At 37.5% G+C, this 144,179-nt stretch overlaps 2 long non-coding RNA genes across 2 annotated transcripts; one reads left to right on the top strand and one right to left on the bottom strand.

Moving 5' to 3' along the window:
* Nucleotides 1-51,658: 51,658 nt before the first annotated feature.
* Nucleotides 51,659-70,257, bottom strand: LOC120532194. The gene is made up of 3 exons (XR_005634247.1): nt 70,056-70,257; nt 51,831-51,973; nt 51,659-51,750 (listed from the first exon to the last, which is right to left on the bottom strand). It is a non-coding gene; the product is annotated as an uncharacterized LOC120532194 (long non-coding RNA).
* LOC120532195 lies at nt 69,395-133,940 on the top strand. The gene is made up of 3 exons (XR_005634248.1): nt 69,395-69,588; nt 116,508-116,595; nt 133,744-133,940. It is a non-coding gene; the product is annotated as an uncharacterized LOC120532195 (long non-coding RNA).
* The last annotated feature ends 10,239 nt before the right edge of the window (nt 133,941-144,179 follow it).

The raw sequence follows: 144,179 nt of genomic DNA, 5'->3' as shown, positions 1-144,179 counted from the left end.
AAAGAATTTAATTAAGTAAGTATAATCAGCATGAGGATTTCATAGCAAAGTAAGCTGAATAAACAGTTTGTTAATATTAGAATAATGCATTTTCAAGACCACTTAATCAGTTTTTAAGGTAATAGGGGTCATATCCCAACAACATATTGCACAGGAAGCATATCAGTCCTAGATGGGGCACTGAAAATTCATTACAAGGGAAATTCACAGACATGCCCACATTCAATCATTCGCAGCCAACTTTAGAGTCACCAACTGACCGGTGCATCTTTGGAATGTGAAATGAAAACCTAAACAGACATGTAAAGAGAGAGCAAATTCCACATAGTCAAACACTGGTGGAAATTCAAGCCCTTAGAATTCTTCAAAATTTAGAATGCAAATTAGCAGTTTTAAAAAATGTTTGCAAAAATATAAGCATGGATTACTCAAGCAACTCTGGACAAGGGTGGCATTTATATCTCTTCCAAAATGACTCATATCCCTAATTATGTGTGGCAGGTTTCTTTATACATTTATGAAGAATCTATTAATCCATCAATTTTCTTAATTTACCTTTTCCATTTTAGCCTTGCTACAAGTGGAACCAAACTAGAACGAGATGTCATACCATTACAGTACTGTACATACCATTACACTGACTCACACTACACCAGTTTGCAGTCATTAACTCAAGAGTATATTTTTGGAATGAATAAAGAAAAGCATTATAAGAAAAAGGCTAAGATAACGCAGACTAGTGTGCTAGACATGAGTATCGAAAGCAGACAGTAACCTCCCTGAATTGCCTGCTGGCGAAAAGGACATGTAAGTAACCATGAGAATGGCATCTTCCAAACCAGATGTGTGTTCATGTGTTAGAAAAAAAAAATAACAAAACTCAATGACTAAAACAAAAAAAAAGCTAAAACTTAAGCAAAGTTAAAACAAGAGTTACCAAGAGTCATAAACTAGAAGATGTGTTGTTACCTAAAGTGTGGAAGGCAATGAGTTGTGAAACAGGCACCATAAAACAAAAAAATATAGCTGTTCAAGGAATGATTCCGTAATCTCAGATTGAACAATGAATGTTGCGCAAGTTTTTAAGTGAAGGATCCCTGTTGTAGTGCATAATGCCTTCTGAGAGGCAGTCACTAGAAACAGTATAGTGTGTCCTACATAATGACACTGCAACACGCTTGAAATTAAACAATAAAAGTATTTGTATTGGTCCATAGCTAAATTATTAATACACGGCACATGTGTATCAACATTCCTTTAAGTTAAAACCTTCAAAGAACCCACAACTGAGCAACAGAAAACGATTATTTAAAGCAGGAATAATTTAAAGTGGATGTCCCAATTTGTAACAGAAAGGCAACATTCACTACAGTGGTACCTCAACTGAGAGGATAACCAGGGATCCAGGTGTTGAGGCAGCAAACACTACCCGCATTATTAATATGCTTTAAAATCATCCAAATAATTTAACTTTGAAAGTACTCTGTATGCAAATTAGAAATTAACATGGATTTTCTGTTACTTTTTTATCTCACTGTTTGTAATTATGGACTATTAAGCTTTTGCTGGTAGCAACAATTATAAGGCAAAAGCCAGTTGTGAGTGGGATAAAAGATCTTTGCAGGGCATGCTAGTTGCTGTGCCACCCTTCTGCAAAACTTGGGTCTTTCATTCCATGAGGATTAGCTATTTATTTTAAAGTAATTATACTAGTAGTACACCCCATTTTAGAAACCTGATATGAATCTACCTCTAGTAAAATAATAAATCCCTTTATCAGTTATATTTTTCTGCTTTGTGTCAACCTATGTCCTTCTCCTATGCACTTTAAATAAAAAAATATGAAATGCTTTTCACACCAAATAAACCCATACCAAACAGCAGCACGTCTGTGAATACTTACATTGTCTTTAACATCTTGCTTTATTTAGTTTTGGTAGGGTTTTAGTTAATGGCTTTTGGCCATGACAAATACATAACACACTTGTTGTCTAGGAAAATTATACAGACCTGTGTTGATTTAGAGAAAAAGAAAGATTAGAGACTTCTGAAACTACACGGCCAAAAAAAGGAATTTCTCATATACAGTAACTAATGTTTTCTGTATTTAATTTTTTTATTGAGTATCATAGCTGTTACAAGTAACATTTAAAACTTGTAGTTCATTACCTTCATTATTATCATCACCACTTTCATGCTGTTCTTCCTGGTGAGTGTTGTAGGTGACAACAAACTAAGCCATAAAGACTAGGCTGTCCTATCTCCTACAAAACTTCTTCTATCTCCTCCTGGGGGAATTCCATGACAAATTCCCAGGATGATGCTGTTAAGCCAGTTTAGAGTTGAAATTCCCTCCTTATTTCTAGGGTTTTCCTCTGGATCTTCTCCTAACCCAGACTACTTTAACCCACTCTTCTCAGTCCAGGAAAGTATCACATCTACTCTACTCTATTGCTGAGCTTCTCACTCCATCCTAAAGGGTGACTCCATAAATCTTGCACAGGAACCTCATTTAACCTGCTTGTACTTACAATCTCATTCTTTCCGTCAGCAGCCAGAGGTCAAGACCACACATGAGGGTACAGAAGTAGATAGCTTCACTTGAAGACTTTAATCTCTCCCAGATCATTTGTTGTAATGGAGCAATGTGCTGCTCCTGTACTCCTCTTCTGAGAATGAAGATGTTGTATGGGGACCAGCACTCTGCTCCTGGACCTTGCCTTATAGTAAAATGAAGGACTAATGAATAATATACATCTTGCATATGACAGAGTCATTTGTAATTATTTTTTGGTGAAACGTATGATGATGAAGGTTGAGGGATGAATATTTTTTCCAGTTTTCTGAAAAGCACACAAAGCAATAATTTCACAAAGAAGTCAATATAAGACGTCTTTTGCTGCATGTTGTGGCTTTGGTTGGCACAGCAGTAGTGGTGGTCACAGTGGGACACAATCTGGCTTGTCATCGTAAGAGGTGGTCCTCCCGGGTGAATGTTGGCGTAGGTGCATTAGCACCACGATTAGCTGACGCTGGTCCCTTTACTTTTGTTTTCGACCTCCAGATTACTTACATCAAAATCCAACAACTCAGAGTCTAACTCAGCGATACAATACGCAAAACGTAGTCCACAGAATATTTTGCTTTGCGCCTTCGAATTTGGTCTCTCATTGGATGGCGATGCCATGTGAGGGGGTTGTTTGCTCTTTGCTACTCACGTACGAGCAAGAAATCTCAGTCAAATCAACAAAGCTAACTTTAAAGAGAGTTCAACTAAAATAAAACAACGGGTTTTGTCACAGTTTACAGCTGATTACCGTCCTCTACTCCTGAATTTCGACCAAAGTTGACATCCGCCCTGAAAGACTTAATATGTATTATATATTTGCTCACTTTACAAGTGTGCACAAAAAATTATGTTGCTTTTGTGACAAAAGACAATAAAGCAATTAACCAATGAAAGTGTTTCAGGCAATTGAAATGTATAATGATGTAATTATTATCAGTTAGATACTGTATCATTGCACCTGTTTGCTCAGCCTCCTTTTCTGTCATTTAACCAATTCACTGACTAACTAGTAATTCACCGGCAACTGAAGCAAACCATAATATTTGAAAAAGGCCAAACTATACAAAGGCTGGGTGTTTAATAAATAAAAAAATGATAAATAAACCAAGAACACAATGCATAAATTAGTATGTCCATCTGGTGCCATGGCTTGCCCACTTCTCACTCACTCTTTCTTTCTTGCCTGGCATACTTCCCCCTATTAGTGAGCCCTTGCCCCAGACCATCTTCACACTCAAAACTCAAACAGCTACAGGAGTGACAGAGCTTTTAACTTAACAATAACAATAATAATAATTCTTTGCATTTATATAGCACTTTTCTCACTACTTAAAGCATTCTCCATGCTCCTAGACCCAGGAAGTGCCAATCAGCAGTGCTACCACTGCACCACCTGCATGAATCCATCCTTACATGACTGCCAGTCAGCCATAAATCTAATTCTGGGGTTTGCAAGGATCCATACCATTTCAGGGTCAGCAAGTCATAATACTGACTCTGTTGGCCCTTATGACCACTCCACCTCAGCTCTTTAAGGACTGGTGCTTTTGGATAGCTCCTGAACTGTTTCACTGAAAAGTCCCACTTTTTTCATATGGGGACCATGTACTGCTGTGGGATGAGGTGTTGTTTTATCATGAAAGTGGCCACAAAAGTCACTATTCTAGCCTCCTCTGTTCTTTATCAATTGGTGACCAAGAAGAAATGCCTCAGCTTGTTTTACTTGTACACACTACAATACTCATCCCTGCATGTCTTAGCAATGTCAGGCTGCATGCTTCTGGGACCACAGCTCAAGATCAGTTCCCAGTTTTCCACCACTGAAAGGACTGAACAAGGACATCTTAGTGTTATCGTACAGGACATGGGTTAGATATTGTACGATGTACACTCTTTTCTGCTTGGCTGTACGATTGAGCCTTGAAAAGGATGAGCACACCAGTATGTGTGCTTCGTTTGATTCAATAAAATAAATATTGCTTGTGTTACTTGTTACTTTAAAAAGTAATCAGGATACCAAACTCATATTACTATTAGCACCTTACCCTGAGCACCGACCCTGAGATTAGGCTACTGAGTTTAGCATTGTATGATCAGATCATCAGCATAAATTTAACAAAATCTGAAATACTTAAATTATATCAATCAGGAAAGGATTAATGTGATAGCCCAAGCATTTGCCTAAGGAAAGTTATCTTGTGGATACTTCTTGCACACTGCTGAAAGTGTGTGCAAAAGTAACACATGCACTGGCGAACAGAGTGCAACCGACATGCATACACTAAAAAAATCAATAACCTCGTTAAGGGTTTACATGGCCAAATAACAAGGTTACTCATGGATAAATCTATATGTATTAACCTGGCTTCTCAGAGAAAAATAACCTGATTTCTCTAACTGGAATAAGGGTTTGCATAGAATTTTAGCAACCAAGTTTCCGTGAATAAGCAGATTATTAAAGTACATGTAAACACAATTAATGACATCACAGACTTGATAAATTATTTAGTTTTTTTCCAATGAGATTTACATTTATATTCTACTTTATTCACTTAAAAACTGCATCTTACTAAGTAATTATGTACTATTAATACATCACACAAATTAAATATTATGAGTCTTGTTTCAACACAGTATAGCTGGGAAGTAAAGACTTGCCATTCCTCAGACTTCTAGACCCCTCGGTCAGTAGGGTAACATGGTCTGCCCTTTGCTGGTGTAACATAGCAGGTTAGTATGTTAATATCCTTTTATTTACAGCCCTCCAGTATTATTATTATTACTTTTTTAGTTATTTTATATATATATTGTGAGGCATAAAAAGCCCAGGGATATTTTAAGCTTCATTTAAGTAGGAAACTGTGCCATTGCAGAACTAAGAGGTAGTTAACACCAACGCCTCTGCCATGTAAGTGAAACCATCCTAAAGGAAAAGGGCACATTCTCAGCTCTATAATGGCTGCTGTGAGGGCATGCAGATGTTGAGGCCCATTATACAGTATATTTTGTATTGCTGCAAATATAAACCTATTCAGACATGCTGGACAATCTTTTTGTGGCCTCTGTCTTCAACTTAAAATCACAATGCAGAGGACTAGCCGAGACTATAATGTTTTGCGGTCCTGCCAAGTGCCTTTACAGTATATACTTAATATGCACTGATTTGGCACCCCTGCCTTTCTAGGGTATCTAGTTCTGTTACTTGCTGTTTTCTAGTCATTGCTGCTTGATGGTTTCCCCTCTTTCTTTCTCCCTCTCTAACACACTATCTCTTAGGGGCTTGCTGGGCCCTGATCTTGTCATGTGCCACATTTTCCTGCCAGGCAGTCCTTTCCTCATTGATTAGTTCATTACGATAGTTCAGATCAGTTGTAGATCCGCATTGGTTCATTCATTCAATCCTGCATTGTCTATGTAAACATACATTTTCAAATATGACCGTATTCTCTTATCCTAACTATATGTTCCCTACAGTCAAATTAATCTTTTAAATCTGGCACCTTATTGTGAGCTGCATAATGAAAGACCATTTTATGGTTAGCATTACTGACAGGGATGCAGAATCAGCATTTTTTTCTCTTGAAAGAGGTTTAAGTGGAAGTGAGAGACTGAGCCACAAAAGAAAATTAAATAAAGATGAAAGCAGTAAAACAACAACAACAAAATCCTTATAATTAAAGAGGTTGTTTATTGGTATCTACTGTTGTGCAGCACAACAGCACTATGGCATCTCTGTCTGTGCCAGCTCATATTTCTTTCCACGAATCATGTTTGTTAAAATGTATGCTAGCAGAGGATTTTCAGCACCATTCCTGACAAATATCCACATCATTATATACTAATCAGACAAATGATGGTAAGATGATCTATAAAAGAAATATATCTTCACAAAATATTCTCATTTATTATTGAAAATATTAATGTATTTACACATTGTACATTTTACAGAACATAAATTGTATTTTTGTTAAGGTGTTCTATTCAAGAAACAGCGCTCAGTACTGTTAAGCACAAAACCTCTTTTGGTTTTGTGATATTTTAATCGTTACTCTAGAAATCCATTATATCTAAGTCTTTCTGACTCAAATTAATACTTCATGGATGCAATCTCTGGCTAGCTAGATCTATTTTAATTAATCAAAATAACAATACTACGATGAGTACTAGTGATGAGCAGAGCAGTTCCACACATACCGCTTAGAATTAAGGCCAAAAAGTTCTATCTTGGTCTCATCAGACCAGAGAATCTTATTTCTCACCATCTCAGAGTCCTTCGGGTGTCTTTTAGCAAACTCCATGTGGGCTGTCATGTGTCTTGCCTCTCCTCAGTGTGTGGAGACAACCAGGCACTGCTCATCACTTGTCCAATACAGTCCCCACAGCGAAGCATGGCGGTGGCAGCATCATTTTGTGGGGGTGTTTTTCAGCTGCAGGGACAGGACGACTGGTTGCAATCGAGGGAAAGATGAATGCGGCCAAGTACAGGGATATCCTGGACAAAAACCTTCTCCAGAGTGCTAAGGACCTCAGACCTGGCCAAAGGTTTACCTTCCAACAAGACAATGACCCTAAGCGCACAGCTAAAATAACAAAGGAGTGGCTTCACAACAACTCTGTGACTGTTCTTGAATGGCCCAGCCAGAGCCCTGACTTAAACCCAATTGAGCATCTCTGGAGAGACCTAAAAATGGCTGTCCACCAACGTTTACCATCCAACATGACAGAACTGGAGAGGATCTGCAAGGAGGAATGGCAGAGGATCCCCAAATCCAGGTGTGAAAAACTTGTTGCATCTTTCCCAAGAAGACTCATGGCTGTATTAGCTCAAAAGGGTGCTTCTACTAAATACTGAGCAAAGGGTCTGAATACTTAGGACCATGTGATATTTCAGTTTTTCTTTTTTAATAAATCTGCAACAATTTCAAAAATTTTTTTTTTGTCTGTCAATATGGGGTCCTGTGTGTACATTAATGAGGAAAAAAAATAATTTAAATGATTTTAGCAAATGGCCGCAATATAACAAAGAGTGAAAAATTGAAGGGGGTCTGAATACTTTCCGTACCCTGTATTTTTTCAGGTATTCGGGTGTCTCCCTGTGTTCCAAAGATGTGTGAATTAGGTTAGCTAGTGACTTGAAACTGTCCCTGTACAAGTGTGGGAGTATGTGTGGTAATGTCTCACTATGTTTCTGCCTTACTCCTATTATTCTGTACTGTGAACATATACTTGATTAGTGGTCTTGAAAAGGTAAAGAGTTCAAACCTTATTAATTTACCTCATAATTGCTTAAAAGTAGAGATCCCTATATTATAGTTCTATAGTTGACATTTAATTTTGTTTTTACTTCATTTTTGCTTGCTTATTGTCCAGCATAATCACCACTAACCTGAACTATTTGTTCTCAAATTTGCATGGCTCCTTTACATTTTTATTTTTTCACTGACCTAGGCAGACATACTGTAAGTATGTTTTTCACTGAAGCACAACCTACAAAATTCTACTATTTCCAACTATATGTCCTCATACTCAAATCCTGGCACACTGTAATGATATTTACTGGGTGTCACAGACCAAGATGTAGAGGATAAAAACATATGGAAAAAGATGATTCGCTGTGGCAACCCCTAAGGGGAGCAGCCAAAAGAAGAAGAAGAAGATGTAACACATGTTTGCAAAGTGATTTGGGCTACTATTGAACATTATAGGTTAAATATAAAGCGTATAATAATACATAATAATATAATAATGGTAATGATTGCTTGGATAAATAACATATACCAGTTTCAGCTATGTTCTTGAAATATGACAATAAGTCCTAACTACAAAACTTAATTTTTAAATTATTTTACCCATTTTGCGTAGTATATATGAATGTAAGACCTAAAAAACTAATATAATACTGTTCTATTGTGTACTGAGGTGGGACAGTGGCGCAGTGGATAGGCGCTGCTGCCTCGCAGTTAGGAGACCCGGGTTCGCATCCCGGGTCCTCCCTGCATGGAGTTTGCATGTTCTTCTCGTGTCTGTGTGGGTTTCCTCCCAAAGTTCAAAGACATGCAGATTAGGTACATTGGCGATCCTAAATTGTGTGCTTGGTGTGTGTGTGTGTGTTTGCCCTGCGGTGGGCTGGCACCCTGCTCGGGGTTTGTTTCCTGCCTTGTGCCCTGTGTTGGCTGGGATTGGCTCCAGCAGACCCCCATGACCCTGCAGTTAGGATATAGTGGGTTGGATAATGGATGGATGGATATTGTGTGCTTAATGCAATTCAGGATCTCTAAGGCCTCTAGCCTATCATGAAAGCATCAAGAGAAAGACAGGAATGGGGTGTCTGTCTGTCTGTCACAGGGTCCCACTGATGCACACAGTGTTCTCAATTAACTTAACACAAGTCTTTGATATGTGATAACTAATGAGAAACCCCTTTAGGACAGGTGGAGAAACTAAAACCTCCATGTTGAAAGCAACCATACAACATAGTGCCTACCTGTTAAATTAGAACATCCAAAGTTCATTTGTACCAGCACATTTAAATTACATATAAGAAGTTCTAATATTTGAGCCAGATATTTATTGAAGACTTTTAATTATTAAGTATTTGGACTTTTGGATGGTACTTAAAGGCAGAGAGGAATTACTAGAATACACCATTTATTTACGTATGTGCTGACTGGTGAAATTGCAATGCGTTCTAGCTATTACATGTAAAATAACCAAACTGATAAAAGGAACTGTTCTCGACTAACCAACCTTGTTGCTCACATGGCAACATTTCACCAATTGCTATAATAAAAGGACAACAATTTTGGAGTTCATTTGTAACAATGACTCAAGATTCTTCTTTATCTACTATTTTCCACAGGGGCGGCACAGTGGCATAGTTGTAGCATGCTGCCTTGCAGCAAGGAGACCACGGTTCACATTCTAGTTCCTCCTTGCATGGAGTTTGCATGATCTCCCTGTGTCTGCTAGGGCTTCCTCTGGTAGGTTCCGACTTCCACAGTCCAAAGACATGCAGGTTGGGTGAATTGGCGATGCTATATTGACCCTAGTGTTTGTGTTCACTGTGCGATGGACTGACACCCTTCCCAGGGGAATGCTCATGCCTTGCACCCTGCCTTGCTTGGTGGGACAGGCTCCATCCCCCTGAAAACCATCTTGGGATTTTCTGCAACAATATGCATAAATGATAGTCTAAAATACTGTGACGATGCGGGTTCTGATCCATGCACCCATCTTCCTTCTGGGAGCCCTTGAACCCGACACCGTCAGTAATGTCACCAATAAGCTAGGCAGTGAGGCACAACATAGCAAGGGGATGGTGCAAAAAGTGCGGAGTGCTTTAATTAAAACAACAACAAACAGTGTCCAAATAAATAAAGTGCAGTGCATCTCAAAAGTCTTCAAATAAATAATCCATTAAAACAAGTGAAGGGTGGAGGTTAAAAAACACAATAAAAAAAAACAATCCTTTAAAACAACGAGGTTAAAACAATGGCATGAAGCAGTCTCTTTAAAATAAAGCCCAGTACATTCCTTAACTGGTGGCTGGAGACTCCCCTGTTTCTCTCATTCATGCTGTGCATCAGGGAAGTCACCCTACATGCAGCTGACCTTCTTTGCTTTACTTTCTGGTCTGGTGGCCTCTCGATCCCTGGCTTCGCTTAGCCCTGTCTAGACTGTGACTTGGCTCCCCCCAATGGCCAGCATGCTCATGCTGGGAAATCCACCTTCCAAGCCTCCAAACTCCTGCTGCCTTCTTGGCCTTATGCGGCAAGCCATCCTTCTTCCGGCCACTCCTGCTCCTCACAATGCTCAGCGGGAGCAACCACTGCCAACTGCCCTAGGTGTCGGCCAAACACCCCACTAGGGCTCACTGTCCAGCTGCCTGCGAGCGCTTGCTTGCTTGCTCTCTCTCTCTCTTTCTCACCGGCTTTCCTCTCCCTGGTTCCCTCTTCTCCTGTAACCTCCATATTTCTTTTCTTTTCCTCTTTCTTCCTCCCCCCTGCTAACCGTCTCGCGCTTCTATTTATTACGGGGACGTAGATCAGCTGTGGCAATCAGCAGCTCCCAGGAACAATTACAGATGCGGATGACTCCTCACCTGTGCACTTAAGTGAGAACCGCCCGCATCATGAACTCCCTGGGAACCGCTCGGTCACACACACACCACGTCCCCTTGCTAAGCCACGAGTGCGCCAATTATTTATTTTAAAAAGTGGCCTCTTTGCCTTGAGCTGTGGACCCGCTACACCACAAAGACATAATGCATGAGAAAAAGAGAGCGCAGCTATTTTTGCCTTTTAATCTACATTAACTGTTCCCCCCTTCCCCATTAATGTAAATGATAGTGGTAATCTGGTGCAAAACATGTTGAATTCAAGGATTCAATAGTTGGACATGTACAATAAGTGTAATCACACATAGTTAAGCATTCATTACTATTAATATAGCAGCAGTTCCAGTGGTGACCTAGTATTTGGAAGATGCAGTCACATTTTATTGAAAATAGTTTTACTATATACTAAAGTTACAGTAAACCTTTATATACACTGTGAAAGAGAGAGAAATCAATTCCACCTAAGACCTGTTTTTTTCCCTGAAGCACTAGAGATGGAATACTCCTGAGCTGTCTGACCTTCTTTAAACTATTCAGAGCTCCAGCACTTTCATACTGGGCACCCCTGCTCCATTCTGCATGTTTGATAGTCTGATTTTCCATGAGGCTTTTACAGTTTTCCTATCATGTGGCGACCTCCAAGTCAGTGCCTCTGAGACATCGGCCATCTATTCAGGCCAACTACAAGCTGGATTTGCATCAATCAACTGTGTGCCATCTGGCAGTACAGTTTTACTGTAGCTTTTTGGACTCAGGGTTAAACCAATCTCTTAAGGTATTCCTTTAATTCATAAAAGGAAAAAAAAAACACCTGTAAAATGTTATAGAAAAAACATTATTTATTAGTGCACTCCTGGAACACTGTCAACAAAGTTGAACAATACTTGACTGGAAAGTGTCAGAGGAGAGGTACTGTATTTGTAAGTTAACGAGAATTAAAAGGGCAATATTTGGATTCCTTTCTAAGTCTGTCACCTCATGTCAGTTAATATTTCCAGTGCTTCTAAGACTTTATTAATCATTTCAAGTCTCCTTTGAAGAAACAGCTTCATCAGAATAAAAACATACGTTTCATTTAACAGAAATAATACAAAAATTGTATTGTCCAGCAAGCCAGATGGTAGGTTTTCTCCATTACACAGGCACCACCAAGTATCTGTTCCTTATTTTATTGATAGCAAATTTTATAAATTACTTAAGATGACTGCAACTACAAATCATTTTCCCTAATGCAGGAGAGATCCTCAAAATGCCAATATGGCCAAGCATGCATCACTAATGAGAGCTATGCCGTTTCTGTGATAGATAAAGAAAAGAAAGTCATAGTGCAAGTGGAAGTCATACAGTGATTTTCCATGATGCTAGTGGGAAGACAAGCTAGGAGCTAAAAAGGACACATGGGTCAGGAAAGAGACACTGCAGGCTGTGTAGGAGACCTCCTCAAAGACCCAGCTCTTTAAGTATAACTAAAGGCAGTTCTAATGTAGTCTTGCTGGGGCAGTCTATGACCCTGAAAGTGAAACTGGGAAAAGCTTTAAAGCAGCCTCACAGCCAGGGACAAAATGCGTCCAGAGTCAACTGGGCAAGTGACAGAGTCACCCCAGGTTTCAAACCTGTTTGGTATACCCAAAAAAGCACCAAGATTTTGTTTATGCTTATCTGTTCTTTATGTTCTGCCTTTGATCATTCTCCCCCAGCTTCATTTTTGTAACCTTATAAGTATTTTAACTACTGGAGTCACTCAAGCAACAAGATCACAAAATCTTTTACTAGATTTTCCATCCCAGATATAAAGAAATTATTGTATGTAAAGGTTTACAGTAAAAGTCAATATATTATTAGTCAAAGATTTTTGCTTCTTGCAGTCAGTCATCAGTGAACTGTTTTAGCAAAAAAAAAACCAAAAAAAAAAACCACTTTAGTCCTTGAATTACAATAATGCTGTAAAGTAGATTGTGCTCTGGTTATCAGAGTAGGGTTTCTCTTTGTACCAAGCAGCGAGCCATGGGCCTGTCATAGGCAGAATTTTTTCCTCTATGAATCACAGTACTAAACTGAAGTCCATTTCTGGAGTTCCTCCTTTTTACCAGTTCTGGAAGTGTCAAGCTTTTCCTTGATTTTGATCTTATGGAGTGGAGTTGCCTCAAGGATGTCCATTTGCTGACGCTTCCGGTCTCTTACCGTAAAGAGAGAAAAACAAGTTTAAAGTCATCTGGAATCCATTGTTTTTTCCTTTCTTGTTTTCTTGTCTCCATAGATCAAACCTCATGGGAAAGCAAAGCAAACTATGACTTATACTGTATGTGTGTGCGAGGTGGGGTGTGTTGTGTGTAGATAAACATTTGACTAACCTAAAGGTGCAGGGTTCACCATCATGTAGGGTGTCTCACAGACATGAAGAGTAAATACACACAATACACACATTTGGTGGGTGTCATGACTGGCAGTAGTGGGGAGGAAGATGCTGTGACTTTGGGATTGAGGGAAATCATCCTAGTTTTCAGAGGGGTGGTTGGCCTCCTCACCAATAGCATCTGATTTTAAACTATGACTTACAAGTGATGGGTTTGGGTTACTTTGTAAACCAGTCAGTCACCAGCTCCCAGCTCATGAACCAAATGGGGAACATTGTGCAAGGCTAAAAGAGCATTGCAACACGGTAGCATAAGCTGGTTTCAGGTGCAGTGAGTCAGAAATTTTATGTGCATTATTTGTGTTGTGTTTTCATTGCTGCCATAACTGGTGTCACTGTGTGTTCTTGGTTTAATTGGCTAAGAAATTGTTAAATCATATATAAGTAATGTTTTAAAATTAAGTTATACAAGATAAAGCAGATTAGTGTGTAGTCAGAGGCTGTGCATGGGAAAGCCGCTATATAAATAAAATGTATTATTATTATTATTATTATTAGTTGTGTTGTTGAGGTGTTGCCCTGCGGTGGGCTGGCACCCTGCCTGGGGTTTGTTTCCTGCCTTTCGCCCTGTGTTGGCTGGGATTGGCTCCAGCAGACCCCCGTGACCCTGTAGTTAGGATATAGCGGGTTGGATAATGAGTGACTGACTGACTGACTGACTGTTGAGGAGTTCCGTTCTAACTATTGTCATGTGTCTGTGCATAGGGAACAGTTTAAGGACTCTGGTGATGGTAATTCTCCACTGCTCCAGGGGTTGGCCCTCTGATGATAACGCCTTTTATTTTCCGCCCTCTGCAGAATGGAAGATCGACAGCTTTCCCACTGCTGATGTCACTTACAGTGTCTGTCTGCCTGAACCCACCTCTTTCTGCTTAAAAACATCATAATTGAGAATTTGCCAGTCAGAACCAGATTCCACATGCATCTTTAATGCTGTTACTTTTTTTTTTTACTTTTGAGATTCCTGTTTTATGGAGTTTCCCTACGGGTGCCCTGACTCTCCTTACTGTCTCTGCTTTGTCAGGACGTCCGTCCCCACTTTAAACTCTGCTTATGGCTACACACCATGTTTTACGCTTATCATTCTGTCACTTTGATATAATACACAGCCAAAAACACGTGTAGAAAATGATACATTAATTAAAATGTACAAAATATTAAAAATTAATTAAACTTTTTAAATTGTGGTCTTCGGCACCTGTGTGCCAAGCATCTTTCTCAACAAACATAAGCTGACCCTTCCTAAGTGCATTTATTTCTGAAGCTTTTAGTGCTTGTTATTTTAAACAAAAATTTTGTGAATACCTGCACTTGTTAAAGGCATGTTTTAAACCCCACACCTTACAGTATTGCTTACAAGATGTGTCAGTTCAAGCAGCTTTGTAGTGTCCCAGAGACAAAAAAAATTTAAAAGTAACACAATAACATAAATCTCTTTTTTAAAGTAATGTAGGTATTTTTCCTTTACTAAAATAAGTATTGCATTGCTTTACTCATTACATTAAAAAGTAATCTGACTATGTAACACATTATTTTTAACACATTACTCACCCAACACTGCTAGCAAGACGCAGAAGTAAACAAGGCCTAACACTATGGCCTGTTACAATGGCTACCAGAGTTGAAGAACTCAATAATAAATAGACATGTCCCAAATTTGGCTGCCAATAATTCTGTATTTTGCATTTTAGCAGTAAGGTAATGTAATTTAAATTGACATTGTAGATATTTTGGAAGATATCCTGTTTCATTTTGGCCTGTTACTTGCCTCCACCTTCCCTCTAGATTGCAAAAAGTGTTGCATTCGTTAAATTCTTTTACAAACCCCTAAAACAATATTTTGATGTTCTGAGTATTAGTATTTTTGTCAGCATCATCTATCCTCTTTCCTGTTGCCATTTTGGTTATTTATGTACAAATGTCCTACTTTCTGTTTTCTGGTTGCATTTCTAAACTAGCTGAAAATTAATAAAGGATATTAGAATAATGGAACTGGAAACAATAAACTACTATATGAGAATAATGTGTAAAGTTATATATTTTTTTAAATAAAAATAATTTCATAATTTTCATAATAAAAATAATTTGATAATCAGTAATTTAATTGTTGGCAGCCGTAACACTGATAGGTTTAATTAAGATATTTTTACATAGAAAAATTTTAGTAGATCACTTCTGACAATGTAGTGTCATGGATTTTTAAGTTTTATGATTTTGTTTTATTTTTTGCCCACATAAAGATTAACTTTATTTTACAAGGACAATTTAGCATCAAAGCATCTCCTCTTGCTGAATTGTACTTCACTTTTATAACATCTGTGCAAATAAAGCAGAAGACCAGGATGATGCCTCAGGCTGTATTAATTATTTTATAACCTCCGAACAGATGGGCGCCGGGGACTAAAAATTGCCAAATTGGTTTACAGATTGGGAAAGGAAGGGAAACAGATATACTTAAACCAATCAAAGAAATTGAACAAGGGGGACATCCATCATATTGATCACCAACCAATCAAATGTGTGTAACATCACATGTTCCAGAATCCCACATGGAATTTTTAAATAAATACAGCTTGTCCAAGAAATGAACAGGAGCGATGTCAGGAGAGAGAAGGAGCAACATCAGTATAGGGCAACAGCGACATCAGGAGAGGGCGAGATACGTACGACCGTTTCTTCAAATCGTCAGTGAAAGCCTCTCATGAACAACATGGATCAATAAATCAAAAAGCCATCCTGGGACATTCATCTTTGACATCTTTAATTTTCTGTGAGCTTTTTGCAAAGGTTATATTTGTCCAGACTTTACAATCAATCTTATTTTCTATTATGTCTTGTTCTAATTGGCGTTATTATTCATTTAATAAATACCTTGTTGCTTTTAAATTTCTAAACATTGTCTTTATATCTAGAGCAGTGTTTTTCGCTGGAGTGGAACCCTGCGCGAATGGTTACATTGCTCACGGAACCATGTGCAATTATCCACCAGTATGTCCAAATCATTAGGACTTTTTCGGCAGAACCCTTGGCTAGCACTCATGGAACCCTTGGGTTCCCAGGAACCCCGGTTGAAAAAAACGGATCTAGAGAAATACTGAAATTGAAATAATAAATTGAAAATTAAGACACCTGTGTGGGGGGCAGCCACATTACCTGTCCATAGGGTTTATCAAGGCTATGAGGTCGCTCCTCGAAAGAAGAGATAACTGCGGAAAAAGCAAGGTATGTTGTTCGGTTGGTAAGTGGAATAACTGAAAGAGTTGCTCTTTTGTGTCGCAATGACACCCTTATGTTTGTCAGTGCTGGTGATAAGTAAGTTCTTAAGTAGAGACTCCTATTGAACATTGTGAGATATATTAAGTATCCATTGTCTAGGTAAGAATATTTATGTAAGTAAAGACTCCAATAGAATATTCTGAGACTTATTCTCCATTGTCTATTTAAGAATATCTATGTGTGAATGTGAAGAAGTTTTAAGTAGAATATTGCAGGGTGACTGACAGTTAAGCTTTCACCTGAGACTTTGCAGGATCCTTATGTCTACAAGTTTCTGTGTGTGTAATAATCTTAAGGTGCAAGAGTAGACCAACCTAGTAATGGACTTGGTAAGTCCTATCAAACCCATGATAAAACAGACAATTTTAAAAATGTAAGTTGCATGTGATTTCCATTTCACTCTTGAAAAAAGGAGAAATTGGATGGATTAAAGTGCTCTTGGTGGATACTGAATTCATTTACCTGTAAAATGGTTTGTTTATACTTTAGTTGATTTAGTTACGGTGATTCTTTGCATTGTTGAGTAAATAAATGAGTATTGCACATACGATTTTATCAATACATCAGTATGCATACTTATATTAAGTTAATTTCAGAAAAAACGTTAATAACAAATGAAAACTTGAAAATCTAGCATGATTTTTCCACTGTTATGTTGGACATTTTTAAATCTCTTTATTGAACACGGTCTCAGCCACTTTACCCACCCATGTTGAGCATGCACTGGTGTACTGAACTCCACATTCTGTGTCCCCTCACCAGACCTCCACAAAGTCAGCCACAAAAAATATATTTAACTTTTGCAAAAAGAATAAAATATTTTGTGCATTTAAGACTAAATGAAAAGGTGAAAAACTGGTGTGTTGTATTGCGTGACCTTATAGGCAAAAGACGAAAGTGAAAAAAATCTGTATAAGTTAGCTAATAGATAACAAAGAGATTGGGGTAAGAGAAAAGAAAATAACAAAGCACTGACCCAATTTAAGCAACTGGCACAACAGGCCAATGCCAGTATACCAAAGTTAACATCGATGCTGAAAGTAACAGTGGAAGAGGAAACTGGTGAAATGCTGCCTGTGTCATAAATGGAGCAGATTATTGTACGTCAGGCAAATCGAGCTTTGCAGCAAGTGTGAAAAAAAGGCTTCTTCTGCTTTCTAGCTTGCCCTCCTGTTCCCATTAGAAAGATGTGCTGAACAACTTGACAGCCCCAAACCCTGTTAGAAACAAGAATATGCAGTATGTGAATAAAAAAGTAAATGATTGCATTTGGTTTTCAAAATGTTTCATTATTATTTTTGGTAATGATACTGCAGCTTTCCTCCAAATAAAAAACAAATTGGCCAATCACAACATGGATTTAAATTTAGACTCAAAACATTTGTTTAACTAGTTACTGACCTCAGTGGAGAAGCAAAAAAGTTTGAAATACAGGAAAACACCCATGTAGTGTTTTTCTGAGGAATGATGGGATTGTCAAGGATTTATTAGGACCCTGCTAGTACAGGTCTGGATTGGCTGTGATCAGGGTGTTTTCTATATATTTTATTTTCTCAATGTATTATATACTGCAGTTATTTTTAGGGTTAATAGTTATCATCTAGTCTGAATTGTGCTAATTTGGTCTGTTTAATCTGTTGAATTATTATTGCCATTTTTGTTGTATCTGAATGCTCTTCCGTTTCATGAATGCTGTCATGTTGTTTAAAAATAAAAATGTCATTGTTATAAACTGTCACGTACAGCCATGCATTTGATTTTTGAAACCAAAAAAATAAAAGGCTCCATTCACACTACAGTTCCATTCCTATTCTTTCACTCATATAAGACAAAGATCTGATTTTAAGAGAAGCACGATTATCAAAAAAAAAAATTGTGTTTTCCTGTTATCCTAACATCTGCTCCTTAAACAGATATACATAAAACAAAATCCCACATTCTAAAACCATTTCTAGTACAAAACATATGCAAGAAGGATTACAGAAAAAAAAAATTTATATATTATTTTTTTTCAATTTACCCAGAATTTTGTGCAAATCATAATTACAATACTGTCTGCTTGGCCAATGAGCTTGAATCATCCTTAAAAGAATTCTGGTTGGGCGAATACTGAGCAATTTCTGGTACCATACAATTACATCAGTTATGAAAGGCAGTGTGCCCATCCTGATTGTCTCTGGTGGGAGAGCAATTTTATAAGAAACATTGAGCTTGTCGTGGGGCTAAGACTACAGTTTTGAAGATAGATGGAAATAAATGCATGGTTTAAAACTTTAACTTGGAAAAGATGAGAACATGCTGCATGGAGGTGTTATTTTGAGGAAAGGTGGGCAAGCTACCCACACAGCAAAAAAGAAAAATATAACACCTTCAAAATACAGACCACAATGGCATTAGGGTTTTCACTGTTTATTTTTGATTTGCACATTGTTCGTTATCTTCATTTCCTTTCCTCTGTGTATTTTAAACAGCATATGATTTAAAATATAAAGTGGTAATGTGTCACACTTCCACCACTTCTACTGACCTAAAAAATGTAGCTTTTTAGGTTGCTGTGCACTTTTGTTTTTGGCCATGGACTGTTGAAAACGCAATAAAAATATTAACTCTTAAATAAATTTGTTCTGTATATAATGTGTAAGAATTCATAGATCTGTTTCTGAACCTTACATTACATAGATTCAGAGTGCTGAAACCTATCCAGAAAGCAAAACATGTAAAAGACGTTAATTATAATGTACATTATTACTTATATCAGTTCACAAACTAACCAATGTAGTGTTTCAAATTAAGCTAAAATATAAACCTTTGGAATCTGGAAGTAATCCAGAGTGCATTGAGAAAAGCCATATAAGACATGGAGAGAATGCTGCAGACAACAGAACTTGTCCTTAAAACTAAAGCGAAAGCTAGGAAAAACAATGTTATAAAAAAGGATATCTTTAATAAAAAATAAAGCTGGTCAGAGAGGGAATTAACAAAATTACTAACACATGCGCAATAAAGACTACAAAACACAACAAGCTTCCCACATCTTGTTGTAAATATGGGTTTTTGAACATTTGGAAATTATTTTTGTCTATTGTGTGGTTCATGTAATTAATTTGTTTTTAGTATCTTTAAAATATTACTATAACGATGATGATGTCATTTCTATGCCATCTTTGTTTTTCTTAAGTGCTACTGTTTTGTGCTTATTTTTCATGACTGCAGCCATATTATTTACAGCTGCTATGCTGGTTACCATCATACTGGAGTTGGGTCACAAATTAAGACTTTAGAATTTTTTGGTTACAACATTTTTGTTAAGTATGTTTTTTGGTTTGATGGTCAATTTCTATCTGTTCTTGAGTTTTTTCACCTTCTGTTTGTTTAATGTTATTATTTGTTTGTTTTAATTTCCTTTTGGGGACTGCCTTTCCACAAAAGATGTCATACAGACCTGACACCTAACGCACTTTGAAATTTCTAGGCAACTCACCAGTAGCCTGGTTATCATAATGCATAGCATGGGGCTACATATACTGTAAAACGTTTCAGATGGGGCCTGCATCCATAAAATGAGGAATGTTCAATTGCTTTTAAATAAGTTGGATGAATTGTCACATTTTATGGTGAGTTCAGGTACTGTGGCATTTTGGATACTGCAGGGAGAATTACAATTACAATGAAAAGTAAAATGTATAATCCACATTTTCACTGACTGAATTTGTCCACACTAGTGTCTATGAAAATATGTTGCATTCTTGTTAATGTTTTCTGTTTCAGGAAACAGAAATTATTTATTGTGTTACAAACACACTTATGATGAATCATTCTAGCCCTAGAATTACAGTGACTTCAACCAAGAAAAAAAAAAAACTTGGACCTGCTCTGTCCATTTATTGTCTATCCAAATGTTAGTGCACATAAATGTAAACCTTTGACACAACTGGGCATATCTGACCACATTTTAATCCCACCTACAGACAGATGCATCTCTCTTATTATTCAAGCCAGAAGATCTTGTTTATGTTTTAGGGGTTGTGGTTTCCATAATATTTATATCTTCTTTGAGATTCTTTTAAGCTTTAATTTCTTTTTGGGAACAAGTAAAATTCTATCTATCTATCTATCTATCTATCTATCTATCTATCTATCTATCTATCTATCTATCTATCTATCTATCTATTTTGTTTTGGCTTTGGCTTCACTCATTTGCTGTTTTTAGTATTACTGAATTAATAAAATTTTCAGAATAACGAATACTTTTTGTTGGTCCTGACAAACGTTCATGCAACATCATGTTTAATGGATTTTATTTTAACGAAATGTACGTTTCAGTATAACAAATGTTTTTCAACCAAAAATGGCCACCGAAGATAATAATGCAATGCAAAAAATACTTAATGCCACACCTACACTTTCACCAAATCTCAGGAACCCTGCAACAGGCTGTCTCTTTCTTGTTAGACCAAAAGAAGTGATAGTCTGTTGCGAAACATCCAGTCTACGGTAGTCTCAGCAAGGCTCAGTTAGAGTTTAGGCGTGGCATCATACATAGAGCCAAATTCTGAGTCAGTGTTCCATCAATGGGAAGTTTGCATGCGTAGTTGTGTGCAGATTATGTACTGTTATGCATTCATACCTGTATTTCGATTAAAAAAAATAACATCTAATGTCCCATTTTCAAATAAAATATTTTTTGAAGTTTAAGAAGCACTGTTTTTTTAATACAGGTATTGTCAAGCTCAGGTCACAGAGTTGCTTGAGTGACAAGAAGGTGAGTCCAAAATAGATTCTTTATTACTGTATAGAGAAAACAGGTACAGTCTCAGGACTCCATTCCAAATGCAAGCTGTTACTTCAGCACTCAAACACATGAGATAGGGGCAGCAACACAAGCAATCGTCCTGGTTTAGCTCCCATCTTCAGATTAGAAAAACACCAGCAGCTCTGAATCACTGCTGTGGCAGGCCAGGATAGTGCGAGGAAGAGCAGGTCAAAGCCTGGTGTTAAATGTTCTAAGCATCATGCAACAAGCACGTTATGCAGTAAGCCTGATCCTGTAGAGGACAACTAGTTATGTTTTCCTTGGTTTACTGTTTACCAGACACAGCAGAGCAGCTACATGTATAGAGCTGTCCTTTTGCCACTGCCTTTAGAGGTGGTGAATCACCGGCAATCCCGGTCACAACAGTATATGTATTTTCCCCATATTCGTTATAATGAAATTTCCATTATAACGAAATATTTTTATACTCCCATGAATTTTGTTACAATGGGATTCCATCTGTAATTGTTATTTTTTTTCCTCTTCGGATTCGTTTTCTTTGTCATACTATGTTTTTTTCTTGTGATATGCACTTTTAGTTTTGCTGTTTTTTTCCTTTAGGTTGGCATAGGAGTGTTCCCCTATTTACAAGGTATATTTATATTTTTATTTATTTTTTCAACAGATATGAGTTTATTAAAATACCCCATTCAATGATCTCCTCCATAACAGAACAAATAGTTTCCTACTACTCATTTACATCAACACAGGGATTTCAGCAATGTCATTCCTCCTAAGAATATTCAGAGAGGAAAATAAATAATATTCAAATCAACTAAAGGCACCATTGCGTGATTCTTTCCCTGTCATCCACATAAAACACAAGCATTTTAAACTAGGCACCTTTTGAAGTTGCAGGGAAGTAAATGTTAAACTGTTCCGACTTCTGATGGTGTCAGTTGTAAAGGTCAATTTATCTTCATTTTCCTGGGATCAAGGTGATATTAAAAGCTCTCTTCTTAAAACCCATTTTTAAAACAGGAAACCTGAAGTCATTAATGACTTCATCACTGACAAATACGTAAACATTATATGTATTTCTCAGATATTGCAGCAGCCATATGAATTTATCATGCTTAATCAAAGTTAATCCTGCTGCTGGTGGTGGTGGATTGGCTGTTATATTTCATAAGGTGTTTCTAATTAAGGAAATTACTGATCATACTGTTATCTTATTTGCATATCTGGCTTTTAAACAGTGTGTACCGTCTTCTCTTCTTTTTGTTTTAATATATCATTCTCCTAAGGTGTGCTCCTTGCTTTTACCTCAATGTTCACAGCTGTTTAAAATTATGTGTTCTATGAAGTCTCCAGCAGTATGATTGGCTTATTTTATTATTCATACTGATTTGCTTGAATGTACTATTAGAGCTGACTGTCTTTGTTAGAGTGTTTTGACCTCATTCAGCTGTTTAATTTCAGGACCTACTAAGTAGACTTAGTTTGTGCCACAGATCAAAATGTCACAAGTTTACTTAAAATTGATTTTGAAGTTTCAAACAATAAAATTATCCAAGCATAGAGTTTCTTTTTTGGAATAATACATGAGTTAATGCATACAATTATGGCTGAGATCTCCAGAGTCTAGTAGTAATGTTACTACTGAATGCCCCAGTGTCTCTTACTGTGGGTACCATAGCTCCTATTAAATCATGTATAATTACTTTGCTTTGCTTGCTGCTCACCTCAGTATATTTTAAAGCTTCATTCTAAGAATTGTTCAATTCCTAATTAGAGCATATAAGTAAAAATCGCTTTAAAGTACTTTTACAGGCTTTTAAAATATACCAGCAACCCTACAGAGAAGCACTGATCTCTGCAGGTACCTCATTTATTTCTTAGTTGATTACATCTAGCAATAGTAACCAAAAGGTTTTATTTCATTTCATTAATAAACTCACCAAAGTCCATAATAACTGCTGTTTTTTTGTGCTTGGGAGAAGTGCACATAATGTCAGCATTTCTTTATGAATAGGACTGCTGCTTTAAAAATACAATCTTTTGAGCCTAGCCTTGCTAATATCACCAGCTTAGACATTCATCAGTTTATTCCTCAAACTCCTCTGCTAATAAGTACTTGAATATTTTTTTCTTCCACTCATCTTGTTGATACAGTTCAAATTAGTAAGGTAATAAATAATTGTAAGCAGATGTCTTACACTGAGGACCTCATTCTTACTTTCAAGTTCTCCATACTCGCACGGTGGGCATGGTTAAAAGTTCCCTTACTTACAGTTTTTTATGATAATTCTAAGATAATGTAATGCATTGTAGTCCCCATGCTTGCTAGCTCTGTATTTAAAAGTTCTGTTATTTTTGGCTTTGTACCATCAGTTTTAAGAACTACTACATCTTTTGTAAGAAAACACAGATTTTAATGCTTAAATACTGTCATAATATAGGCATTTTTCCTAACTTTCTTAGTAATCTAAAGTTCTTGAATGTGATGTGGCAGAATAACTGTAACCTCTCATACATTGAACTACTCTAACCAGGATTCTGCACCAGTCAGCAACGGTAAAAGTGGCTAATGGTTTTTGGTGCTGACTGAAGTGCTTTGAGTTTCCTTCCCTTTTTTTAAGATCTCAAAGCAACCTTCAATATAGTTTATTAAATGCTGTACAGCCTGAACCTTGCAGTCACCTTTATATATTGACAACCCTGTTCTAGAGTGATTTTAGGTGTTTTTATCTGATAGACAACAGTTTGTTGCAGTGGGTTTCTATAAATTTCTGTTATGTTTATTAACCAGGGTGTACCATACGTTTCAGGTCTCTGGCTCCTGCTGTTTTAAAATCTATGTGCTTCATTTATAGCATACGATTCATGCAAATTCTGTGGACTAATACTCAAATTTATGTGAAAAAATCAACATTACTTCCATTGTCTCCTCCAAATGCCTGCTTGTATGTTATACTTACTACATCAAGTGTTTTTTCCATTAATTTTCTACCACATCCCAAACAGGTGTGCGTTATATTAATTAGTGACACTAAAGTGAGTGTATACAACAGAGGCTTAGTACACACTAATGTGGATACGTTTTAAAATCTATCTTTTTTCTATGTGTTTTGACTATCCACCCACACTGATTTGAAATTTTTAACTATTAAAAACAACGCTTTGCAAAACTCTCCCTAAAGAATATAAATTTGGAAAAAGCAAGTCTCATGTGGCGGTGTGGATGGGGAAAAAAATTAAACAAACATTACATTTGGCTCACTGACTGTCATAAATTAAAAAGTGGTAGGAACAGGACTTGCGCTAGCATTAGCCACAAAGAAGGTGCCAAGCGTAGTCAAACTAAGGCACTAGTGCCAGGTTTGTTTACTGTGGATAAGGAGATCACCAACAGTCCTAAGTAAGTAATACTGAACACATACTGAATGAGTTTCACACATGGTGAGTTATCATCTCGACTCTCTGTTTTGTTGCGTATACTGCAGGCTCTTTTCTGGTATTGATAGTGTAATATAGAGTATAGCATTCAATAACTATAATTATGAATGAATATATATTTTATATATTATGACTACAGCATCCGCAGTGAAATGTTGAAAATGATCATTTATTATTTGGTTGTAGTTTTGTGTTGTTCTTTCATTAACTCCCAAGGTCCATTCAGTTGATGTTAGTTCATTTACTGGGGTGTAGGATATCTGCCCATAGTGGCACTGACTTCTTGTTAGAAACTATCTCTTTAACCTTCCGTCAGGCACAATGCAATTTGTTACATGTACGGGCACAAGGTGTCTGTCTGGCACATGTCAGAAATAATATTGTAAAATAGGAGTTCAAAATGCGAGTACTTACATATATCAACAGTTTGGTGTAATGCTTTAAAAATACAACCTGTTGTCACAAATCACACAATGAGACATAGCAAGGTTTGGGGCAGCCACCCGTATAATGTGGTATCCTGGCTGCAAATCGTCTTTTTAAATGGTAGCACTGTTGTGCTCAAAACCGAATCCAATACAGAACTGAGGGAAAAGGGAAAAGGGGCAGGCTTTTAAAGGGGAAGACAGGAAGTGAGGTCATAAGGATCGGGCACATGGTCTTCAATCATTGGATTGCACCCGGACGTGACATCAGAGGGGCCGGAGCTGGTAAGGTCTACTTCCATTGGCTCGGTCCCAGAAGTGACGTCAAGAGAGCCAGGTGGAATCTCCCGGGAATGGTCTACAGGAAAGGGAGAAAAAGAGTCAGTGCACTCTGCCACATCCCAGCATGCCTCAGAACTGCCTTCACTCAAGCCCTTTAGCTGCCTCCCATGCGCACATGAGTGACACTGTACATACTATACATGATTTCACTTGCAATAATTTTATCCATTCATTCCACATTTAGCAAAAGACAAAATATCTGAGTACATTGTGCAAAATATTATTTGCATGACACAGAGGATGTTCTTTGAAACAAATGTTTGTAAGAAGTATGTTATCTTCATGGAACTGAACAAAACTCCCTTGTTTACTCATTTTCAAAGCATGACTTGCAGACTAAAATGGCATGCTCCAAACAAAGTTCAGTGTGGCATTTTTTGCATTTGTATATTGAAAGCTTTCTGCGACCACTGTCTCTAGTACATGGAGAGTACCTTCTTCTTTTTGCTGATGGTTCCAGAATATTTCCTTCATCCTAACTTTGTGCCTCTTCTCTGGGTGGGCGATATTTTTGCAATCTTGCTTGAAGATGCCTTGGCATTCCCACTGTTTTTACACTCCGTATGGCTAGTTCTCCTGCTACAAGTTCTTTGGAGAGCATCTTCAGAAATATCCTTCTTCTTACTGTTGCTAAACCATTTCCCAGATAAATGACTTGACTGTTAATGCTCGCTATATTGAGCATGGTGAAAAATATTACCATGGGCCATCGCTTGATATTTTGAGCTACATTGTATGTAGCAAATATTTAGTCTGCAGTGTCCACACCACCTTTTGTTGTACAGTGGTGTGAAAAACTATTTGCCCCCTTCCTGATTTCTTATTCTTTTGCATGTTTGTCACACAAAATGTTTCTGATCATCAAACACATTTAACCATTAGTCAAATATAACACAAGTAAACACAAAATGCAGTTTTTAAATGATGTTTTTTATTATTTAGGGAGAAAAAAAATCCAAGGAGTGAAATTGCACTATCGGGCGCAATGTGCCTAATAGGAATGGTGACAAAATATAAAGTAATGCAGTATATGACAATGCATTATTGCGACATATGGTAATAGAGAGTCTCAGATGGGTAAAGCAAAAGTAAAAAATAAAAAATCCTATTTTCTCACTAATGACTTACAGTATTTGGGTGCAATTTGCCTGCAGAATCTCTGACACCATATCTGAATTCCACTATGTCAAATCTGTGATTAACTCATGTTGTTCACAGGCAAGTGATGTGTGAGATTGGTTCAGAGACGGGTTTAGCTCTGCCAATCAGAATATGAGATATCTGAAATTGCGTCATTTGTGTGCCTGTCAGATCAGAAGGTTAATCTAGCACAACACTGCTGTTTGCTTATATTTTATTGGCATTAATACTTTATTAAATTAGTTCATAAAACCAATACTTAATTAGGAATTAATCATTTTTTATATTGGAAATTCATACTATCAAGTGCCCACCTACAGAAAAGCAAAAATACCTCCTAAGATTTGGTTTAGGCAACTGGTCTAATGGTCTAGTCAATATATATATACTAGCTGTGTAAGCTTGTGCTGTAAAAAGCCCAGGCTCCTAGAAACTATTGAAATCGTCAGGAAAAAAAACTAAAATGCAGAGTCGGTGGTTTCTTTTTGTGGATGTGCTGGACCCCCTTGTCTATCAGCGGCTAAGCAAGTTTCTCTTTTGTTTATCTTTCCTCGGCGGTTTCACTTTGGTGACTAAAGTCGCTTTCTTTGAGCTTCATGCTGTAGCCTCATACTTCTTTCTTCTTCCGACTCATTAACTTGGGGCCACCATGCTGGCTCTTTGAGCATCATGCTGTAGCCTTGCACTTCCGGGCCGGACAGACAGACACACACACTTCCACATGTAGACGTTTATATATAAGATATATAATGTAATATGCTCCATTTGTCCTTGTAGCATAGTAAGCAGGTTCATAAACTCGATGGATGGAACCTTGGAGTATAGCACATTGCTGAATTGACTATGTTGTTATTTGATTAAGTATGTGTAGAATGACAGGGTGCTATACTACTACAGTGTTTAATGTTGTTTATTTCAAACTAGCAGACCACGTGCGCTTCGCTGCAGTTGCTGTATAGTTGGAATAATTATGTATCTACATGCGATTTATAGAGCTTTATTATATACAACATTTTTTGTTTATCCTCCTGGAGCCAAAATATATAAATTTTCTCTATGACTAATTCATGAATATGCTACATAAAAAACAGAAACGGGAAAAACGGCAACACTGCCGGGAACAAAAGTAAATGAGATAAAGTAAAAGTCTACAAAACACTAAATGAGATAAAGTAAAAAAGGGCAACAGAGCTGGGAACAACAGTAAAAAACAACAGCAAATGAGATAAAGTAAAAGTCTACTAAACACTAAAGTACAAAAACGAAATAGAAAGTAACAGTAAACCGCAACACCGCCTGGAAATCCGGCATACCGCGTCTACTAAACAATAAGAAACACTAAGTAGAAACTCTAAAAATACTATTCAGTAAGTACTGTGTCTAGTAAACAGTAAATCAGTAAAGGAGAGAGGACTAAACACTAAGGAAAAAGAACGGTAAGACCGCGTGAGGTGCGGAGCTCAGCTCAGAGCGAAATTAAGTGAATGAAATGATGTGAATAGGAGGGGAGATGATCACGTGACTCCCCCACCCGCCTTGACACTCAATCCCTCCACAAACACACAAACACAGTCTCTCGGATCACAACTTTCCTTTATATGTATAGATTATGCACCAGTGTTTCTAGGTAATAAAGCACTTATAAATAGTCACATTTTAATATGAAAATGTGTTACTATAAAGTAGATGGATAAGTGGGTAAATGTAGCTATCTGGACATAATTGTTTGGAAACCAGTTACTTCAATAGTAAGAACAGCTGCAGTATATTGATGTTTTATTCCACTATTAAGTTCTTGCATATCCACAGTTTGCCCATGTGACAGTTTTTACATTCTCAAGATTTCATTTCAAAAATGTTCATGTCTATTTATGAACACTATAAAGCTGAGATAAGTTATACATTATTAAATAAACATTTTACAGACACTGAGTGTTAATATTTCCTAATAAAGACAAACTTATGTTTCCTTTGTGTAGAAAAAGATAGAATACTATGAATGTTTTCCATTTTTCTGAAGACGTATTTGTTTACTTGTTTTTTGCACACTATCAAGAACTTGGAGCTGTACAGACTATGTAAAAGCTTCACTTACATATGCAGCTTGCCAACTGCTGCACACCTGTTGAGCACTGAATTCTCTGTAGGTCGCTTGCCTTGAGCCTGACTGGCAGAGCATTGCTCAGTAGCCCTGCAGATAGAGCAAAGATCTGAGGTGGAGGCTTCATAGTTTGGGATTACTTTACACTAGACTCATGATTTTAGAAGTAACACAATCCCAGCTGTGCAGAGCAAGCCCTGCATCAGAAGGCTTTTAGTTGAATATAAATCCCAACCTTCTCATCAGAGGGGCAGAGGAGTGAGCCTCAACAGCTGAGCTGGATTTCCCCACTGACTTGTTTAAGCACATAAGGGCAGCCGCCTCCAGCATCCTCGATTGTAAAATCTGAAATTCACTGCAGAAGACTACTATCATTATTCACTTGAGAAACAACTTGCAAATTGAAGTGACAGAATTTTTTTTTTTTTGTGCAGCAGCTTCCAATACTTTACATTCAGTATAGGATTTAAAATTAACGTCTCACAAGATACTGTTTTTTTTTAGAACTGAAGTTTTATTTCATTAGTTGGGCCATACAGCTTATAAATTACACAAAAGTATGAAGTTTAAAAATATGATAATGAGTTACTTTCTTACTGTTTACTGCTACATTTTAAATAAAATCAGTGAAAAAAGTAATACGGGTCTGTTAAGTACTGAGGTTGTAAGTTCATTGTGTAAATGGGTCGTTTGATAAATAAAAATGGTGCAAAGTTACACTTAAATTAGACTATATGTAGCTGAAAGGCCAAATGATCCTCAATTAAGGCCCCCGAGATGGCTATCCAAAGTCTGATGAACATTGAATCCCATTATGCTTATGACAATCCCTTAATTTAGGTAATATCCTACTAAATTAATTTTTTTCAGATCTTTTGAAGTTATTTCAAGTATTAAAAATAACTGCTCAATTTCTGTTTCCTCCAAATTAGCAATACATACTTTCTGATTTCTTCACTCATAAATAAGTTTAGGTTAGAGAGTCTACGTTTGGTCCTGAAGGGCCACAGTGAATTCAGGTTTTTTTTTTGTGACCCAGTACTTTAATTAAAAACCAATTATTGCTGCTGACACAATTATTTCTTAATCAACATTTTTGTGCCTCATGTTTGTTAATTTTTATAACCCTTTAACTTGATCCCATTGACAGTTGTGTGTGATCATTCTGAAGTATCTCTTTTAGAATAAAATATTGGGAAAGAGATGGAAGAGAAAATGTAAAGAACTGAGAATTATTAATCTCTCCCTGACCGCAAATCATGGATAATGAATGATTTCTTCAGATAAGAACAGTTTACAATAAGAGAATTACCTGACATGGCAAAATACTAACAGCGTATAAAATGAAATAATTTATTGACAAAGACTAGCTTCTAATTAAGCAGTTATGTTGGAACTTGAGCACACTTGGTTAAGATCATTTATTCTTTTATGTGGTCTGCTGTATGGAGAATGCCTTATGTCTCCACTTCTCTTGTTCTCTGTCAAGAGTTCACTTCTCATCTCTATCCTTTATAACTCAAATTCCCATACAAATCTATTTCAGTTAAATCTGATTGCACAACCTTCCTGCTAGCAACCATAAAATAGACTAAAGTGCAGTACTCAAAAGCATTCTGTTATACAGTAATTAATTAAACTAAAGCACTGGAACACACAGCTCTTCCACTGTGCCTCTTTGTAGCCCCTCATTGTCACCTGTGCTCAAACAGAACTACTGGATTTGTCTTATATTTGTCTTACATATGTTTTGGGGATTTTCCCATATTTATTTTTTCTCACCTCTTGTCACTCCAATGAGGTTTCAAAATCTGTTTCTCGTTATCAACAGCCCCCCTGTGTTGTAAGTATACATTTACCTGGATATAAACAACCCTTCATTTACTCTGTAACAAATATGATTGGCACCAAAATCCTTGTTGAGGTTTGGGGCTTTTCTCTCTAAAGAAAATTTTCTTTTCAATGGCAAAAGTAAAAAGATGTGCATCTTGCTATTGTGCTTTTTGCTGTCAATGAAAGGATTTAATAAATTATGTTAGGTAAGGAGCTGAAGCTAGGGAAGTGGTCTAAGAACCATAGTTATACAGTGGATTCAAACAGTAACCCGACCCACTCATTTTTTCACTTTTTTTTACGTACTGTATTTAGATTTGCAGCAAAAGCATTTTAGTTTAAGATTAAAAATAAAAACACTGAAAGATCACATCGAGACTAACTTAGTTGATGTACCTTTGGAAGTGATTCCTGCCTGGAGTATTCTTGAGTATGACACTACAAGCTTTGAACACCTAAAGCTGGGCATTTTCTGCCATTCTTCTCTGCAGATCCCTTCAGATTCTGTGATGTAGGATTGAAACTGTCAGAGGACGGCTATCATATCTGAATGCGCCTCTGGCTAGGTAACTCAAGTCCATTCCCAGAACTATCCCTAAGCCATACCTGTTTTGTCACTGTACTGTTGGAAGGTGAATCTTCACGATCCAGAGCACTCTGTAGCAGGTTTCATTAATGATATTTCAGTACTTTGCTCAGTTCAGCTTCCCCTCAACCTTGTCTACTCTCCCAGTCGCTGCCAATATAAAAACAACCCCACAGCATGATGCTGCCACCCACATGCTTGACCATTGGAATGGTATTATAAAGGTGGTTAGCAGTGCTTGCTTTATTCCAGACATGAATCTAATCAGACCAGAGAATCTTGTTCATCTGAATCATTTAGCTGACTTTTTATAAACTCCAAGTGGGCTTCCATGTGTCTTTTACTGACGAGAGTCTTCTGTCTGGCTACTGTGTCATTAAACCCCAATCAGTGGAGTGTTGCAGTGATTATTGTCCTACTGGAAGTTTCTTCCATCTAGGGCAAAGAGCTGTCTAAAGCTGTGTTAGCGTGACCATCAGTTTCCTACCTGATCAAGACCTTTCTTGTCCGATTATTCAGTTTATCCAGACGACCCGCTCTATGAAGAGTCATGGTTCCACTCCTCCATTTAAGAATTATGAAGGTAATGAGAAGTCAAGCAAAATGACACTGTTTATTGGCTAAATAAAGAGATTACAATATGCAAGCTTTCGAGGCAATTCAGTTCCGACTGATATACTGTAATTTGATTGACTTCTCACTACATCCATAATGGCTAAAACGGTACAACACCATAGCACTATATATATATTGTACCACACGTGTGCATGGTAGATGGCTTATGGGCTCAAACTGTGTGATTTATCAATTGGACCAGAAGTTGGCACTGTCACCTAATCCTTTCTCGTTTTGTCCCTCTGCAGACTAGCCAAGGACCCTGCCTCTCAAAGACCTCTCAAAGACATCACCACCGATCCACCCACTGTTGATGTCACTTCCTGGACCTTTTGATGACATCCTTCTTCCTGCCACATCAGTTCCCTGATTCCACTTCTTCCTCCATTTTTATACCAGTTTACAATCTGTTAGTCAGTTCGGTTTTGAACTCTGCATCTGTAAAGACTGATGATGCTGATTTTTCAGTATATGGGGTGGCCATTCCCAAACCTTTTTCTGGCTGCTGCCTATTTTTATTATAAACTGGAGTGATAATCCTGCCACCAACCCCCAAGTTTTCCCTGCAAGTCGGAGGACCTGCTTGCAGGGCAATATAAAGTATATACATGTATGTATGTATGTATACCGTACATAAACATACCACTTAATACCACATACCCACATATCATTTTTGGTGATATTACCTGGAAAGAGATGAATACCATTTTTGACATAGGACTCCATTTTCATGTATTCTTAGAAGCCAATCTGAAAAGAAGATTACTTTCAGCTGCTTTTTTCTTTATTTAAAAATTTCTTATTTATATCTTTTCTGAACTTACTTGTTTTCATCCTGATCAAAGCAATCAATATTATTATTATTCTTAAAAGAGCATCTACTTTATTATCTGGGAAACATTCTTGCAAAAACATTTTTTATGTGCAAACTGAAAACCATTTTGCCAGTTTTAATTAACCTGTTTACACCTCTGCACCTACTGGAGCTGCTAATTGACACTGCTTTCCGCAATGTTGACGCTTTTGGCAAAAACAGTAAGGTGGGGACAAAGACTCCAAACAGCTGGCCTTAAATATCAAAGTATTTTATTGTCTCTTACAGATATGAGCATCTAACTGGAGGACACAGAAATATTCAAATACACTTCTCAAATTCAGCAGCTTATTTAGTGGTTACTTATTGAGGACTAAGACAACAGAATGAAGTTAGATGTCATACATTAGAGTCAGAAGATATTCAGACCCCTTTGCTTTCTGTAAACTTCTTTGTTTATAGAAATCTACATTGTTGGATATTTTATTTTCCATTGATAAATTTGTCATTTTTGCCATTAATCTACACTCAAAAACCCATAATGACAAGATAAAAATGTTTTTATAAATGTTTGCAAATTTGTTAGAAATCATAAACAAAAATTTCTCATTAACATAATTATTCAGACTCTTAATTCAGTACTTGGGGGAAGCCCCTTTGGCAGCAATTACAAATTCAAGTTTTCCTGGGTAAATCTCTACAAACTTCACACACCTGGATTTCGACAGTTTATAGCATTCTTCCTGGCAGATCCTCTTAAACTCCATTAGATTAGATGAGAAGCGCCTGTAAACTGACATCTTCAGGTCTTATCACTGATGTTCTATGGGGTTTAAGTCAGGGCTTTGGCTGAGGTAAACAAGAACAATCACCTGCTCTGGTATTGTCTTGGCTGCATGCTTTGGGTCATTAGACAGACAGACAGATACTTTATTAATCCCAAGGGGAAATTCACATACTCCAGCAGCAGCATACTGATAAAGAACAATATTAAATTAGAGAGTGATAACAATGAAGGTATAACTGACAGACAATAATTTTGCACAATATTAACGTTAACCCCGGGTGGAATTGGAGAGTCGCATAGTGTGGGGGAGAAACAATCTTCTCAGTCTGTCAGTGGAGCAGGACAGTGACAGCAGTCTGTCGCTGAAGCTGTTTCTCTGTCTGGAGATGATCCTGTTCAGTGGATGCAGTGGATTCTCCTTGATTGACAGGAGCCTGCTCAGTGTCCATCGCTCTGCCACGGATGTCAAACTGTCCAGCTCCGTGCCTACAATAAAGCCTGCCTTCCTCACTAGTTTGTCCAGGCATGAGGCATCCCTCTTCTTTATGCTGCCTCCCCAGCACACCACCACGTAGAAGAGAGCGCTCGCCACAACCGTCTGATAGAATATTTGCAGCATCTTATTGCAGATGTTGAAGGATGTCAGCCTTCTAAGGAAGTATAGTCAGCTCTGTCCTCTCTTGCATAGAGCATCAGTATTGGCAGTCCAGTCCAATTTATCATCCAGCTGCTCTCCCAGGTATTTATAGGTCTGCACACAGTCACTTCTGATGATCACGGGGTCCATGAGGGGCCTGGGCCTCCTAAAATCCACCACCAGCTCCTTGGTTTTGCTGGTGTTCAGTTGTAGGTGGTTTGAGTCACACCATTTAACAAAGTCCTTGATTAGTTTCCTATACTCCTCCTCCTGCCCACTCTTGATGCAGCCCACAATAGCCGTGTCGTCTGAAAACTTTTGCACGTGGCAGGACGCTGAGTTGTATTGGAAGTCCGATGTATAGAAGTCCGATGTATATAGGCTGAACAGGACCAGAGAAAGTACAGTCCCCTGCGGCGCTCCTGTTTTGCTGACCACAATGTCAGACCTGCAGTTCCTGAGACACACATACTGAGGTCTGTCTTTAAGATAGTCCACGATCCATGCTACCAGGTATGAATCTACTCCCATTTCTGTCAGTCCAGAAACATAATTCTTACAGCACTACTGCCTCTGTCCAAGTGGGAGAGGGATCGGTGTAGCATATAGATGATGGCATCCTCCGCTTCCACCTTCTCCTGGTATGCGAACTGCAGAGGGTTGAGAGAGTGGCGGACCTGTGGCCTCAGGTGGTGAGGCAGCAGCCGCTTCATGGTCTTCATCGCATGTGATGTCAGAGTGACAGTCGTTCAGCTCACTAGAACGTGATACCTTTGGGACTGGGGTGATGCAAGATGTTTTCCAAAGCCTCGGGACTCTCCCCTGTTCCAGGCTCAGGTTGAAGATGCACTGTAGAGGACTCCTCAGCTCCAACTCACAGGCCTTCAGCAGTCATGGCGATACTCCATCTGGACCCACTGTTTTGCTGGCACAAAGTCTCCTCAGCTCTCTGCTTACCTGGGCTGCTGTAATTGTGGGTTGGGGGAAACTCTCTCCTATGCTGGTATCAGCAGAAGGATGGGTGGAGGGTGCAGTACTCCGAGGTGAGAGTGGGTTAGGGTGGGCAAACCTGTTAAAGAAGTTGTTCATCTGGTTTGCTCTTTCCACGTCTCTCTCAATGGTGGCACCCCGCTTTGAGCTGCAGCCAGTGATGATCTTCATCCCATCCAACACTTCCGTCATGCTGTTATTCTGCAACTTCTGCTCCAGCTTTCTCCTGTACTGCTCCTTTGCCGCCCTGACCCGGACTCGGAGTTCCTTCTGCACGCTCTTGAGCTCATGCTGATCACTGCCTTTAAAAGCCCTTTTCTTCTGGTTTAAAAGGCCCTTGATGTCACTTGTAATCCATAGCTTGTTGTTAGCATAGCAGTGTACTGTTCTTACTGGAACTACAATGTCCATACAGAAGTTGATGTAGTCAGTAGTACAGTTAACAACCTCCTCAATGTTCTCACTATGTGAGCCCTGCAGGATATCCCAGTTCCAAAGCAGTCTCTCAGAGTCTGCTCTGCCTCAGGGAATAACTTCCTGAATGAGCATGTCGTTGTAGGTAGCACCCTCACTCTTGGTTTGTAGTGAGGCTGAAGCAGAACCAGGTTGTGATCTGCTTTCCCAAGCGCTGGCAGCAAGGTGGTGCTATATGCGTCTTTAATGTTTGCAGTAGGTCGATAGTCCTATTTCCCAGGTTCTTACAATCCACATACTGGGAGAAGGCAGGTAATGTTTTGTCCAGCGTCACATGGTTAACGTCTCCAGCGATTAGCACAAGTGACTCAGGGTGTGTGTTTCTAACTTAGCAACAGCGGAATGGATGATGTCACCCACTATCTCCAAGTCCGCCCGAGGAGGGATGTAAACAATAACAACAATAACGTGTCCAAACTCTCTGGTCAAGTAATAGGGATGCAAACTTATGGCCAACAGTTCGATGTCTCTGCAGCAAGTGGAGATTTTAACGTTTACATGTCCAGAGTTGCACCACCTTGTATTGACATAGAGAGCAACTACTTCTCCTTTCTGCTTCCCGCAGGTACTTGCGTCTGTGTCCGCTCTAACTGTGCTAAACCCGGGTAGCTCCACGTTAGCATCTGGGATGTTAGTTATTAGCCATGTTTCACTAAAACACAGCAAACTACATTCTCTATAGGCCTTGTCATTTTTCACCAGCGCAGCCAGTGCTATGTTGAAAGGTGAACCATCTCTCCAGTCTGAGGTTATGTGCATTTTGGAGCTGTTTTTTTTTTTCAAGCACCTCTGTATTTGGCAGTATTCATTCTTCTCTCAATTCTGGCCAGTCTCTCTACTGCTGAGAAGCACCACCACAACATGAAGCTGACTCCACCATGCTTCGCTGTAGGGATGATATTCGGCAGTTAATGAGTAGTGTATGGTCTTCACCAGGTATAGTGTTTAAAGTTGTAGCCAAATACTTCCTTTTTTGTATAATCATACTAGATAATCCTTTTTCTTGTACTCTTAAAAGATCTTTAATTGCAATCATATGTCTTTTACTTAAGACTGTCTTCTGTCTAGCCACTCTAAAATAAAAGCTTAATTGACGGAGTGCTGCTGAGATGGTCGTCCTTCTGTCAGAGTCTTCCAGTTCAGCAGAGGACATCTTAAACTGTATGGCCAGGTGGGCATCTCTAGGTAGAGTCCTGGTGGTTCCAAATATCTTTCTTTTCACAATTATTGGGACCACTGTGCTCCTCTGAACACGCAAAGCTTTTAAAATGTTTTTATACCCTTGCCCTGATCTATGCCTCTACATACTGTAATTTTATCACATTGTCTATAGAGAATTCCTTGGACATCATAGCTTGGGTTTTGTCCTGAAATGCAGTTTAAATAGTCAGACCTTACATGCACTAGAGTGGGCCTTTCTAAATGATGTCCAGTCAATTCAGTTTCCCAAAAGTGGACTTCAGCCAGGTTCTAGACAAATCTCAAGGATATATATAGCAAACAGGAGGCACGTGAGCACAATTTGGAATGCCACAGCAATGGGAATAAATACATACAGTACATGAATGAGAGATTTCAGGTTTTGATTTTAGTACATTTGCAAACCTTTCTTTTTTACCATAGGCTGTTTAAAGTACAACACAGAAAGTGAAGGGGTCTGAATACTTTCTGAATCCAATGTATTATCTTCTGGACTCCATTAATACTTCCTCTAAGTTTTTATAAATATACTGAGTAGCAATGTGGCAATTTTTTTTTTATGCAGACACTACAACGCATGTACAAAAACAATTAACAGTCTCTGGTGGAAAACCTGTAGAATGTGGCCTGTTAAGCACAGTTTTAAATGAATGTGTCAGTGTAAAAAAATATTTTGTTTTATATGGTATATAGTTTAACTGTTTGAGGTTTTGTTAAAGTCAGTAAGTTATAAATAATACAATACTATGTTAGTTTGATTAAAAGAAAGGACTCAGGATATCTTATGAATATTATTTTTTCAAAATACAAGCCTCCCCAACAACACTTTTACACATTTATACAACTTATCTACTTATCTTTGTATGAACAAATCAGTGATGTTTTCACTTTAAAATGCTTTGAAATAGCCACTGAGGCTGTCTCTAATTCCCACTGTAGGGATATTACTGGGTTTGTTAGAGCAGACACTCTTGAACTGTAAATCCAAAAAGTGAGAAAATGATTACCTCAAGCATGACAATAGAATTCCCTGTGATTCCTGATCTAGCACAGCTTATTTAGATAATGAGTCACCAAGTGCAGAAATGATTAACAGAAACACTACTACATAAAATCAATTGATTCTGAGACAAGATAAAGACAATAGTAATTTTTATTGTATAGATAAAAAGGATTTTTGCTCTAGAGCTATCTGCAAATAGGCCTACAGCAAAAAATAAAAAAAATAAAAAAATCAGAAAAAAATAACACATGTAAAGCTATACCATATATAGGGGTATGTTTACTACTTAGACGCCTAAATATAACATTGATCCGAAATAAAAATGAACAAGTTCTAGGCAGCATTTTCCATACTTACAAAACTTTTCTAGAAAAATTTTATTTAAAACAACTACATGTTGAATGAACATATGACTTGAGTAGGAGTTTGAAATCTGTTTAGGGGCTTTGCACATTTTATCACTCACTTTTTGAGAATGGTGGATTAAAATGAGGGCCAAATCAAGTCTTTCTAGGTTTTAGACACTCATTACCAAAAGACATTGGACAACAGTTTCAAGAAATGCTTGCCTCCTATATTACTGATTTTATAGTATAAGCCTAGAGTGATAATGCATGCTGCACATTGCTAGAATTTATTAATTAAGGGAAGAGCCAGTTGTCATTTTAACTGTCTTTGTAGTATGATGTAAGTGACATTTATTCTCAATTTAATGACAAAGCTATTTTAGGTTAATAAAGAGCTGACCAAAAAAAACCTATTGATGTTACCAACTTAGATAACATTTCTAGGATATTAGTGATTTGTGTGATAGTTTTAATCCTCTATAATCAGATCAAGACAAGATAAAGTGATATTAATTACCCACCACTTGGTGGTAAGTTGTATCTGTTTAAATAAAGAAAAAACTGAAATTTTAGTGATCAGCAATAATGGATACAATGAGGCTATTAGAAATAAACTGGATACATTAGGATTAAAAGTCAAGACGGAGGTAAAAAGCTTAGGGGTGATTGTTGACTGTAATCTGAATTTTAAATCACATATTAATCAGATCATTAGGACAGCATTTTTTCACTTAAGAAACATAGCAAATGTTAGACCTCTTATATCACTGAAAGATGCTGAGAAATTAGTTCACGCGTTTGTTTTCAGTCGACTAGATTACTGTAATGCACTCCTCTCAGGACTACCCAAAAAAGATATAAATCATTAGCAACTAGTGCAGAATGCAGCTGCTAGAATCCTAACTAGGAAAAGAAAATCCGAACACATCTCTCCAGTTTTAATGTCACTACACTGGTTACCTGTGTCATTCAGAATTGACTTTAAAATTCTGCTTATGGTTTATAAAGCCTTAAATAATCTCGCTCCATCTTATATATTGGAATGTCTGACATCTTATATTCCAAATCGTACCCTCAGATCCTCAAATGAGTGTCTCCTTAGAATTCCAAGAACAAAACTTCAAAGAAGTGGTGAGGCGGCCTTCTGCTGCTATGCACCTAAAATCTGGAATAGCCTGCCAATAGGAATTCGCCAGGCTGATACAGTAGAGCACTTTAAAACACTGCTGAAAACACATTACTTTAACATGGCCTTCTCATAACTTCAATTTAACTTAATTTAACTTAATCCTGATAGTCTATATGTTCAATTTCCTCAAAATAACTATTCATGGTGGCTCTAAAATCGGTACTGACCCCTACTCTCTTTTCTGTTTCTTTTTCCGGTTTCTTTGTGGTGGTGGCCTGCGCCACCTCCACCTACTCAAAGCTTCATGATGCTCCAACAATGATGGATGGATTAAAAGGCAGAAGTCTACGTGACCATCATCATCATCATCAAGCCCTTCCGTGAGAATCCTAAATCCAAAGAGGACTGTTTCATTTATGTTAGGTAGAATGCCCAGAGGGGACTGGGCGGTCTCATGGTCTGGAATCCCTACAGATTTTATTTTTTCTCCAGTCGTCTGGAGTTTTTTTGTTTTTTCTGTCCCCCCTGGCCATTGAACCTTACTCTTATTTGATGTTAATTAATTGTTGATTTATTTTGTTTTATAATTGTGTCTTTCATTTTTCTATTCTTTAATATGTAAAGCACTTTGAGCTACTGTTTGTATGAAAATGTGCTATATAAATAAATGTTGTTGTTGTTGTTGTTGATGAAAATCAAAATTTTGGCTGAATAGAACAGAACACCCAAATGTGAAATCCATTTATATGTTAATAGTACCTAACACAAAAGTTTAGTTGAGCTTTTTCACATAAATAGGTTCCTTTTTTCAAGTGTTTAGTTAATAACTTTTCAATCCATGAAACCTAGAGAAGAGCAGCCTGACTTCTTCTTTCTTCTTCCTTTTTCCATTTACCTTATCCATGCTTTGACGGTGGATGTGTATCTTTCTTTTCCATCACATTCTGTCTTTCTCAACCATGTCCTCTAATCTGTTTTTTGGTCTCTGTCCAGTTTCTCCTGGCAACTCTCCTTAACGCTCTGATTTCTACTTGTCTCCATACGTGACCAGTCCATTAGAGTCTTCTCTCCATTATTTTCCGCCATATCCCTTTCACCTTTAATCTTCCATTCAGGTTTCTACTGTATTTTTAACTCTAATAATTGTATTCACCCTCCATATCCATCACAACATTTTTATCTGTAGAACTTCCATTCTTTCCATTCCCCTTCTAGTTGCTCCTCATCTTTCTGCCCTATACAACACTGATGGTCTCAGTAAGGTTTTCTATCCATCCATCCATTATCCAACCTGCTATATCCTAACTACATGGTCACGGGGGTCTGCTGGAGCCAATCCCAGCCAACACAGGGCACAAGGCAGGAAACAAACCCCGGGCAGGGCACCAGCCCACCGCAGTCAGTAAGGTTTTATATATTTTTATCCTATTATCTTAGTCAATATACCTTTGTTACAGAGTATTTCACTATATTTTCTCTAAGTCTTTCATCCCATTCCCATGATGTGCAGTTGTACGAAGGCAGCTTAATTAAATTATCACTGCATTAATAAAATATGGTACAGTCTCCAGAAAATGTGTTCAAGATGAGGTACAGGTTTTCTAATATTTGTTGGTCCTTTTTTATTCGACTGATGCCACTTATTGCTCATTGACCCGGAGACTGACATCATGTTACATGCTGTAAGAAATCTCCAGAATGTTAATATAACTTACTTTAATTTTCATTATTTGTCAGTTCATTTGACTGCAAAGAATCTAATAATGAATGTTTACGTGCATTAACCTGAACTTACTACAAGTACTATTGTTTGTTTCCTTTTACTGTTCTTTTCACTAATATGCAGTGACCACCAGTAGGATACAATAGAGTATAATGTGTCAAGGCCATGATGATTCATGCAAATTTAAATGGGAATACGCGAAGGGAATCAAAGAACAGGGCAGTAAAAGATGCTATGGGACTGATGAGTGTGTTGCCTTAACTTTAAGCATAAAATAAGGGTGTATTTAAACTAAACTTGTTTTGCCAAGGGAGAGTGAAGGTAAATGGTTAAATTGCACTTGCTCCCAAATAACATAAGCAAACTCCTAATGTACATGGTATGCATAGTAAGGGGAGATAAATTAATTTACCAATCAGGTCAGATAGTTCTTCACTAGTGATAAGTGAAACAATTTAAGCAAAACTGATTTAATGTTATTCACAAAAATAAATTGTGTTTACCTTCCAGTGAAGTTTGTGGCATTCACACAAAAAGACAGTCATTTAGTTCCTGTCTAGAAGTGTTTTTCATACATTAATTTTGCATGCATCTGTTTGTCACTTTGTTTTTGATAATTTCTAAAGACAATTTTGTCATTTGCGTTGATGCATTCAGACATGAAACTCAGAGCTCTGTGGCACATATAGTGTGCAACCCTAAATCACAGGAATCAAATAAAAAAAAAAAAAGGAAAAGGTGTGGGGTTTTTCGCAAAGTGAGTTTTCCGGTGAAGAAAACTTAGCACAGTAATTTCCATGATCATTGGATCTGATATGTTTTCATGTGGAAAATATGCAGCATGTTAACATTTTTCAAAAATGTGCGGTGATGTGAACTATAGGCATAAATAGGATTGATTTTACTGATGTGCAAGCAATTACCTGCCTTGCGTAGCTCCAGAAAAAAAACACAAGTAAACACGGAAGTGTGAGTGTTTCTTCTTCTAAGTGAGGTTTGCAAATGAAAAATCACCAGAGAAATAAATTTTGGTATCAGATTAGTAAAACTGCATGTGAATTGAAACTTCTATGCTTTGCTCATCACTTATTATAAGCTTACTCCATAAAAATTAAGAAACTGCAGAGTCATAGTCATTTTAGTCAACAATGAAAAATAAAACATGAAAATAAAATATCATTGTTACTAAGAGATAGCTATTTACTATACTGTTTAATAATATGGTACTGACTATGTGTGTGTGTGTGTCCAATCCCTCGGAGCAATCTTATTGGTCAGTTTGGCTTTGGTGATGCAAACAAAAGAGGAAGTGCTAGGCAAGAAAGGCTGAGACACACGAGGAGGAGTAAAATCCTGGAAGGCACACTAAGAGTCATCTTTAAATATAGAAACTATTTGCAAAAATAGATAGTTTTCAAAATGGGTAATGGGGGCCTGTCTCTGGTTGGTGGTAGACTAAAAGAAGGCTTCAAGGGAATAAACTCCAAGAGGAAGGGCTGGGAAAGAGAGGTTCAGATACTGGAGGATACTGACAAAAAGTGTACAAGGAACACTAAGGGTACACATAGGGCAAGAGATACAACAACAACAACATTTATTTATATAGCACATTTTCATACAAAAAAAATGTAGCTCAAAGTGCTTTACAAAATGAAGAATAGAAAAATAGAAGACATAACAAAAAATAAACATAAGTCAACATTAATTAACATAGAATAAGTAAGGTCCGATGGCCAGGGTGGACAGAAAACACAAAAAAAGAAAACTCCAGAGGCTGGAGAAAAAAAATAAAATCTGTAGGGATTCCAATACCAAACATTTTCTAATTTATTCAATTATCTTTTTTTGGCAGGTAACGTTGCTAGTGGTTAGTTTAATTAGTTAACATGCTATCCTTAAACATACACACCAGGATAATTTGTCAAACCAGGGTTGACAAATTAAGTTGATGCAGATTACATTACCTGCATTTACTGGCTGGCATATCCATGGTGTGACATGACATCCTGCAAATCACCAAAACACTTCTTGTGAATTATAAACACATTTATGCAAAATGAAGACTGGAAGAATTACAAAAGGCCCTATCAACCACTCCTACACCGGAGACATTTACACTAAGATCAGCACATAAAGACATTAAATGATGGTGCAAAATATGGTTGAAATGCATACCATGATGATACAGTATTGCTACATAATACAATTGCATTATGACAGATGATTTGAAAATCTCAACAGCAACCGCTTATCATTTCTATATACCATATTTGAAAATGAGAGAGATGATTACATCGAAAGAAAAATGAATATATAAATCATCAAAGCTCCAACTAATACAAATAACTTACATATTTTATTGAACCGTTGACAATTTTATTGAACTAATGTATCACTGTAACTTCAATAAAGCTGTCATATTAGTTCTGTTCACTGAAGTGAAATATAAAAAAAATATTTTAACAAAGTTTCTTTTCTCAAAGTCCTGACTAGACTGAAAAACTAAAATAATAATGGGTACAGTAGATAGTAGATTCAGCATTTTGGAAGTTTGAAGTTTCACAATCAGCTGCTGTCCAAGTGAAGTCTGTATGTTCTCCTTTTGCCTGTGTGGCTCTTTCCCCAGATACATACTTTAGATCAATTTGCCATTTATAACTTGCCCTGTGGAAGGATGTGTGAGGGTAAGCCTGGTGACATACTGACTCACACCAAAGGCCTGGTTCCTGCCCTGTGCTCAGTACTTCTAAAACAGGCTCTGACCTGCTGTGACCCTAAATTGACATTAAATAAAGTTAATCTTTAGAAAATGCGTGATCCTATATTTTAGCTTAAAGATAGTACATGCAGTAGCTTAACATCAACTTTTTCTTTGTATTTTACATATAGCTATTTTGTAGTAACTGTTGGTGGTTTGTTACTTCTCTTGTTTAAATTACTGTATATTCTGGAAATGTTCTTCCAGTAGTTTTCTTGTAAAATAAAGCAAGACCTTAGTATTATTAGGCTTTGGAAGTTACTTTCATTGTACACCTTTTGCTTGCTGATTGTCATACATTAGATTAAAAGCTTATGAATTCAGTGAGAGCATTGCACCATGCACTAGATGGTGCAGCTATCTGGAAAAGAGCATTGTTCTTTAAACACATTTGTTTTGCTAGATATCCTCTTTGACCCATATACAACTGACAGAAACTATCTGTGGCCGATTATATATATTGGTACAATGTGGTTTGTTATATTAAAATTTATGCCACTAATATCTTGCTGCTTGTCTTTATCGACATATTTACAGGACAAAGGACACTGGCGGAGAGGTGTGAACGGATTTAAGGTGGGCCGGATCTACGAGTTGTTTCATAGGCTCTGGTAATTCTAGTGTTAACAAGATCTGAAGGAAGCCATTTCATAAAATGTATCATACTATAGGGCTCATTGCATGAGGCTATTCCATCCAAAAATGGGTATACAATTCTGAAGATTTTTTTGGCAGCCAAGCGGTTTTTGATAAATAATTGCTATTAGTAGTTTTAGTTTAGTAGTTGTTTGTAGCCACAGTGACAAGGCAAGTCCTGAAAATTTCTACATTTGGTGAATATCCCCATTCCAGCACACAAAATACACCCTTATTATTTATGTTGATTTTTCAGTGCTGACATGATTATTTTTTCTAGGAGGAAAAGTCAAAATAGATGCTTATGGTCAATTAGCATTTCTTACTTGTACACATTTTAGCACAATTAATGAAATGTTTGTGTAAAACCCAAAATCACAATCACTGTAATGGTATATTGCAGACTTTTAAAATGATGGTTTTCTTTATTTTAAAGATGAACAGTTTTGAACTTGTCCACTTAAAGATACACTTTTAGGTTTAGCTCACAGCCAAAACAAGTCCACAATTTTTTTTCCAATTCAATTGCTTAGAATTGTATTTACCTCAGGAAATATTAAATGAAAGCAAAAAGTGACCTGCAATTTAATGGTCGTCCATGACATCTCTCTTTCAACAGATTTCTCTATATACAGTGCATCCGGGAAAGTATTCACAGCACATCACTTTTTCCACATTTTGTTATGTTACAGCCTTATTCCAAAATGGATTAAATTCATTTTTTTCCTCCTGAATTCTACACACAACATCCCAAAAAAGCTTACTTGAGGCTTTTGCAAATTTATTAAAAATAAAAAAAACTGAGAAATCACATGTACATGAGTATTCACGGCCTTTGCTCAATACTTTGCACCTTTGGCAGCAATTACAGCCTCAAGTCTTTTTGAATATGATGCCACAAGCTTGGCACACCTATCCTTGGCCAGTTTCGCCCATTCCTCTTTGCAGCACATCTCAAGCTCCATCAAGTTAGATGGGAAGCGTCGGTGCACAGCCATTTTAAGATCACTCCAAAGATGTTCAATCGGATTCAAGTCTGGGCTCTGGCTGGGCCACTCAAGGACATTCACAGAGTTGTCCTGAAGCCACTCCTTTGATATCTTGGCTGTGTGCTTAGGGTGGTTGTCCTGCTGAAAGATGAACCATCACCCCAGTCTGAGGTCAAGAGCGCTCTGGAGCAGGTTTTAATCCAGGATGTCTCTGTACATTGCTGCAGTCATCTTTCCCTTTATCCTGACTAGTCTCCCAGTTCCTGCCACTGAAAAACATCCCCACAGCATGATGCTGCCACCACCATGCTTCACTGTAGGGATGGTATTAGCCTGGTGATGAGTGGTGCCTGGCTTCCTCCAAACGTGACGCTTGCCATTCACTACAAAGAGTTCAATCTTTGTCTCATCAGACCAGAGAATTTTGTTTCTCATTGTATGAGCGTCCTTCAGGTGCCTTTTGGCAAACTCCAGGTGGACTGCAATGTGCCTTTTACTAAGGAGTGGCTTCCGTCTGGCCACTCTACAATACAGGCCTGATTGGTGGATTGCTGCAGAGGTGGTTGCCCTTCTGGAAGGTTCTAATCTCTCCACAGAGGACCTCTGGAGCTCTGATAGAGTGACCATTGGGTTCTTGGTCACCTCCCTGACTAAGGCCCTTCTCCCCCGATCGCTCAGTTTAGATGGCTGGCCAGCTCTAGGAAGAGTCCTGGTGGTTTCTAACTTCATCCACTTACAGATGATGGAGGCCACTGTGCTCATTGGGACCTTCAAAGCAGCAGAAATTTTTCTGTAACCTTCACCAGATTTGTGCCACGAGACAATCCTGTCTTGGAGGTCTACAGACAATTCCTTTGACTTCATGTGTGGTTTGTGCTCTGACATGGACTGTCAACTGTGGGACCTTACATAGACAGGTGTATGCCTTTCCAAATCATGTCCAATCAACTGAATTTACCACAGGTGGACTCCAATTTAGCTGCAGAAACATCTCAAGGATGATCAGGGGAAACAGGATGCACCTGAGCTCAGTTTTGAGCTTGAATACTTATGTACATTTGCTTTCTCGGTTTTTTATTTTTAATAAATTTGCAAAAACCTCAAGTAAACTTTTTCCACATTGTCATTATGGGGTGCTGTATGTAGAATTCTGAGGAAAAAAATGAATTTAATCCATTTTGGAATAAGGCTGTAACATAACAAAATGTGGAAAAAGTGATGCGCTGTAAATACTTTCTGGATGCACTAGATACATTGATTTTTCCATTGCTGTTGCCAAGGTTTTAAATTAATTATACATTTATTCTTATATTTTCATTGAAACTATGACTGGATCTATTTCAGTAACAAATTAAATAATAAAATTTAAAAAAAGGATTTTTTTTCAAAATTTCAACTGACTTTTCAAAAAAGCATTGCTTTAAAACAGTATTTCTTTACTTTAATTACAGAACATTACATGTTAATGATACCACCAAATGATTTATTTTCCATTATTAGATATTGCTTCACAAAATGCTTCATAGCTCTAAGGAATTAGGTTTAATTCATGGTTTAGTCAATTTTTATGTGTTGCATAAATGTTCTTTTTGGTATAACTTTCCTTCATAAATTCTGGTTTTCTTCACCACCTGAGGCCACAGGTCTGCCACGCCCTTTTGATTCTTGTTTTCTTTTTTCACATCTTTGCTCCCCCCTTTTTATTACTTCACACCCCCCCTAGGGGGGACCGCCCCACAGGTTGAGAACCACTGCCTTAGGAACAAGCTGACAGAGATGGGATTGGCATGGATCGTGGACTATCTTAAAGACATACTTCAGTATGTGCATCTTGGGAACTGCAGGTGTGACATTGTGGTCAGTACAGGAGTATAGGAAACTAATCCAGGACTTTGTTAAATGGTATGACTCAAACCACCTACAACTGAACACCAGCAAAACCAAGGAGCTGGTGGTGGATTTTAGGAGGCCCAGGCTCATCATGGACCCCGTGATCATCAGAGGTGACTGTGTGCAGAGGGTACAGACCTATAAATACCTGGGAGTGCAGATGGAAGATAAATTGGACTAGACTGCCAATACTGATGCTCTGTGTAAGAAAGGACAGAGCCAACGATACTTCCTTAGAAGGCTGGCGTCCTTCAACATCTGCAATAAGATGCTGCAGATGTTCTATCAGACGGTTGTGGCGAACGCCCTCTTCTAAGCGGTGGTGTGCTGGGGAGGCAGCATGAAGAAAATTGATGCCTCACGCCTGAACAAACTGGTGAGGAATGCAGTCTCTATTGTAAACACGGAACTGGACACTTTGACATCCGTGGCAGAGTGATGGGCGCTGAGCAGGCTCCTGTCAATAATTGAAAATCCACTGCATCCACTGAACAGGATCATCTCCAGACAGAGGAGCAGCTTCAGCAACAGACTGCTGTCACTGTCCTGCTCCACTGACAGACTGAGGAGATTGTTCCTCCCGCACACTATGTGACTCTTCTATTCCACCCGGGGGCTAAACGTTAATATTATAAAAAATTATTGTCTGTCTGTTATACCTTCATTGTTATCACTCTTTAATTTAATATTGTTTTTTATCAGTATGCTGCTGCTGGAGTATGTGAATTTCCCCTAGGGATTAATAAAGTATCTATCTATCTATCTATCTATCTATCTATCTATCTATCTATCTATCTATCTATCTATCTATCTATCTATCTATCTATCTATCTATCTATCTATGTCTGATTGCTTTGAGACATCATGAGTCCTATGATGGTCTAAGATTGGTTCGTTGCTTGCACCAAATGAGTCCTCATTTTCGGCATCATCGATATATATATTAACTGAAATATAAAGAAGAAAAATGAACAATGATCGAAGTTAAAACTCACCTCATGTGTGGCTTCTAGTATGTCACACTTTGAAAAATGGGACAATGGTACATACAAAAGGGAACTAGCAAGCAGGCAACACTTATTTGTCATTTGTATAAAAATTATTTTGAGTACTTTGTCTAATAAATTAGGTTTCACAAATATCTAACATACAATGGATTGACAACTTTAAACACTATGAGAAAAGGAGAGAGTAAATTGTAACAAGCCTCTCTTTAAATAACTGCCCTCTCTGCTTTTTTTCCAATTGTGAGAAATCCTTGCCAGACTGAAAACTAAATAGCAAACATAACAGCATGTTGCCACTTTCCAATTCTCTTAGGCATCTTTAGTTATTTGACAACTGCAAGATTAGTGTCTCTAAACCATACCTGGAGTTAATTCTCAGACTAAGTTCCAGAATTTAAGGTCAAGGGTTATTCTACAAAGACTTGTGGCCACCTTCTGGATCTGCATGTACATTTAAATGGGCAATGTGGTTACACCTGTCCCAGCTGGTAGACATCTGCTTCCACCTGTCTGCCTGCTGGGTTTTACAGGCCTCCTGCCAGTCCCACCCGCCATGCTTTCTCTCATAGATGGTCAGGCGCCTGCCAGAAGTCTCCAGCAGGCCTTACCAGTTGCCGTCTAGTAGCCCATGGGAATCCGGCAGGCTTTCTTCCAGGACCCCCCCTCACTCTCACTGTCTCTACTTTCTGGACACAAATCACAGTAGCAAGACATGCCACTCCCTGGCTCCAGTTCCACAATGCTGGCGTGCGGAGGGACTTTCTGTCCTTTTCTTCAGTTCCGCTTGGGTCTTATCTTGCTCAACTAGTTAATAATATCAGACATGTTGTTTTCTACAAATCTGAAAGAAAGTGACCAATATTTTATATCTAATTTAGGTTTTTCTTAATTCTCTTAACTTTCTTCTTTTATTGTTCCATCCATCCATCCATTATACAACCCGCTATATCCTAACTACAGGGTATTGGTACAGAGCCAATCCCAGCCAACACAGGGTGAAGGCAGGAACTTTTATTGTTTAATTAATGAAAATTTGTTCACACTACCATATCCATCATTATCATTATCTGAAAACATGCCTTTAAAGTAATGGTTAAAATAGTGTAATTTCTGATAAGGTTCCCCTTCATTACTGTTTTTAATGGTCACACAATGATCTGAAACCATCTGGTTGGCTATAAGAGCATTGCTTTTGTGATTTGGTTTTGGTTTTTTCATTTTACATTCATTATTGACATAGTTTTATGACTTTTCTGGTTCATTTTTTAAACTTGAAAATGTTTATGATATGCTAGCTGTTTTCCCAACAACTGTTGTATTTATAATATTTAATTTGAAAATATTCACATTTACAGTATGTTAGAGGGAGTAATTTGAGAAATTGTGCTTGCTTTGCTAATTGTCTCTATGGGATGGATATAAAAAGTTCTTACCACGCTATTTCTCTAACCCCTATTGATATTGTTGGATATTGCTGAGTAGTCAACAAGTTTCGTTTTTTTCTTTTTCTGTAATTCATACATTATCAAACCTAACTAGTCCAGTCCAGAGCTGAGGGAATCATAGTCTATCCTGGCAGCACTGGGTACAAGGCTGTTACCAATATTATATGTTATTTTAAAGTTAATAACACTCAAATAACATTTCACTCTTGACTTCTGATGATAGATAATTCCAAATGATTTGAATAATTACAAAAAATAATTTTTACTTGGCTGCTTTTGGTGAAAAACAATGCCTGTGCAACCTTTTATTGTCACACTGCATTCTGTATTACATATTTTAAACTCTGGATATCACAATTAGCTGCTTGTTTTACTCTCAAAATATCAAACACAATCCTGTAATTTGAAAAACAAAGAGAAAACACATGTATACTTTCTGGGTGTTTCCTGAGCTTTTAATTTACTGTATATGACATATTGTTTCCATGTATCTATCCATTTACAGAGAACTATCCAACCCAATGTTTAGGATGGGGTAAGGAACCTGTATCTACAGCATTAGGATTTAGCCAGGATTCAACCCTGAAAGGGGTTGCAGTCTATCATTAATTCACACCCCAACTCCCACAAATTCTTATTTAAGCTTGATGTTCATGGCATGTGGTAAGAAATCAAGAAGAAATGCCAAAACCCCCACAAAAGAAAGATAATGTGAAAACTTCACACAAAGAGGCTGTTAGTTGGCAGTGCTAAATGTCATGTCACCAGGCTCACAATTAATTTCTTCTGACTGTTAAGTTACATCTTTCTATATTTTGCTAAAACGTGTAAACGGATGATATAAATATGAAATTGTTCTTATTGGGTGTCATGGTGGCTCAGTGGACAGCTCTTTTGCCTCATGAATCCAGTTTCTTTGAGTTGAATTCCAGTCCAGACTGTTGACGTGATAGTGTCTGTGTTGGTCTTTTCCCCAATACTTCAGTTTTCTTACCTAATTCCAAAGACACACGTTTTAAATTGGCTGGCTCTTCTAAACTGGCTCTGTGTATATTTGTGTGTCTGAAAGGGTCCTGAAATGGACCAGTGGCCCGTCTCATTATGATTGCTGTTTTTTATGCCCAATGCTGCTGGAAAAGGTCTGGTTCTTGTGACTCTGAAATGAGAATGCTAAGTTGCGTGTGTCTCTGTGACCATTACCACGGGAAATGGTTTAGAAAATGGGTGAAGGTTGATTGTGATACATAATAATAAATAATGGTTAAGTCTGAGTTTTTAAAAAACTAATTATAGAGGTGGGATTTTTTAATGTCCATTTTAACAAAGAAAACCATTTTAAACTGTTATTTGCCCTTTGTTTTTACTTCAGTTAAAATAGTTGATAGGGAAAGACAATATACTATAGACTTATGCATGTTTTTTGAGCTATTTTCATTTAGTTGTGGTAGCTGAGAATAGCTATCTAAGCTGCTATTAATTTTTAAACTGAAGACATTTTATACCTTTTTTGTTGTTCAAAGATTCAAGCCATCGCTCAAGTGGGTTAATGGATTTTGCATTGCAAATTGGTAAACATATAATGTGCATCCCCCTTAAGAAGGCTAAGATCCACATGGAGACTTGCCCAGATGGTGTTTCTCCCCGGCCCTCCTTCTGTCCTTATAGCCTCTATTCCAATCTCTCTAGACCAGCGTTTCACAACCTTTAAGTATTTGCGACCCGAGTTTATAACAGTTTTAATCGCGCCCTCCCCTAACATTTTTTTGAAATGTAGATGCATATTTTATCATACCTACTTAACTTTTATCTACATTTATCTAACTCTATATTTATTGTTCTAGTATGAGAATGTAGTTTAAGTTAATTTGTTTTGGTTTCAACAGATGTTTTTTTTCATATTCTTGTTTTATTTTTTTCTCATCTTCGCGCCCCCCTTTTTATTACTTCGCACCCTGCTAGGTTGAGAACCACTGCTCTAGACCTACTCCAGGCTGCTTATCAAAATAATAAGCAAGTGTGGTCGGGCAGTGGAAGGACAGACTGAAATCAGTCAAAAGTTTGGGACGCCAACCAGGCCGTTCCTTTTATTCGTTGCGAGACAAAATGAACACAAATAAAATGCAAAGAAAAAATGCCAATGTGCTGCTCTCTGGTCAGGGTTTGGATTTTTTTTGTAATCTCGTACTCTGCCACTCTGCCAGCAAAAGACGCCTCTGTTTAGGCTGTATATCTTTTATGGCGAAACTCCGGGAAGAGGTGGAGCTAAGTTACCTTATTGGGCGGTTTCTCTGAGCTGTGAGGGAAGAAGAAGAACAGGACAAGTCAGCGGTAAACCCCCACCTGCACCCCTCGTCTCAGCAGGTTATTACATACCTTTTTCCAGCCCTCGGAGGAGTCCTCTGATACCCATTCATGCCACAAGATAGCCATGGTAAAATGCTCTACATTGACTGCAGCTGTCTGTTTTCTCCTATTAGTACTGACTCTTGTGCCAGTGAAGTTCAATGATGGATTTGCTAAAAGAAAGAGCATAAGTAGTCAAGATAGGCAACAAAACCCTAATCTATGGAATTTTCAATCACTGGAGCTCCTGAAGGAGCACGTTACACTCTAGAATGTTCTAACTTTTCAGCCATTATTTTAAAGATAATCATTGCAGTAACTCACTGGATTTGCTAGTTGTGATCTGTAGTGTAAATTGGCTAGCTAACAGAAGCTAAACTATAGTAACACTAAACAAATTAAACTGCATACTGGAATGAGGTAGACAGATGAAATAGTTTAGCAACATAATCTTCTTTTTGAACGCCTTAAAAAAAAAAGAAACTTATTGTGGACTTCAAGAGACATTAAGACAGAATCGCATATGTCAACATCATTGGGGCAATATTTCTGACTATGAGGCGGATGAGGAATTAAAGGGGGATTACAAGATACAGTTAAATTTTAATGTTTCACCACATAAAGTGCTGGAATAGTGGCATTACTGTGTAGTAAGGCAACACAAAAAAACAAGACAAAGAACCACCAAGAGGAAGTGCCTTGATTTGCCATTTGCTAACAAAATGTATTTCAGACTCTACTAAAATAAATTCTGTGCTTGTTATAATCTCAATTTGGGAGTATCCATTTTCATTCTCTGTAGTTTACTTTATATTATCTATAGAATTTCTCTGATTGTTGGGTTTTACTTTTATAATATCATTTCTACACCATTTGATATAACATGTGCTGCCATTTTGTGTATACATTTAGGGCCACAATATATTGCTTGTCGTTACAGAATCATTTGCCAGTCATTGGAAGTTGATATGTGATTTCAGTGCCAACTGCCTTATTTAAGATGGGGGAACACAGCCTTCAGCCTTTTCGATTTGTATAAAAACAAACAAATCTCAGAATTGGATCTTTTAGAATGGCTATGTAATGATCGCATATGAAACAGTCAGTGATCATGTACAATTTGAATTTTTTATTGTGAAAAGCACAAGGAAATTGAAGGCACAGAAAAAGATAAGATAAAAGAGTAGTCAAAAATCAGAAAAACACAAGATCACATAATACCAATTATAAGAACAAAATCACAAAACCAGAATTGAAATTAGAAAAACTACAGCATAAAAGGTCCATTCTGCAGTGTCCATTCTACCCCTAATCCATAATAAAGTAGTTTTTTTTTTATTTTACTTTTCTTTGTAGGCATTTAGTAAGTGAATAACACTCACTGTGTGCCACCTTCTTATATGGGTAGAATGCAAAGATACAGAGTGTAATATGATTTCTAAGTCAAGTGACCAGTAACATCCCTAGCATCTATAAACAAGATGGCTGCTCCCATGAAAATATACCACCAAATGGCAGAGCTCAGACAAGAAAATACTAATAAAATTGCTGTGTACTGATGCCACCGTAATAACAATGATAAATTAAAATACCAGAAATGATAAATATTAAATCAGAGCATGTCCAAACTCAGAGTGACCACTCATTAGGTCCTTGTATATATATATATATATATATATATATATATATATATATTTTTTTTTTTTTACTAAGATTTCAGACAACGTTTTGGTTTCTTAGCTGGTGTTTTTGCCCGCTTCTGGCCTCAGATCTTTTCCTGTTTAAAAGACTATTCCTGAGAGTTTTTTTGAACAACTTACATGTCTCCTGAACAAATCCCTTCTTAATTTTTTATAATGGACAAGTCAGTATACATTTTGACTGTAAGAGTGCTATAATGATAGTATCCAACAAACCTGCCACAAACAAACAGATGGCATCCAGACTAGCAAATTGAGGAACAATTTTTATCTTCAGGAAATTGATTTTGTGGGTGAAGCTGATTCTGTGAAAACTGTCATTTATAAAGAGATGCATGAATTTATAAAGAGAACATTTTGGTACATTACTGTTTCATTCATTTTATACTTTCTTTTTTCACTTTTCAGTAAATACAGGAGGGGGGTCTATGGTAGTTGCTCTTGTACTCAAAGTAAGGCCAAGATGGAAAACCTTTAACATAAAATGACACCTTAAACAAACACAATAACTAATTACAATACATTAAAAGGATTAGATCAAAATACAAATAAACACAAATAAGACGTACTGTAAAAGCCAGCTGTCCCACTTTCCCTGACTAAATAAGTCGTAAACCCCTGCCAATCAAGTAGCACGGCTCATCCACTTTGTCCTTCCCTTCTCCCGGTACAACACCTGTCATAAACTTCCTTCTCAGGGTCAGTTCTGGAAAAAGAGTGACCACCTGGTGTCCCTACACCCAAGTGTCTTCCATTTGTCTTAAAAGGCAAGGTTTTCCAAAGCAGAACTCCTGCACAATCTGAAAAACAGTTCAGTCCCATATGTTCGCTGGTGCATGTGTATGCCTGTTAGTGACCATGAGGTGCTGCCAATTATGGAGTGTCCTCATTAGCTTCGCTCTAAGAAGAGTGTGAGGCATCTTTGCTAGAAAATGGGTTGCCTGCCCAGCAGTGTCCTGGTATGTAGAGTGTACTATATGCTTCCCTCCAGGGTAATTTGCCTCAGACATTGGTACCTTTGTGCACTGCACATCTACAGAATCCACTACCTCCTAGCTGCCCTGTTGCAAGATTACTTCTGCTGTCACTGTTGCCCTTTCTCTTTCTTTCTTGGAATTTACTGGAATTTACCTTGATTTCTATCATCTTAGTGGTGCCCTTATTCCTAGAAAGGACTTATCAACCACACTCCCCAACACAATACCTATGTCACTTTTAACTTTATTGTTATTTTGAAGCTTATGCAAAATTTAAAATTCCAATATACTGGTTAAGTATTGAATGTCAATAAATGTCATGCATGTATTATCAATGTGTATTACTGCACTGATACAATTGTATTGAATTTTGAAGTCAAGCACCATCTTTACCATGACCATGACCATGATGAAAGAATTTCTAAAATTAATTTTCAGTAAGTTAAACTTGCCTATTAAAGACAAAAAAAATTATTCCATTTCATTAGAATTTTGCAGGTGCAAATTACCAGCTTTAAGAATGTGTTTTTTTCTGTATATACATTTGTTATGAAATTTACAGTACGGTATTGCATTTACAATAATATGATACTTATAACTAACAAGAATGGAGAGTATGATATGAAGGGAAATTTGTTAAAAAATTGTGACAATGTTGTTTCATTACTTTGTTCCTAATGTGGAGAGTTCCAAAGCAACGTATAAAAGCAAATGTGACATCAGGTTCAATGAAAGACATATGAGAAATGTCATTATAGTTTTTTTTTGACTCATCAGCAATTCTATTTCTTTAAAAAATAATAACTATTTCTTACTCTTCTTACAGATTTCTGTCATTTTCTGTCCTCTGGAGACATGATAATCGGTTTAACCTTAAACTTAATTCAACAAACAATTCAAACCAATCCAAATTTTACTTTGTCCACTGTCCACTCCATTGGATAATTTCTATGTTAAATGGTGAAATTTTACATGTTGATTAGCACATAGAAATAAGTATTACACTTTACTCTGTACATGTGACAATTTTGACTTTGAAACATCTATACTGAAATCAATTCATGATTACAACAAAAAAATCAGTACAGATATTGATCTTGTAAGAGAAATGACTTGCATGAAATGACTGGTCTTGCCTGTTAGCTCACATTCACAAGGACTAAAACATTGTTTGTGATATGGCCAACTCTGATAGCCGGAGTGGTGAAACAGTCTAAACAATGCAGCTATACAGTGTCTGAGGCCTAAGCTCAGACTGGAATCTACGCTGCCTATATATGTTGGACTTTCTCCCACAGCTTACAGATATACTGATAGACTGTCTTAAAGCAGCATTTGTATGTCTTTGTCAATGTCTTGAGGCCTATCATTGTTCAGATCCTTCTTTTCATGTGTCCCACACAATTTATGAAATGATTTCATGTCTTACATCAATGATTTGTCAATCAATCAATTTTTGCCATCTGTATGCATTAACAACATGCACACAGTTGTCATGATACTTTACAGAGCTGACAAGATACCTACATAATATCAAATACAAAAGCTGAACAGTACAATGCACCGCCGGTGGACACCAGTAGGAAACTGAACTTTAATCTGATATGTAAAGAAGCTTTGAAAATCAAGGGCAACTAAAAGCATTAAGATGTTAAACAGAGCAGTTTGACATAGTGGTAGATAAAATAGCATTAAGACAAAAGAAACATAAATCCATTACATCAAATTATGAAACTACAAAATGGGATGTAATGTAAGAGAACACAATAAACTGATAAATTCTGGATATATCTTTAAAGACCAGCAGAGCAGCTTTATTTCATAAAGTACGTTACTGACCACCCACTCTCATTGAATAATAAAAACAGTAGGAAATGTAATTAAAACGTCTGAGAGAGGAGACTGGTGTCGAACACATGTTTCAAAGCAGAGCTCAAAGATGTAAGAGAATAAGCATTTGTGCTTGAACAACAAGAATGTAGTTTTGAACCTTCATCCATTCTTTTTCTGAACATTCTTTTTTCACTACAGGATTATATGGATCCTGAGGTTACAGTGATGGCAATAAGCACATAGCGCAAATGTAACTTTGAACCATTCTTCCTTTACAGAACTGCTTCAGCTCAGCCATTTTCTTATGGATCCATATTCAGGATGTCTGGTGTGAACGGCTCTCTTATAGTCATTCAACAGCAACTCTTTTGGGTTAAGGTCTGGGCTCTGACTGGGCCTCCCCAAAAGGTGAATTTTCTTATTTTGAAGCCATTATGTAGTAGATTTATTTTGATGTTTTGGGTCATTGTCCTGCTGTACCACCCAGCTTCTACCAAGCTTCAACTGGCAGACCCTGACATTGTCCTGCAGGATACCTTGATAAACTCAGAACTTCAGTTACCCCTTGATAATGGCAAGCTATCCAGGCCTGAGTCAGCAAAGCAGCATTAAATTATGATGCTCCCTCCACAGTGCTTCACCATTAGGATGATGTTTTCATGTTGGTATGCAGTGTCCTTTTTTGCGCTATACGTACTGCTGCATATTCTTCTCAAACAATTAAACCTTTGTTTCATTAGTCCACAAAATATTCTCCCAATGGCTTTGTGAAGTGTCAAGATGGCCTTTGGCAAACTTAAGGTGTGCAGTGATGATTGTTTTGGACACCATGCCTGTTCGATGTTCTGTGTATGGTAGACTCATGAATGTGAATGGAGATGTTAACCTGTTCAAATGAATCCTTCAGGTCTTTAGATTTTACTCTAGGATTCTTTTTTGTGCCTTTTAAGTCATCTTGAATGGGTACCCACTTCTACACAGACACAGAGCTAAATCATCACCATTTATAGTATGCAGTTTGTCTAACTGGGGACTAATGAATACCTAAACTCTTTGAAATGACTTTCCAGCTTTATGCAAATCAACATTTTTGATCACAAATCTTTTGAGATCTCTTTTTGTAAGGCATGCTTCACATCAGCAGCTGCTTCTTGTGAGTAGCAAACTCAAAATGTTTAAGTCCTCTTTTATAAACCACACCTTCAATCTTATTTCATTGATCGGGCCCCAGGTTTGCTAACTCCTGACACCTTATTTTGAAGTCATCATCTTAGGGGTTCACATACTGTTTCCAATCTACACCAGAATATTTGAATGTTGTATTTAATATGTTCAAGAACAATACAATATATGTTTGTTAGTAGATAAAATTGTGTTTGTGCATTACTATAACTATAAATGATGATCAGACCATATTTTAAGACAAATTTATAGATAAATGAGGTTACTTCTATAGGGTTTACATAATCTTTCTTGCCACTGCCACTGTACTTGTATACACATCTCATTTGTGTTGCAAATCAAAAATATGTCATTGAATTGTGAGAGGATGCCAAAGCTTATGGGACAAAACCAAGTGAACACTGAAAACATACAAGCTCCAATTAAGAAGTAACCTAGCACTGGAATAAACTAGGTCTAATCACTATAAGGCATCCATATTACATGCTGTTACACAATGGCTTTTCATGTTTACAAAGTATAAAACGTACATTACAATGTTCAGCTCTTCCTTCACTTAGTCATAATAGGAATCACCTTTGGAAGTAATGCTGCATTGATTCTCATCCTTTTGAAGTCATCTGCTTTAAAACCTAAGGATTATGCAGTATACTTTCCAGGGAGAGAAAAGTGTCAGCTTAACGTCTTATTATTGTAAGAATAGAACATACAATAATAATTTCTCAAATAGAAATCATCACTACCAATGATAATTACCACTTAAATAAACAGTCAAATAAATAAACAAACAGAACATGTAACCTTTTCTCCTTGTAAAGTTCTTAAAATATATACTTGTAAGTAACAACCTTTTACTTAAGATGTTGACATTACTGCAATATACATGCTTAAGGCAAAAGCAAACCCAACGGGTTATTTTTGTTGTTTAAAATAAGTCTTATCAGATTGTAGAGCTGCAGAGACCACAGATAAATTAGTTAAACTGAGATAAACGCAGCTTGAGTCTGCTCAGTCTCTTTAACCCTTTGTCAACCTAGCATTTTAACTTGGAATTCAAATTCAAGTCTGTTTTTTTTTCTAGAGGCCTTCTCTAGAGCAAAAATCCTGGGTCATAGTTGAAGGCCCTGAGACTATGACTGACCATGAGGGCTTGTATCAGCTTCTCGTTGAATTTTTTCACGGTAATTGTATTATAAAGCACAAGTAGGTTATTTTCTGTTTGGCAAATATAGAGTACATAATGTTAAAATCAAAACTGTTTAGAATAAATGGTGTTCAGAGGCAATTGAATGAGATCCTGTGGGATAGTGATGTTTACAGAGTTAAGTAAAACTGACTCAATAAGCCTTGAGCTGACTCACCAGGACCAAATGTTTGCAGTTTAGTTATAAAAATGCCCTTAACCAACAAGATAAATTAATCTACAGTGTGTTGCATATCATTGGATGCTTCTGCAGTAGCCTTTTGCACTGACCTTTCACTAGCAATAAATGACCAGACCAAAGGCAAATTATATCTTTTTATTTTTATCTAGTGAGATATTAATACCCTGTAAACTGGAGAATGCTGATTTCCCTCTCAACATCCATCCATTTAATCTACCCACTTAATTCAAAACATAGTCATAGGGAAGTAGAGCCAATTAATGCAGCATTGGGTAGAAAGTAAGAAATATTCCTTGACAGAGTGCCAGTCTAACACAAAGAATGTTCATTGTACAATGTACAATGGCTTAAAACCATATTAGAGTCTGCACTTGATGTAACTAAAAGCGCTCACAGATTACAATCGTTTTTACGCCTACTTCATTTGGTGTGTTTTTTTTCCCTAAAGTCTGGTTCATCAAAATAGATGTGAACACACCAATCACACTTTGGTGTGGACTAAAAGAAATGGACCGAGGCCCTTTTGAAGTGGCAGTCTTGGTGCAGTACCAAGTGAACCCTGAAGTGGTTTGCATGAAGTATGAATGAGATCCGACCTAGGACAGAAAATACTGTAAAATCTTGTGTACAGTGACAGTCAAGCTCATCAATCATTGTTGGTAATTAGGGAATCTCATTCACAGAATTATGAGTTGGATGTTTAACAAGGAGCATTGAAAACAATAAAAAGGTAAAAAAGAAATACGCACATAAGTACTAATGTGACACAGTTTGCAAAAAACACAGTCATTACCAGTCATTCAGAGTCTAGTTCCTTATCACGGACCTGATATCTGCCCCATCTGTGGATAATTGTAGAAACAGCTGAAAAAAAAATGTGAATTTTTTAACAACCCTGAGTTTTGTCTTCTTAAGGAAATCGGTATCAGGAAAGCATTGTTCACAAGATGCTACACGTCGCCTTGATTTTCACTCACCACCGTGGAGGAGCCACCCAGGAGGCCTACAAATGCCATTTCTATTTTTTTGGAAAGAACCCAACAATACCGTAATACTCATGTTTTCAAACACATGAAGATTCTTGGTGCTAAAAGAACTAGTATGTATGTAGAAAATCATTTAATCAATTGTTTGTTGGCCTTGCACTAACCAAAAAACACCAGTCTTATCAGATGTGCAGTGTGCAGTTTGAGTTGTGCAGTATGTTTTGATGCCATTGTGACTTATCCATTTCACCTCAAAATACAGTAACTTACTTCTAAACTTCGAATGGAGTGGTGACTGTGAGGCTAGGAAGGTTCCCCGGAAGGTTGCTGGTTTGAATGCTGTAAACACCAGAGGTGACTCTACTCCGTTGGGTCCTAGAGCAAGGCCCTTATCATACAATTGTTTCTTCCTGGGTATGACGTTAATCTGCAACCAGCCCTGCAAGCAGGACCTCTGACTTACAGGGAAAACTTGCACTCCAGCCATCATAAAAAAAACACACTCATTTCCAGGGTGGTGCTGAGGTGTCACCTGCTACATTTTGGTCCCAATCCAGGTGATTCATTGTGTGGTGGGTGCAGCAATGTGCTATCAGTGAATGTTCTCAACTACTCTAAAATTCAGGATTTGCTGTTTCAGTTTACTCAGTTTGTAGCCAATAAATTTTCTCAAACAGTAGGTGTTTACAAGGCATCCATTTTATTTAGTGTTTAATTGTATGCTGTGTGGCAGACAGAGGGCGCTATTGTCCTCTTAAACCCTCAGATCAAACGTCAGACACCAGTTAAAAGTCCAATAATTAATTTTATTTAGACTATACAGTGAACAAAGCACCCTCCTCTCCACAATACTCATTCAATAACAATACAATAAACAATAATCACGATCCTCCACTCCCAGACACGTTGCCACCCTTCCACCCAGCTGAGCTCAACGCTCTGGTGTTTCTCAGAGTCCTTTATAGTCCTTGACCAGGAAGTGTTTCGAACCTTCAGTCCACTTCTGCTGTCACTTTGCCTATGACGCACTTCCGGGTTATAGGGCACATGTGACTCTCTGGGCCTCCCTGCAGCGTCCTCTGTTGGCCCCCTGTGGTATCCAGCAGGGCTGTAGAGGAAAACACCATTGTCCATGATTCCCTGCTGGTATCTGGGGCATCTCCATGCTGCAGGGAGAGCTCCATCTGGCGGCCTGGGGATATTGGCCGGGATGACAAGCCAGCCATAGACCACAACTGCTATATTTTGTCAGATGATGACAGAAGGTATAACAATGAGGACAGACCAGGCAACAATATTCCATTATTTAACTGATTATGTGACATAAAAGGTGCACAAACTTGCAAAAGCAAAAAAGGAATAGATTTTATTAGTTAGACAAGATATTTATGTCAGAGGAGTCTACACAGGAGAATTTTCATTCCAAAAATCAACTGAATATCACCTTTGATATAAATGAAAAAATTCAGGTGAAAAGACAACTGGTCAAGAAAGTGTGGAGGGTGCCTCTGCCACATTGCTTCCCAAATCTACAATGTAATGGCCATTATTAAAACTCAATGGAATTACCAAATGAACAAATGAAAACTTTAAATGTCATGAAGAATAAGTAGACGATGTTAAGCAGCATTTTAAAGATTGTTTATTCATTCTACCCTTTTAAATACTGAGTTGCTAACCCTGCAACATGAATCAGTATAAACATCCACTTACATCAAACTAACCGCAATCAAAGAAAGACCTGGTTGCTATGCTGCACTACTTCATCTTACTAATTAGAAGAACAACCATCCTCTGATAATGAAATTTATCCCTATAGAAAGCCCATCTTTTACATTTGACTTGAGTTGTGCAACATTTAAAAGGAATGACTAATATTAAACAAAATCAGTCAAAGAACATCCACGTTTTTAATTATCTAGAGTTTATATTATTCTGTAAATCTACACTTATAATTCATGTATAAATAAGTTGTATATTGTTAAATTCAAATATATTTAAGTAATTATTAAACCTTTATTAAACCATTTGATCCATTTTTACTTTTTTTTTTTTACTTTTTTGAATTTGGGTGGATCAATCTCTTCCTTCCTGGAGTAGCCACTAGTGGCATTCAGTGATAAATATGTTTGTGGTTTTTAAGAGTTCAGTTCTTGTAAATATATTTTTGGTATTTAACAATGAAAATAGATTTTTTTTTTTACTTGCTTTGGTTTCACATATCTGATGTTCAAGGAGAAAACCCACTGATTTTAAAATTTAATGTTACAGGAAATTCTCTCAAAATTATGTAAATTCAAATTTTACACATTTCTTTACCAAAGTAATCAGTCACAATAATTGTATCATATTGCCTTTAATCAAGGCATACGGTATGAAGTTCGGCAACATTTCACATTTAATAAAGTTTTATATTTCCGTTCAGCAAAAGCTTGTTGATGCTTCAGCTTTAGTGAAATATACTGAACTTTTTGAGATGTGATGCTGTATACTGAAAAAGGAAAGAATTAAACAATAAACATCTTAATTTTTGAATGAATGAATACATGAGTATAGAAATATATTAACTGGTATATATTTATATATATATATATATATATATATATATATATATATATATATATATATATAAGTATATATATAGTGGAGCATGGCCCGGACATAGACAGGCGGACACGTTTAGGTCACCCACAACACGTTTATTATACATATTTACAAGTGCACAAACCCAAAGTTACTAAAAGTCCAGGTCAACAGTCCAATGCCTCACTTTCTCTTCAGGCCGCCTCCTTGCCTCTCCAAGACCTTGTCTTTCACTTCACCTGACTCCAACCATCGAATGGAGGGAGGCGGCCCTTTTATAATGTGCTCCAGGTGCCTCCCGACAATCTTCAGCCAGCACTCCCCAGTGTGGGGAGCACTCCGGGTGTCCCTGATCCTTTTCCCCCCAGCACTTCCGGGTGTGGCAGAAGTGCTGAGGTCCAGGGCTCCATAGGCATTGGGGCACCCCCTGGCGGTGACCACGGGCCCCCACATGCCATCAGGGTGGTCGCCCCCACATGATCTGGGAGAGGTGTAAGCCTTCCTCTGGGGTGTCCCAGCCGGGTTGCCCTCCCAGCCACCTGTGACAATATATGTGTATATTGTGATACATGTACAACTGGGAGACATCTAAAAGTTCTTAAGAATAGTACTACTATGCCAAACCAGGGGGTGGTGAGCTGCACTAACTCTCTTTCTCAATCTTCTGCAGACAATCCACGGAAAATCTTGCTAGGTCCCAGCACCATGGATTATGTCACTTCCAGTATAAATGACATCACTTTCTGGTTCAGGTGCCAGTGTTGATGTAACTTCTGGTCCAGAAGATGTCATTTCCAGTCCAGGGCTTTAAAGCTTCCATCTTTTGCTATTGCAGTCAGGTCTGTTTTGAACTCAAACCTGTGATCATTTTAACCAATTTAAACCCATTTGCAGCCAAGGCACATTATATGGGTGGCCGGCCTAAACCTTTTTATATCTAAGGTCTGCTTTTGTGACTATATATATATATATATATATATATATATATATATATATATATATATATATATATATATATATATACTCAGCAAAAAGAAACGTCCCTTTTCAGGACTGTGTATTTCAACAATAATGTTTTAAAAATCCAAATAACTTTACAGATCTTCATTGTAAAGGGTTTAAACAATGTTTTCCATGCATGTTCAATTAACCATAATCAATTAATTAACATGCACCTGTGGAATGGTCGTTAAGACCTTAACAGCTTACAGAAAGTAGGCATTTAAGGTCACAGTTCTAAAAACGCAGGACACTAAAGAGACTTGTCTACCGACTGTGAAAAACACCCAAAGAAAGATGCCCAGGGTCCCTGCTCATCTGCGTGAACGTGCATTAGGCATGCTGCAGGGAGGCATGAGGACTGCTGATGTGGCTAGGGCAATAAATTGCCATGTCCGCACTGTGAGACTCCTAAAACAGCGCTACAGGGAGACAGGAAAGACAGCTGATCATCCTCGCAGTGGTAGACCACGTGTAACAACACCTGCACAGGATCGGTACATCCGAATATCACACCTGCGTGACAGGTACAGGATGGCCACAACAACTGCCCGAGTCACACCAGGAACACACAATCCCTCCATCAGTGCTCAGACTGTCTGCAATAGGCTGAGAGAGGCTGGACTGAGGGCTTGTAGGCCTGTTGTAAGGCAGGTCCTTACCAGACATCACCAGCAACAACGCCGCCTATGGGCACAAACCCACCTTCGCTGGACCAGACAGGAGTGGCAAAAAGTGCTCTTCACTGATGAGTCACAGTTTTGTCTCACCAGGGGTGATGGACGGAGCGTTACACTGAGGCCTGTACCCTGGAGCGGGATCGATTTGGATCGATGGCTAGGGCCATTCCCCCCAGAAATGTCCATAAACTTGCAGGTGCCTTGGTGGAAGAGTGGGGTAACATCTCACAGCAAGAACTGACAAATCTGGTCCAGTCCATGAGGAGGAGATGCACTGCAGTACTTCAAGCAGCTGGTGGCCACACCAGATACTGACTGGTACTTTTGATTTTGAGCCTCCCTTCATTCAGGGACACATTGTGAAACATTTTTAGTTTATGTCTTATGGTGTTGACTCTTTTAGTGTTCATACAAATATTTACACATTAAGTTTACTGAAAGTAAAAACAGTTGAAAGTCAGAGGACGTTTCTTTTTTTGCTGAGTATATATATATATATATACCACATGGAGATTACTTATGAAATCAATGAGGTGTGTGTCCATGTTGATGGTAGGTGCCCTTGTAATTGTACATGACATGGCCTTTTGCCAACCCCTTGGACACAGAACCTATAAGCCAGTGCCTAAACACCATTTTATTAGAACCAGCCCTGTATATCTAATCAAGTGGGAATTGATTAAAAAAATTAAATACTCACTTAAGTGTGTGTAATTAATCATGATTAACTGCATCTAACATTAAAACATTACATTATAAAATTAATGCATTAATTATGAAGTAAATACACACTAAATCACAAAATTAATGTAGAATCAACACAAATTAATTACATAAATTAATGGCATAGTTTAAACTTAATCAAAGAGCCTGTCAGGGATGCCAGGGGCCATGATCCGGCCGGGACGCCAGGACCCTTCCGGGTTGCTTTGGGGGCCACGGGTCAAGGGCATGGAAGCCTTTACCTGTAGGGGCCCGTGGTCACCGCCAGGAGGCACCCCAGTGCCTTGGGGACCTGTTACCCCAGCACTTCCGCCACACCGGGGGGAAGATTTATGACGGCGCCCGGAGAGCAGCCGGGAGGACAGCCGGCACTTCCGCCACACTGGGGCGTGGCCAACAGAAGATTGCCGGGAACACCTGGGGCTCATCCGGGTCCTCTATAAAAGGGGCCGTCTCCATTTATTCGAGGCTAGAGTCGGGTGGAAGAAGGACGAGGCAAGAGGAGTTGTGGAGGCGGCCCGAAGACAAGGCATTGTGGCCAGGACTGTGACTGTTTTGGGGTTTGTGCACGTGACTGAGGTCTTAGTGACCTATTATTGTAAATATTTTGTATAATAAACGTGTGGTGGTGTTTTAAACAAGATGTCCGCCTGTCTGTGTCCGGGTCAAGTTCACAAGCCTTAAACCCGAACTTTTAACAAAGTACTAATTGAGCAAGTACAACCTGAATTTGAATGCCTTCCTAAAAGGCAAGTTGAAAAGGAGGCAATAAGAAAATGAGGCCAATGTATTAATTCTCAGATTGACACAGCATATGAGACAAAGATGTGTCAAAATTAAAATGAAATGATCCAAACAACTATTGACTTTGAATGCACAGCTGGAGTCTCATTTAATCAAAAGAAAAAGCATCTCTTAAATGGACATACATTAAACCTTGTGTTAAAACTCAGCAAATACTACCCTCAATTGTTCATCACCATCAATGACTTGATAGTTATACTCTACACAAATGTTTTTCAAATGGTATACCGTGAAAATAACAGTATACTGCCCCTGAGTCCAAGCCTGAGAGAGACACACTCTACAGGTGGTAAAGTCCTGTCTGAGGACAGGACTACCTGGAGGAGCTGACATCAAAGCAGCTCTGTCATCATCATTTAAAGACACAACACTTAAAGAGAGCATGTTAGAAGCCAGGAGACATGTCTGGAGTCCATCTGCCTGATTTTATGTATTGTATGTACGTCAACGACTCTCGCAGAAATGAGGGACAGTGAGCATATGAGTTGCCTCTGACCCTGGGTCAGTGGGGTGAGGCAGAGACAGGACCTCCTCTATAAATGACCAAAAGGGACAAAACAACTGGAAAATAGTGCTCGCTATGTGCTGTATCTATGAATTGCAATCTCTGAGCTGCATTTTTTTGCCACCCCTTGTCCAGCCTCTACAGACAATATAGCAGAAATATGGTATTCATTCAGAGTGCAAGGATTTGACTGAACAAAAAAAATGTAGACATAGTATTTTGGTCCGAAATGTAGTGTGATGTATAGTAGTAGCCCACAGAAATTTAAAAATAAAGTAAAAAAAATATATATTTTGGCAAAAGGCCAGTACTATATACCATAATAATAACCTTCCATAGTTGGGTAATATGCAGAAATGAGAGGTGGTTTCATTTTCTTCACTTCCAAAGAGGTCAGATGACAATGAAGGGAGCCATTTTAATGCCAAGTAAAGTGGAGTTGGTGGGATTAAATGGTCATAGCCAGAGGTGGGTAGTAACAAGTTGCATTTACTCCGTTACATTTACTTGAGTAACTTTTTGAAAAAAACTGTACTTCTAAGAGTAGTTTTACTGCACCATACTTTTTACTTTTCCTTGAGTACATTTATGAAGAAGAAACGCTACTCTTACTGCACTACATTGGGCAACATTCGAATCGTTACTTTTTTTCCATTAGATTCCTTATATTTTTGCCAGAGAGAAGCGGCCAGTGGATCTACAGTATGACTGTTTCACCAATCAGATATAGCAATAATAATCACAAGACTCTGTTTCACCAGTGAAACGTACAACAATAATCACATGGCTCTGTTTCATAAATCAGATGTAGCCATGCAGTCACATGACCACACACAAACTGTGGCAGCATAGTGGCACAAACTCCTCACAGACAGTAGACAGGGAAAGAAAGAATACAAGTGGAACCTCGGTTTGCGAGCATAATTTGTTTCAGAAAACGTGCTCGCAATCCAAAGCACTCATATATCAAAGAGAATTTCCCCATAAGAAATAATGGAAACTCAGATGATTCTTTCCACAACCCAAAACTATTCATATAAAAATGATTAATACAAAATATAATGTAAAAATACATAAAACAAATTAGCCTGCACTTTACCTTTGAAAAGAATCATGGCTGGTGTGAGTGAGCTTCTAAACTCTTGTGAGATTTCACAAAACGGGACAACACACGGAAGAGCGTCCCAAAGCAACTGCAGGCACCCAGTTCACCGTCAAAGCAAATCCGAAAAGATTGTGTCATATTATAAGCACTTGCCGTTGATGGGCGATACAAGGAACAAGAAAAATTATAAATGCGCAGGGCACAGCATTACTTGGCCACTAACCTGGGCATGACCCTGCCTGACTGCTGTGTCTGTGTATAGGAGAGCGGCAGATCCCACTACAATAAATAACCGCACTGTTCCTGTTTCAAGCTGAATAAAGATGGTGTTACTAAAGAAGACTATGCTTTGTGTTTTGGGGTGCAAGATGGGGACTCACATGTCACAGCACACACACGTGGTCACAATACTGTAGTTAACAGTATACGCTCGTACAGATTTTGACCATATGAGTGAGGCATGCTGACTGACGATTGCCCACAAATCCTGCAGCGAGAGAGAGAAGAACCATCAGCTCAGTTGTGATCACGTGACGCTCGACAGACAAAGTGTATACGGACTACTCGTATTGCAAGACCTCGCTTGTTTTTCAAGTCAAAATTTATTAAAAATTTTAGCTTGTCTTGCAAAACACTCGCAATCCAAGGTTCCACTTGTACATAAAAAGTGAGAGCCAACTCCTGCTGAAGCTTAACCACCACTTCACTGAGTGAAGAATACGCACGTTTTAACCAAACATGCACAGACACCGACAGTCAAGGTAAAGTGAGACTTCTTGTATGTGCACAAGCTGCCTTGTTCTAATGTTATTTTCTATCAGCTGTGCTATTTGGAGGCCAAGTGAATATGCAGTATTATACTGTCAGTGTACAGTATATCTTGTCACTGTAAGTAGTTTGCACTGTTCAGACATACATGTTACGTACTGTAGGTGTTGGCTTCAAAAGCTTTGTTGTGAAAAACTGAGATTTGGAACTTTGTGTTATTTGTGCATCTTTATTTTGTAAAAATGTTATTTATTTGTACTCATTTTTTATTTTATTATTTGGAAATAGTAGAATTTGATAATATTTTATATTTTTGTCTGTTTTATTACATTTCTAAAAAATAAATAATTTATTATGATCAAACAGTTACTCAGTACTTGAGTATTCTTTTCACCAAATACTTTTTTACTCTTACTTGAGTAATTTTTTGGATGACTACTTTTTACTTCTACTTGAGTAATATTATTTTGAAGTAACACTACTCTTACTTGAGTACAATTTTTGGCTACTCTACCCACCTCTGGTCATAGCAGTTCAGTCCCCCTACCATGAGAAATGATTTTCCTCTTCAAACACAATATAAAACACTGTTAATTTTTATTAGTAACTTCCTTATTTTGTCAAAGTCATCAAGCATTTTCAGTTGGAAAACATGGGAGGTCCAGGTGACAACATGTTTTATCTGCTTACCTATTTGGGTCACTTATCCAGTAAAGTGGATATTTGGATAACCAAGTGTTTGGTGCTTTTTGGGTTTCACATGACATAAGTATGAGTGTTTCAGGCCTTGCTGAGCATGTTACGTTTCTCCCATTGGGGGTATAAAAGTGCACTTTGCAAAGGTATCAAACAAAATATTAAGTGACACGAGAGACAAATGACCGCTTGCTGGTGGAAAATGAAATGTATGTGGCACAGTCTGGTAAAATCATGCTACCTACCAAAGCCACCTCCTTTTTTTTTCTGATTTATGCATACACATAATTAAAGGGATAATCATTTTAACTTTAGGTAAACTGATGTGTTTGAAGGGTCCCAAGGGGGCTCCTTGTTGTAATAGGTAACCTTATTCCTCGGCACTGCATGCCACATGTTTCACTGCCACAGAATATCTTCTTGTTCTATTTATGTTTTATTCACTCACATTCACAGTTGGCCAGAGTTATTTCTTTCCTCCCCTGCTACACTAAACAGCGTCACTGCAATTAACATATATTATATCTTTAGCCTCACCAACATATATTTATAAGACTTATGAAGCTACTGTAGTTACAGCTTCCCTTTGCTTTCTTTATCTAGTTATCTTTGCTTCATTTGGGAAAGCATTCACCTAGGAAACATTGCTAAAGCTACACCAGCTTGCAGTCTGGGGATGTGCTAACTATCTGGCAGCCCTCCTGGGTTTCTCTCACGTGAGGCAAGATCAGCACACATGCGGCAGAGAACCTGTCAGCTATAACCGTCTGCAGAATCTTGCCAGCTCAGAGTCTGTACACAACAGGGAAACATGACCGTCTCAGGAGGAGTGGAGAAAACACGCTGACTGATTAGGACTCAGGTAAAGTAGCGCCAAGGGGACTTATTATAAATGCAAAGCCAGTGAGAGCACAAACAGTACACACACCTGCACTTAGTCTCTTTTCTCCCTCCTCTTCAAAAACAGCTGGTCAATGAAGTACCTTTTTATATTTATTTACAACCTAAGTTGGAAAGTTTTCTTAGCTTTAGGCAAGAAGACAGCAAAATCGCCAGTGTTGAATTAACACCTCAAGAGTGTATATGGAAACATATATACACTTTTAAGCGTTATTTTAACACTATAAAAGTTAATTTAATGCTTCAAATTTGCTGTTAAGTAAATGTCATTTTAAAATTTGATAGAATAAAAAGTTAAGAGAATATACGTCTCTCCATAATATTTAATATTATTACTATTATTAACATGTTTGAAGTAAATACACGTGCTAGAATACTGTATCTGTAATAACTAGGACACTCTTTGAAAAACAAAGTTCATACACTCACCCTTTTAACTGGCCAAGCTTGTTTGGCGTTGCATGTTATCTTATTTTCTCTGTACTGTAAAGTATTTCCTGAATTTTTAGAAGGAGTGCTGAGGGGGTACAAAAAAGAAAAAAGAGTCAACAGGGTTTATTCTTAGAGAAGATAAACCCACCGCAATGAAAGGAAATCTCCTGTCCATGATTGCATGAATAAACTGAGCATACTCTTGTTAGTCACGAAGTTAATGTAGTAGTGTGCACATGAATGCAGTGGTTCCCCCAGGCTGACCAAGGTCACTTGGTGGTCTTGGAACTGTCTAGGATGCTTCTTAATTCATGAGTTGTTCTGGGAGTTGTCTCAGATAGTTAAATGAGGTGGATTGAATGCTTTTCTCCATATTCACTCTATCTAAGACTGGATTCAGGGGGCAAATAAGTGTAAAAGCTTCACATTTACAGGAGTAGTGCAAAAAGACAATTGGAGCCAGAATATGCGTGGTGAAAGGCATGGTGATATTATTTATGCTCAGGGTAAACTGGACATATGCCATGACTCTCTCAAAGTTCATCATCCATGTTCAATCTATTTTTATAATATCAATTAAAATGTGTTCAGACATGAACCAGACAGACCCCAATCTTCCCAAGTGATTGAGTGAGTGATTATGGAGGCCCACACTATATATTCCAGTTGTGTTTGTCTTGGAGGATCTATTGGCCATAGAGTAAACAAATGTTTGGACTTTTTGTTTTGAGTAAATTTAAAACAAACGCGGAAAAAAAAGGAAGACTTTGGGAAACTTGAAGCAATCAAACCCCGGGATTCCTTAAAGACAACAACAACAGCATTTATTTATATAGCACATTTTCATACAAAAATGTAGCTCAGAGTGCTTTACATAAAAAAGAATAGAAAAATAAAAGACAAAGTAAGAAAATAAAATAAGTCAACATTAATTAACATAGAATAAGAGTAAGGTCCGATGGCCAGGGAGGACAGAAAAAAACAAAAAAAACTCCAGAAGGCTGGAGAAAAAAATAAAATCTGCAGGGATTCCAGACCATGAGACAGCACAGTCTCCTCTGGGCATTCTACCTCACATAAATGAAACAGTCCTCTTTGTAATTAGGGTTCTCACGGAAGGACTTGATGATGATGGTCATGTAGACTTCTGGCTTTTAGTCCATCAATGTTGGAGCATCATGATGCTTTGAGTAGGCCTGCGCCACCACCACAAAGAAACCAGAAAAAGAAATAGAAGAGAGAGTAGGGGTTAGTACGGATTTTAGTTATTATAATGAATTGAACATACAGAGTATCAGGATTAAATTAAAGTGGTTATGAGAAGGCCATGTTAAAGTAATGTGTTTTCAGCAGTATTTTAAAGTGCTCCACTTTATTAGCCTGGCGAATACGAATTTGCCAGGCTATTCCAGATTTTAGGTGCATAACAGCAGAAGGCCGCCTCACCACTTCTTTTAAGTTTTGCTTTTGGAATTCTAAAGAGACACTCATTTGAGGATCTAAGGTTACAATTTGGAATATAGGGTGGCAGACATTCCAATATATAAGATGGAGCGAGATTATTTAAGGCTTTATAAACCATAAGCAGAATTTTAAAGTCAATTCTGAAAGACACAGGCAACCAGTGTAGTGACATCAAAACTGGAGAAATGTGTTCGGATTTTCTTTTCCTAGTTAGGATTCTAGCAGCTGCATTCTGCACTCGTTGCAAGTGATTTATGTCTTTCTTGGGTAGTCCTGAGAGGAGTGCGTTACAGTAATCTAGTCAACTGAAAACAAAAGCGTGAATTAGTTTCTCAGCATCTTTCAATGATATAAGAGGTCTAACTTTAGCTATGTTTCTTAAGTGAAAAAATGCTGTCCTAGTGGTCTGATGAATATGCGATTTAAAATTCAGGTTACAATTAACACTTACCCCTACGTTTTTTACTTCCGTCTTGACTTTTAATCCTAATGCATCAAGTTTATTTCTGATAACCTCATTGAATCCATTATTGCCAACCACTAAACTTTCAGTTTTCTCTTTATTTAGCTTGAGAAAATTACTATTCATCCATTCATAAATACCAGTAAGACATTGTGTTAGTGAGTCGAGAGAGTCGGAGTCATCAGGTGCTATTGATAAGTACAGCTGTGTGTCATCAGCATAGCTGTGGTAACTCACATTGTGCCCTGAGATAATCTGACCTAACGGAAGCATGTAGATTGAGAAGAGCAGCGGACCCAGGATAGAGCCTTGTGGAACACCATATGGGATATCATGTGTCTTTGAGTTGTGATTACCACAACTAACAAAGAATGCCAGGTAGGATTCAAACCAATTTAGGACCTTGCTAGAGAGGCCCACCCATTGACTAAGGCGATTTCTAAGAATATTGTGATCAATGGTGTCAAATGCGACACTCAGATCTAGGAGGATGAGAACAGATAAATGGCCTCTGTCTGCATTTACCCGCAAGTCATTTACTACTTTAACGAGTGCAGTTTCTGTGCTGTGATTTGTTCTAAAACCTGACTGAAATTTATCAAGAATAGCATGTTTATTGAGGTGGTTTTACTTAAGAAGGGCAGGTTAGAGATGGGTCTAAAATTTTCAAAAGCAGAGGGGTCAAGATTATTTTTCTTGAGTAGAGGTGTAACTACAGCAGTCTTAAGACAGTCTGGGAAGACCCCCGTATTTAGTAACAAATTTACTATGTCAAGAATATTATCAATTAGCACGCCTGATACTTCTTTGAAAAAACTTGCTGGTATTGGGTCAAGGACACAGGTGGAGGGTTTCAGTTGAGAGATTATTCTATGTAAATCAGGTAAATCTATCCTGGTGAAAGAATTTAATTTGTTTATAACGGAGTACTGGGGCTTAGGAGGATCCGCGGTGTTGGGGAGATGTACTATGTTATTTCTAATATTGTTGATTTTTTGATTGAAAAATACAGCAATAGCCTCACAAGATCTAGCCATGATGAAAGGAAACTGTAACTATACAGTTCTGAAGGAGGACAAACAGGAAAACTACTCTTCTTAGTCAATGATGGAGTAGCGCATAGTTGTCCAGGCACAAGTAGGGAAGACAAACTTCTGTTTCTCTTTTTTTATTTTATAAACACACCTTACCAGTTCTTAAAACAACTGTATAAAGCAATTTGTCTTAAGTTCAAAAAATCCTTCACTTCTCGTTCATGACTGTTTTATGAAAACATTACCAAAAACACACATTATATCATGACTCACAAATGAACTTTGTAAGAAGTTTGCACTTATTTTCCAATAACAGAAACAACAGATGAAGCACTTATCAAATATGTCCATCAATCTATTATTAAGTTAGTCAATATACTGTATTTCAGCTGAAAAAATTATAAGTACCAAAGAAACTTGTCAAAAAAGTCGAGGTGATTTGACTGATTTAGTACATCCTGATCACTAGATTATTTGCTAGCTGTTTCTAGTTAATTCATCTATGCATCTCATCTAGTTATTCTTTAAAACATTTTTTACTTCAAAAAGATATTTAGCAGTTTTTTCCCAAGAGGTACACATAAAGACTGTGTTGTTTATGACATGAAGATATATCACCTGTACAACATATAAGGGTCATTAGGGCCCTTTACAATGAACATCCCTGATAATGATCAATAGGATTAAATCAAATGTTTCTACTTTAAGTAGGAAGCATTGTTCTATTTTCTGTACCATTTTAGGACTTTTCAAGACTGATTACATGGAATATTGTTCTGTAAAAAAATATGTTTAGATATGTATGCAGGAAGTAACATCATTTTTTTTAGCAAAAAGAATGTAGACGTCTACAACTTGGGGTAGCTAGTCCACTTCACTACTACTCCTTTCTTTTCTACTCTTTCACATTCTGGCCTCTCATCCTCCCACTAGTTAAGTCCTTGCCTTAGACTACACTTTCAACGCAAAGATCATCTTTTAAATAAAGATGAGGTGGCTTTATGTCACCGCTCTATGTCCATGCTTGTGACAATCCTGGTGCTCCTTCACTAATGAGCCTTAATATTTATTTAAAGGACATGTTTCTTCCATGTAGTTTGTCAATGCTAATATTGTATCTAGAAGGATATTATAAATAATACAACAGTACCCCAATGCCACTCAACTAAACTTGTTCAGATGGAATAACTGTATTGGGGGACCTCAGCAGTATTAACGAGATTAGTACCCCCATAAATGTACCAGTCTTAGTTGTGGCACAATGGTGGCTCTTTCTACTGCATTATTGAGTCTATTGCCCCTTGTTAATGGTAACAGAGTCTGTGGTCTGTACAGGAGACAGCGCTGGAGGTGGCAGAGTTAAAGATGCTAAGATTTGCATAGGGTGTGACGAGGATGGAAAGGATTAGGAACGAGTACATTAGAGGGTCAGCTCAGGTTGGATGATTGGGAGACAAAGTCAGAGAGGTGAGATTGCGTTGGCTTGGACGTGCTGAGGAGACATGCTGGGTATATTGGCAAAAGGATACTAAGGATGGAGCTGCCATGTAATAGGAACAGAGGAAGGCCTAAGAGAAGGTTTATGGATGTGCTGAGAAAGGACATGCAGTTGATGGGTGTGACAGAGCAAAATGCAAATGACACGAAGATATGGAAAAAGAGGATCTGCTGTGGCAACCCCTAGCAGGAGCAGCCGAAGGAAGAAGAAGAAGAATGACTGCAAGTCAGCAATAATATTTAAAAGACACAATCAGAAAGAAACAGCACATAAGTGAAATATAAATATACCAACAAATAAAACCAAGATGCTAGGCAAATCAAGAAACTGGCAAGGGTTCTTCTGCTAAATTCTTACAAGTGCAGGTCAAAGCAAAGATGCGTTCAGAAAGACATAATCAAAATCTAAAATGCAAATGCCAGAAAACAAAGTCAAAGCAAAATCCTTCCATCCATTATCCAACCTGCTATATCCTAACTACAGGGTCAAGGGGGTCTGCTGGAGCCAATCCCAGCCAACACAGGGCACAAGGCAGGAAACAATCCCTGGGCAGGGTGCCAGCCCACCACAGCAAAGCAAAATGTTCTAACACTAAATTCGTTTTGGAAGTATCTTTTAGCTTTCTCTACAATTAAGGGGAGAGTAAGACTGAAAAATAATAAAGGGATCCATAACTCAGACAACAGGCAAGATGCACCTCCTAGATTTAAACGCATGGCACCATGATGTCGATGTTGATGTATGACTGGCATCCCTCTCCTAGTGATGGTAAAAAGCAAGGTGATGATATACACAAAAAATACCACACATCTCTGCTCGTTCTTCTTATGCCATTAGGAACTTTTAAGGTCCTGTGCCTGTTAGTAGTGCCCCATGCTGCATGCCATGTGCTATTACAACAGTATGTCCATTCATTGACTACTGTCCCATCCAGGCCTGTGACAAATGCTTTGCAATAGGTAATGATCCTATATTTGATGCAGCATGTTCATAAAATGGATTGATGGCTGTGTATATACAAATTGTATTTGTGTGTCAATGTATGATGAAGATTTCTGGGAATATTATCCACAAGGCCCTACTTCAGTAGTTAAATAAATGAAATGAATAGAAGTCTGTGTACTATACAATAAATTCTCAATAAAGTGTCACCACCATTCATTTTTATGGCTTATTTTAAAACCTGAACCGTCTCCTTCAGCTTCACTTCACTTTTGCTGACTTACTCTAAGTCATTTGTAGTAGTCATGTATTTAAACACACGCTTTATTTTGTCTAAAAAGACTAAGCTGGATTCTTTAGCAAAGTAAAAAAAATGCTGTTTAATATGTTTCACTAAATAGTAATATGACTTCTTTCAATAGCATTGTTTTCTGCAATCACTGAAAACCCATATTTTTGTTTGCCGTTGTGACTAGCTGTTATTCATACATAGAAAACCTGCTTTAGTCAACATGCTTTTAAAAGCCATTGAAATCTCTTTTGCAGGGGAAGTGCAATTGAAAACATCTTCCAGACCATTTACAGTGACGGGTTTACCCGAAGTGCAAATTTAAACAAATTGGCTCCTATATTAATTCATGCTGACATTTCAGTGAGGATGTTTTGCTAGCAGACTTTTCAGGAGGTGTAGACAGCTATATAGACCGGAACCCTCAAAGCTATTTTCAGAAGCTCTGAAACCAGTTATTGCAGCATGTAATTATAGGTCTTTATGCAGCACTTAATTTCCGAACAATGTGGCGTTCTGATACAGAAGGTCGTTAAAATTCTTCTAAAACTTTACCCATTGTGGACTGCTTGCTCATTAAGACAGCAGACACAATGTGTTGCTTTAACTTCAATAGTGGAAGACACTACTCAGCTATCGTACTTTAATGCTAGTTCATGGGCTTCATGAGAAGGTGTTTTTATTCATTATCTTGTTACACAATGGGAAGAGCAATGGTGGCTTGAATTCTAAAGAAAGGGGTCATGTATAACAATTGTGCCCTTCTACAACAATATGTTTTCTGGATTTTTATAGCAGCAATGCTCGAGTGAATCAATGCTTTCAAAAGTAGTTTATAAAGTACCTTTTAAGAACTGATCCATGTCCTTGGCAAAGTTACTCTCTTAGCCACCAATCAGTTGAACTAGCTGACAACTCATCGTCACAGTGGCACAATTGCTCCTGTAGGGTTTGGCCAAAAGAAAAGCCAGTATATTTGACCCTTCAGTTTCATTTTCATTTTTAGGAGTGTGGTAGGTGTAATATGAGCTGCAGTATATTCTGTTTTTATCACTACCTTTCTCATTTGTGCCTAGACCATGTGGCTAGATTTTCATTTTGAAATGAATACTAAAAATGTACCAATTATTATTTTGGGCAAAATGTTACCTATTATATTTTTGTTGAAATTAGCCTGATAGTGAGCTTACTTCAAGTTTACTGAAATAATATCTGTTAAAAATAAGAAAAATCTCCTTGTAGACTTTAGTTGTTTTGTAGCCATAAACACAAAAATGAATGTGATCTATACTATATGAGTCCTCAAGATATGATCATACATTAAAGTTTGCCTGATACATTTGGAAAGCCCTAAAGTGTGCCTGGCAGTCTCAAGGTTTCTATTACAAACGTTAACTCTAAACTTAGTGTAAAGAGGCACTAATGATAACCCCTTATTCAGTTTTGCATGACACAGAAGCCTGACTCCACTCAGATTATGCATCTCTCCATTTTCTAAACCTACTTGTTCCATTACAGGGATGTACAGACATAAAGCCTATACAGGCAGCATTGGGGGGAAAAGGGCAAAACCAGCCCTAGGACAGATGCTAATGCATCACAAAGCACATACATGCACACACACTTCTAAGATACATTGTTTAGCCTAGCATTAACCTGGGCAAAAAGAAAAAAACAGGAGTACCTTGAGAAAATCCATGCAGACACAGAAGAAATGTATTAACTCCACACAGGCAGTCAATGAGACAGGAATTGAATCTGGTTCCTTGGAGTTTTAACACATCTGGACTAAACTATTATCACCATGTTGCCCTTCAGTGAGATTATTTAAACAATGTTCCTCTGCTCAGTACATCTACATTATCTTGATCGCTTATCATATAAACACTTCCTGATATGTCAGTAATTAGGTTGCTTCTCAAGCTGCCTTACACTACACAGTTTTTCCAATGATTTTCTGGCATAGACTTTATTTATATAATCTTAACAAGTTTGACATCCCCTGTAACTCAGACTGGTCTTCGACTCGTCACAAAAAAAAATCAAAGAGGTTTGATGCTCTCTTAAGTCATACAGGTGGACTCCTGTATGTGTGAATGCTGATAACTAATGAATGTTCAGCTAGATGTATGACACAAGACAGCAGCAAGGAAAGAAGGGTAATTGATGTTTTGGACCCTGAAAACAGAAGAAAGCCTTGTCTGTCCAGTGCCTTATGTTTATCATACCACAAGAGAATGGGAAGAGTAAAAAGAAGGGCAGAGACTGCTGTTGAACACACCAAACATTCAACTGGCTGACAAAATATGGTTAGCTTACAATGCTTTGGAAATTTGAAAAGTCATGTAATCTGTTATATGCTGGGATTTCTAGTCATGTAACCTGACATCCTTAAGGCTTTGAGATAAACCAAACGCCGTCATTAAGTTGGACATGCTCTCTGATTAGAAGTTATGTAATGTGCAGCCAGAATTAGCTCACTTTTTTAACATCATTCTAAACTGTTCTTCATTGGACACTATCTTTGAATGTGCACTGGAGACTTTCTTTTTATTAATTTGATAGCAATAACAAAATATTTCAGTACATTGAATAGGTACAAAGTAGTCCGTTACTTACTCAAGGCAAACATAATAAACATAATCAATCCATTCATCCATCTATACATATCAAATCAAATTACTTGTCATAAACAAGCCCTTTACAAAGCATACTTATACTCACACCAGTCCTCTGCCATATTGGGTAATTTGAAGCACCAGTTAACCTAGCTACTTGGGATGTAGGAAGAAAACACGTTATCCAGAGAAAACCCCATACAGACGTGAAAAGAGAATAGAAACTTTACAGAGAGCAACAGAATGAGCATTCAGAGTCTGTCTTTGCAGGCTGTAATGTGGCGGATGATCTGGGCCTTTGCCTAGCCTGGACATCTCTACGTTGGGAGGCCCAGGGGAGCTTGCTTATCCGAATGTTACCTCCCCCGCAGTACTAGATGGCAGCCCCCCTGGGTAGCAGCGGTGCCTAGGACTCCCGCAGGGCTTCATGGGAGTTGGAGTTTGGTGCAGCCCTGTTGAGATCCATGGGCGCCACCAGGGGGTGCTGTAGCTGTTGCAGAGCCCTTCAGGGCAGCTCTTCCTCCACACCCGGAAGTGCTGCCAGAAATAGGTCATCAAGCACCTGGAGCACTTCCTGGTGTATTATAAAAGGAGCTAACAACAACTACTCTGGGAGCTAGAGTCAGGAGGAGGGAGTAGAGGAGAAAACAAAAAGAAGAAGAGGTAAAGAGTTTTGTGTTGTGCTTGGAACTGTGTTGAGCTTGTGGGAACAGGAAAGACGTTGACCACAAGGTAAAAAGAAAATAAAAACTCATGCATGATTAAACTTGTGTCCTATGCCTGTCTGTGTCGGGGTTAGCCTTTATAATATATATATATATATATATATATATATATATATATATATATATATATATATATATATATATATATACTATAGAACAGACAGAGAGAGAAAGAAAGATTTTTTTTTCCATTAAAACCAATTCACCTTTGTTCTGTCACAGGTGGAATCTTTTCAATTTAATCCAAAATATATATATTTTTCAGTCATTAATCTGCAAAGTTTTGTCAGATTTCCAATATTAAAATATGAATTTTTTAAACACCAGAGTAAAGGCAACCCAATAAAGATGATGTGATGGAAAGTTAATATTAGAAAGCAAGAATCCCAATGGGTGCATCGCTGGGTTAAGATGATGGGTGTGCTGAATACCTTCAACAGTGTTATTAGAGTATGTCAATCCATATTGTTTTCCACTGTGGACTATAAGAAACATATTTTTTTACTGTCATAAAAACTAGAAATGTTCATTATAGCTTAAGACACTATAGTTAATATCTACTCTAATATGCCTTGATATATATCTGCAGACAGATTTTTCAGCCAATATTGATTTCCTTGTTCACGTATTGGCAATTTTGATATTTTCATATTCTTAAACTCATTTGTTATATGGGTTTCATCTAATCCACATTTTTATTATAAATAAACTGCATTGGAAGCAAAACATTATATCTAAAAATAAATCCTCTGGAATTCAGCCCTGAAATCCCCAATATTATAAGTAGTTCAATACAGTGTGGTGTGGGTAAAAAACTGGGTCATGATAAAGATATCAATCAGGAAGCCTTTAATAATTAACTAAACATTATCCAGAATTATTCACCAATACATTTGCGTTATATTTAATGACATAGATGCTGCTTAACAGGTTATTGCTCTAGCTCAGAGTAAGGAGCGCTTTTAGCGTGCATCCATACACCAAGTCTGTGAGCAAACAACAACAAAAAACCTACGCTTTTACTGTTCATGACAACCAAGACAACTCCCCACGTGTCAAATTCACCCTGAACTTTAGAGTAGTTCAAACAACAGCCCTGAACTTTTTTTGGTCACTACAATACTATTTTACCCCTCATGCAATCAACTATTAAGATAAACTGCCACATCCTAGTTACTTCCTTATTTCCTTCCTCCCTTCCTGGTAATAATCAACCATATGCTTATTGGCCACCTATAATTAGCAAATACTTTCACTGTTCAGTGTAAAATAAGGTACTGTTGCATCTTCATGATGATGTTTTGATTTAACCATCCTATCATTTTGAGCTTTGATGGGGAGCTTGTGTTTCAATGATCCTTGGAGATATGTTGTCTTACGATATATGTTCTCAATAGAGTTGCCATTGGCAAAGTTATATGAGGGTCGGGGCCCCCAAAAGAGAACAATCCATATTTTTACCTTCATAAATGCTCTTATGAAATCTAAGAGAACCAGTCCTGGAAGTGGTGTTCACTGTTCTCAGCAAGTGTTATTGTGATTAAAAAGCTTTGTAGTGGTAAGGCTGCAGGTGTGAATCAGATTCATTGAGTAATATTGGTCATTTCCATGTTGTTTTAGTAGTAGAAAATACCCTTTCAGAAAGCATTAAGAATGCAGTTGTGTTATCTAGTGGTTCATAACCGAGGATGGGAAAGGACATCCAAATAGTGCAGAAATGCATGTTCATTAAAAGCAAAAATGTCCATGTGCAGAAATGAATAAATACTTTAAATATAACAAGGTGCTCACAAAGGGAAATATAATAATTATACAATACTAAATATAATAATTATACAATAATAAATGAAAACACTGTTAAAAAATAATAAGGAGCTGTTCATGGATCCTACCCAACACCAGTCATTCAATGACGTCCTCCAACAATCATTCTGTAAGCGGTAGCCCCATTTCTACATTTGCTCCTTCCCAATGATAACACCAATTACATAATATTCACCCTGCTTACTCCATCCACACACTGCAACTCCATTGGGCCCACCAATTGCAGTTCCTCACTCCAGCAGACCTCACTCATCTCCTCAGCTTTCTCCTGGTGATTCAGCAAGAACTGTCAGCAGTCACCTCTGAACTCAACCCGCTACAACTTCTGCCTCTACCACCTTAATCAGATTCAGCTTGAAGCTTATCAGCCACCCCAGTTGGTACCCACTGATCTACCACTGGGTCCTCCTTCTCCCCTCCTCCTTCTGTCACTCAACAGGTTGGACACTCTTTCATTGGAAGGCATACCAAGTTGCCAGGAGATTTCTACACATTGGTCTTAGCCCTTGATCTCCTTTTTCTGTCTTCTCCCGAAACTTTGAAACCCCCTACTTGCCACTACTCCATGTATCTAGCAGAGTACTGTAGGTGCCACATAACTTATCATGTGGAGCTGTCATTACAGGGAGGCTGTGCCAATCACTCAGTTGCAAGTCCATATTAGATTACCCAAACCACTAATTAACTCACCCATTAAAGCACATCACTCCTTTAAAGCTTGCTACATGTATATTTACTGATCTGAGTATCACCTAATTAAATTCTGCAGTTGCCACTTGGCAATGGTACTGGAACATGAAGTGTCACAGAGGAATCTGTACATTCATCTAAAGATGTTCATCAAAATAATTACTAATGAACTTCTATGCATTACTATAAGTAGATGAGAGCTTTATGTGGTTAACACATGTTTTCTTAAGAATTTTACTCCCATATATAGATAGATACGTAGATAAAAACTTTATTTTCCTATATATAACCTAAATATAAACAATATCATATAACCAAACAAGCACTCAAAAGTCCAAGCTGGGACTTTTAGTTCAAATAATTGACTACAGTTGAATAAAGGTAACTGTCCTAATAAAGGAACATCTTCTACAGTACCCCGACCTGCACACTCATTTCTAGAATGTATTTTGTTCTACAGTCAATCCCTACTATATCTATCTGACTAATCCACAACCTGAGTTTCAACTGAAATGAGTTACAAATTATTTACAAATGTATCAATAACACAAAGTGTATTACTGATTCAGAATTGTTCACAGATTAAAGAATACGACTGACTCCTTAGAAAACAAAAGATAGTCCTTGTAATATGAATTCTTCTGACCTAACATCAGGATGTATTGATTTCCAAGACAAACATGTTGAAATACCATCCCACTCACTACATATTGTAAACTTACCTTTAGAGGCACCTTTTAATTCCATATGTAGCGCACAAAGGTTTAACTACTCATCACATCTGTGCATTCTGCGCTGTAAAGTGATTTGAAATACAGTCATTACACACAATGGCGGCGAGGACACATGCAGTAGCTCAGTTGCTCTTGGCTTTTGACTTCGTTTTATTTGTAATTAAGTTTGTACTGTTAGCTAAACCACTCGAAGCATTAATCCATTATGGAAGGGCTGATTTAATTAATATAGGGAAGTGGTTTGAACTCCACGCATCCCCACGCCTGGACTTTATTCCACCAGAGGTACAGCGGATCACTGAGGCTTTTACCATCCCCCCTCTGTGGCCGAGACGGCGGAGGAGACACCGTAAACAAAAGTGGGGCAAAAGGAGCGGACAATGCGCTAGGCTACATGCTAAACCCATACAGACCGGCTCTTCCCAGTCTCTTCCTCGCTAACTACAGGTCTCTCATCAATAAGATGGACGAGATTCGGCTGAGGATCGCCTCACGTAGGGTGGACAGCTGTGCGGCCATTATTACAGAGGCCTGGCTCGATAATAATATCCCAGACACCGTGGTGGAGCTAGAGGGGCGCTCTCTGTTCTGGGCAGACAGGACTGCAGCTTCTGCTAAATGTAAAGGTGGAGGGCTGGCGCTGTACATTAATAATCCTGGTGTACAGCTATAAAACATTATTGGAACATACAGCTCCCCTGACTTGGAATATCTGGCAGTGAAATGCAGACCATTCAAGATCGTAAGAGAGTTCTCCTCCATCTTGATAGTGGCTGTTTATATCCCAACACGAGCTAATGCTAAATTAGCATTGGAAGAGCTCTACTGCCTGATTAGCAGACAAATGAATGCCAATCCAGATGCGGCTGTGATTGTGGCTGGTGACTTTAATCATGTAGAATTAAAAGCAGTGCTTCCCAAATTTCAAGGATATATACATTTTTCAACTAGAGACAACAGCATTCTGGATCAAGTTTATTGCAACATCCCAGGAGGATACAAGGCTGTAGCAGCCCCACATCTGGACATGTCAGACCACATCGCAGTGGAGCTAATCCCAGCCAAAACTCCCATGATCTGCAAGATGAAACCGACTACCAGAACAGTACAGGTATGGACTAAGGAGGCATCTTCAGCATTATAGAACTGTTTTGAGCATACTGACTGGGGAGTGTTCAAAGACGGCTCAGATCTAGAGGGATATACATCATCTGTCCTATCCTATGTGTAGTTCTGTACTGATGCTGCCCTGCCCACGAAGACCTTTAGGGTGTTTCCAAATCAGAAACTGTGGTTGGACAGTACGATGAGATCCCTGCTTAAAGCCCGGGATGCTGAATAAACCTGGCAAAATACAGAGACAAACAGCGTATCGAGGAGTATTTTGATAACAACGACTCATAGAACATGTGGAGAGGCTTAAAGACCATAACAGATTATAAGCACAGCGATGAGCAGGTCATCTATAACCCTAGTCTCCCTGACACCTTTGAACAGTTTCTTTGCACGCTTTGAAGCATCTAGCAATAGGGAGACTGTACATCTCCCTTGGCTGGAGGGGCAGCATCAGCCTATAGTCCTGCAACTGCACCAAGTGAGGTCCACCCTGAGGAGGATCAACACCAACAAAGCTGCAGGACCGGAAAGGGTGTTGGGTAAGACACTGAAAATATGTGCTGATCAATTGGCAGGAGTCTTTCTGGACATTTTTAACTTGGCTCTACAACTTACAATGGTCCCTGTCTGCCTCAAATCCTCCACTATTGTGCAAGTTCCTAAAAAGTGGTCACCTACCTTATTGATTACCCCCCTGTGGCTCATACCCCAGTATTAATGAAGTGCTTTGAGAGAATCCTCCTAGAGAACATAAAAAACAGAACTTTTATACATGAAAACCACTGTCCGGAAAAGATGAGTGTGCATGTAGAAAAGAACTGAAAATCTCATACTGACCTTTAAGGATTTTGTCACTCTTTATCCTTCTGCTGTGAAACATTCTGACCTGTCATTGTTTACACACGTCTTAAACAACTATTATCATGCACTGATAATTTCTGTATTATTTATTATTTATTTATTATATTACATATCTTACACATCAATATTGCTGCTAATTCTTTGTCCTATCTTTGCACAATGTCTTGACTTGTTTGTGTTTTAATCTTTAATCTTTAAATTTTAAATTTTTAAATTTGAATTCTATTTTTAATTTATTATTTGCACGTCATGTTGTTTCACTGTGGACCCTGAGCTTTGCAATTTCGTCTATCTGTATACTTGTATATGGTTGAGATGACAATAAAGTTCACTTTGACTTTGATCAGTTTGCCTACAGGAGGAACAGATCAACAGAGGTTGCTGTCTCAATAGTACTTCACACAGCCCTGACACTTTTTGTTAGGATGCTATTTGTCGATTTTAGTTCAGCGTTTAACACCGTAACCCCAGACAAGATGGTACAAAAGCTTCATAATCTGGGTCTGTCCACATTGTTGTATCTCTGGATCAAGGACTTTCTCACCAACAGGCCTCAGGTGGTTAGAATTGGAGATCATACATCAGCCACACTGGTTCTGAACACACTCTTTACGTTATTTACGCACAATTGCTCTGCCATCCATGCCACAAATATGGTGTGTGAAGTTTGTGGATGATACAACCGTGGTGGGTCTCATATCAGACAATGATGAGAAGATATAACACCTAGCATTATGTTGCTCAGCCAACAACCTCATCTTGAATACCAGCAAGACCGAAGAGGTAATTGTGGACTATAGGAGGTCCAGAAGAACAGAACATGCTCCTATATTCATACATGAGGAGGCTGTAATGTGTGTGGACAATATCAAGTTATTGGGTATTCACATTACATCAGATCTGATCTCATCTCTGAATACATCTCACCTGGTAAAGAAGGCCCAACAAAGACTCTTCTTCCTCAGGAAGATGAGACATGCTGGATTCTCCTCTCGGCTGCTCACAAACTTCTACAGATCCGCTATAGTAACCATTCTCTGTCACAGTATGACAGTGTGGTAAGGCTGCTGCACAGCACAGGACAGGAAGGATTTGGCATAGGTGGTGAGAACAGTACAGGGGATTGTAGGAAGTCCTATCCTAGATTTGGACTCTGTATATGCTGGATGGGTGCAGAACAGTGACAAATGTATAGCTGCGGATCTCACCCATCCGGGAAATTAACTGTTTGTACCACTGCCTTCGGGAAAGCGATACAGAAACATAAAAGCACGCACCAGTAGACTGAAAGACAGCTTTTTCCCCAGAGCTATGAAGTCCATCTGCCCCTGCTGATAGACACACATACATCTACATCTACCCCTAACCTGCCCCCTGTAGAAATGCGGACACACTTTCCCTCGTAATCCTCTCCTGCAGACCCAAACACACAGATCACTGGTCTCTGCAGGTGTACTACCTCAGGAAAAGTCTGGACTTGATGATGTTTTATTGCTGCTGTCTTTTAATACTTATTATGTTTATTTTATTATTTATAGTGTATTGTGTATTTTAAGTATTCTGTCTTGAAGCCAAGTCCTACCAAGAAAACAAAATGATGTGTATGCCTAATGACAATAAAGAATTCTACATCTATAGTTGCTCTTTCTTCTATAAGGTTTCTTAAAACCCAGAACAACCTAAAGTAATAACTGACTGCATTTCTAAATTTTATTTGAATGAAACAAATGATGCACGAGAGCAAGTCAAATTGTTGATGCTATTTCACACTTTCTATGTCATTGGAAGAATTCACAATTGTGTTTAAAACATACCCATATCTAATTCAGCATCAGTCTCAGGAAAAAAACACAGTATTTTAAGAAAAAACACCTCACTTTCATGGTGGACCTTCACCTGCCATTGGCAAGTGTGGCATCCAGCTCAGTCCATGAGGATAACCATAGAATAGGATATACTAAATGAGTTGTTTGAAAAATGCAATATTATAGCTTGGCTATAAATACAACTTTCAAAAAAGACCAATGAAAAACATTAATAGTGATTATTAATTTTGTGACAGGCAAAGTAGCAGATAAGCTATGTAGATACAGTAAAGTACACCCATGACTACTGTATATGCATGTCAGGCCTTACATTTAGCTGCAGCTATAGCCAATGCTTGGACCAGCACCTTTACTTCTGTAATTAAAGATGGGATTCTCTAGCCCATATCTTGATGAATTTAAATAAAGCAATTAATACTTTTTACATCTTCATTTAAATGTACTTATTGGGCTAACACATTTATCCAAAGCAACTTACAACATTTATGATACAATTGGTTACATTTCTTTTGGTTTTCCAATTGGAGCACAGGCAGGTCAAGTGACTCGCTCATGGCCATGCAGTGTCAGTTCAGGAGAAGGATTCAGGATTTGAACCCACAAAAGAAATCTTTGCCAACTATGTTTTGTTGTAACTTTATCAATCAATGTTATAATTATTTATTTGGTGTCAAGTAAAACTCTTTTGCGAATTTAAAAGTGTAAATTGCTTATTGTTACATTTTTAATTGGATAGGAGAACGTGAAAACACAATGACCACTGCAAAAATGTAAAAACAAGTACATCCATTTATTTCCTAGCATACAGTGAAATCAAAAAATATTCACTTTCTGCACTCTTTATAGTGTTACAGATTTAAATTAAAAGGATAATTTTACCATTTTTGCAAATCAATCTACACTCAATAACCCATAATAACCTGTCAGCAAAAACAGCAAGGTGGGGAGAAAGACTCGAAACAGTTGGTCCCAAATATGAAAATATTTTATTGTTTCTTACAGGTATGAGCATCTAACTGGAAGACAAAAATATTCAAATACACTTCTCAAATGAAATAGATTATTTAGTATTTACTTATTGAGAACTAAGACAAAAGAATCAAGTTAAATGTCATGCATTAGATTCAGAAGGTATTCAGACTCCTTCACTTCCTGTAAACTTTAGTGTGCTGTAGATTTTATTTTTCATAGATAAATTCATCATTTTTATCCATTAATATACACTCAGTAACCCAAAATGACAAAGTGAAAACATGATTTCAGAAATGTTTGCACATTTATTAAAAATCAAGAACTGAAATTTTTCATTGATATAAGTTTTCAGACCCTTAATTCAGTAAATGTTCCTTAGGTAGCTATTACGGTTTCTTGGGTAAGTCTCTACAAGCTTAGCACACTGGATTTGGGTTGTTTATCTCATTCTTTCTGTCTGATCCTTTCAAGTTCTGAAAAATTGGATGGTAAGTGTCTGTAAACTGCCATCTTCAGGTTTCTCCACAGATAGTCTGTGGGGTATACATCTGAGCCACTCAAAGTAAACCTGTGTTCTGTCCCAAAGTCAGTCCAGCGTTGTCTTATCTGTATGTTTTGGGAAATTTTTCTGCAGAAAGGTGACCCATCTGCCTAGTTTGAGATTGCATACACTCTGGAGCAGGTTCTGGAACAAGAACCTCTCTGTATTTGGCTACGTTCATCCTTCCTTCAATTCTGAACTGTCCCAGCACCCCTACAGTATGATGCAGCCAACACCATGCTTCATCATAGGGATAGTATTAGGCAGGTGATGAGCAGTGCCTGATCTTTGTCAAACTTATGAATTTCCCCTTGGAAATTAATAAAGTATCTATCTATCTATCTATCTATCTATCTATCTATCTATCTATCTATCTATCTATCTATCTATCTATCTATCTATCTATCTATCTATCTATCTAAACTTGGTGCTTGAAGGTCTGACCAAAGAGTTCAATTTTTGTCTCATCAGACCACATTGTATGTGTCCTTATGCTCTCAGAGTTTTTTAAATATAGCTTGGCAAACTCTACATGGGAGATAGCCACTGCTTCATAAATGTCTGATTGATGGAGTACTGCCGAGATTGGTTGTCCTTCTGACAGTTTCTCTCATCTCTGAAGTGGGCTTCTGAACCTCTGTTAAAGTAACCATTGGGTTCTTGGTCACCTCCCTGACCAAGGGTCTTCTGTCCCAGTTTTTGAATTGTATCGGATAGCCAACTCTAGGAACGCAACCAAACTTCTTCCATTTCACCATTATTGAGGTCACTGTGCTCCAGGGAACATTTAAAGTTTTAGAAATGGTTTTATAACCTTTTTCTGATCTGTGCTTTACTATAATTTTGTCTCAGTGGTCTACAGAGAGTTCCTTTGACTTTGTGGCTTGGTTTTAGTTTTGACATGCAGTATGAACTATTGAACCTCATATACAGTGGTGTGTGCTTTTTCAGATGATGTCCAGTCAATTCAGTTTATCAAGGGTAGACTCCAGTCAGGTTTAGGCACATCTCAAGGATAAATAATGCAAACAGGATGCACCTGACCACAATCTGGAGTTTTACTTTCATGGATGAGAGATTTCAGTTTTTGACTTTTAATAAATAAACCTTGCTTGCCTTTCTGGAAACATGTATTTCATTTTGTTACTGAGAGTAGATTGATGGGAAGAAATATAAAATTCAACCATTTAAACTTAATCAAGGGTACAATAAAGAGTATAGAAAGTGAAGGGGTCTGAATACTTTCTGAATCTACTGTACCTTTACAGCTGTATTATAGTTAACCTAATCAAATATTGTTTTTCTATTAACAACAGTGCATTGAAAGTGTTATTGAGGATACATTATTTAATATTTGGTTTTTAAAGCAACAATGCATGTTTAGTTTGTAGGGGTGAGAGATGCCCCCTGCTGTTATCAATCTCTATTAATCCATGGTGGTAATCAAAACTTGTTATTATGAACCACGGATGACACATAAACGGTGTTAATCACAGCTTTTCTTTAGATTTTAAGCATAGTTTATACAAGCTAATCATACTGTATGGTATGTTAGATTGCAATGCAGTGAAATATACACAAGGAGAAGTCAAAACAGCATTTATAGCCTCATTGGGGAACTTTATTGTGTATATTTAGTTAAACGCCCTCACCTATTAATAGAAGTTAATGGTAGCCATTCTGCTATAAATACATGTTAAACTGAACTACTTGCAAACTACAGTAAGGCCTAGGAGGACTTTACAACCAAACAACACTCATTTGAAGCAACACTATATTAATCAAGATTCACTCAGAGGTGACCCCACTTACGTAAACTCAACCATCCTCCTTGTAACTTTATATCCCTGTTCTACAGCAAAGAAATAATAGTTCTTTATTATGGGGTTACAAAGAAAATGCAAAACTAGAAGTCAGATTTATTCAAGAATTTCTTTTAGTAATTATTTGGCTAATTTCAGTATTGCACTGTCTAGTGATAACTGCTTTAAACAATGGACTGTTATTGAATTTGTTGTTTTGGAAAAGGCAACACTTTCAACATTCATAGGTGGTTATAAATGTGGAAACATAACTGTTGATAGGCATTGGGCTTCACAAATTACAACTTCTGAGAACAGAACTTATTGATATTTGAGATAATGACAGACTTGAAATCAACGAATATAAAGGAGAGGACCAATTGGGTTAGGCCTCCAGGACTGTGACTGTGTCTGACTTTGAGGTACAACTGACTATAGAGTGGAGTTCCTGTTGTCATTTCCTTTTTTGTCATCTAGCCATAGAGAACGGTTGGGAGCATGCACTGATACTGCACCCACTACACAATATACCACCTCAGGATCCCAAGTTAGGACCCAAGTGCAGTTGTGTAACAGGTGACACCTCAGCACCACACCAGTTCAAATGGAATGGCTGGAGTGCCAATCCTGCCACCAACCCCCAAGTTTTCTATGCAAGGTAGAGAACCTACTAGCAGGGCTGGATGCAGATTAATGTCAAATCCAGGATGAAGCAATTACAGGTTAAGGGCCTTGCTCAAGGGCACAATAGAGTGGAATCACTTCTGGCATTTACTGGATTCGAAGTGGCAGCCTTCCGATTACTGGTGCAGATCCCTAGCCTCAGATCCACCACTCTACCCATTTAACTAGCCATAGTTTAACAATTAATTTATGGACAGACATTGTTGGTTTCTATTTATTGTAATCTTTTTCAAACTACTTTTTTTTCTTTTCTGTTTAAACAAATCTGTGTCTTTATGTGTACTCATTATGTAAACAGTGACGTGTAAAGCTTGATTTGCGCTATACTGAGAATTTATTGCCATGCTCTGTGCCTTAACTGAAAAGAGTGCTATACAAAAAAAGGAAAAAAAAAGAATTATAGACATTTTTCTAGCTGTCCAATGCCAGCAGTAATTATAATTTTTGATGAACTTATACAACCAACAGATAATGACCGGCTATTCAAGGAAACTTTCTGGGCAACCCCTGTAAGCTTTAATTTTCTGTACTTGTTTTTATTTTATCTTATGTTTGCTGTGTCTTACATGCACTCTTTTTGTATTCCACAATGCATTTATCCAGCAAATGGTCTACTCACCGGTTTACTCAGTTCCCTCTGATTCAAAGACTATACCAGGAGTGTTCGTGGAAGAATAAAGTTAAGTGACAGCAAAAAATTATCACTCCTTTTTCTACCATTCCATGCTGTTTTCTAAGCCCGCTTAATCCTGTGCAGGGGGTCGGATCCAATCTCAGCAAGCAGAAACCGCAAGCCAGGAACATTCATCTAGACAGTGCGCACTCCATTTCTAAAAAGTTAAGTTAGAACTTTCTTAAATTAAAGAAAGACCAGATAGGGCACTGTACTTTCCATCTGCTTGAATTCAAAATGACAAATGTGATTTGTAGGTCCATGTAGGTGGAAAAGAGAACGGCAGTGAAATAACTGAAGATGTGATGTACCAGGCAGACTCATCAAGACATCATACAGACATGATAGAACGAGCACCTAAACTTACACAAAATAAGAGAAAAGGACCAAACAAAATGCCATTATGAACAGAAAACCTGACATACAAAGCATGGTGTAAAAACTCGCTTACGCCCTGTAAGATAATGACGTCATATACTATAAACACTTTCTGTATTGGCATAGGTTTCAGTATTTTGCTTACATATTTTCAAGAGTTTTCTGTACAAACTGTTTATCTTGACTGTTGTTTTCAGGATTTATTTTATTCATTGCCATGTATATGACACATATTTTTCTTGGACCCTGTTGTTGCCAAAAACTTATTGCCGTCTAAACCAGAAATCTTCTGAAATGGTCAGTTTTTAATTTTGATTTTATTTTATATTTTTATAAATTGATCTACCTCAAGCTTTCGACTACAATGCATGCTTTGCTTCCATGGGAAAGTGTGTTTTGTGGTGTGCAGTTAAAACTTCATTTGCTGAAACTTCATCTATTTTTACTTACAGAGTGGTGCTTGAATTATTCTTCCTGTTTTTTTTTTTCTTTCGGCTCTCCATCTCTGCACGTTCTTGAGTTTCTATTTTCAGTTATTTCTGTACAAGGCAATTCTTTACTTCAAATTAAGTTGAACATTTTTTAAAATCAGTAATGTGAAATGAAATGTTCAAAAAGAACGGGGCAGTTAGCAGTTTGACAATATTTTTGAACTTTGTTTTTTTTGGTTGCAGATTCAGCTTTGAAAATGCATAGGAATGACATCCATTATAAACATGCTTCTGGTATGTAGAATAGACTTAAAAACAAAAAAAAAAACACTTAGAACTTAAAGTTACTGTACAAAAATAATGTTGATTGAAGCAGACACTCCACACTATTAAAAATAGTATGTGACTTGTGGTGTTCAAACCCAAAATATGGTGATTTGTTTCTATGGATAGTACCCGCCGTCTAGCCTCTTTAAATGTTAGTATTCAGCTTTAGATTCCACAAAGTAGGGAAAGTTTTCATAGGTCAAACAGACACATTTGCTCTTCATCATAAATACTCCCTATGCCAAAACTGTGCTATTTATAAAGCTGCTCTTTTCTAATGGTGCATGTTTTTTAGATAATCTATATACATACTTCAATAAAAATTCTTCATTTCATGAATAATGCAGTTTAAATTAAATTGTAGTTGATATTGATGTTGCTATTGCTATATATTACGTGTACATAAATCTTTAGGTATTTCCTTAACCCACATGTAATAGTTTAGTTATAATTCAGTGTGGCAAATAAGTGTTGTCTTTTTACCTACTTCACAGTTTTAGCTCTTCTATGACTATTTTGTTTAGTTTTATCTGCATGGCATAATTACCTGTCTGTCAGATCATATGTTAACTTGACACCTAATTCCAAGTCTAGGGTCCTTTTACAATATCGCCACTAACAATTCACCCTTCATACTATATACAAATTTGTTGTAATTGTTTACTTGATTGCATTAGAAAAGCAGTACAAAAAATGTGTTAAACTTATTTAAAATAACAATATTTAAGTTAATTACTTAATTTAATTATAGTTATGCCATTGTGACTAGTGCCAAGGCTAACTGAAGGAATTGTTTTACTGTTAGATTTTAGGATGGAATCATTTTAAGTATACACATTTTTGTATAGGGTGGTGTGGTGGTATTTTTGCTGCCTCATAGTATGGGAGACCAAAGTTTGTGTCCTGAGTCCTCCCTGGGTGGAATTTTCATGTGTGGGTTTCCTCCCACAATACAAAGACATGCAGGTTAGGTGAATTGGTGATCCTACATTGGCCCTAGTGTGTGGTTGGGGGTGATATGTGTGAGTGTGTGTGTGTGTGTGTTCACCCTGTGATGAATTGGCGTCCTGTACAAGGTTTGTGCCGTATGCTAGCCTGGATAGGCTCCAGCAGACCCTAGCGACCCTGTTCAGGACTAAGCGGGTTTGAAAATGACTGACTGACTATTCTCCATTACCCAACACCTAACTCAGGAAGGTCCTACTGTGCTTTATATAAAATGATTAATATCTTAGGGTTCCATATGTCACAACATATTTTAACCAGAGTCTTAAGTGTGAGTTATTAAAATGATTCATATAAAATTCATGATGCAACAAATCAAATAAGTTACTTGCACAAAGCGTGAGAAGCACTTTTTCTTTGGACTGAGAGTAAAACAGCTTTCAGAAAATCTGTATGGAGCAGAAAAAAGGTTTTGAGTAACAAATAGCTATTTACAATAGATTTGGACTGATGCATTGCACGCTTAAACAATATTATTTAACATGCATTGTTCAAGCCCAGAATATGATAATTAGTTTCTATATATTGCATACTCATATAAAAAAAAATCTTTTGGCACATTTGGGGAATAACCTTATGGAAATATCAAAGAGCTGGGAGTGGAGTATTTTTTAAAGAAACAGGAAGGCAGCTGCATATGATACTGTGCCAGCATGAAGGCTCTTGAGAAGTATATCCATATTTCTAACAATACCTACCTCTAATTAGATTATAATCAGTGAAATGCTTACATTATGAACTTCCTAAAATGATTGTTTGTTTGTAAATATTGATTAGCTATGTCTTTTATACCAGCAATCACAGACTATAATTCATTCATAAGTTCACCAACTGCTTGCACTGCTCCATCGCCAAAATCAATAAAGATTACATACAATGTCTACTTATTGTTTAACCTCCTGCTGAAAAAATTGTAATACTTGCTGTTTCTTAGGAGCATCCTCTTTCTTGGCTACTCCACAGTTTATTATTTCTTAATAGGTGGAATCCCGATGATTCAAAAAGTATGCTCCAAATTCTGAACAGTCTAAAAATTACCCTTTGGTCAAAATCATTTTAAGCTAGTTTATAAAAGTACACCTGCTGTTTGCTATTAAATATTAATAGACACTAGTAGATTTTTTTTTTGTATAAATACAGAAAAAAAGACCATGCAAAAATGTATTAGTTCAAGCAATAGATTTCAATGGGGCACCATCCTTCAAACCAAATGATTTATGCCAAACTGCCTTAAACTATTTTCAAACTTTTTTCATAACTTTAAAAGCCCTCTGCTCACTCTAAATAGTTAGTAGGCTTAATGCTTATATTTTAAAAATTTTGAATGAACTTAACAATTAAAGAGAATGAAAAAACCTTACAGAAGCAATAGGATGATGAGCTGACCTTCCAGCCCATGGTACCTTAAAGCAGTGTACTGTGTAGCAATCAGGGAATGTTTAGTAGTTGTAATTTCAATTATGTTTTGGTTAAAACTTTTTATATGCAGAGGTGTAGCTAGGGTTTTCAGTGCCCGGGGACAACTGAAGATTTCGCACTCCCTTCTGTTTGCCAAAATGAAATGGGGAAGGGAAAGAAAATTTTTAAAAATGTATTTAAAATAATAGTATTTTAAGAAAAAAAAATCATATTTTTTATTTTAAATAGTTTTAAATTTTTAAATATTTTAATTTTTTAAAACACTTTTATGCATATATTTTCAAGGTTTCGCTAAATTTATAAAGATAGAATGAAGTAAAATAATTAAGACAACAATGGTAGTTCGAAAATATAATTATTCTAAAATATTATTCAAATATAACATTGCAAAAACTTAAACATTACATTGGATATAAGAACCTGAAACTGAAGTTAGTATAAAGTAAAAAAATAGTTTGATGTATAATGCTTTAAATGTAATTATTAACTTCAAAGGGAAATTTTCCTAGCCTTTGCTGCAAATTTATCAATTACTAATATCAGATCCTGATTATTTTATTGTAATTAAAAATTGAAATGTTTGTATGTGTTTGTATAATTTAATAAATAAAAAGTCTCCGAAAATGATAATGCGGCCTCGTGTTTTTTAAAATCTAAATCCGTCATTAGTTTTTGTAAGAAATAATTCGTTTTCTGCATTTAAAAATGATATTAAAGAAAGTATATAGCAAATTCTAAAGCAAAATAATTATATATTTATAAAACTGCATTACTTACAATTTATTCGTACGAAAATATGATGGGGTAATGTCTAGACTTTTGAAGCCATCTACTAAAATACTTCACCACAGCCCAATCCATTTTCTATCAAACACATAAACACAAATAACTTGGCATACAGAGATGGCGTTTGCAAAAACTTAGACAGTGATACACTAATGCCTCATGTCAGTCGCGCGACCTGTTTAATAACGTCAAAAATGTTTCTGTGTGGGAGTCAAGCATGTTAGAGTAGTGGAGGGGATAAATTATTGTATGTTGCGTATATAGAACTAATACGTGCTTCGAAATCAGAAAGAGACAAAAAAAAACATAGGAAAAAGATATACTCATACTAATGGAGTGATGGACTGAGTATGCAAATGTTTTTTATTTACTTTTTAGTGCATTTAAGAATGGAAAACATTTCATTCTAAAATTTTGTAACATCAATTTGGCACCCCATGGATGCTGCGTCTGGGGACAGATGTCCCCCCTTGCCCCCCCTAGCTACGCCACTGATGATATGTTCTAAAAATTAATGGCTGTTATTTGCTTGGAGACAAGATAAGCACAGAAATGTTTATTATTGCTCCTTTTTTTATTTATTCTGGTTTGGCTAAGTCATTTGTTGTATACATTTAACTTGATTGTATGCAATGTTATTTTCGTCAAAAAAAAAATTATCCATTTTCTTAACCCACTTATACAAATATGTGAGGTGTCAGAGCATACCAAAACAGCACTGAATAAGGCAAAAACCAAAGCCTGAACAAGTTGCTCATCCATTCCAGGTTATAATGACTTATATACTCACTCACAGGGGTCCAGCTATGTGCGATCAAAACAACCTGTGTGTGTCTGAAATATAGCAGGAAATTGAAATTTCCGGAGTAAGCCATTAGAGATAAAATAAGAATGTGTAAATTCTGGAGAGGATTCAAACTCAGAACTCTTGAGCTTTGTTTCAGCATCACTAACTACAGCAACCGACATACAATTAGAGCTTTTTAAATGTGCATAGGTTAAGAGAAGCCAGGCTGCATCTGCAGTTTAAAAATAATTTCCAAATTGAATACTTGTCTTTTATGCCTGAAATGCATATTAAAATAAAATGAAATGCATAAAAAAACATATCTTTTAATAATGCTTCTGATATTTTCACCATGAAAGTATAAATAAGAAATAATGGTACATCATCATTTGTTTTCTCATGTATTTTTTTGTTAATCACTTCCCTGTATTCACAATTAAAGAGAGCATGATTCAAGAAAATTAAAGAAACTGTTAGTCTTTTTAGCAATATACATCTAGTGATGCCAAACAGAAGTATCATTAAATTGTATTTCTGAATATTGATGAGCTTTGATTTTTTTTCTTTTTTTTTTTTGTATTTTATTTTATTTTTTAGTCAAGTTCAAGAAAACTGGTTTGAAACAAATTGACCCCCACCCATAATACAGACAGCTAGGTCAGCAGAGTTGCACTTTGATATTTAATATTTATACTAAACTAATAGAAGTTATACCCGCTACATCATTGTAAAAATTTGCTTTGTATGCATAGAATTTGATGCCAGAAATTTAACTTTGCATGGGTTCGCTTTGATTTAAATTATAGTCATCATGAGTTAAATAGATTAAACATCTGTGGTGGCTTCAAAATATCATATTAGACAGCTCCTCAACTAGAACATGCTAAACCATAAGAAGGCTTTGATTATCACCAACATTTTTCTATCGATAGCTTTTTAATCCAGTATTTCTGTTCACAGTTGCATACAGCAAAGACTTATGAACAGAAGATTGTACAGTAACCAGTTATACTATCTCTCTACATATAAAATCCAACATCTGTCTGCCTGCCTGTCTGTTTTTCTGTCCACTTTTCACTAGAGAACTACTTAACGGATTTAGATCGGGTTTTTTCTATAATTTGTTTGAACATTCCAGTTGATTTTACAACTTCTCTCATCGCGCTAAGTATCATAGTTAGCTTGCGGTACCGATTTATTTGCGTGCATCTGAGAGAGACGCAGCAGACTGAGGGGAGGGGAGCAGGGCACTCCTCACCCACGTGCCGGCCTTGGGCATGTACCTTAGCTAGCGAACGAGACAACTACTTAATGGATTTAAATTGTGTTTTTTTCTATAATTTTCTTGCACATTCTGGTTGATTTTGCGACTTCTCTCATCACACTAAGAATCATAATTCACTTGCAGGAGCAATATATTCACACTAATCTGAGACAGAGGCTGCGGGTCGAGGGGATGGGGAAGCATGACATCAGGAGTGGGGAGCTGGGCAGGGCCCTCCTCACTCAGGTGCCAGCCTCCATTTGAGTCAGTCTACCTATCGCCAAATTTTGGAGAGTACCTTGCCACCGCTTAGCTAACAATACCTGTCTGTTTATTGATTTTTAAAGTTTGTCCTGGTTCACTACAATGTGGGTGGAGCCATGGGAGACAGCTAGTTTGTAATAAAATATTAAAGTTACAAGGTATTTATTATTTTCTTAAATTGCTCTGAAACTTTTGAAACACAGAAGAATAGTACACTGATTAATGCTTCTAGGACAGAAGTGCGGTGAGAAAAGTGCACAGTAAACAGTTTGTGTATAAAAGATGTGTGCAGCACCAAACACGCTCAATAATTTATAACCATTTAAGGTAAGCCCTGCCAGATTTAATAAACAATTAAGGGAAGAGAAAACGACTGGTAATAATTTGCCCATTATTATAATGGCTTGTTTATACACGCTCAGAACACGTACGCGCCCGCATCATGGCTGCCACACATTCCCAGCGTTCATTTGATGCATCCTCTGAGCAGGTCCTCAGAAATTAACGCGACATATGTGTGAGTTGCAGTACCAGCAAAAAGTAGCGGGGCGCAGTGTGCTAAAAGTTGGAATGTGAAGTCAGAATCTGGATACTATCTACATGTGACAGAAAGCTGCTTTGCGGATCCTACAAGATCGGTGTGCGCGCTTCGATGGTTGATGAATGGTTTGATGTGGTGAAGCAAAATGCCGATATACAAATACAGTACATTCATGGTGCTTGTATGTTAAATCGTTGCATATTGCTGATCGTAATGACACGATACATTTTAAAAGTCTCACATATCGTCTTCTGTGCTGTTTTTTTTCTATGGCTTCCTCCATTCCTGACAGCAGCAGCAAATAGCAATAGATCGCCACACTGAGCACATTAAATGTATGATATTCCAACTCTCTGCACACTTAGAATCCTTAGATTTATACTTGATATCATTTTCATGATGAAATGCATTAATATATGTTACATTTTACAGATTAATGGATAATTCCGTTTAAATAATGAACACTGTTAATAATTACACACATGGGGGTGACACAGTGGCGGAGCGTTGGCACTGCTGTCTCGAAGGGAGTCACGTCGCTGGTATTCTCTGCCTGGAGTTTACATGTCTTCCTGCTGGGTTTCCACACTGTGCTCCGGTTTCCTTCCAAAGATATGCAGATTTGGTTACACTAAAATGACACTAGTGTATGTGAGTGCTTGTAGTCACCTTGCGATGAGCTGAGGCCCCGTCCAGGGATTGTTTCTGCCTCGTGCCCAATGCTAGCTGAAAAGGACACATCCCTGGATTGATGGATTTAATCATTAAACATACTTTTCAGAGATATTGCGGTAAGGTGTCATCGGAATTTAATGGGTGTTCCAGGCAATTCACAACACAGAGACGCCGAACCTGTTCTCACTTTGATAATATCTCGCACTGCCACCTGGTGGATTCCTCCAGATTTACGTAACGTACGCGTATAAACAAGTATAAACAGTACAACGCTTGCAGAGCAGGAGCTTTCGTTGCAGCATGCGTCGCGTCGCGTGAAGTATAACTCCGGCCTAAGGGTACACATATATACTTAATTGTGATACATAAGCCTATTATGAATTTAGCTTTCTATGACTGATAAGATATATTTACTGAAAAACATATTTTTACTTTAAAAATAATAAGGTAAAAAATAAATTTATAAACAAAACATATAGCACATGGAGAAACACTATACAGAAATGCAGGAGTTGATCTATTATGAAACTAATGAAGCTTAAGCTTCAGGGCCCCTAATCCCAGAGGAGCCTCAGAAGCGACTTTAATTTTCACCCCACATAACTTGTAAACTGTAAAGCATATAAATTTTTTTTTTTCATACCAGTGACCTTTGACATTTAATATAATCTAGTACATCAATTTATGAAATATGAAATGTAGTATGCAATATTAAAAAAAAAAAAAATTGTGGTGATCTATCAGAACAACCCCCTTGAAGAAGATAACAGTGGTTACCCAGACCTTGTTGTTGGTGGCAAAGGGGTCCGCATAACTGTTCTAGCTACAGGGTCCCAAAAATGTAGGCTCATTACTACAGGAAACACAAAAACATACAAATAAAAGGTTAACTGTGCTTTATAATTTATAGTGCTATATCCTGTGAAATCAAGAACTAGCTCTGAAGGCGAATTATTCAAAAGCTCTACAACAGAAGCAGGCACATTATTACAAGACAACAGTGTGAACAGTTTTACAAAGTTAGTGTCCAGATGTGCAAAGTAAGGTTGTCATGGCTGCCAAAGATACATCTGCTAAATACTGACTTGAACAGGGTGAGTACTTATGCAATCAATTATTGTGTGTTTTATATTTATAGGACTTTGTTAAATGGTGCGACTCAAACCACTTACACCTGAACACCAGCAAAACCAAGGAGCTGGTGGTGGATTTTAGGAGACCCAGGCCCCTCCTGGACCCCGTGATTATCAGCGGCGACTGTGTGCAGAGGGTACAGACCTATAAATACCTTGGAGTGCACATGGATGATAAATTGGACTGGACTATGCAAGAGAGGACAGAGCCGACTATACTTCCTTAGAAGACTGGTGTCCTTCAACATCTGCAATAAGATGCTGCAGATGTTCTATCAAACGTTTGTGGCGAGTGCCCTCTTCTACGCGGTGGTGTTCTGGGGAGGCAGCATAAAGTAGAAGGACACCTCACGTCTGGACAAACTGGTGAGGAAGGCAGGCTGTATTGTAGGCATGGAGCTGGACAGTTTGACATCTGTGGCAGAGCGACGGGCACTGAGCAGGCTCCTATCAAGCATGGAGAATCCACTGCATCCACTAAACAGTATCATCTCCAAACAGAGGATCAGCTTCAGCGACAGACTGTTGTTACTGTCCTGCTCCACTGACAGACTGAGGAGATTGATCCTCCCCCACACTATGCAACTCTGCAATTCCACCTTGTAAACGTTAATATTATACAAAGTTATTGTCTGTTTTACCTGCATTTTTATCACTCTTTAATTTAATATTGTTTTTTATCAGTATGCTGCTGCTGGAGTATGTGAATTTCCCCCTGGGATTAATAAAGTATCTATCTATCTATCTATCTATCTATCTATCTATCTATCTATCTATCTATCTATCTATCTATCTATTTGTAAGTAATTTCAGCCACTTTGCAGAAATCCATATTCACTTTGCCATTAAAGCAGCTTTTCAGTTGAATACTGTGCTAAAAAGGACAAATAAAATCAACTGTGTTTCAGTGTTGTGTTACAATAAATTGTGATATCTTCCAAGAGGATGAATACATTTAATAGGCACCATAGACAATGTAATTCCATTCACAGCATCCATCTGTATGCAGTGCCATTATTTGTGAGCCCCCTTAATGGAGTAGAAGGTAGCACCAGTCTATCTCAAATGCAAAGAGCTTGAGGACGCTCACATATGGCCAAACTAACACAATGTAAATTTACCAAATAAGTTAACATTATAGTTTCAAACTAGCAGAAGAATATGGTGACTTATGTAGGAATCACAAATTTTAACCTCATAGAGAACACACCATAATCATGAAAAAGACAGTGTCTTAGTGCTATGATGCAGAAATAATTTGTGCTACATATTGTTAAATTGACCAGGCAGTTATTATTGCCATTATCCTGAAGAAAGTATACTGTATATTCTATAAAAAACTTTCAGGTATGAATTCTTCAGATAACTGCCTAATAGAAGATGATCAAAACATGCTGATGGAATTAGTTTATGATAAAGGTGTCTCAAAACTATTTAACCGTTAAGTGTTTGATGTGCCATTTTAGACCAAAATGATTATGTTTATGATAAAAATTAGATTATGTTTAAGAACATTTGTTGATAAAAAAATGTAATACTTACGTTAACAGCACCCATTTCCTGCACAGCCTGTCAAAAATGATCACACCTCAGTATGTTTTAGTAACGAATTGACTGCATAATAAACCAAAGCCGTTCACAGTATTAAGGAAAAGAGCCTAAGTCTGAATCTTATTTGTGAATCTCCAACCAGAGGCGAATGCAACAAATGTTCAGCTTCCACAGCGTTAATAGAACAGTAAAGGCTATGAAAATGTTTATGTAATTATAAATTGTGTTCAAGAAACATTTGCCAAGATGATGTAAACTCGGGTCCCCAACGACCAGGGTGCTCACTCTGGGGCTCTTCCTCAAACCTCGCTACATTCCCGGCCTTATGCGACGAGCACACTCCCAGTCACTCAGGTTGCAGGTGCAACCCAATCCATCTGCCCCTGAGTGTCAGCTATACACTCTTCTCCAGGGGCTCTGCTCACAGGTGCCTGCCTTCACTCCCTCGAGCCTGCTCTTGCTCGCTTGCTCACAGCCACACCAATTCTTATTTTCTCCTGCCTTCTTCTCTCCTTACCCTCCATTCAATGTCTTTCCTTTTTTTTCCCTTTCACTCATGCTTCCCCTTTTAAAATGAGGACGTGGCACAACTGTGATGATTAGTGGCTCCCGGTACCAGTTACAGTCATGAAGGATCCCACACCTGTGCACTTAGTGTAGAACCGCCCGCTCCCACATCATGCCTGGGAACCACTTTCACCACGCCACCACATCCCCTCCTACCAAGACGCGAGTGCAGCAGTAATTTATGTAAAATGCCAAACAGCCACGGACCTCACTTTCCCACAGTACTGCATAAAATGTTACCACCTGAAAGGCAAAAGCTGAACTTAGTGTCAGGTAATGAGCTGGAACAAAGCCTTATTGAGGAAAAGGAGTACTGAGAAGGGGCAACAAAAAAAGATGCATAGAGCAATGAAAAGTAGTTTAGGAAACAAATGAGAAATGCAATTCTTACGATTGCTTCTCTGTAACTCCAGAAACATTTGGCACGTCATTTGATTTCCATGGGCTGACAAATGGTAAAACAGGAGTCTTCAGGAAAGTGGCACAATAGTACAGGCAAACAGAAATGAACACAGAACACAGAATGGGTGTTAGGAAGACTTGAAGAAGGTGGTGCTGCAGTCTGTGTATACAAAAGACATATCAAGTTGTACTGTATATCATACATTGTTTTTTTTTTACTGAGCAAAAAGTATTGCTACTTCTAGGCAAATACAGCATGAAAGGATAAAGTGCAACAGAAACACAACAGGGGCTTGCTTCAGAAAAAAACTGTGCCCAGTTACAAAGAGAGATCATTCTGATTCCAAACAGTGCACCAGAAACCAAGGTCTCTGTGGTATACATGCAGTGCCATGTGTGCATTTTTGAATTTATAAACATTATTTGCATAAATAGAATTGAATTCTTACATTTGTCTTGCATATTGAATATAAATGAATGATGTGGTTATTTTTGTCATCTTGATATCCATGACATCTGGCACAGGTTATGTGAGACAAAGCCATTTTATAAATATGGTGGTGATAGTTCTTCAGCTTATCCCTGGGTTGATACAAAAGCTGTGTTAGCGGTAGTTAGGTTTAAAAGAAGTTGGCCAAAGTATCCGATTTTGATCATCTGTTTGTGAACTCTTTGCTGTTGATCTTTGTCTTGTTGTTTTGGTTGCTCAATTTCATTCAGCCTAACTGTGTTTTTTGACCCTTGTGATTCTTGTCTTTCATGTTATCGTTTGGTTCTTTTACTGATAATAATCTTCAACACCTTGTGTATCAAAATGCATAATACACAATCTTTACGGAAAATATTATTCTACATAGTCAATTTTAATTATAATCGGGGACTGCTTCTACTTTAAGATTCCCGTTGCATTGTTAAAACAAAAATCCTCAAAAAAATTTTTTTTTCAAGTAGGTCTGTATATTTGAGCCAGAATTTAATGAGCTTTCTATTTCCCATAAATAACCAAATGTGACATTCTTCTTCAGATCTGATGGCCTTTCTTAATTTCCCATCATCCTAAAAGACTAGGTTTAAACCAGCTATGTAAGATGGTCATTCTTTGATTTTTTTGTATTCATTTAGCAGTCATTGATGATATCAGTTGTGTTTATAATTTCAAAATCATACATGAAAGTAAGTATCTAAAGAGCTAGAAGGTGCTGCAACCCAGCCGGGATACTTAGTGATCCTTATCCCACTCAGAGTCTAAGACTGAAGAGCCCCATTTAAAATGTTTTTTTTTTTTTTTAACAGGATAAAATAACAAATGAAAGACAATGTTTACACACTGGACCAGCATGTTTACTTACTAGATTATATTAATTAGTTCACATCAAGTTCTAAAATAAATTCTGAACAGATCCTTATATTTTTTCCAGTTTTATCTAGAACATTGTTTTACCCCTAGCTTAAAGAAGGTGGATTGAGATTCTTACAACCAATATATTTAAAACATAGTGCTGACTCACAGAATACTGCAATAGCAATGGTCTGTCCAACACAGCTACTTCTTAATTTATCAGCCAGCAAGTGCTGCTCCTCTGACCACTTCTGCTTGCACCTAAAATGTTTACAGTTAATTGTCACCATATGTGCCATATAGAAAACAAAATCAGTAGAAAAACAAAAAGTGCACATCAATCTATTATCCTGAATGAGAAAATTAAGATGTTTCAAGAATGTTATGTGGTAAACAAGAGCAATAACATTCCATTGCGCAATTATTCCACTTACCCAAGTAATGTGTGCCAAATGAATGGGAAATATTGAAGTGTTTTACAGACAAGGTAAATACTTGGCCAGTAATACAAGCTACTATATAGAAAAAATATATATTTCTAAGAAAGTTTTTGTCTAATTTCTGTCTAATTGTGAGGTTTACTTATTATTCAGTTATACTTTTCCCAGCTAAATGGTTTGAGTGGAAAACATTTTTATTTGTTACACATGGAGTACAGATACTACGCAAATGACCCAAACTACCACACAGAAATACATATACTTTTAGGACTTTTAAGCTATTGTTATTATTTTTCCAGTTAACGCTTCTAGAAAAAAGTTATTATCTGGTCATTTAATAAAAGTAAGCTGTATTGGTTTGTGTGGTTTGCCCATTTCTCCCTTGATTTCTACCATAACCTTGAATGGGATTAACCTTATTTGAGAATGTTATTTACACCTCTGGACTTGTTTCAAGCCATTTGTTATGGAAATGTCACGTGTTGAATAATTAGTTGTTTATACCATAAAACATTTCACATTTGAAATATGTTGCAATATAATCACAATGTGAAAGTTTTTTCATATGGTAGTCCCCTGTGGTAACTGTGGTCATGCACATTAATAGCTATTATGTATTAATCAAATTATAAATAAATGTGTTAGTTTGCATTAGGTTAATGACAAGTAATTTATAAGCAATCTGTTCTAAAGCACATCAATATCAAATACTTTGCAGGTAAAGCAAATGTACAAGGTAAGAGATTTCTTTAAATTCTCTTTCAGAATGATATGGTAACTGAAACAAAAGATGCTTTATTTGTTATTCTGTTAAAAGCAGTTACTAAAGGACATTCATTTGCATTTGTGCATCCTCTAAATAGCAGTTTAGTGTGTACCCACCACAGCTATCAAAGTGCCTGACACTAGCACCCATAATCGTTGTCATTTTTTTTATTAAGTTACCAATAATAAACATACTGGTACGCTCAGCAGATTTACGTATATAGGACTGAAGAACATACAATATTCATTGAATTAATAGAACTATTGACTGTATTTTTATGATCTGGTAATGCTGAATTACGATCAGACAGAACTTTAATTTTATGGTTTATGTTAATATTAGTGGCATTATATAGATCTCTCAAGACATACAGTTCTCCTGAATTGACAAAATAGAATCTTCAGTGTCCTCTGCTATTTACTAAATTCCTTTTTCGCTTCTTATGCGTAATTAAATGCTCTGAAAAAAATTAAATAATGTCTCTGAAATGAGTACTGATGGATGGAAGCATTTTCTATCCACCAGTATCATTATTTACCTCCAAATATGAAATTAAACAGCCTTAGGACAAATTAGAGTTCTGTGATTTATATAATATGACAATATTTAGAAAGTACTCATTTTATATCAATGTTCCATCTTTTACTGCTAATTAATTAGTAATTAGCAATTATTTTTATTATGAATGTTTATTGTATTTATATTAGCATATCTTACTTTTTTATTAAAATGTTTTTACCTCTATGGGTCAATTTCTGTTAAGGTAAAAAGGTTTCTGTTTAAGATACTAAAAGAAATACAAAAATAATACTCAGTTACTATCCATGTGCTTGTATTGGTAAGGGATGGTGTGACAACATACTGTACATTAAGAGTAGGCCTAACTATTCTCATATTTACTCTGTCTGTGTTTAACCCTGGTTCTTCTGCCACTGGGCCATCCTATGTACATCATAATACGTGTTCAGAACACTTTCATTAAATTCTTTTAGTCGGGAATGGATCATAAGCAGTTGTAGTCCTCTCATGCTGTTGAACTTTACACCCCATCTTAAAAGCTAAACTGAGTCAGCCTGTATAGAAATCACATTTTAGCTACTGATACCTGTGGTCTTATTATTTTAGACTTCTTCTTCTTTTTCTTTCAGCTGCTCCCATTAGGGATTGCCACAACGGATCATCTGTTTCCATATCTTCTACATCTTGCTCTGTCACACCCATCACCTGCATGTCCTCTCTCATCACATCCATAAACCATCTTTTAGGCCTTCTTCTTTTCCTCTTGCCTGGCAGCTCTATTGTTAACAACCTTTTCCCAATATACCCAGTATATCTTCTCTGCACATGTCCTCTCTGACTTTGTCTCCAAACCGTCCAACCTGAGCTGACCCTCTAATGTACTCGTTCCTAAACCTATCCTTCTTCGTCACACCCAATGTAAATCTTAGCATCTTTAACTCAGCTTAGTCAACTTAGCTCAGTCTCCTGTCTCCAACCCATATAACATAGCTGGTCTCACTACTGTTCTATAGACCTTCTCTTTCACTCTTGCTGATACCCATCTGTCATAAATTACTCCTGACACTCTTCTCCACCCATTCCACCGTGCCTGCACTGTCTTTTTTTTACCTCTCTTCCATAATCCCCGCTACTCTGTACTGTTGATCCCAGGTATTTAAACTCATCCACCTTTACCAGTTCTACTCCTTGCATCCTCACCACTCCTCTGACCTCTGTCTCATTCTCACACATATTCTGTCTTGTTCTTGTTGTACTGACCTTCATTCCTCTCCTATGTAGAGCATATCTCCACCTCTCCAGTGGATTTAGTAGAGTTTAGAATTTTACACTACTGTGAAAAACACGTGAAAATACTTGAGGATGGGAATATAGACTTGCCACCAATCAAATGCTTAATCAGAGGATTAAACTCCTGCTTTCTCAATACAGTCAAGTGAAGCTCATGCAAAGCTCTGGCTGTTGCACCATTTTGTTGTTCAGTTTTATGAATAACTCAGTCCTCACATTTGAACAAAACACCAGGCCATTTGAACTGCTTCCCTTTGGACAGCTGCTTTCCACTAACCTGCAGAAAGTAAGCTTATCTTTACCAGAATGGTACTATTATCTAACATGCTTAGTCCATCCAGACAACATCAAACTTGCCAAAAAATGCTGATGTGCATGCTGTTGATAACAATCTGAAGTGGCCACAAAAGCAATATTATTCACAAACAGAAGAAATTCAGCCCTCAGTCCTCCAGACTAGAGAATCTCCATGCTGTTGCTATGTCTTCTGCCTTGTAAAGTACTGTACATTCTGAACACTCATTTAAGTGAGATACTGATCTATCAACTGGCCTCTGCAAGAGCTTTTGTTAATATATGAGAGTCTTACGTTCCTGTTGGCATGTGCTTTAAAAACTTAGAATAGACTTAATGACCAAATATTTTGTGGTAGGTGCTATAACAATGTGTGGTTATGGGGCCTAAGCTACAGACACTTCTAGCTCTTGTTTACATAAAATGAGCTGCCTTTGCATAGTTGCATTACATAAAATCCACTCAAAATGGACATGCAGTAGAAAACTGCTAAGTGTTCATTTTGTCTCCTTTCTTGTTCATGACTTACACAAAGGATGTTGTACTTACCATCATGTTTCAAATCACCATAACAATTTTAATAGTTTAATAGCACTGTAACTATATTTGTCACATTCTGTTAGCCTAAAGGTTATTTGAATATCCCACTAGAAGGCTATGAAACCTAACACTAGGTTTGTACAATATTTAATGGATACATTGTTAATTATTTGTAAAGGAATCATTGATGTAACCTGATTTCTTTGTAGGATTTTGCAGTAATTCATCAAAATCTCAGCCTTACTGCTGTTCTTATATGGCTGTTTTCATATGTGATCCTGAATATTTCTATATTAAAAATCATTTTTTTATTGGTATTATGTAATATTCAAATTTTCTGAGATACTACATTTTGAGTTTTAATTACCTGTAGGCCATAATCAGCAAAATGAAAAGAAATAAATGCTTGAAATGTATCACTTTATGTGTAATGAACCTATATAATACATGAATTTCACTTTTTGAATTGAATTACTGAAATAAATTAACTTTTCAATGATATTTTAATTTATTGAGATGTACCTGTAGGCCTATATGTTTTATGATTTCTACCTTCTGTTATTTTCATTGGAATCCAGTGGCACTCCCTAGGATTAAACAGAGTAGAATATGTCAAGGTTATAATGATCCATATACACTTAATGGAGCTATACAACATGAATTAAGGGATAGGGTTATAAAGATGCCATGAAAGTCACATTTCTGCATGTACATTTATGTGTATTGTATATTCAAAAGCAAATGGAATTGCATCTCAACATGGATGTGAGGTCTTAACTGGCTGGAAGGCCATAATGGAATTATAGCAGGGAAGGTGCTGCAACCAAGCCGGGATGGTTAGCGATCCTTATCCCAGTCAGGGTATCATAATAATGGATGTACTGGGGAAGCATGGCTGGCAGAGAAAGTGTTCCTCCAGCCTGGTCGCAGTTAAGACTCCCACAGGTTTGCATGGGAGCTGGAGTGTAGAAGAACAGCCCTGTTGGGGTTCTTGGGTGCCACAAGAGCGCTCTGCCCTGGGTCTGCCTTGGTTTCCATATGACCCAAAAGTTCTCCAAATGGTTGGAAGCATTCCTAGTTCTGGTTTAAAGGAAGTCCACAGCATCTCCTCGGGGGTCAGGAGTCAGCAGGCAAAACTCACCTTGGGATTTGAAAGAATTTTCTTGCTGTTATCATGGTATTTTGGTTGTGGTTCTCACTGGAATATGTGAGAAGAAAAAAAAAAAGACCATGAGGCGTATGGGCTGATATTGTGTCTATGGTGTGTGGCTCAATGGCATCCCCTGTGTGGTTACATCCTGTTGCCTTAAATTTAAGTGGAAAAATAAGAGTGCATTACATTTAGAATTTCTTGTTAATTGCTTATATGCCAGTTTATGTGAAGTTAAATGATTAAATATCACTTGCTCCTGCATAACATAAGCTAATACTGTTAATAATGTGGATTATGTATATAGTAAGGACACTCAAATTCATTTTGTTTCACTGAGAGCAAGTGTGAAGAATCCTGTTTTCTCTGAAACATATGGATTTTAAGCAACTAAACTAACCACTGCTATACTAACTCTTAAAACTCAACTGCGTTGTTTTGGCTCACCTGGCAGGACTGAAAAATGACACAAAAATTAAAAACAACTGAAAAATCATTGATTTCTTCATTGCTATAATTAAAGTATAGTGTTTTGCTGTTAAAATGTCATATTGCATACTCTGATACCACATTTCAATGATTCTTTTTTCTCTCAAAGCAACACCTGAACTCCTCCCAAAGGCGTTCTTGAACATCCTGATTGAAATGCGTACAATTTGATGGATAAACTATTATCTACTAAATGACAATGGTGTTTCAACTTTAAAATGAAACTTTAATCCACTTTTTATATTTCAGCATTAATCTTTTTTTTTTTTAAAGATGTTTTTGAATCTTGCAAATATTGGTGTTGTAATTTGCATACACAGTGTAATTTCTTTTTTACCAACTATATATGACTCTGCCCTTCAAAATAATACAATGCTATTGGTCTTCAAAAGTATTTTTTTACAGCTTCAAAACAGTAAAACTAGACACATTACTTGCAGATATTTCATGTAGTATTTTTTTTTCTGAGTGTTCCTGACACATTCACGGACACTAGTATAGCATTTGGAGGCATATTTCAACATGTATGGAAATAAGAATATCATTCAACGTGCATTTTTTGTGTAAACATTATTACATTTTGTGAATCATTTTGCTGCAGCATATGCCTGACACATAACCATATTCTTCATGTGTAAAAATTCTGAAAGAGAAATGTCTGACCTTTATTTTAAGGGGTGGAACATGAATTTTGAGTTGATGATGACAAAGTTATAGCCAGTTAAATCAAAGTAGCAGAAAACAGACAAAAATGAGTTTAAATGGTTAAAATGATTTTAAATTGTTTTAAGGGAAACCTAAACTAAGTCAAGCAGAAAAATGAAAGTTTGCATGTATTCATTAATGTAAAAAAAGAAAAACACATAACAGGTAAATTAGGAAAATCAAACAGGTTTTGTTTTACAAGTCCCCTTGCTTAGTCAGCAGCAGAATAAATGTGCTAAATATACCTTCATTTTTTTTTGAGAAAACTTTAGTATAATAAATGTTCTACATTTCAACTTGAACTATTGACCAGTTATAATCAGACATGCTGTACTGATACAAATGATGTATTTTCAAAGATCACCAACTTTGTTTATTCATGCAGTACAACTATCCGTCAGTTTTCCGAATTAAGGTGTAAAATACTAGCAATACTGGAAACAAAGTAAGATTGAACTGTCAATGGGATGTTAAGCACATCTAAGGACACACTCACTCACATATCCACCTTCACTCTCACTGTTTTTAAAAATGTCACATTCACATCACAGCATATTTGATGTAAAGGGAGATTTACTTGCAAGAGGCCCCGGATATTCTGTTGTAACTCCAGTTAGGATGAAGCAATCTGAACCAAAAAAACGCTATATACCTTGACATATGTGCAATCGATGGCATTACATGCGATGCTGGAAGTGGTTTCTGTTTTGTGCCAGACACATTTCGAAGTGGCGCTCCATGTCCCTGAACATATCGGCAAGAGTCTCAGGAGTGAAAAGCAGCAAATTCACATTGAATGTTTCCTTCAAATCTTCCACAGTGCATGGCTTGTTCAGATAGACTTGTTCTCAATCCTACTTTTTGTAAAAATTGATTGATTTGTATGGAATGATTGCAATAAAATTAATAAAATTACAAAAAAAGATAGACTATTCCTTTGAGCATACCCCAAAGGAAGAGGTCTGGTGATGTCAAATCTGGAGACCGTGGTGGCCAAAGCCCCTTTGAAATTACCCTGTTGCTGAAGAAGGACTCTGCCTTGCTCCTTGGCGATGTGGGACACGTTGCTCCATCTTGCTGGAAGTAACATTCCGTTAACTCACGATCATCCAGTTAATTCTGACATCACTTAAATGAATTGGTTACCCATTAGGTTCACACCATGAAGACAATATAATACAATACTATACAATTTATTTTTGTATAGCCCAAAATCACACAAGAAGTGCCGCAATGGCCTTTAACAGGCCCTGACTTGACTTTGACAGCCTCCAGCCTTGACTCTATAAGAAGACAAAGAAAAAAAAACCCAAAAAAACCCTAGTATGGAAAAAAGATGGAAGAAACCTTGGGAAAGGCAGTTCAAAGGGAGACTCCTTTCCAGGTACGTTGGGCATGCAATGAGTGTCAAAAAGAAGGGGGTCAATACAATACAATACACAGAACAAAACATAAGTAATCCTCAATACAGTATAATAGTAAAATAAAAATATTATAAGTACAGAGCATAATTTAACAGTAGATGATATCAAATAATATGATTTGGATTTGTTTCGGGTCCACAGCTGAGACAGCGCTGGGCCGGCCAATCTGATGAAAGGACCCCTCTACCTGATGATTCCTGTGATCCTCCATCACAGATGACTTTTCCTTTGGCAAACAAAACGACTTAGCAGGTGGGCAGTGGCACCAGGTGCCACACTTGAGTACCAAGAAGAGAAACAGAATCATATTACTTATGCTCTAGTGCTAAAGACCAACAACAGAGATGCAGTCTGTACAGTATCTCAGCAGCTCTAGTCAGGATATGCTAAACTGAAGTAGTGAGTCTTCAGCCGGGATCTGAAAGCTGTGACTGAAGGGGCATCTCTTATAGTAGCAGGCAGACCGTTCCACAGTTTCCATTGTTATTTTATTAATCCTTAGAATCATAATCAAATGCACTGCTCAATACTGTACACCACCATCATGATAAGATGTCGAGTGACTGAGTGAAGGGGTATGGGCGGTATGCACCCAGAAGTTACAAGAAGAAGTTAAACGTCGTTATGGCTGTCCGGTGCTTACCTCATCACTCTGATGCAGTGATGTGCCGGCTTGTTCGAAGCTCCATATATTGAGGAGCACATTGCATGTTGTTTCGTTCAGATTGCTTCGCCCTAGCGAGAGTTATTACAGAATATTTTGGGCCTCTTTCGAGTGAATCTCCCTGTAGTATCCTGTAAGTAGGTTTTTTATTTTCTTTTCTTATGAAAGTGAGCCCTTTTTGGTGTCTACTTTAAAGTTGTTTTGCAAGTGTGACAGAAAAGAAATTACTTATTTTGTTGGTTCAGCTGTATAATTATCGTGCTTAAATTGGTGGTTGAAAGCCTTTTTGAGATTAACAAAATAGTTTTAGTGGTCAAAAGAGTTTTATAGCCATGCTTGGAAATGTGAAACCAAAACACTGATATTAAAACAAAATAAAGAAGCCAACCACAATCTTAATGAAATTTCAAAATCCCAAAAAATATTAGCAAACACTTTATTTTTACAACTCCCTCTTCAGCAACCACGTAGCATCGTAATGACTAGTCAACAACAACATTTATTTATATAGCACATTTTCATACTGTCACACACATGCGCAATGGAGGCAGCTAAAGGGCTTGAGTAAGGACAGTTCTGAGACATACCAGGATGTGGCAGAGTGCACTGACTCTTTTTCTCCCTTGCCTGCAGACCATTCACGGGCGATTCCACCTGGCTCTCTTGATGTCACTTACGGGACCGAGCCTATGGAAGGAGACCTTGCCGGCTCTGGCCCCTGTGATGTCACATCCAGGCTCAATCCAATGGCTGAAGACCTTCATGAGCCGGACCCCTATGATCTCACTTCCTATCTTCCCCTTTAAAAGCCTGAACCTTTTCCCTATTCCCTCAGTTCTGTAGTGGGCTCGGTTTTGAGCACAGCAGTGCTATCATTTAAAAGACGATCTGCAGCCAGGATACCAAATTATACGGGTGGCTGCCCCAAACCTTGCTAAGTCTCATTGTGAGTTTTGTGACAACACAAATAACATAGCTCAAAGTGCTTTACATGATGAAGAAAGAGAAAAAAGACAAAGTAAGAATTAAAATCAAAGAAAACTAATTAACATAGAATAAAAGTAAGGTCCGATGGCCAGGGAGGACAGAAAAAACAAAGAAAACTCCAGACGGCTGGAGAAAAAATAAAATCTGCAGGGGTTCCAGGCCATTAGACCACCAGCCCCATCTGGGCCTTCTACGTAACATAAACGAACAGTCCTCATTGTATTCAGGGTTCTCATGGAAGAACTTGATGGTGACGGTCACATGGACTAATCCATCAATGTAGGGACATCATGATGCTTTGATTAGGTGGTGGGGGCGCAGGTCGCCACCACAGAAAACCGGAAAAAGAACAGAAAAGAGAGTAGGGGTTAGTACGGATTTTGGAACCACCATGAATAGTAATGACAATTAATTGAATATGCAGAGCATTAGGATTAAATTAAAATGAAGTTATGAGAAGGCCATGTTAAAGTAATGTGTTTTTAGCAGTGTTTTAAAGTGCTCTACCGTATCAGCCTAGCCAATTCCTATTGGCAGGCTATTCCAGATTTTAGGGGCATAACAGCAGAAGGCCGCCTCACCGTTTCTTTTAAGTTTTGCTCTTGGAATTCTAAGCAGACACTCATTTGAGGATCTAAGGTTACGATTTGGAATATATGGTGTCAGACATTCTGATATATAAGATGGAGCGAAATTATTTAAGGCTTTGTAAACCATAAGCAGTATTTTAAAGTCAATTCTGAATGACACAGGCAACCAGTGTAGTGACATCAAAACTGGAGAAATGTGCTCGGATTTTCTTTTCCTAGTTAGGATTCTAGCAGCTGCATTCTGCACTAGTTGCAATCGATTTATGTCAGACAAAATGGTGACTCCCATTAAATCCACAGACACAAAATGTTGGTGCAAATGGTAAGAAAATGCACTAAATGGTGAATCAATGATGTCACAAAAATAACAGAAATGTTAATCTCAAAAATAACAATCACTATAGTACAAAAACAAATCAGGAAAATGAAGCAATAATAATTTTAAACTGTAATGATATATAACTGTAAAGTACTGTTTTTACATCCACTGATGTTATGGGAATCTCACTGAAAGCACCAACTACTGCACCACAATGATGCCCTTGTATTCTGACATTAGAAACTCGTGAAGCTGGGTTTTATTTCATCAGCAGACAGGACAGGATTAGACTGTTAACACCTCTATATAAGTAGTGAGTAAAACACAATAGAGGAAAGTACTATCATTCCTACAGTAAACACCAACAGCTTACTTAATCTTATAAATCTAAATGAAATTTATTACATGAATGGGCAAAGGTTGTAAATGATTCTTCTGAGAATAAAAGATTGGATTGGCTATGATCATAGTGGTGGAAATATGCATGTAACAAGCCAACCCACATTGTGTTTCTAGTGTCTCTGATCAATTTATTTCTGTCTTCTTGTCTCCATTTAATTATTTTATATATAACAATAAATGAAACCTTATTGTGTACCTTCAGTTTAAACAAGCATGTTGATTTCTGAAGCTAATATACAATATATTCTTAGCATGTATACATATACTATATACTTACGTCACTGTCCTGTCCTTTTAATTCAACCTAAACACTACTTGTTTTCAAATACTGAAAGAGTGTTTATCTGCATGAAAATGGCAAACACACCATTAGCTCCATAATGATGCTCTTAAAATGCATAATATATAAATGAGAACAACTCATTCATATGTAAATCAGGTAAATGATGCTTACTTTATTTAAGAACCATTAAGCTGTAGCCCCACACATATCATTAGAGATCTTAATAGCTAAAAATAATATGAGCATTTATATAGCATCTTTCATCTAACAAGTTCGGAGAGCTTTTGTAACACAAGACTGTGAATTACAGATTATGCTGTCATTACAATGAGATGCTAGCTTTCTTAGCTGTCCCATCTTGAAGGACAAAACACAGAGGTCATACACTCTACAAGAGATTGCATTGTATTTTGCTGCCAAGCCTTCCTTTCTTTCACTGATGATTTGTTAGCTTCATTCACTACTAGAATTTCCTACTAGGGACTTCAGGTAGTCGACTGCTTGAGACGCCTTAGCTACATGTTTTCTTAATCTTTTCTGGCAGATGAATGGCAGACAGAATGGTAGGGAAAGACACACAAGCTGCTTCATAAGGTAAATCTATTACAGTTCACAAATAGCAGATCCATCATTTCTGGTCTGAATAGTACCTGATAAGTGTGAGTTTGTCTTGCTTTGGGTGAATTACTATAGATGATATGTTGCTTAATTACCTTTTTATTTGACTGATAATCAGACATGCTCTTGTCAATAGGTTCATGAAGTTATGAAAGGCTTAGGATCCCTGTTTCTTACACAACTTATAGTAGTAATACAAATAATCCAGAATGTAAATTATGATCCCAATTTTTAAGTCTGCATAAAAGTCATAGGATTAAAATATATTAGAAGGTGGTGCTTTGCTATTGGTCTCCCATACGTTGGATCAATTAGTTGACGTACTGCATGTAAATCAACAGCTGAAGGTTTTTCATTTTAGCCGACAGTAACTTACTATTGATAGAGCAGCTACTGAAGCTGCACCTAATGCACTTTAATAAGTGTGACAGTTATTTGAATTAACTGTTATTAAATCATTCCCATTGTTTTTCTCCTCCTTTTCTTTTTGGTGTGTGGTAGCACTTAGTATAGCTCGGTAGATGTGTCATCACTGTTGGCCAATCGTAGTTTTTTGCTGGAATTGTTGCCTTGAGTATGATGTTGTGCAGTGTATGTACTGGGTCTGGGCAGCTGGCTGTCTTAGAACAATTTAAATATGTGGTTTGAGTTTGACACTTTAAAAAAGGTTATTTGCACTGAAAATGTACTGTAGATATATGCATATTTCTGTATGCAGTATAAAAAACATATTAGAACTGACTACATACTGTAGATGTATGTACTATATGTTTCTGTATGTATATATTGCATGGTGTTTTGCATTAAACATTATGTGACGGGTGTCTGTCGACATTTATAGATAATGTGACCTTGACACAGTTAAAATATCCAAATAAGTCACCCAGTTTTATTAAGAAACTTGGAACTCTTGAGATTTACAGATAATAGCACACAGGTTTCTTTAAATTGGACGGTGAGTAAGCACACAATGAAAGACACAGCAGCAAGGTTCCGGAGAACCAACAATAACTTGTATTATGTCAGACAATATAAAATACACCAAAAAAAAGCAGACAAGAAATCAAAAATATCAGGAGTGAAAACCTTTTAAAAAAATACACCATCCATACTCTAGAAGTCCATTACAAACATAACAGTGGATGATACAGCCTTTAGTGGGGCAAAGTCTAGTTTGCCACTGTGTACCACTGGAAGCTTATTTTCAAACAGGTTTTGCTAAATTGTCGAAACCCTGACAGCGTCTCCTCCTCGTGGAGTGGGCATTATTTTTTCACTGTTATTTTCATTATTTTTTTTGTGTTGCTATAATAACCTAAGCACACCTTGCTTCTTATTCTCCAGCTTTACTCTCTCCTTTTGTGAGCCTTCCTTCTTTTGTTGGACCCACAACCAGTGTCTCTTTGGTGGAACTGCCTCTTCCTCCCTGAAGGTAAGTGTTGCTGTCCGTGTGCTTCACGTCTTTCCAACCACATACCCTAGTCTTCCTGCGAGCTCCTGTGCTCTGTGCGAGTGACGATCCCTCACTACATCACCCACTGCCCAGAAGCATGTATCTGCTTTAGTCCCTGTCTAGATAAAAATTATGATTTATTAAACAATGGTACAGTACATACCAATTTGCTTTGATCAACATTTGTGTAAACATATTTTCATTGTTTAAACAACAGAATCAGGTAAATATCTACGTCCTTTAGACAACCAGTAATAACCTGTAACAGAATCAGAGTAGGCAAATATCTATGTCTTGTAGACAGCCAGCAACAAAAACATGTAAACAAATTACTCAGGAAATTTGTCTTTTCACTTATCAGCCCATTCCCAACAAAGGGTGTCTATTGCCCTTTCATCTACTGGCTTTTATCCATCCATCCATTATCCAACCCGCTATATTCTAACACAGGGTCATGGGGGTCTGCTGGAGCCAATCCCAACCAGCACAGGGTGCAAGGCAGGAACAAATCCCAGGCAGGGTGCCAGCCAACCACAATACTGGCTTTTACATTTAACAAATACATGTTTCTTTGCCTAAGAAAAAAAAGAAAACAACCTAGTGTGCAAAAATGGATCCCTCTGACACCAAAATGTTCCCCTCTGACAAATATGTTTTTTTTTTTTTTTTGCGTGTTATTTTAGGAATAAACTTAATTGAACTGTATTTGTAATTAGTGTATAGTCTGCTCAGTTGATAAGTGGAATTGTGCATTATAATCATAAATTAAATTCTTTTATTACTGTTTTACTTTCATGTTCTTACTCTACTCTACTCTACTGAACAAATACACCAAAGGTATGCCTCACTGCTTTCCCTGAGTTTTTTTTGAAAAATTGACTAATGTTTTCAGCTTTTCATTCATTTGGGACATTTCAGTGAAACATCTGTCCACCACAGTTATCCAGTTTAAGAGACTGTGCTTCTTTTTTATTAGTAAACTAACATGTTGCAGATATTGATTAAATATTTTTAGTCAGTCATGAAAGGTCAATAGTTTTTTTTTCTTTCTCTGGAAAAAAGTAAATGTTTGAAGTCATGAGTGATACAAATTTCTGTAAAGAAACTTAAATGACTTATATTCTTTTGGAGTAACTTCTGTTATACTGCTGCTTATCAGGAGAAGCAAATATACTAAATGCGAAATACACTGTAAATTTTCAGTACAGAAAACTGCAAAAACAAGAAATACTGGTGCATACTAAAATTTTGCTTGAATTAGGCATATGAAAGCAATATTATTCAGACTTTTCAATACTGATTGGTGCTGAGGGACAAATTAATCACATCCCAGACAATGGCCCATACTTCTGAAGGGTATCAAAAGTAGCTATTTTAGAATTATTTAATATTAAATAAAATAGTCTGGCAGGTGAATCTGATCATCTTGAGTTTTTCCTCCAGTTCCATATTGAAAATGTTGGTAATGATTACACCTATGGTCCAAGCCATACCCAAAACAACTGTGAATAAGAGCACATACACTCAAGTAGTAGGTACCTTTGGAAACAATCCACAGGCTTGATCCTGATTTGAAAAAAACAAGCACAGTCCATAATACTTCATTGAAGCCCATGACTGGGTAGAAGCTGAGAAAATTTGCACATGAAAGTAACTACTTAATATGAAAAAAAGGTTTATTGTGCCCATGCTACTGCACTCTAGTGTGTCCCTTTAAGAACTACATTAATTTTCCTACATTGATCCCATTTCAAAACCCTTCATACTTTTATCGCTAACCAAATTCAGATCTTCCCCAGATCTGAAATCTTATTTTAGAGTGAAAAATGAGCTGTCTATCTGAAATAATTTCTTTATTTCAAGAAGAGATGTCATTGTCATTCTTTAACCACTCTGAGGTTTTGTCTTGTTAATGGCAAAAGAGGGGCATCTTGGCATTGTCAAGGTGAAGCAGAAATGCTGTTCTTGAATATGGTGTCCTGGTATTAATCGCAACACTGATGCCCTTATCCATGGCTGTGAAGCCTGGCTTTTGAGTGGCAAGACATGCTTGCAAGTCCTGCCTCCTCTTCATCCTTTGGTTTGGCCTTCTCATCCATAGGAACATCTCCAGCAAAATATTTGTGGATAATTGCATGATATACCACATCACCAGAGGTTTTTTGTTATGGTCTATGGTTTACATTCAAAGTGGCCTGACGTTTTTCCTGTTGGCTCCATTATATCAAAAATTATAATAGACATCTTATGTTATTTGTTCATTGGGGACTGATGCGTGTTATCATCCCAGACGATGGCCCACAGTTTATCTCACAAGAGTTTCAGTCATTCCTATCCAAAAGAGATCTGAAACATTTTTGTATTACGTTCTGTCATCCACAGGCAAAAAGTAGTGCAGAGCACTTCAATCAAACTTTAAAAAATGGTATGTGTGCACATTCAACCTAGGTATTTCCCTTCCACATGGCACTGCTTGAGAATCTTCCCCACTATCGAGCAACCCAGGATTCTACCAAAGGAATTTCTCCAGCTTCCCTAATGCTAGGACTGAACTTGCAGCGTCCCTTGGACACATTGAGCCCCAGCCACATGAACAAAAACGCCTCAGCTTTAGAGGCCTCAATTAATGGTAACCAAGCCAGAATGAAAGAAATAGTGGATCAAACTGACCATGCCTGTTGTCCACGAATACAGTTACGTGACTGGATACGTATAAGAAGAGCCTATAGAACAAGTTGTTACACTTTTGGTCAGCACCACTCTGTATTACATTCTGTTTAGGCTCTTCAGCATTTTTCTTTGAAGATGGTTCGAGGTAGCATGCTAGCTGCTTTAGGAAGGTTTCTCCCCTCATACAGCCAATGTCACATTAAGCTACTTCAACTTTTCAGCCACTTCTGGGGGACAGGGATAGTATTACCCAAAAAAAAAATTTACCCAAGCTTCAGAGCCAAAGCCTTAATGTCCCATCTTCCCCTAATGCTTTTAATTCACATTCACTTGAAAGGTTCATTCTAACAACTGCAGATCTTGCAGACAATTAAGACGAGGCTACAGCTGCTGCTGCCTGGCCTCCCCAGGTCTGGACAGAGTTTGCCTATTGGCAGGACACCTAGGCATTTCAGGGATGAGCATTGTATGAAAAGGCGAGTAAAGATATGGAATTTGGAGAATCAACTTTTCTCACGTCTTCTTTTATATTCGACACCACAACCAGCACACTCAAATTTATCCTAGTAAGGTTTTGAAGGATAGCATTTTTTCCTGTACATTACATTATTATGTAATCTCAGTGCTACTTTTTGTTTGAAGTTTACAGGCTTAGGGTTGGTATGTTCTATATTTATGTATTTCAGCTTAATGAACAAAGCTTTATAACCTATTTTTATTACTATTTCATGTTTTTTTTTTTCCTTTTGCCTCTCCTTGAATAAAAAGAACAACTGAATGAATGTTATAATAATTTTACTTAATTCTTGATGTTTTTAATGAACAGTATAGTTAATAACATTTTATTATTTTGTAATGAACATATCAGTTAAAATACATAATTAAAAGTGTAAGTAAGAATGCACTAATAAAATATATTTAAAGCATATCAGAACCAAGGTTTGCTTTCTCATCAAATGGGAGTTTCATGAACTCTCAAGTCACAACGCTGTGCTAAGCTTCATTTTTAGTGATGCATAGAGCAGACTATGAGGTGCCAATTAATTGATTATGTTAACAACTATTATGTAACTGAAAATGGCTAGAACAAGCTCAGCCTGTCAAAACATAAGGATGCAAAATCTCTGGATTTATTATGATTGACTAGGACCAGTAGATAATAACATGAACTAAAATCATAATCCAAGCCAAGCAAGGTCAGATCTGGGAGATCAAAAATATATTGAGCAAGTAAATCAACCAAAAGTCCAAAACTGAAAAGAATCTAATACTTAGCCTACATAGAGAAGAAACTAAGCAATACTAAAGATTTATTCTTTTTTTTTTATTATAGCTATATAATTCATACTGCGTAAAAAGTACAAATTAAATAAATAACAATTCCAAACAATAAAATTTATGAAAATGAATGTGTACTAGGACATATGCTCCCTCTAAGGCTTAGAAAGGAATTGATAATGAAACTTAGCAAGCAACCTTGGGGCCTGAATATTGTGGTTAAGTGTTCTTCAGGACTGTAACCAGATATTGAGCTTCAGATCAATGCCTCACTAAGTCCAAATTTTATGGACAGAGGAGTCAACGGTGGAGAAAATCTACACATACGGACAGACTTAAGACAGTTAACCACAACATGGTCTGATTCACAGCAATAAAAGCACAATCTTAATGCCACACAAGAGTGCCTTTCTTGACACATTATAAGCGCAACGACTGACCCCTAATTCATGTTGCATAAATAAGAGATAGTAAAACAAAATAACTACCAGATATTCCCACATGCATTCCACACACTAAAATCTTCAAAAATTAAATAACACAAATTAGGTGAAGTTTGCTCTCTTCAAGGAATATTCACTTTTTGAGAAGTGGAAAGAATGCCATAGCACTTTGAGAAAAACCCACAAAGACATTTAGAGAATGTACAAGCTCCAAATTGACAAAGGCCATGACAGTGTTCAAACCTAGTTCTGAGGCAACATATGCAGTAAATGATAATTAATTAATTGAAGAAACAAGCAAAAAAAAAAAAAAAGCTTCATATCTGCTTGGGTGCTACATTCAAAAGACCATCTGGCTTTTATTCAGGTAACCACAGTAAAATACTGTACATAACCTGTTCCTGTCTATTGTCTGGGGTCTGAGAACACCCTTAAATTAATAGCAAAACAGTGCCACCTTAGTCCTGTTTGCCTCTCAGACCTTTCTTTATTTGCATTTAACATTCTTCTGGTCCTCTCTTTCTCCTGTTTAGGTCTAGTGTTTTTTTTTCCCATTGTAACAAGTGTAAATAATTTCCAAACACAAGCAAATGTATTCCTCACCATTTTTTCCTTTTTTTTTGGTGTGCAACTGTTGTATCCCACTGAGAGGTACAGAGTGCTGACAAAATTGGTGAATCATAAACCACATGAATAAACATTTAATTACAGGGTGTCTGGCACAGGGCTGTAAGGATGGCACTTTGAAAAATGAAGTTAAACACAGGAGGAATAAAGCAAATGAAGTTGAAACCAAATCTAATCCAAGTATTTAAATGAATATAGTTTCAGTGTTTTAAAGAACATTAAATTAAATTGCTAAAAATATGTTTGTTTGTTTTTTAAAACATGAGTAGGTCTATTGGCTTGTTTAAGGGTGAGGTAGAGACTACTAAGCCATACTTGAGCTAAACTGGCAACAAGCTGGATAAAGTTTCAGCTAACAAACAAAAACATTTTTTAAAACAATCAACCTACAAAATGTTATGTGCTGAGGATAGCACCGTTGCAGCTGTTGATGGTTCCACAAGTCTTAATGCTGACCTTCTCAACATTTCAAAGGCTTGCTTAGGCATTCTTGGCAAAAATCCTCCCAACTCTGTACCACCCACCTATTACAATTTTCTAATAATAACTGGCCATAATGCTCTCAAAATGAAAAGCATGGCAAAGAGCTCATGAGATCCTTCCTATACTATTAACTACTGATTCACAATTTTCTACCTTTATCTCACTCTAGCTCTTTACTAACATACCATTTTTTATTATTATTCTATCTATCTATCTATCTATCTATCTATCTATCTATCTATCTATCTATCTATCTATCTATCTATCTATCTATGCAATGAATTGTTACCCTATTTTTTACTCTATTTTTTAATGCAGTGATATTTTTATCGCAAAATTGTTATTGATTGTATGCTCAGAGTAAGACACAATATAAAATATAATAAATGATAAAACACTAAGGTCTGTGTGTCTAGTTTCTATAGAACAATCTGATTGGTTAGTTTGGCCTTAGTATGATTGATCATTTTGGATTTGGTGACACCAAAAAAGAGGAAGTGTAAGGGTGAGATGAACGAGGAGAAGTAAAGGCGCAAGCTTCAAAGACCGAAAGTTTATAACCGGACAGGAGGTGGGAAAAGGTTCCTTGAAAATATTGACAGAGTCTGAGATGCAGACGTTACGGGAACTAACTCAAGCAAAGGAGCACTAGTGAAGAGACATCCACACACACGCAAATACAGAGGAAAGGCACTGAAAGTAACGTAGGACAAGAGATAGCAAATATTTTTAAATTATTCTATTACCTGTGTGTGACAGGTATCATGGCTGCTAACTATGTAACTTGATCACAATGTGAAGTGTGGATGGAAACGTTTTGTATATGATTTAAATCTGACTACCATCAGTGCATTCTGGGTGAGGGGATCCTCCCCCTAATTGATAAAACAAGTGATGAGCAATGATGAAACGATCAAGTGTCTGCGTGCCGAAATCAACAAAGTGGATTATACCACCTCCGCTTAATAAAACAATCAAGTATCGACATGCTAAGAGCTAAAGTGAAAGTTAACACACTGCATGAAACAACTTGGTATCTACTGTACAGGCTGCATTGTTAAAAGAATGATCAACTGTTAAGGAAATCAATATGGCAAAACATTCACACATGTATTGGTCAAGAGCCCTGTCTTCAATTAAAAAATTCATGCATTTTGCAAATTGTGAGCATATAATTGGATAAACTGACTTGCGGATTAGACACATGAGTAACTATTTCTACAAACAACCTAGAGTAATTATCATATAGAAAATGTCATTTTTGGTGGAGTATTTCTTTGACACTCTTTCGTGGATTTCCTATTTTTTCTTTCAGCTCAGTCCTCTCTCTTATTGGTCTCATAATAATGACAATTAACAACAAGCAGATCAGACACCCAGGCATTCAAAACTAAATGCTTGAAGACATCAGATCCACTAATGTGCTCATTAGTAAATAATGGATTAAATAACAAGAACATCTGAAAAATGTTTAAAAATTCATAATGATGATGTAACCTTAAAGACCAAGTTGAAAAAACGTATCCCCATGTAACATACTTGGTACATTCTAATAAAAACTGATCAAACTGCTGAAATGGCAATTAGTAATATGGTTTTGGAAAAAAAAAAGAAATTATTTATATTGCATCAATGTTTATTTGCATTTATTCTAGTGTTATATAGTGGTTTCACAAGCAGGAAAAAACTTACCATTTAGATAAAATCTTTAAAAATTATTTTCTTGGGAGGGATACAATGTTTACTTAATACTTTTTTGTGTATGTGCCAGTGTTGTAACATAACACAGTGAACAACGTTGGCAGAGATGGTAAACGTAAGAATGCAGACGAGTTTGTTGTGGAGTTGTTTTCAATGTTAATATAACTAAAAGGTATGTGTTAATAAGTAAAGCATGGTAAAACTTTTTTTCATGTGTTTTTGAAAAATACACATCTTAAAAATATTGTTACATACAATAGAAACAGTTAACTAAGTCATGTCAATCACAGAAGAGACAGAATAAGCAAACTGGTATGTTGTTAATTAATTACCTAGGATCAAAACAAGAAATAAGATTTTGCATTTAAATGAGTGTAGGTAAAACAATAAACTATCTGCATTATTAACTGTAATATCAAAAAGGATATGGATATGTGGTCATATGTGAGGATATCTTATTTATAATTTCATGAAAATGAAGAAGCAGATGAGTTTAAAAGGTTTCCAAGGCAAAGTTATTTTACCCCAATATGGTATAAGTTAATTAATTTTTTAAACTTAAAATATGCCATGCCTGTTATTGTGGTTTAAAATGGAGTATATGGGGCATTGGTACCGATATGAAAATAAACACCTTAAAACCTGTAGAATGCATCTATTTTATTACATTTCTGAGGCATGCATATGACAATTAAATGAACTTGGGAATAATTAATTTTATCACAGATTCGCTGTACTATTTTTCTGAGTTATGGATATATTTCTATTCATTTGTCATAATGACCAGTGTAGCTGGAGTCATTCGAAATGGTTGATCACAAGACTAGCAATTAATATCAGCATATGCAACATTACTCCTGCTATGCCATACCACAACAAAAAACAAAAATATAGGTCTGTAGTAATATCATCATCATCATCAAAATGGTAAAATATATCGAGGGGTACATAAACATTCCATATATGCACATAAAGGGATTCCAAAAGCTAAAACATAAAAATATGGTTCAGTGGTGCAGCTAAATGTATCTTTGTTTTCATAGACAGATATACAGTATAGTATCTCTGGTGTAACATCACAGCTTATTCGTCTAAATTCTGAGAAAAATCTTATCCTATTGTATCAAATCACTCTTAAAGCAGCAACTGCAACAGTCACAAAACAAGCTACTGGATGCCACATCCCTAGAAATATATGAAAGAGTAATGCAGAATAAACAGCCTGTGGGGTGAAGAGCACAGATGAACTTCACCAGACACGGAAAACATACTCAATATTGTAATATTTGTGCAGTCTCAAGATGCAGATCAAAGCTCCAGAATATTTTTGACTTGACAATGGGTGTGGCTGGTATGGTTTAATTGTTTTTTTGTCCATGCTCTGTAGACTCCTCCCATTTTAAGTCACAAACAAAGAGCACAGTATTTAAAAATTGATTAAAAATTCCTTTACATAAAACATAATTTTTTGCCTCAATTTAATGTATAGTGTGATTGTGACAAAATAACTTTGACTTGAAAAATGCCAAATGTATTCTTTACATTGCATTCCAAGACATCAATCAACATAATGCATTCAAAGAATCATTTCATTAACATACTGTATATAATGTATACAAACTGTTGTTTATCATGTGCGGTTTACATAGCAATGCCTCTCTTTTGGATATAAAAGCATTCAAAGTACATTAAGTTATGTGCGTGATGTACACAAGTTCAAAAATGAAATCAAAGCAATTCAATTGAAAAGCAGAGTGCTACAGTAAAAAGTGTCACACATTCACATCTGAGGATCTTCTTTGTAGCTCATCTTTGGTAAGCAATGCCATCCCAGGGTGAGAGGTGGTGCTGCTACTAACACTTGTTCTGCTCCCACATCACAGAGAAGACACCCAATGAGGGCAACTGACTCCGCCGCTTCCAGTCAGAAATCTATAGATTTGAGGAGCTCCCAGAAGGTGGGCTAAAGCTTGATGGAGACATAATTCTACTGCAGGACTGAGAAGCTTTAAGAGGGCATTGCAGCCCTGTATTTAGGACATTATAACTGGTCATCCAGCCCAACAAAGCTTGTCAGTCCTATCCACTTATTTTTTCCAAAAGTACATCAGGTCGAGTTTTGAAAGTCCCAAAAGTCTTACTGTCTACCACACTACTTGGTAGCTTATTCAAAGTGTCTATCATTCTTTGTGTAAAGAAAAACATCCTAATGTTTGTGTGAAATTTACCATTAACAAGTTTCCAACTGTGTCCATGTGTTCTTGATGAATTTATTTTGAAATAACAGTCTCGATCCACTGTACTAATTCCCTTCATAATTTTAAACACTTCAATCATGTCACCTCTTAATCTTCTTTTGCTTAGACTGTATAGGCTCAACTCTTTTAATCGTTCCTCATAATTACATCAGGATGTATTCTGGAGTTTTGATCTGCATCTTGAGACTGCACATATTGCAATATTGAGTATGTTTTCCGTGTCTGGTGAAGTTCATTATACATCAGACTTCCAATATGACTCGGAGTCCTGCCACATGCAAAAGTTCGCTGATGACACTGCTATTGTGGGCTGCATCAGGAGTGGGCAGGAGGAGGAGTACAGGAAGCTAATCAAAGACTTTGTTAACTGGTGCGACTCAAACCATTTACACCTGAACACCAGCAGGACCAAGGAACTGGTGGTGGATTTTAGGAGGCCTAAGCACCTCATGGACCCTGTGATCATCAGAGGTGACTGTGTGCAGAGGGTGCAGACCTATAAATATCTGGGAGTGCAGATGGATGACAAATTGGACTGGACTGCCAATACTGATTAAGAAAGGCCAGAGCAGACTATACTTTCTGAGAAGGTTGGCATCCTTCAACATCTGCAGTAAGATGCTGCAGATGTTCTACCAGACGGTTGTGGCGAGTGCCCTCTTCTACGCTGTGGTGTGCTGGGGTGGCAGCATAAAAATGAAAGACGCCTCATGCCTGGACAAACTTGTTAAGAAGGCAGGCTGTATTGTAGGAGTAAAGTTGGACAGTTTAACATCTGTGGCAGAGTGACGGGCATTAAGCAAACTCCTGTCAATCATGAATAATCCACTGCATCCACTGAACAGTGTCATCTCCAGGCAGAGGAGTAGCTTCAGTGACAGACTTTTGTCACTGTCCTGGTCCACTGACAGACTGAGGAAATCGTTCCTCCCCCACACTATGAGACTCTTCAATTCCACCCGGGGGAGTAAATGCTAACATTAATTTTATTTTTATTTTTTTCATTTTTATTACTATTTAATTTAATATTGTTTCTTTGTATCAGTATACTACTGCTGGAGTATGTGAATTTCCCCTTAGGATTAATAAAGTATCTATCTATCTACACTGTATCTATCCAATTCAACCCCTGTAGCCCTGGAATCAGCCTAGTCACTCTTCTCTGGACCTTTTCTAGCGCTGCTATATCCTTTTTGTAGCCTGGAGTCCAAAATTGCACACAGTACTCCAGATGAGGTCTCACCAGTGCATTATAAAGGTTGAGCAGAACCTCACTGGACTTGTGCTCCACACATCGTGCTATATAACCTAACATTCTGTTTGCCTTCTTAATGGGTTCTGAACACTGTCTAGAAGTTGATAGCTTAGAGTCCACTATGACTCCTAAATCCTTCTCATAAGGTGTTCTCTCGATTTTCTGACCACCCATTGTGTATTCAAACCTAACATTTTTACTTCTTATGTAAATATAATACTTTACATTTACTGACATTAAATTTCATCTGCCACAAATCTGCCCAAGCCTGTATGCAATCCAAGTCCTTCTGTAATGATATACCGGATTCCAAACTATCTGCTAATCCACCTATCTTGGTATCATCTGCAAACTTAACCAGCTTGTTACTTACAGTATATTCCTATCTAAATAATTTATATCTATTAAAAAAAGCAGTGGCCTAAGCACTGACCCCTGTGGAACACCATTCTTAACATCAACCAATTCTGATGAGGCTCCTCGCACCATCATCCTCTGCTGGCTTTGTCTAAGCCAATTCTGCACACATCTAAAAATATCCCCCTGAACTCCCACTTTTTTTAGTTTGATGCCCAACCTCCCATGTGGCACCTTATCAAATGCTTTCTGAAAGTCAAGATAAATAATATCATATGCTCCACTGTGATCATATCCTTTTGTTGCTGCCTCACAGAATTCCAGCATGTTAGCAAAACACAACCTCCCTCTTCTGGACCCATGCTGACACTTCAGAATAACTCCTGTCTTTGCCAGGTGTTGCTCAATCTTATCCTTAATAATTCCTTTCATTTAATTTTTCAGTGATGCATGTTAAGCTTACTTGCCTATAGTTGCTTGGATCTGCCCTGTCACCCTTTTTATATAATTTTGTTTTGTATTTGTCATCACTCATTGTTTTTGTTGCACTCTGCTTTGTTAATTAAACTGAGCAACCCATCTGGTGCCCCAATATTTGCTTTGGATCCCGTGTCATATCTCGCACAATCACAAATGTTATGGACAAATGTTTCTGTAGCTAGTTATAAAATGATGAAATGCAGAATCTCGATATGTAGTGCGTTCAACCAGCATTATACATTATCTTATGTAGGCAACACATATACTGTAATCTGACAAGTGTCAAACAGAAGAGTGGAAATGTACTACAAAATGTGGAACAGTATTTAAATATCAGCGAATTGAGTCACCAGTTGTAAAATAGCATCAAGAGCTGAAACAATTATCCGGGGTTACTAATACTTTGGTGCATTTTGGGTACATTATGGCACAGTGATGCAGGAATGCTTATTGCATAAGTAATTGGACCAGTTTTTATTACTTAGTTCAAAAGATCAAGCTTTCTCAACTACTCTAGTAATCATTAAGGAAATGTGTAATGATGGTTCATGTTTTAGAAGTATCTTTAAGCTGTTTTCTTCTTCTGTGTGTGATTTTGTTTAGCATTCTGGGGTTTCTTCTACATTCCAAGGATGTGGTGGTGAATTTAAATTGGCTCTGTCTGAGTGAGTTTGAATGTGGGTATGAGTGTGTCCGGGGATGTGCTTTCTCCGAGGCAGGTTCCTGAAGTGTATATAACACTGGCAACCCTCAATTCTGAACTGATTAGAGGTAGGTTTGAAAATTGTTTTCTTTTTTTTTTTTTTCTGTAATTATAAAGTGAGAAATGTTTGTAATATTGTAGATTACCAATTAGGAAGTGATGGCAGCATGGTGGTGCAGTTGGTAGAACTAAGACCACATAGAGTTTAAGTCCTAGGTTTAAATTCCATCCCTGTTTATTGTCTATGCAGAGTTTGAACATTCTCCTTGTGTGTGCATGGGTTTTCTCTCAGGTACTTCAATATTCCTCTCACATTCTTAAGGCATCCTTGGCAATTCCAATGGCCTGTGTGAATGATTGGACCTAGTAGTAGACTGCTACTGAGCCACCAGTAACCCTGAATTGGATTAAGTGTGTTTGAGGACATTATGTTTGGTAATAATTCTTTCAGGAGGAAGCAAAATAAGGCGTGTCTTCTTATATTATTAGTAAATGGAACATAATGTACTTCTGGTTCCCAAAATGCAATCATTTTAATTAAGCAAGTAAATACATCAGCCTTAAAATAAAAGAGACTGTGGTGAAGCTCTTTCAGATAGTTAATCTAACATCATTAGTTCCCTTAAATAAAATGAAAAACAAAAAACAACTCAGTGTAATATAAGTACAGTAAATACACTTTATACTATACTCTAAATGTAAGAATGAACCTGATGTGATTCAATTTGCTGTTTTTCTTTCATCACAGCTAGTGCTGCAGGCATATTGCTTGTTGTGAGATGGAGAATCGGAAAACACTGTTCCATTCCCAGTCACGTCCCCTCCAGTCTCTGCACATGGATAGATTTTTACAGTGAAACTGAATTCACTTGTCCCTGTAATTAAATTACCACAAATGTAGACTCATTTTCTTTGAGCTGAAGAACAAAGTTTCAACGTGTTTATTTTGTTGGGACAGAAATCAGAGCAAGTCAATAGGATCTTTAAGCAGAAATGGAAAGAGGCTTTGGTCTGTTTCTGCATTTTGGGATCCCTTAAAGAGCTTTAAGCTTCAGCAATTAATTCATTGCCATACAACAAAAAAACACAATTTATTTTTTTCCATACAAGATGAGCCAATTACTACAGCGATGAATATGAGATAAGAACTACCCTTGGATGGGAGCGAGACACCAGTCCATTTCACTCACACATGTATAGCACCACATACTGTACAACGGATTCTTACTGTGCCAACTGAGAGTCACCAGTCGTCTTACCACATGACTGGTGGAGAATGGAAACCTTGACAACTTTTAAAAAGCAACTGGATGATATATTAAGACAACTTAATTATTAGCTGCCCAAATGAGCTTGATGGACTAAGCAGTTTCCTCTCTTTTAAAGTTGAAAAAGAAAACCAGACAAGAATGAGGAAAACATGCAAAACCTACTAAAAAAGGCACAGTAGCCTGTAATCAAGTTAATGCTCATGTACTCCTAATTCTTCCCCATAGTTCTACTCCCTGTTCCACTGTGTTACCCAACTGAACTATTACAAAACTGAGTTCCAAACTTTCATAATTCCAGGGTCGTGTTCTCAGTAAAAAACATAATGACTTTCCCTGACTGTACAGTATAGCATTTCTTTTATGAACAAATATATTGCAGGAATCAGTGTATGAGTGTTTGAAGGAAAAATCATGTTTATAATGGAGGTCTTTTTTTCTGTATTTTAAAACGCATTTTACTTTGAAATGAATTCTGTTAAACATTATTTACACAGTATACTCTCAGGTGAATCCTTCACTGGGATTTTATAATGTGTTATTTTTATTAATATTTTACAATTTACTGACACAAATGTTATTTATTTATTTATTTATTTTATTTAAAGCACCTACACGAACATTATTTCTTTGAAAGGAGTTTGAATTTTGCGATTTCCTCTGGCTTTCATCATGTAATACTCTGAGTGAAAAGTAGGCATGTGTCATCTACTGGAGACAGAACCCGCTCTCGTTTGCTTTCATCTTTCTAGACCTACCTGCAGCAAAAACATTTGTGGAAAGCAGTCGTTTTTCCAATTTATTTTTTTCTGTGTTTTTCTAAATTTTCCCCAAATGAGAAATCAGGCTGGAAGCCACAAGCTTGTAAACAATTGACCACATGTTTTATTGCAGAGTGTAAAAAAATATTAGTTCTGAAAACAGGTGTGTACATCCACAGACACAGAAAATAAATAGACTTTCCCAACTCCTTGGAAATTAAACTTGGCCATGTTTTTAAAGGCGTCTCAACACAGAAAATTGGAATAGGATAGTTATTTCACTAATGATAAGCAGCATTGCCTGTTACGAATTTGCACATTTTATGGCTTTCAAAAGCTGATGGCATAAGTAAGTTCAGTTAGGAACGATTGTATATTATGTTTGACAGAATTTTCAGGTCAATCAGAATAACAGTGCTTCTACTTGACCAGCAATAATAATAACAATACTAATAAGCACCTTTCAAAATACATAAGGTCGCTTTACATCAAAAAAACAAAGAATAAACCAAAACCACAAAAATAAATAAATAAAGTTAGCAGAATCTAGCAAAAGATGGGTTTTAACTTATTTATAAAGTGTGAGGTGCAGCCATATCGCTCCAGTGGTAGGACATCTACAATTGTGGGCCTTGTGTAGCAACTGGAAGCACTGCGCCTCTAAAGACACAATGCACACTCACTGCAGTGTGGGAAGAGGTGGGGTGATGAGGGAATAGGCAACAATTGTATATAGTTAAAGCACTTCAATAAACAGTCAGTAGTTCATGGCGCAGTGGTAGTGCTGCTGCCTTGCAGTTAGGAGACATGGGTTCGCTTCCCGGGTCCTCCCTGCGTGGAGTTTGCATGTTCTCCCCGTGTCTGCGTGGGTTTCCTCCCACAATCCAAAGACGTGCAGGTTAGGTGGATTGGCCCTAGTGTGTGCTTGGTGTGTTTGTGTGTGTCCTGCGGTGGGTTGGCACCCTGCCCAGGATTGGTTCCTGCCTTGTTGGCTGGGATTGGCTCCAGCAGACCCCCGTGACCCTGTGTTCGGATTCAGCGGGTTAGAAAATGGATGGATAGTTCATGCCTGCATTAAGGAAATGTTATCTGGCGTGTTTTCTTCCCTCGCAGGGCACTACACTTGTTACATTCAAGGTTGTTTTGCCCATAATATGGAGCCTGCACAATGAGATGTTTAGCAACATGATATCAGAAGAACAAAGTGAAAGTGATGAGGTATATGGCTTTAGTAAAGAAAACAGGTAAGGTGGGAACAGACCACAAAGGGCCTTAGAACTAAAAGGAGAAGTTTATACAAATACGAAAAATGAAAAGGGAGCCAGTGCAATTGTTAAAGTGTTGGATAAACTTGTTCCAATGATTTTAAATGTAATAAGGACTCTTACTGCTGAACTTTGCACATATTGTAGTCTGGTTGGGCTTCAAGAAAAGACACAAAACAAGACTGCATTGCAGTAATCAGTTCACAAGGTGACAAAAATATGGATAACCTGGCATTAACTGAAAGTTTCTGATTATGTTATGTGCCAGTTCGGTTTGAGTAAATATATATATATATATACTATATATATATATATATATATATATATATATATATATATATATATATATATATATATATATATATATATATATATATAAATAATCTTTAACAATATCCTCCGTTAAACTGGAGATGACAAGCTTTCATTTCAAAAATTGTGCTTGAAGACTTCAAGACGGCCTCATAATTTTTCAATTAGCTTACATAAAAAAACCCTGTAGAGCTTCTGTTCGTTGATATCTTCCTAGCTTGTTATCTGTGCTATTATATTCTCATGCTTACTCTCTCATCTAGAAGAATATAAATTGTGCCTCAAGCCTCCAAATGCTCCCTTCAAAATATAATGCACCCTGAATTTAAATTATATCTTAGACCTTAGGTGAAAGGTTACTTTTCTCTTGCCTCCATGTAATTAATTAGAGTTAAAATTATTTTAATCAGAGATTCCATCTTTAGACTTTCAAATGCTTTGTTGGTTTTTGTACAAGAAAATTACAGTATAGTGTATTCAATTTTGTGCACATAACGCATAGTGTTTATTATACACAAAACTGAGAAGCTTGTCAAAAGATTAAAATATAGTTTTCTTATTTAGGTGAAAATGGACATACAGTAAATACAACATCTATAATTGTTAGAAATATTCATAACCCTACTTTATATAATGTAAAAATGTATTGCTAAACATGTTTCATTGGCCAATTCGCAGATAAAAAAAATGACTAGATATAGTTGCACCAACCTTTACCCACAACCGTGGCACTGGAATGAGATGTCTCAATTAAGGGTGATCTCTTTCAGTTTTTGCAGAAAAGGACTGGATGTACCAGGTAACTTTTTTTATCGCAGTAGGTGAGAGACTTAGCTCAATATAACTTTAATACTATAAAGTAATGTTTAAGATATGCAACCTTGATGACGATGCCATTGGTGTTCAAAAGGTTAGCATTTTTGGCTCAGTATTCTTACCTCTACTCTCAAGTGAGGATACAGACATGCCTTGGAGGACTGTGATTGGATGGAACACAAGTTGTCTAATGTGTCCAAGCAGTTATTGGTTTTCTGTGCTATCTATAAATGTCCATAAAGTACTTGGCACTAATGGTCAGTGACAGACTTTGTAGTAGTTTCCTCTAATATAAGAAGATGCCTACATAAGGAGAGTAGCTCAGGAGTCAATGAATAACTATTGTCACGCATGTGAATGGGAGGCAGCTAAAGAGCTCAGAACAAGGTAATACCCGGTCAGACCAGAGGGTGGTAGATTGCACTAATCCTTTCTCTTATCATCCGACAGACCAAATGTGGGAAATTCCGCCTGGCTCTCAGGACGATGTCACTTCCAGTTCCACCCCAGAAGACGTCAGTTCTAGACCAACAGAAGACCCCACCTCCTAATGACGTAACTTCCACATCGCAAAAAGTTGCAGCCTGATGGCCTCATTTCCGGTTCCGGTCCCAAGATCCCTCCTCTTCCTGCTTTTCAACTATATATCCGCCATATTTCCTGACCTGTTCAGTTCTGTTGCAGAGTCTTGTCTCTAAAGAGCTTTGCATCAACTTTTTCTTGCAATCAGCAGCCAACTCTCGATTATACGGGAGGCTGCCCCAAACCTTTTTACTGTGTCAAGGCTTGATTACTTCCACACTGTGTAGTAGTAGTGTGTTGGTAATGATAATCTGTATGATGTATACCATAAAGAAGTTATTATATAGATCTTTATCTTTGTTACCTTACATTTTGTAAGTTGAAAGTTTCTTCTCTCACAAGAATAGTCAAGGAATACCTCCTAACAATAATAAAACCATCTAGTAAATAAACAAAACAGTCTGCAAAGCCCCCATTAACTCTGAGAAATAAGAGGCTTGCCTCTGTACAAAATAGGTAAAGTACATTTGTGAAAAGAGAGTTAAAATTCAACATCAACAGAGCTACACAATAACCCGCACCAGCGAATAAACAGCTTCTACATTCATTTTGTCTGATTGCAATTTGTTATTTGAGAAATGTTTTTTTAATCTTTTCCATGCTTTGATAAATGGAAAGGAGAGCCTTACTTTTTTCATCCTTAGGCTTTGTAATGAGTTTTAATTCCGAATGTCACTGTTTCATGCCCAGTTTCACTGCTTGACTCGGCTACATATTCTTCCTCTTGTTCAGTTGCAACTCGCATGTAAATAATAACTCTTGTCACACACGTGCGATTAAGGGGCAGCCAGAAGGACCAACAGAGCATGAACATTCACCAGACGGGGATCTAAGATGGCGTACTAATCCTTTTTTAATCAGAAAGACCGAAGACCAGACAAATCCGGATATGTGAAATCATCGCCAAAACCCAATCCCATCATAGGAAGAACTTCTGCATTCCAACCATCCCCACGTGATGACTTCAACCCGGTCAACCTCTGATGACATCACCTCCTCCTCATTCTGTTCACGTCATCTCCTCCCTGCACCAATTTTCGGTTCCACGGCATGTCCGAATGTATATGCTCATTTTAACTGTGCTGTACAAAGAACAAGTAGATGGGGATGATTCCCCAACCCTTAATCTGTCTTTATGATATCTATTATCTTCACACTCTGCACTTATATAGTTCTTTGAGGAGGTGCATATTGAGGCTCCTTTCACTTTCTGATTCAGATCAATCCAGTATATGGTCTCTGGGGGCTGGAGCATATACTGACAACACCATTACTTCACTAAAGATATGCTTCCATACACACAGACTCACTCAAACCAGCACAATTTAAAGTCACCAGTCAATGCAATGAACTTTTTAAGGATGTAGGAAGAAGAATGTGAAAACTCATGTGCCTAGTACAAGATTTGCATCACAAATGAGGACGCATTGATGAGAACTATGCCACCATGCCACATTTTTCATGTCTAGTATACCTAAAGTTTAAGTTAGTTTTATCAGTGTCTTATAGGATTCATCTGTTCTTAGTTCAGTATGTGTAACTGTTTTATGTTGTAATCTTAATCAGTATTGCATCTTTAATAATGTGGTATAACATTGAGTTTTGTATGTGCTATGTTTACTACCCCCTGAGCCATTAAGTACTATTAAGTACACACAAATAACATAATTAAAAAAATACCAGGTACAGTAGATACGTTTTAAGACTACTGTGATTGCAAGCCATCTGTGCATGTGCAAGCACATTATAGATAATGGAATAATGACTCCATCTGTAATGCCAAACAACTGGTCACTCAACACATTTTCAAAAGTTTTTATTAAGGCTGAAAATAAGCTTTGTGCAGTGCATCAACTAAGTGAAAAATAATCACTTTTGAGCCACAATCAAATGACATTTTGACAGCTTCTTAGTAAATCAGAACATGAAAATGTACAGATGTTATAGCAGGTGCACCAGACAGTGTTAGAATTTATTGTCAGTTAAGTTTATACACCTTTTCAGCAGAAAGAAGTGCCTTTCTCAACAGCACAATTACATTGACAAAACTCTAGAAATCAAATGTGTGACTTTGTGCTTACTTGCTAAATCCTAAAAGATTATGTATGTTCCAACCAATTTTAGCCTGTAATCTCCAATTAAACACCACCACATCTCAGCTGAGATAAGAATAATGTTGCATTTTGAGAATAGATAATGCAAACAGATAATGCAATTATTGATATTGACAGCTTGATGTGACAATTCCTGAACAATACTGTATATGAAATGTGATTGCTGTTTTTGAAAGTGTGATGCATTGTTAGCAGATCACTGTAAATTGTTGCCTCTCGTCTTGGAAAAAAAAATTGTATTTACACATTTTGAGAGTGTGTCTTATAGCTCATTTGTTTCTTTAGAATGTATTTATAGTTTCATCCAATTTAATACATGAAACCAGCATAAGTAGGCACAGAAAAATGAATAAAAAAAAATAAGTGTACAAATTAATTCTATCTGTTGCTTTGTACGCTGATTATGCATGAGTAATATCCTGCTGCTTACAGTACACTGATGCTGTGCTCCACGACATCTTTTTTACATACTCCATAGCACTGGGTACAATTTCACAAATAAATATTTTGTCTTGGTAATGCTGAAAAAGTTTCTCAGTTTGGTCATATTGTATGCCAAGTGCCAAATTTTACAAATCCTACAAGAAATAGAAAGGCATTGATGTGCATCCAGTGCAGTCAATATAGAAAGTATGATTGTGAAACATTATAATGCATTATGCTAAGCCCACTTCTTTTACTGTCTTCAGGAGTCCTCTCTTTACAAACAATCCCATTACATAGGTTTGTCAACTATTCAAGTCCAGGACCTTCACACTGTCTTCAACATTTCTAACACCATTCCAGTTGGGTCAGTTGCATTCTCTATCTTCAACTTTTTAAATACTTTTGCAATCTCCTCTTTAAAAAAAACATCCAGCTTAGTCGTTCTATTTTCTCACAGCAAACTTCAGTATCTTAATTGCCATCCACACTGGATGCTTCTGAAACTGCTACCAACATTTCAGCAGATTTCCTTTTTGTACTTTCCACCTTCAAATTCCACCCCTTTAGCTTTGGTACATATTTTCTTTTATTTGTTTATGCATCAGACAAAAAAGATATCTTGTTAAGAAGGGATGTTGTGAAAAACAAACTAGGTCTGCATAATTAGATGAAAAATCATATTGCAATTGTAATTTGAACTGCAATATGATAAATATTTAAGTTAACATCATATATTGTTGCATAATTATAATGACAAAATGTCCATAAAGGCATAAATGATAATAAAGAACAGTGAAAAACAATTGGAAATATTTATTTGTCAGATCAGCATAAATTTAAAGAACTCAGTAATTAAATTGGAAGATAATTAAGGAGGTTTTTGATTGGCCAGTTTTAACATGAGTCCTGCATATGTTTAGGGAATGTGTAGTAAACTACAGACAAAACAGAAAGCTGCTCCTTCCCACGGTCACATGCAGCAAATGCTGCCTATATACAGCATTTTACATGGTTACATTGAAAAAGTTCACATTCTTATTTGGAAGAAAGGTCACATGACAAGTTCACATTCTAATAATTAACTAAATGTTTGCTTAATATTCAAAGTGCCAAAATTTTCTTGAAATTTCTTGCTGCTAATAAAGGAATATTTTCTTAAATAGAGTGTTTATTATTAAATAGGAAATTTCTTTGTGAATACTATATAGTAATTTTTTTGAATGAAAGACTGCAGTAATTGCTAAAATAAATAAAAATTAATAAAATAAAAAATGTAGATATTTTACATTCAGCTCCTAAGATGTACAGTAATGTTACTCAGTGATTTTCTAACTCTTGCAATCCTGAAAAGGGTCCAGCTAGCATAGGCCACAAGGCAGGAACAAACCCTGGACAGGGCCCTAGTCTCTCACAGGGCAAACACACACACACACCATCCCCAACCACTCACTAGGGCAGCGGTTCTCAAACTGTGGGGCAGGGCGTCGAATAAATGAACAAGACATCAACATTAATTTTTTACATTTTTATTTCAAATTTAAATTTGCAAGCATATAATTACAAGGAATGCATTATAACTAAAATTAAAATAAAACATTTCTAAGGCATAGATCTAATGACTAACTGACGAATGGCGCCGCTGCTGCTGCTTTTATAGTCACGTATTTTCAATCCAGAAAGTTTGAGACGTATCAGTATCTGTTGCGAACATTCGGTTAACAGTCGATAAGGTGATAATGCAGCATGACTGCACCACATTGGCAGCGTAGACAATATTGACAAATCAAATGTAATAATTTACTGCGTATTGGGTTATTTTCATAATACAACTAACAGCGATATAATAATTGTTGGACAAAAATACGTTTGCCTCGCGCAGATTGACTTCATCGGTGTCCTCGTTAACGAGATTTTTTAAAATGTAAACATGTTTAATCGTTTCTTTACATAAAAAAATTATTAAATAAAAATAAATAATTTATTCTTTGTTTTTGGGACTAGAATTACTACCAAAAACCACACAAGGCATTTTAACAGTTATTGAAGCACTTTAAAAAAAATAAATTGCAAATATTTCATCGAAGTTAGCGAAACACATGCAAATCTTATGGAAGTAAAAATGATAAGATACCGCGACACCGCACAAGCATCATACCTTTGTTAGTTGTATCATGGGTTATTCTCATCCATCTTATATTATGCAGGGGGTCACAGAATTATTCCAGGTAGAAAAGAGGGGGCGCTAAATACGAAAGTTTGAGAACCGCCAATTTAGTTTTGCTAATCCGCCTAACCTGCATGTTTTTGGACTGTGGGAAGAAACTCGAATACCTGGAAGAAATCCACACAAACATGGTAAGAACATGCAAGGAAGACGCAAGATGCAAACCCCAGTCCCCTTTGTCAGAGGCAACAGTGCTACCGATGCACCACCCTGCATATTAATGTTACCAGTAGAAAAAGTAAAAATGTGAACGGGATTGCACAATAAAATAGTGTGAAATAAAAGTTTACAAAGACTAACAGAATGAAAAGCACACAACCAATGTTCCATGTGTCTAAAAATTTGCACCTAACTTCCCACATTGGTTTGGTGCTGCTTCATTTACCATTTTATGAAGCTTAAAGTTGATAATGAAAATTCTCATTTTGGTCATAGCTTCTCCTCCTCTTACATTTCTTTAACACTGTAGAGATAGTTCCTCAACCACCAAATGCAAGCCAATTTTAAAGTTTCATTCAGTTGGAGAAAATTTCTAAAATAGTGAATTGTAGACTTTCAGAGTCCTTGAATATATTAATTTCAGTGTTCATGTTCAACCTGGAGTATTAGTTATATATATATATTAACTAAATAAATGCACTAGTGTTCATCTGCAAGACAAACTCCCAAGAGAAGTCTGGATTCCTCAAAATAGGGTATGATGACAAAGCAGCCTTCAAATCACAGATGAACCATTCATAATCATCCAACCAGACAATCCAGCAGTTCTTTCTGCCATTCTAAGAGCAACTCTATTTGCAAAATTTGGGATGAATCACCTATAATAACTAGCTAGTCCAAGGAAGGCACGAACCTGCCACTGTGTTTTCGGATGGGGGTAAGAAAAGGACCTCAGCTACCTTTTTCAATTGTGGCTTAACCAACCCCTTTCTCATAGAATATGGCCTGTCTCAAGCTGTCAAGTACAGCCTGAAGGCGCTCTAAATGTGACTGCCAATCATTACTGAAAATGATGACATCATCAACATACGCTGTGGAATATTCGGAATGGCAGCACAAAATCTTTTCCATCATATGTTGGAAAGTTAGAGGAGCGCCATGCAGACTGAACAGGAGTCTAATGAATTTGAATAACCTGGAGGCTTCAAGTGGCACCTGCCATTACCCCTTCATAAGACTGAGTGTAGAGAAACACAATGCCTGACCAAGTTTTTCCAGTAATTTATCAGTACGGTGCATTGGATAAGCATCAAATTTGGAAACCTTATTCAAGCATCTAAAATTGATACAGAACAGAATCAAACTGTTCAGTTTCAGTGCCAGAACAATTGGGCTACAGCATTTACTCTTACTTTCGTGAATAACACCTAATTTGAGCATCTGTCTGACCTCATCACTTACTACATTTCTCCTTCCCTCCGCTATCCAATACAGGCACACCCGCACCTTAACACCAGGCTTTGTAACGATCTTATGCTCTGCAAGTTCAGTTAGCCCCGGCAAGGAGGCGAAGAAATCAGTGTTCCGTCCTATCAAAGACAGCAAGTCGGATTTCTGCGATCCAGCCAAATCATCACCAATAGTAACATCCGTCTGGGAGATTGCAGCCATGGAATTGAACACCTCCTGAGGTTCATGCCAGCCTTTCAAGAGATGAACATACAAAATCTGTATAGGTTTGCGCCAGCCCAGTATCATTACTTTATAATTTAATGGGCCCACATGCTCTTCAACCACAACAGGACCCTGTCATTTCAGAAAGAATTTATGCGGGTTAGAAGGAATCAGAACCAGTACCCAATCTCCAGGTTTCAGTTCACAGTTTGCTATTATCATGTAGCTGTCAAGTGCCGCTAAGATTCACACTGTCAATGTGACGGTGATTTATTTATTTTAGTGGAGGAGATCCCAGGGACACCCCAGCCTTGGATTGACCCACACAAACTCACAACAGAGACCAAATAAAGCACACTGGGAACATTCAACAATTAAGAATATAATGAAATTAAATTAACTAAATGAAAACAATAATACCACCCCTGACCCCTTCGGCGATATTACATTTAACATATAAACACAAACACCACACAGCAAAGTCCATGGAAAAACCAAACCGGATGAAATGAGAAGTGACGAGATTAAGTCACCTCTCATTATTATTATTATTATTATTATTATTATTATTATTATTATTATTATTATTATTAAGTCCAGAGATCTGTATGTTGAAAGGGAAGGGAAAACACACTCCTACTGGTAGTTGCTGAAAGGATGAAGACAGATGGATGGTTCAGGAGCGCTCCTTTTCTAAGCCAATGAATCCAAATACAGTCCTCAGTACACAGGTAGACAGACGATCCAGCCCCAACAAACGAATACAATCTAGGACACAATGACGAAATTTGGCAGAATTAACAGCAGGCAGTCCGACAGATAAATGCAACACACAACATACAACAACAAAAACAACTTTTTTTTTTCTTTTGGCCACCTGCCCTCCTTTTAACCTCATTTGACCACCTTTGACCCCAACAGCCCCTGAAGGGACTGCTGGGAAATGCAGTTTTAATTCATAGTACCACTGCTACAATCCCCACCCCCAGGCCGTGGTGTATAGCCAAACCAAGGCTTGAGGTTTGCGATGTCACAGAGTCTACTTTCTTAGTCCCCAGCAATCCCCACTCTACTGCATAGGTCACTGGTCTCTTCTTTTGGACAACAGTGGCCGGGCTGAACCACTTCGGAGCCAGTTTAGCTTGAACTTATCGGAGGGTTTGGAGAGGGGATGAGTCCTGATCCAGACTTTCTCCCTAACTGAGAATTGTAAAAGCTTGTGTCTCTGGTTGTACGATTGAGACTGTCTGGACTGGGACCTCATCATTATGTCCTTCACCCATTGTGTGATTTGTTGTAGAGTTTGTAAGTGACCATGTATTGAGGTGTCTGGTTTAGGTGGATTATGATCAATTATCCTTTCTAGTGTACCCTTTAGCTGTCTGCCCAAAGCTAACAATGCAGGGGTTTCACCCGTAACCTTGTGCACCGCCGTGTTCAACGCAAACTGCAGCTCAGGCAGCCACTTTATCCAATCCTGATGGTGATCTCTGACGAAGGATGCTATCATTGTCTTCAGAGTTCAATTCACCTGCTCAGTGCGATTAGATTGGGGATGGTATGCTGTTGTTTTCAGGTGAACCACCCCCCCCATTGTTTCCACAATTCTTCGACATCTGAGCTGGTAAACTGTGGGTCCCGTTCTGTGATGATGTTCTTCGCCCCCATCAGGTAAATATCTCATCCTTCAGGGTGGAACATATCTTCTTGGTGGTGGCATTAGCCAAAGGTAATAGCTCCACCCATTAGGTAAAATGGTCCACAACCACCATCAGGTAGGTCTTCTGGTCCTTACTAGTAGGAAATTGTCTCATTAGGTCCACGCCTAGGCTCTCCCCCAGGGTAGTGATAGTTACTAGTTGAAGCTGTCCCGAGGGGAGACCAGGTGGGGTTTTGTATTGCTGACAGGTGGTACAAGTCAGTGTAGGAACTTGGGCACATATGTCTCGGGGACTACCAACTGATAATGGTAACCCCGATCCTTTGTTGGAACACAGCGAATGAGTGCCCCTTGAAGATCCCTATAATGTATGCGGTCAGGCCTCCCCCCTGGGCCCTCTCTCAGTCCCTGACATACAGGACTAGCTGCTTGAGACTGAACAATTTCCTGCATGTTCAGGGGAAGATCCAGCCAAGGGTTATATACTGATACCACACATACCACTGGTGCGGGCTCATGAACCCGTGATAAAGCATCGTGCACAACATTAGCACAGCCCTTGCAATAGCACACCTTGAACATGAACTGGTGGAGGCACAGTACCCACTTGGTTAGCCTAGACGTGGTCTTCGGGCAATTGAATGCCCAGGTCAGAGCCCTACAGTCAGTGTAGATTTCAAATGAAGTTCCCTTCAGGAAGTGACACCACTTTTCCTCGGCCCACACGACAGCGAGGCATTCCTTCTCGGTGGTGGAATAATTATACTCTGTGCCCTTTAGTGACCGAGAAACATAGGCCACCAGTCTCTTCTCTCCTTGACTTGTTTGCGAGAGAACAGTGCCGAGCCCGACGTTTCTGGGTATCCTGTTCCTGCAGGAAAATGATGTGGCCCACAAAACACACACTGTGAATATTATTCTGCACTCCCATCTACTCCTCACAAATAACATCCAAAACACCACACAGAAGCCTGCCAAACAGTAACTCAAAAGGACTCAAGCCCATTGACGCCTGGAGGGATTCCCAAATGGTGAATGTGAGGAACGGCAAGACATAGTCCCAGGACATTGGGACTGATCATCTGATTTAAATTCTTGTTAAATCAATCCGTCAGAACATTCATCTGTGGATGGTAAACAGTGGTACTCAGTTTTTTAATGGCAAGGCTTTAACACAACTGTTTCATCAGGTGGGAAGTAAAGGGCTACCATGAACAGTTAAAATTGTGCACAGAATGGCAATACAAGTGAAGATTTCATGGAGAGCTTTTGCCACAATGGTGGAGTTGGCCCTCCAGAGAGTAGCCACTTCGGGATATTGCGTCACGTAATCAACCAGCACAAGAATATATTGTGAACCATTCTTACTCTTAGGGAAGAGGACCAACAATATCCAACCCAACTTGCTGAAAGGGAGCGTCTAAAATAGCCATTGGTGAAAGAAGGGCTCTAAGAGGTCTTTTGAGAAGACACCACCTTACAGTCAGGGCAAGATTTACAGAACTGTTCAACATTCCTGCCCATATTCAGCCAAAACTGTTACAAGATCTGGTCCCTAGTTTTCTCAGTGCCCAAGATGTGTGCGTGAGCAATCTTCAAGACTAGCTCCCTACATTCAGCTGGGGTGACCAGCTGCTCAATCAGTCTGTCCTATGTGTGGTCGTAAAGCACCCAATAAGGGAAGCCACTTTTAACGAGAAAGTGTGCAATCTTGAAGCTGAGGGACTCATGGTCCTTATAATAGGACTCATTGATGGCAAAAGCTTGTTTACAGTAAATACAAACTCTAAGGAGCTGTAGGCTCACTGCAAGTGCTCAAATTCCATCTGGCTCGAGAAGGAGTCCCTGCCATCCTCACTGGAGAGATCAGGTTCAATTTCCAAGACTGATCTCTGGCCAACTCTTTCAGCCACCAGCCCCTCCCCACCCTCCAAGGGGGCAGTAAGCTCTGAGGCAGACCCAAGGAAAAAGGGCATTTCTTTTCCTTAGCAGTAAGGGCCAGGGACTGGAATCGGATACGGCAGTCCAGATTTTAAAGTTTTGTCCCTTAGAGGAAGTAACACAGTCTCATGTTCCTTGACAGCCAGAGGAAGGAGGTTCCTGTAGCCAGTCACATCTGATCACACAGAGGTCACTATCAGAGTCCAGTAAAACAGGGATCTCCTGGCGACAGATACCCTGAAACCATTTTTCTTAAAAGACTTACAGGGGACCTGGGAGCACCACACCTTGGCTAAGTTGACTTCCATGGACTGAGCAAGAGAGA

This window comes from Polypterus senegalus, chromosome 7, assembly GCF_016835505.1.
Source record: "Polypterus senegalus isolate Bchr_013 chromosome 7, ASM1683550v1, whole genome shotgun sequence".
Taxonomy (NCBI): domain Eukaryota; kingdom Metazoa; phylum Chordata; class Cladistia; order Polypteriformes; family Polypteridae; genus Polypterus; species Polypterus senegalus.
This window is presented reverse-complemented; position numbering and strand designations above follow the sequence as displayed.